We start from the raw sequence: 144,179 nt of genomic DNA on the forward strand, positions 1-144,179 counted from the left end.
TTTTTTTTTTTTTACAGTTAAAATATTTTTCCTACACCTACTAGGGGTCTTCACACCCCATTTTAAAAACCCCTGACTCACAGTACAACAAACATAAGGAGCCTTGATCTAGGACACAGTAGTGAGAATTCAAGTATGACCCTTCAGAGGATTCAAACCTACAAGCAGAATTGTACTCTGTTTATTTCTTAGTGCCTGAAAGCTCTACTTAACCTGGTCTTGTGAAGTATGCAGTTAAAAGAAATGGGTGTGACGGTCTGTAGGTGGAACAATAGGCTGATATTTGGTCAGGTGCCACTTGACTTGATGAAGGGCTTTCAAACGTTATTGGTGTCTGAGTGGGAGGAAGTTAGCTAGTCAACTCTCAAAACTACATGCATCTAAGAAATACCAACACACCCACTGCAGATTGAATTTTCTCCCAGAGGTTAATTATACAGAAGCATCACACAGGAAGCAGAACATGTCGCAGCAAGATCAGTGATCGTGATAAGACCGTTTTGAGTGCTTCTTTACATTTATGTGTCATTCTGTTAATCACACTGATAATGAAGGCAGACTCTCATTTATCATTATTGAAAATAATGGCACTGCATGTCTACTTCCTTTTCACACTTGGGTGTGGGAGAAAAGATAAGAGAGAAGTAATGTTTAATAAATGATGACACTGTTGCATGGAATTTTCTTTACTCTGAAACAACTCGGTGAATGTTGGAGATGGCAGTGTCATTGGCAAGCCACAGTGATAACAGATGAATCTTTCCTGCAGATCCTGACGAGTTTGAGCGAATCTATGAGCCCTTAGATGTGAAGAGCAAGAAAATCCACATAGTGGACAGCGGTCTGACCTTTAACCTGCCCTATCCTCTCATTCTGCGGCCACAGAGAGGAGTTGACCTCATCATTTCCTTCGACTTCTCAGCCAGGCCCAGTGACTCCAGCCCGCCATTCAAAGTAAGTGTCTGACACGAAGCTTATGCATGACATCTACATATTAAGAATATCATTATAAATGTCTTTACTATCATCCACATGCATACTTGTTTGTCTGTTAGGAGCTACTGTTAGCTGAAAAATGGGCCCGTATGAATAAGCTGCCATTCCCTAAGATCGATTCGAAAGTATTTGACCGAGAGGGTCTGAAAGAGTGCTATGTGTTCAAACCCAACAAGGGAGAAAAGAGCTGCCCCACTGTCATTCATTTTGTCCTGGCCAACATCAACTTTCGGAACTTTAAAGCCCCAGGTGAGAGCAGGTGATCAGTCGCGAAATAACCTGTGTTATTTCACCACTGTGAATTTATGTGTTTAACATCAAAGGGTTAGTTCAGCCAAAAATGGAAATGAAGCCATTAATTACTCACCTTGAAGTCATCCTAGGTGTATATGGCTTTCTTTTTTCAGACGACTTCAGTTGGAGTTATTTCAAACATTTCTTTGATCTTTCGAACCGTTTGATGCAACTTAGCGGGTGTTGCACTCCATCAGTCCATAATAAGTTTAATAGAAAGCTCATCCATTATAAAAAAAGTGTGTCATGCTGCTCCGGGGGGAGGGGACAAAGGCCTCCTGCTTTGAATCGATGCGTTTTTGTAAGAAAAGTTTCCATATTAGAACCGTAATAATCATTTTAATCTAGCTTGTGTTCACAGTTGTAAACGCAGCAGTTCCAAGGGAATGATGTATGAATTCAGCGCTGCGCATGCAAAGCAAAGTTGCGCACTTTAGCAAAGGAAAACCAGTCTCCTCTTGGCTTATATCGAAATCATTCTACATTATTCTTTACAAATCCTCATACTGTACTGCTAATTAGTGACAGTTGTTTTATTTTGATCTCTCCACTGTGCTTCCACGTGCGTCATTTCTGAGCGCCGCAAGCGCAACGCTGACCTCATACATCATTCGCCCGGAACTGCTTCGTTTACAACTTTGAGCGCAAGCTAGATTAAACTGATTATTGCGTTTTGAATATGGATATTTTTCTTACAAAAACACATCGATTCGATCCAGGAGGCATTTGTTCACCGTGTGAGACTTTTTTTTAATTGATGAGCTTTTTATTAAACTTCTCATGGACCGATGGAATGCAACACCCGCTGATTGACATCAAACATCTTGATTTGACAAACATTTTTTTTTAATAACTCCAACTTAATTCGTCTGAAAGGAGAAAGCCATATACACCTGGGATGACTTCAGGGTGAGTCATTTATGCCTTAATTTTCATTTTTGCCTGAACTAACCCTTTAAGGTTAAAATAGTGAGTGAGTCATTCCAGCCTATTCTTCAAAGTAGTGACTTATTCAATCATTGATTCATCCAGACTCTATGGCTCCTACTGTATGTTCAGTTCAGTCTGATTCATCAGTTGTGTTTACAGATTCACAAAAAAAAAAGAGTTTTAAGTGTATTTTTGATCAAATAAATGCAGCCTTGGTCAGCCATTCCCAAACTATCTTTTCCATTGTACTGTATACAGAGGGGTCCACATGATGCAGACTCATTTAAACCCGGAAATAAATAATGTTTTAGGAAGCTGGGATTTTTTCAAATGAAGAAATGTTATGATGTAAAGTGAATCAGATTCTGTACTATTTTTAGGTCACTTATCAAAAAGGTGTTATTGACAAGTGAACTTCTTTGGGAAAATGGTCAGATTTAATCATTCTCTTTTCTGTTTTCTTGAAGGAGTGCCTAGAGACACAGACAAGGAGATCGAGTTTGCAGACTTTGACATTTTCGACGATCCAGCCTCTCCCTTCTCCACCTTCAACTTCCAATACTCCAACCAGGCCTTCAGGAGGCTTCATGACCTCATGGAGTTCAACACGCTGAACAACATCGAGGTCAGTTCTCCTCCTTCAAACTCGAATTCATACAGTTTTTGCAATTCGTTTTTGGTCTTCATTCTACACAACTCTTTTGTTTCGCAGGTTATAAAAGAAGCAATTAAAGACAGCATTCTGCAGCGACGAGAGAACCCCTCACGCTGCTCGGTTTCCCTGTTACTCAATGAAATTGAAAACAAGAAGTTCCTGAAACGAGATACCAGCAGTGCAAAACGACACACCTAACAGATAGCTGCAAACAGCTATGCAAAAGCCTAGACTGCGTTGGTCCACTGGTGCTGATTTCTCATTTCATGAGAATCACTGAGCAGACTCATCAGACAAGACTGGACTGACCTTATTACAAGCTCATTTTTTATGCTGCATTCCAGACCACTTTAAATTTCCCCAGCTCCTACTGAAAGATAAAGGCGCTCGAGGTCAAACTTCCAATTCATACCAAACCAGGGTTATTAATGTTAAGGAGGGGAATGGAATAGATTTGAAAATGGTCAAATGTTTTGTGTATGGCGACACGAGAGTACTACACTCTCATTGGTCACTGAAAACATAATCAAATTCACCAGAATATTTAATAAACAGACACACAATGGGCAGAGGACGTAAAGAACTTTACAACATTCAGGACCTCTTCCCAGCTTAATTTCAAAACGATTCTTGAATTACCACTTGGGCAAATTCTTCATGTTAAATTGCTTGCAAATCTGTCTGTGTACTTCTCTACGGGTTGCAAGGAGCCAAGTACAGGCAGCTTTGTTTTCACTTAACATTTTAGCAGTAAATACTGTTCTGGGAGTAATTTATGGTCTCAGTGGCGGCCTGGGCCTTAGGACTCGCTGTTCTTCATGCGTTTCTGCCGATGTGATAAGAAAACAATGACTGCTCTCCATTCGGTTCTACTGTGACGCATCTATGACCAATAGCCTTGCCTTCGGGACAGGATTCATCTCATATTTCAGCGAAAGATTCATTGCTTAGGAACTGGATTCAGCTGCTTTTATTTATTTTCGCTTACAAATGACGTCTCCCGCCCGAGGGGTGAAAGGAAGAAGGTACTCCAGGACTCCACCTCCTCGTGAGGTGTCACATGATGGGACATGTTGTGAAAATATATTGGTGGCAGACCGGCACATACAGATCTAACTTCACACATAATCATTCCTCTGGTTTACATACTTTATGATGAAAGCGTATGCAAGATTATTTATTTGTATGCTTATTGTGTTTTATAATTTCACTTTAAGATTTGGACATCTCAAAATTAAACATTTGAAATGAATGTCAATGGGGGGGGGGGGAAGTGCTTAAGGCAGAGCAGGTAAGGTTTTTCGTAAAACTGAACTGAGGTCAGTAGGATAAAGATGGCAGGTAGATACCAGAAAGACTGGTTGTGGGGTAAAAATAGACCTAAGCTTTAGAGTGCACTTTAAGTCCAAAATAAATGTCTACTTTTATACATTCTTTCCTGTTTGTGTTGCGAACAGCACAAGTGTCAGATCCTTTAAAATTGGGCATGTTCTGTATGATTGTATGATTCATGTATACACAACGGTTATCTGTGTCATGTACATTTAAGTGATGTTACCAGCCTGTGTGGTGTAGTGTCGTGCATAAACGTAATAAAAGGATATTTATACCAATGAACGGTCTGAGGATTTTTTACTGGAATTATACACCAAGAGTTTACTTTAAGAAGCTGACTCAGGATCAGGATACAGACACATTTGTCAGTACTACTAACAAAGCGCACTTTATTGTGGACATTTTATTTTTTTTCCACAATTTTGTTTTCATAGGTTTTGCAAAAAGGTGCCTCATTTGAGGAAATGTGCGGGTGTTGGGAAAACCTGTAGTTGTTGGGAATTTCCTGCAAAGTAGCTTACAGTAAACCGAAAATAAGAAATTCCCTAACTGAAGAGTAGGAAGTAGAAAGAAGCAGTAGAAAAGTAGAGCTGTTAATGCTACTACGGAAATGGTTAAATAGTATGTGAAATCACATTTATTGTAACTTGGCATCTTGTGTCTTTGCAGGGCTGACATTTCTCATAGGCCAAAGAAATTATTCATGTTGAAATGTGTTTCTTATCTCCCTTATATTTCATGAATGGGCTATTATCAATCATAGTAACATAGATCTCATCAGAGATAAGTGTTATTACTGGACTTCCTTCATCACTTCCTCATGCTCTTCCTCTGTTTCAAGCACTGAATGGTCCAGCGTATCTTGTGAGTGGGGTGTAAACTAAATGAGGATTGTCATATAGGCTATAAAGTTTAGGGAGACCGGTTCTTCTTTTAGAAAATAATGTAATGGTTTGAAGTGTTTTGCTCATCTGTTAGAGGCTGAAATCCAAACTCTGTGCTATCATGGAATTTCACACATTTCACACATTATCTATGACACCTCATTCGAATAAAACAATGTGATATTGTGTTAATGCGTGTAAGCCCTGAGGTGTAGGAGATGTTTTGTTTCACATGTACCTGTATGGATTATTATCCCCACTAATACGTTGGTAGGACATGGCATTGCTTGCTAAATGTAACTTTGATGGCATGGCCTCTTTTCGCCTTTGAAAAGGTTTTGATTTAGCATACATAGCCTAGCACAGAGCAAAAGTGGGCGTTTATCACCATGTGGGTTTCTTCAAACTGCTGGGTGTTTTCTAAATCATGCAATCTTACCCAACCCCACTCCTAAACCTAACGTCACTATGACGTCAACCAAACAGGTATCGTGGTGTAAAAACACCCTGATCTGGTAACTCCCATTACTTTCCTGCAGAAACCTATACTTGATCTGCTGGGCTACTGGAGGAATGTGAGTATGAATAGAGGACAGTCAGGTTTTATAAGACTCAGTTGCTCAATGCTCATGCATGAATAATTAAGCTCATGCAAAGTATAATTGGCAGTAACTCATCTTCAGGATGAGAATAAAAAGAGATACCTCCTTTAATTTCACAGGTCAAACAAGTCAAATTAAAAAAGGTTACATTTGGAATAGATTCGTTTTTCGTCCTACCCAATTCATAAAGTGAAAAACTAAACTGAAATTACTTTCATTTATATACATTTGCCTACACATTAAGAGCAGTATATATATTCAGAAAGGTATTTCAGTGTTGCCATTCATTTATGTTTCTTAAGCAACTTAAATAAATTTGGTACAACCTAACATGTTAAAAAAATATATAATATAATATAATTAAATAGTTTTCGCACTTTTGCTACTGTTCGGAAGCAATGACAAATTTATTGCAATAACTAACAAAAATTTAAATTAATCGTAAAATTAAGTCTTAAAACGGATTGATTGGGCCACCCTGTTTTTATAGTCTATGACGCCACCTAGAGTTAGACTTGAGATGACAATTGTAAGTTTTCATTTATGCCACTGACACCAGGGGGCTTTATATGCGGAAGTCAACAATCACCGAGCTGCTTCCTGAAAGTGCTGGGACTTTTTTTGCATGAACTGACATCTTCTGATTGATTCATCGAACCAGCCATGTCGAAGAACACAGTGTCCGATCGATTCAGAAAAGTTGATGTAGACGAGTACGACGAAAACAAGTTTGTCGACGAGGAGGAAGGCGGAGAAAATCAGCTGGGACCGGATGAGGCTGAGGTGGATTCTCTCATCAGATCATATCCTTTCAGTCCAGACCCATGACTTTTATTGCTATTTTTCATACTTCCTGCGTTCTTGCAATATATCATTTGATTTGTCGTTTTATGAAAGCACTTGATATTCTGGTTAGCTGTTATTATAATAGGTTATATTTCTGTCCTCTCGTCCAGACGTGGGTGTGGTAACGTTAGTCAGTAGCTTCATTCATTTAGGACGTGCACATTTCATATGCTCATCATAAGTTTGCACTGCGGATCCAACTCTTTTAAAACTGCAGAATTACAGCTGTAATGTTTAAAGGGCAACACGTTAAGCTGTATTTTTTGGATGTGGCTATTAATTAGAATGAGCTCGCTTGCTGTAGAAACGCTTCAGGATGCCACCGACTTCCGGTTGCAAGACTGCAATGTGTGAGGGCGCTTTATAATTCCTCACACCTTCTAATATGTACTTTCCGACCACTTTTCATAGTTTATGTAAAATGGTATTTAAAGAGTGAATTTCATTCGTGGCTAGACGTGTTTTCAGGCGTCCTGTGCTGCTTTCCTTAGCGCGTGATACAGGGAACCTGATGGGAGCGCTGCAGGCAGTGCTGAAGAATCCACCCATCAACACCAAGAACCAGAATGTGAAGGTGAGTTAGCTTATCAGGGGATAGATATCATGTTATTGTTATTGCTTCAATCTGCAGACATGAAATGCAACCCGTGGCAACGGTGTTAAAGGGATACTCCACGCCAAAGTGAACATTTTGTCATTAATCACTTAACCCCATGTCGTTCCAAACCCGTAAAAGCTTCGTTCATCTTCAAAACACAATTCATGATATTTTGGATGAAAACCGGAAGGCTTATGACTGTCCCATAGACTCCCAAGTAAGTTACACTGTCAAAGTCCAGAAAAGTATGAAAGACGTCATCAGAATAGTCCATCTGCCATCAGTGGTTCAACCCTAATGTTATGAAGTGACGAGAATACTTTTTGTGCATGAAGAAAACAAAATTAACGACTTTATTTAACAATTCCTCTTATTACATTACCTCTTATAACAAAAGCTTATTTAGACGCCCATTTAGGATTGGAGGTTAATAAAAATCCCAAATGAATGGATTTATCATTCATATCTTTTAAAGTATAGTTCATTTTATATGTGTGTGTGTGTGTGTGTGTGTGTGTGTGTGTGTGTGTGTGTGTGTGTGTGCAGGACCGGGCTGAAGGCCTCGTGTTGAAAGTGCTCAGCTCTTTCAAGACTAGTGATATAGAAAAGGCTGTCCAGTCTCTGGATAAGACTGGAGTTGATCTCCTGATGAAATACATCTACAAAGGCTTTGAAAAACCCTCAGACAACAGTAGTGCCATCCTACTGCAGTGGCATGAGAAGGTACCTTTTTTACAATAAATAAAATACATTTAAAGGAATAGTTCCCTTAAATATGAGAATTCAGGCAATATAGCACTCTTAAAAATAAAGGTTCCAAAAGGGTTTTTTTCACAGCTATTGCCATAAAGAACCATTTTATATGCCTTTCAGTGAAAACTACTTAAAAGAACCATGTTTTCTTAGTCTAATCAACATTTAAAAAAATCTAAAGAACCTTTTTCAACTATAAAGAACCATCTGTAAAGGTTCCGTGATGTTAAAGGTTCTTTGTGATAGATTATTTTTAAATGGGTAGTTCACCTAAAAAATGAAAAGATTAACTCATTGTTTACTGGCCCTGGTGTTGTCTTAATGCCATATGCCTTTCTTTCCTTTCCAGACTACAAAAGTTGAAATTCAAAGAAATACTTGCACTCGTCCATACAATGGCAGTGAAAGTGTCTAGTATAATTTTTTAAGACACAAAAGTATCACTGAATGGGGTCAAATATACTCCAAGTGTTCTGGGGTATATGACAAGGCTTGGTTAAAACCTTGGTTAAAAAGACACTTGAAATTGAACGTTATTTAACAAAAACCTGGTCGTTGGTTTTTGAGCACAAATACACATTCATGATAGGCTAATATTATAGTAGTTCACACCAACTCCCTCAGGAAGAGCACACAAGTTGCAAGAAATCAAGATTAGTAAAACCATAAAATCATTAAATACAATGTCTATAACTCCCAAAAAAGTGTCTGTGTACACAATGAGTTAAATATATCTTATAGAACTGGAACTAACCGGTTTCAGATGATGTGAATGTGAAAACTTCTTGTTGCAATTAACTCAGCAGATATATTCAGTGGTTCATTGATCATTTGTTTTGAATTTTAAGTGTCGGTCTCTGTCTGTACAGGCTCTCTCAGCAGGTGGTGTGGGCTCCATCGTCCGAGTGCTCACGGCCAGGAAGACTGTGTAATCTTCAGCACCGTGGCAGGGTTGGCGGAGGGACTGACTGGCTGGCACAACCCCTCATGGCCTGGTTTCTGCCCACACTGCCAAACTCTGGAGGATATCCAGTCATTCACCTTTTTTTTTAAAACGATCAAACATCACAGTCCCATTTGGATTTCTTGCGGTGAAGTTAAGCACCTTGGATCTACGGTCACAGAACGGTGACGAGAAAATGTCATTGTTGACCTCAGTAGTTATTAAGCACAGACATTTTAGCTATTTTGAAAGAAAACGTCTCTTTGCTCGTCTACTTCACATACTTCACATTCTCATACCTGTCCTGATGCAAAGTCTCAAGCGAACAGAACAAACAGTACATGTAATCACACGACTAAATCTTTAGTCTTGTTTTTACAGTGGCATGTGATCGTTCTCTGGAGCTTTTTTGTTTGTTTTTTTTTCTTAAAGGGATAGTCCACCCAAAATGATGTCATCATTTACTCACCCACATTTTGTTCCAGACCTGTTTGACTGTGGAACATAAGAAGATATCTTGAAGAACTTTGGGGTCCAAACAACATCTTGGTTTTCTTTTGTGTCAAACAGATTTGAATGAAGGTGAATAAATGATGACCGTATTTAAATTGTTTGTATGAACTATCGCTTTAAGAAGGTGATCAAGCTTTCTTTCACAGGATTTTTACTTTCCTCTCTTTTTTTCATCTTCTTCTTTTCAGTTGCTCTGTGGAACATGCAGCATCAGTATTTGCTTTATCCTACTTGCATGCATTGCGTTTTATATAAGTTCAGAGCTGGATGATGAATCTAACCTTATATGAACACCTGTGTGTTCAAGAGGGAGATTTCCAGCTCAATTTCTTGTGATCGGCGTGCTTATTTTCCTCCACTGTCCCTTCAGTAATTCATGCAGTTTCTAGAAACTCTTTTTGTTTCATATCACACCGGGATCACGTTTTAAGAAACAAAAAAGGGAATACATTAAGTTGCCAAAAACATTTTTATTGTCATGAATGTTGATTAAAATTAGTGTGTTTTTGTACTCTTTACAGAAACGATGAGTTAATTATTTTCTAACGCTGAGTATTATTAGATTGTCCAACAAAAGCTTATGTATATTTTGATCATATCATTTTTGAGCTGTATTAGATGTTACCAATTGTAGAACCTGATTAACATCAACATGTACTTTGAACTCAGACTTTATGTCAGGTGCTGATGATCTAGCTAACCTCTGAGACACACAAGTGTTTGTGTATGCTCACAACTCCCACCAAACACGCAGCTAGCACTCCAGCTGCAGTGGAGGATTTAGCTTCCACTGTGGTCCACTTGTTTATCACATACTTGAAGCCATACATAAACAACCCAAGGAACTTTCCAAGTGAATGTTGAGTTTGCATCACACCAGTGATTGATATGATTAAGAGCAAAAATGATGAAATAGTTTACCAACTGCCTTATGAAATGTACATTTTATATTGTATCATCCTTTTGAAAAATAAATGAAATAAATGCAAACTTTGTCGCATCTTTTCCATCTTTGTAGAAACCCAAAGGCCTGTTTGAGGTCTAAGTGATGTTTGTCTGCGGTTTGACAGTTATTATTTTTCATTAAAACTAAAACAATTTAAAAAAAGAAAAAACATTTTCGTTATGTGAAATTTAAAATAGTAGGAAATAAAAACGTTATTTTTAGCTATTTGCCTTAGCAACATTTCTCATTTTGTTTTAGTTTGATGATGTGCTAAAATGATAAAAACTAAATTAACTTAAAAAAAAAAAAAAAAAAAAAAACTTTCCAAAAAAATCAATTTCTCCAGTGGAAAAGTCCATCCCTTGTTTGATAAAAAAAATAAAAATTATCACTTGTAAACAATGCTTGACCCGTGCAGATTTCTCTCCTGATTCCACTTTTTCACCGGAGAAAGCAATTTTAATTAGAGATGACTTTGAATTTAACACATCTCAATGATGGATTTGTTTCTTACAAACATGCAGCTTTTCACTTCATACTTGTGGATTACTGCAATGTTTTTATCAGCTGTTTGAACTCTCATTCTGACGGCACCCATTCACTGCAGAGGATGCATTGGTGAGCAAGTGAGGTAATGCCAAGGAACTAAGTCATTCACATGTTGGATGGCCTGAGGTTGAGTACATTTTTAGCTAAAATGTGCACTATGGCGTTATTACGCTCAGGGCTTTTCATATCAGTCACATGGGTGCGCTGTTTCCTTTGCTATTATGTGCACTGTAGTAGATGTAAAATTCTCATTTCATCTCATCTAAATGTGCAAATGTGGATCAAAAGAAGTTGCACCATATGACAAGTTCAAATACCAGTGATAATGTATGAGAAGTGGATATCGTTTTAGTATTGATAAAAAAAGGTTGTTTAGATATGATAGGTTTGTGATTTCACAGGAATGAAGCACTCTGTTCATATTCCAGGTCATTGATCCAGAGCAATAAAGACCTAACAGAAATCAACAGCACAGTGTACACTGTTTATTTTGATTTCTTAGAAACCAGTACATCCAAAGTATTATAGAGCGACGAGGTCATAAATGTATAATACTGAGAAGTATGAATTTAATTGTGGGGAAGTCGTGGCGTAGTGGTTAGAGAGTTTGACTCCCAACCCTAGGGTTGTGGGTTTGAATCTCGGGTTGGCAAAACCATGACTGAGGTGTCCTTGAGCAAGGCACTGAACCCCCAACTGCTCCCCGGGTGCTGCAGCATAAATGACTGCCCACTGCTCCAGGTGTGTGTTCACAGTGTGTAGGTGTGTGCACTTTGGATGGGTTAAATGCAGAGCATGAATTCTGAGTATGGGTCACCATACTTGGCTGAGTGTCATGTCACTTCAATTAAAAAGTCTGATCTGCCCTAAAAAAACATTTAATATATGTATATACATAAGTATATTTAATCGCAGTTATTTATTGATTTCAGGTATGACTAATGATAGGTACAGACAAGAATCACCTGGAAATTTCACTTCTTCATAATGAAATGACAAGTTTTTGCACAAAAAGCTGATTTAAATGTCAGCATACCTCAGTGACAATGGTCTGACAAGTACATGGAATTGAAACAAAAACTAAAAAATGACACAAAATTACTATAAATTTAACTTAAATGTACAAATATAAACAATAAAGATTATTAAGAACTACAATAGTAGAATCTTTCAAATAAAATCTGTTTATGTTTAATATAAAAGTGAGCACTTGCTTCACTAAAAATAAATAAATAACATGGAAATTGCTGGTGTGTTTTCATAAATATTTGATTATCATAAACCTCTGTATAGATGTATAACTCAGTTTAATAAGATCAATGAAACAACAGAATAAAACTTAGATAAGACTCATTCCTGAGTCTAGAGAAGTCTTAATTATATAAGTGTGGCTTATAAGTGTATAGTGTGTGTGACAGTCTACATCTCCACACAAATCAAACAAACGGCTTCCATAACCAAAGCACTTCTTACTGGCTCCATGCTTAAAAAATAAAGGAAACCGTACAGGTGAATTAGCGTTGTTGCAAAGTAAACCTAAATAGAGATTATGGCACCCTCTTAAAATATAAAAACAAAGAACAGTAAAATATGAGAACAGTTTTGTGTACTATATACACACCTGTTTGTGTGGGGAAATAGCAAGCAGGTCATTATAAAGACTATTGTTGTTGTTGTTGATGTTATTATTTTAATTAGAATTATTAAGTGATATTAGTAAAGAAGTTTAGAAAGATAGACACCAATTTAACTACAAGTAATAGACAAATATAAACTATAATGAAACATTTGGAAATAATATTACAATATATTTTATAAAATAAAAAGTAAAGAAATGTTTGTTTCCTTGACAAATGTTTTTAATCTTCCTCTCTTATCACACTTTGATACTCTTATACAAACCTAACAATAACTTAAACTGCAAATAAAAGCATTCATTAGATTAATGTATACCTGCTGGCTGTATCATCAGCAATGTTAGCTTCCAGAGGCCTGACTGATGAAAATGACTTTATGTCTGTATGTTACTGTATGTTATGTTGTCAAACTGTGTGTGTGCCTTATGTAAGCCATTCTCAACTGAACAAGTTTGCATAGAGGGATCCTTTGAGAGAGGGCAGGAGGAGGCATGTCTGTCTACGTATTCATGTTTCTTTTTCTAAGTGGCTGGAAACCATGGAGACACAGGCGTGGAGGTAGTTACATAATATAGATTTTCAAAAGAGGAAATAGAACAAATTGCTAAATCATAACTCATTTTTTTCAATGTCTGCAATATCTTTGAATCTTTGTATCTAGGCCTATTTATTTACAAACACTATAGAACTCCAAAGCATTCACTCCAGCTCCAAAGTATAACACCTAAAATATTTATATAGACACAGTGTCAGCTCAGGTCAGTTCTGCATTAATGAATTGCACTGGGTTCTGGTTGTTGAGGGCAAGAACTGTGCAATCTTGATTAAACTTAATAATGGCGGGTGTCATACAGCCAATCACACTCACTGTATGTTCACAAAAGCAACGCGCTTATTTTATATAGGCTAACTCCAGGTACAACATAATACCTCTTTTAGAAACGGTTATTGAACTTGTACAGTGTCATCTTATAAGCACGTGAGGCCGCGCACCATTTGTCCCTCCCATCATGCTGTCGTCATCAGTGACGCAGCACAGTTAAGCGCGCGGACTTCGGTGTCGTCTGTACAGTTGTTTAACGGCGGTTCTTTGGATTCATAAATACTGATTTTCTAAGCAGAAATTATGTTCTTCGTCCTAAACAGACAAAGGAAATCGGTAAGACATTTAACTTAAGTTGTGTTTGAAAAGGAAAGTGGGTTTAAAGTTAGCCGAGCTTGTGAAGTGTTCCTGTTTGTGTTGTTTGAGGAGAAGCCATGCTTTATTGTCTGTTCGCTGTTTTATCTAAGTTAAACGTTTGTCTTACAGCTTGAGGTTAACGTTAGAGCAATATAATATTCAGTTTTATATCCAGACGACATATGGTTGTTTTGGCGAATGGCTTAAGAATCAGCTTCTAACGTTAACTGCATCTCTGAAACGGATCGCTTCCACAGATTAATAACACTTTAACCGCCCAGACCGTTTAAAACCATTAAATCTTCAATTATTGTTGAAGATGTAATTTGGTTCAAGATTAAGGATGAAAATGAAAGAAGGCAGATGTTACTGACTTAAAAAATTGTGGAACTGAAGGATTTTTTTTATTTTATGTTTTATATTTGCAGAACGACAGCCAGTCACCATTTAACTTAGCCTGTTAATTATTTGGAAAGTGAATATGTAACGTTGCGTAGGCCGTCGTTCTGCCTAAAATCTCATCTTCTTTCAGTTCCACATTGGCTTTATGGAAATTTTGGGTGAACAAATGACGCAGTGTTCGTTTCGTTTGAGCTAACGTTAACCATTTAACAATACCGCTGGCTCTTTGCACGTACTCCTAATTAATTAATCACATAAATATGTAATACCTCAGTAATTACACGATATATTTTTCACATGACCCGCTGGCCTACGACAGACCCAGTAACGCGATGTTTATAATGCAGACGTTTATATCTGTTATCAGTTTGGTTATGTTAGGTCACGCGTGTGTGTTTGTTTGTGTGTGTGTGTGTGTTTCAACGGGACTGGTTTGATCTAGACAGAACAGTTCCTCCTCGCGCTCCGGGTAACGTTAGCGTGTGCTGGCCATAGGGTGCTGGCTCGCGCCTTCAACAAACAATAAACCCGGAAACATAAAAACCACTGAGTGCATTAGGACTAGGGGTGTCCATGGTTAACCGGTTAACCGATTAACCGTTAAAAATTGCGTAACCGAGTGAAACATTTTGCTCGGTTAAGTGACGTCAATGGCGTGCATTGAATTTAGTTGTAAAACATTTTTGCACCACCAGAGACCGCCAGAGCGCTCCCAGACATTTGTAATGTCCACAAGAAGAAGTCATTTTTCTAATATGAAGCGGGCAAAAAAAAGTACAGCGTTGGAGCACTTTAAAATTGACAGTGACGGGGCAAAATGCAAGTATCGCAATACAGTGCTTAGATATACTTCAAGTACAACCTCGTTGTTGTAATCTCAACAGCCAACACCCGGGCATCATTAGGCCGGTCAGGAGCGAAAGCATCTCAGCTGCGTGGCGTGTCTGTTTTTAATTCGGCTCCCATGTTAACAGGTTAGAGCTTGCCGACTGCCTGCGTGAGACGCGCGGCTCAGGCGCGGCTCGACGCGTGCATGCTAGAAATAGAACCGACGCCTTGTTGGAAGCGTTTCCAGGCAAAATATAATAGGAAAATATGTTTGTCATTTTGTACAGAAATACATATTAATTCATGACATTTTAAATATTTGAAAGTCTATAGGTTGACATAAATTCAGATATAAATGTAATTAAAAAATTTTTTTTATCGATTTTCAAATATTGTACCTGTCAAACATAGTCATAAGCCCTATTCGGACGGGAGTAGTTTTACAGGGGGTCGTTAGAGAAATCTGCGTTTCACAGACGTACTTATTGACTTTAATCCCGTCCGAATCTGCCACGTCTGTGTTTTTCTCACACAACCTCTGTGATAATTCCAGAGCAAATTACCTACCGTTTTTCAGCAAACTCAGTGATCCTCTAAGAAAGCTAATCCCGTCTGAATGCGAATGTCTGTGATTGCCCGTGATATTTTATTTCACAACGCGGTTCCTTGTGTGTTTTGGCCAACGTGAATAACCGTAGATGCTCTTACCGCGCGGATGTTTGATAGATTTGCTTAGCGGCAAATAAATAATAATAATAAAAAATACAAATAATAAAATCAAAAGCAAGATCGCGTAAACAGTTAATACCGGCTATTGTAATATCAGCATCAGGTAAGATTACTCACGTTCATTTATGTACTCAGTTACATAAGAAAAAAAAAAAAAAAAGGAAAACAAGTTAAACTAAAAAGAACCACACATTAACAAGGTTTGCTATACTAGCCATTTAGTATTTATTGTGTAGTAATACTAATGGCAATCATTTTTAATGAATGCAATGCACGCATACAGAGCGCGTGATCTCTGTGACGCCCAGATGCACAAATCAGACCCTCCCACCTCTGTAATAAACACGGAGATGTTAGTCCCGTCCGAATTGGTACATGAAAATCACAGACGTCAGGTGGTAAGAATCGAAACTCAAACGTAGTTTAGAAAACTAGTCCCGTCCGAATAGTGCTATAGCCTTAGTGAGGCGGCCGCGGAGCCTGCTTGTTACCATCGCCTAAACACGGAAAGTTACATAACTATTACTAGAGCATGTTCCTTTATAAGATAGCCAAAGGTCGGTGTATATTTGCTTTATACATTTTAGGCTTATTCTCAAATTCAGATTGTGTTAGTGGGCGAGATTATTAGGCAGTTTTAATAGGACAATTTGACCAGAGAGATTAAATTTTGTCGGACATTTCTTTTTTTTTTTTCGGCCAATGTCCGGAAATTACCGGACAACGGAAACCCTGGCGCACACTATGGTTAACCGAGTATTAACCGCTAAGGGCCTCGGTTAACGGTTAATGAAAAACTTGAAAACGTGCAGCCCTAATTAGGACTGTATTTTCTTTTTACATTAAATGTAACGTTACTAGCTAAGATTTAGAACATCAATTTGTGTTTTCTAAATAATGTTGCAATTATTTTTCCTTACAGTTAAACAGTTGTTAAAAGCAATAATATGAACTGGACCAAACATAATATAGATATGAACCAAAAAAACACAAGTTGGTGGTTACAATTTTGGTACAAAAAACCCAATCAGGCTTCCCACAGCCTTGAAAAATATTTGTTGGGATTTTCCACGCCTGGAAAAGACAAGGGAATTTCTGTAATCAATACAACACTTTCTGGTCAAATACAGTTGTAAAATATTTGTAGAATATATAGAAATCTAAACTTACTGGTAAACCTAAACAAATTAAAATGTGTGTGAATGCTAACTATGGCAAAATTGAACATAATAGTTTTTTTTGTGCTGGTGGTGTTGATGTTTTTGAAGAAGTTGCATTTATTTGATCAAAAATACAGTAAAAACAGTAATACTGTGAAACTATTACAATTTAAAGCATGTTTTCTATTTTTTGAATATGTTTTAAAATGGAATGTATACCTGTGAATTTTCAGCAGTCATTAATGGAATCTACAGTGTCACATGATCCATCAGAAATCATTGTAATATTTTGATTTGAAGCTCAAGAAACATTTCTTATTAGCTGTAGTTGAATTTATATGTTTGAATTAAGTATGTTTATCTTTCTCTTTCTCTTCTACAGGTCATCATGTGTAATCAAGCTTGTAGTACTTGTGTTCTTTAACCGGCTGAGTGACATTAGACACAATCTGTGACGGGAAGTTTGAGTTGCTGTAGCCACTGCTTCTAATCCAGAAACATCTGCGTGTCGTACCCTCTGTTGAAAGTTTCTTAGAGCAAGATTGTTCTTCTGTTATACCTGTTTGGTAAGTGTGTCTCCTCACCAAACCTGCATGGAATCTGTGACCACAGAATCTTGCAGAAATCTGTGGGGATTTCTGCAGAATTTCAGAGAGTTTTTCACATCCCCCACTCCTCACATGTTCATATTAAGCATTTAGCTAATTTTGCTTTAATACGTGTAGCATTTTCAGCTCAGTTTAACACATTTTATATACTATTTAAATCCATTTCACAGAGATCCCAACACAGTCATTGCATAACATATGGTATAAACACTACAGATTCCATGTGGGTCTAATCAGCATGTGCCTGGTTTGTGAATTAGGGCTGCACGATATTGGAAAAAGCTCACATTGCGGTATTTCGTTTTCTGCTATATATATTGCGATATTAAAATAAAATCACCCGATGACTCGAATAGCTCTATTTGAAAAAAAGAATCTAACAGTATCAGGTACAGAAATTGAATAATAAAATGTGAAATAACACTGGATAGTCTTCACTGTATTAACTAAACCTGTGTTAAAGCTACAAAAGTGATTTTTTTTTCTCTGTTTTGTTGTTTGATTAGCATTCATGAGACAGAGCATACCAGGAACAGTAAACTGCTGTGAACCAATATACTGTTACACATCCTTTTTTTTCTCAGTTGTTTACCTTCATCTAAGCCATAAGCAACTGTGTTTAAATGTGAAAATTTTCCACATAAGTGTCATGTCAGGCACAAATAGAAAAGTGAACGGAATTCGTTGTTCATGTGCATCTGCATCGCTCTGTGTGTGAGCACAGAAAACTGTGCTTGTGCATAACTGAGCTCTATTTTGTGACTTCTTGTGCTCGAATGGTTTAAAATCACTTGAATGTTTAAACTGACAGGACCAAAAAGACATACAATTACAAATGATGAACCTTCATTGTATGATGGTTAAATTTGGTACTTAATCCACGAATTGCCTGCGTTTCAATCCCTGGTACCTGGTCGATCTGGATTCAAGATCACAATACTAAACTTCTCACATCCTGTGATGTGAATATTGCGGATGCACACGTCTCGATATGGATGGTGAAATTATATATCGTGCAGTTCTATTGTGAATAAAAAGCAGTCTTTTACTGATATTGGATTTTGCTATGTTTGCCTCCTTGACTTTGATAGATCCATCAAAATGACTCCCAACGGATATTTAATATTTGAAGACGAGAGCTTCCTTGATTCTACTGTGGTCAAGATGAATGCTTTGCGTAAAAGTGGCCAGTTTTGTGATGTCAGACTACAGGTAAGACCCCCACACCCCACACACACGCCTTTGTTTCAGGAAAAATAAACATGGCCATATTTTTACAAATGTGCTGTACACTAATGGTCAAAAGTAGTCATTGTTTTTTTTTGTTTTTTTTCTTATGCTCACTTAGTTTGTATTTCTTGGATCAAAATACAGTGAAAACAGTAATATTTTGAAATTAATTGTTTTATTACCATTTTCTTTTTTAATATATTTTAAAATGTTATTTATTTCTGTGCAATTACTCCAGTTCTAAGAAACATGTTCTATTATCATCAGTGTGGAAAACAGTTGTGCTGCTTAAAGAATTAGATCACTTCAAATTTAAATTTCCTGATAATTTAATCACCTTCATGTCTTCCAAAATGTTTGTCTTTCTTTCCTCAGTCGAAAAAAATGAATGTTTTTGATGGGCTTTTATATTTTTCTGGAAAACGTACCACAGAAAAATTAATAGAAAGTTTAAAAGAACAGCATTTATTTGAATTAGAATTATTTGTAACATAAATATGTTTACTGGCTCTTTTGATCAATTGAATGCATCCTTGCTGAATAAAGTATTACATTCTTATACTTTTGAATATGCTTAAATACTTTATAATGGTTTTTCTGCAGGTCTGTGGACATGAGCTGATGGCCCATAAGGCTGTGCTGGCCTGCTGTAGTCCTTATCTATTTGAGATTTTCAACACTGACTCTGAGCCACCTGGTGGGGTTTCACTGGTAAAATTCGATGACCTCAACCCTGATGCTGTGGAGATCTTGCTTAACTATGCCTACACAGCCCAGTACGTATATTTATCTTTATTCCTAACTTCTTTTTTACATATAGACCCTTTGCAAAGACATGACGATGCCATGACGGATGGCAGAATCACTGGAAGCACAAGCTAAATAGTAGTAGACACGCGGGTAGTTTCAGTCCATTTAAAATAAATAACACTAAACTTGTTCTTTGTAACGTTAGCTGGCTGGGTTACAGGTACGCAATGCCACCCTCACGGCGGGGGAGGTACCTCATAATGGCAAAAGTAAGACACCAATCTAGGGTTTATTTTGTATTAACATCTATTCTTTACTTAAGTAAAGATTTATATAACACGTAGCCTATGTTTTTAGAGGACATGGTCATCGTGACTACCCAATTACCATTGTTCACTGGGTGTGCCAATGCAACTTTCTAATTCAGTGGATCTATAACTCTTTATACCAAGTAACGTTACCACCTCAGAAAATATTTGGCTATCCAAGTACAACCATAATGACCAATATTAAAATACTGTTGCGTAGTAAGCCTAAGTATTCAGCTACTGCTCTGCACAGTTAAAAAAACGAGGCAGTTTTATTCCATTTTATTACATCAACGAACACGAACTTGTACTTGTTTGGCTTGCCGTCTGTCCTACAGCATAGCTCTTCTGCCGTCCGTCATGGCGTTCAGAATTTGCGCGAGTAGAGTGTGACGTCACGTGCAAAGGGTCTATATTCTCAACAATTCACATTGATTATTTCAAGGACACACAGGTTTCATATATTCTCATAATCTCCTGTTAACAGACTGAAGGCAGATAAAGATCTGGTTAGAGATGTGTATTCGGCAGCAAAGAGGCTCAAATTGGAGAGGGTCAAACAAGTATGTACATGCATTTACATGGAGGTTCTCTCATGTATACACTACTGTACAGTGACCTGATCTCCTGAATCCTGTTTGCAGATCTGTGGAGACTACCTACTATCAAAAATGGACTCCCAGAGTGCCATTTCATACCGCAACTTTGCTAGTTGCATGGCTGATGGGCGGCTTCTGGGAAAGATTGATGCTTTTATACAGGACCATCTTCAGGAGATCTCAGAACAGGATGACTTCCTTAAACTTCCTCGACTGAAAGTATGTAAATATATATATATATATATATATATATATATATATATATATATATATATATATATTCTATAAAAATACATAAAATATAAACGTTTGTGTGAGTTAAATACATTTTATATATGTTATTTCCATTTAATTTGTAATGATACCATATGTAATTGTGTCTGTATAGCTGGAGGTTATGCTAGAGGACAACCTGAACTTGCCAGGTAATGGCAAACTGTACTCAAAAGTGATAAGCTGGGTGCAGCACAGCCTGTGGAAGAATGGAGATCCTCTGGAGAAACTGATGGAAGAGGTCAGTATTATGGCTTTTTCTGAACCCATTCCTTTCACTTTGCTCATGTCTCCTACACTGTTCAGTGGTTGACCCAGAGTTCCCCCCTTCCCCTGCCCCCAGAGTTTTTCCCCTTAACCTTGTAAATTTTGCAGTACGTGTTCCTCAAAATACTGAAAAAAAACTGGTATTCCAGGTGAGCCAAAGGTTAGGTCCGTTTTCCCCACTTTTCTTTCTATCCTTGTACTGTATTTAACTGAATTGTCTTTGTAACTCAACATTTTTTCTCACCAGCAGGGCATTTTGGGCTTTTGTTCATTTGATTCTAATAACTGCTCCTCCCTATTGATCTCCCCATCTCTCCTGTAGGTTTATTAATTCACATCAACAGCAGATTTGTCCAGCCCTGAAGAAGAATGCAAAATCCCAACCATCAATGATACTTAGTCAACATACCAAAAGCCGTGTGCTCCCATCTGTGCACACTCTTCCTGAGAGCCTTGCAACTTTTTTCCAATCCCACTGTGCTGCGATCATTTGTTTAGATAACTCTTTGACCCAAAGCGAAGTTACTTCCAATAGGAATGATCTCTTCCAGCAGTTTCCACAATCATAGTGACCGTAGAAATGTGAAAGGTCATGGCTTCCTCAAGGTCCAGGCAGCACACAGATTGTCTAGGACCTCCCTCATAGCAGCTGACTCCACTGCTTCAAGGAACAAGGCAGAACATTGCTTTGTTCTTGTTATGGAAACACCCACATGGGTCTTGTTGGTGTTTTGTTGTTGCAGGTGCAAACGCTGTACTACTCAGCAGATCACAAATTGCATGATGGGAGCCTGCTTGAGGGGCAGGCAGAGGTCTGCAGCTCTGAGGATGACCACATCCATTTTGTGCAGGTACACGACTGGTTTTCAGTCCTCCCTTTACAGTACACTGCATTCTCCTCTGTAGAATAGCATGGCTCCCATTTTAATAAGTTTCAAGTGGCTAGCTCTAAAAGGGAGTTCTGTGAACCACCACTTGTCTTAGCTGTCTGTGCACTGTGAAAGCCCCTTTAAACGGTGGCATTGGCACGGGAGGTAATGGGTGTAGCCTTTGGAAGACTGTATGCATGCAGTAGAGGTAGGCGATTGAAGTTTGGGCAGGTTTAGAGCTGCCTGGTTTGGTTTTGCAGAAGAAGCCTCCTCGAGAGAGAGACGAGATGGGCTCAGGTGCCTCTGTCAGCCTCTCTCCCTCCAACAGCCAGTTCAACAAGCACGAATGGAAGTATATTGCCTCAGAGAAGACCACCAGTAAGTCTATAGACCAGCTTTTATGTCTTTCTGAAACTCTTTTTTTTTCTTTTAAAGGGGTATGTTGTTTTATCTGAATATATTTTAATATGTAATTTATAATTACAATCAGTAATAATAATTCTTATTGGTGTTTACATTTATTATTATTATTTTATAATGTTTTCTTGAGGTTCACTTATAATGTTAGTGTGATTTTTTTTTACCTTTTTTTATAGCATAATTTAGGAGTAATAGGCTATTTTCTATCAAGTTTTTGAGTCTCTGCAGAATGGTCTGTTTTTATAGGTGGGGCGCATTCAAGACTTGCAAGTAATGCCCATTGCTATGATTGGATAAAGATTTGTTTATTAAAATAACAGATGGACTGCTGTGAAGTACTCTGAAAATAACATGGGTCATTTGGATTAAAAACCTATAAATACTCAGTTTATATCAAACATTCTGGAACAGACAATGCAGTAGTGGTAAAAATCAGTCTACACACTTTGTAGAAGAGCACGCATTGCGAGCACAGTACGGTTTCCATGCTTGCTTGACTCACGCCTGGTGCTGAAGTAAGCGTGTCTGAAACGTCTTGCGTTCTCAGTAGTTCTGAGACTAAATAATTTAACTTCTTGTCAAGAGAAAAAAGTGGGAGAAGCAGCAGTTGTGAGTGGGGTGGCTAACTCGAGCCCAGCACCTTCTTAATTGCATTAAATATTTTTAACGCTTTAAACTGAAAAAGTTAATTGCCTGCGTTAACGTGCTAATTTTGACACCACTATTTTATATATATATATATATATATATATATATATATATATATATATATATATATATATATATATGTCCATTACCACTGTGGTGGTTAACATGTCACGGCCCTACTTGGTTTCAATAAAATCTGTTTTTAAACTGAGGAGAAAGATTTGAGTCTCGAAACTTACAGGATGTTTTTATAGTTCATTGACCTGTTATATGACAAAAGATCAATGGAAATTAGATTTCTCAGTTCATCACCCCTTTAAAACAATTGCGCTGATTTATTTTTCTTTGGAAACTGGTATTTTTTTCTGGGTTCTTTGATTAATAAAATGGCATTTATTTAAAATATGTATATTTTTTAATGGATTAGACGTCTTCCATATCAGCTTCACAGCATATTAGAATGATTTATGACAGATCATGTGACACTTAAGACTGGAACAATGGCTGCTGAAAGTTCTGTTTTGCCATTACAGAAATAAATTACTGTTTAAAATATTCAGATAAAAAGCAGTTCAACTGAATATACTGTATTTTTGATCAAACAAATGCAGCATTGGTTAGCTGAAGATGCTTTTTTCTTTTTCCAAAAACATCATTAAAAAAAAATTACATTTTCCAAAATTTTTGACAATAGTGTATTCGTTTTAAAACTCAATTAGTCTTTTTATTTATTCTATATGTATGTACATATTTTTCATTTCTTTTTTTTTCTTTTTTTGAGTCGCATAAAGCAATTATTAAGCATGTATTAGTGTATTTATTAAATTAATTGGATGTCAGGGTGCTAAGCCTTTTTGCCTGCTCATTTCTAGACAACACATACCTGTGTCTGGCTGTTCTGAGAGGTGTGCTGTGTGTGATCTCCCTGCACGGTCACACCAGTCCTCATACTTCCCCATCTGCAACGCCATGTGCGCTAAAGAGCCGGAGCTTTGATGGCCAACCAGAAGATCTGCAGGAGAAGCTGTTGAAGCCTATGCATTACGCTCGCTCAGGCCTGGGAACTGCTGAAATTGATGGCAAGCTCATTGCTGCAGGTATGCATGCATGTGTGTAAAAGTGGTCCTAAAAAATAAACTAAAGAGCTAAGTTGAGTTATAAGGCTAAAAATACAATAACTTATGATTAGCTTCCAATTAAAGTATATTTCTCCGGTTCTTTCAGTCTATTTTAAGTATTTATATATTTTACATATTTAAATCTATTTTGCAGGGTTTTTTTTACCCATTACCAGAGCAGAACATGCATACATGCCATGTCGTCCTTGTAATATTGTTCATGCAAATTTTGCAAAACAAACATTCAGAGTGTTTATGTTGGTGGAGTTCGAGAAAAACAAATATAAAACGAAAGCACCGCATATGTATCATCACATAAGATGGGAAAGAGAATTGTCATGAATGGAAATCATAAATGAGGTTAGGTGTGCAGATCTGATGTGCATATTGTTATCTGTCCAGGTGGCTATAACAGAGAAGAGTGCTTGAGGACTGTGGAGTGTTATGACCCAAAGAAGGACTGCTGGACTTTCATTGCCCCCATGCGCACTCCACGAGCTCGCTTCCAGATGGCTGTCCTAATGGTAAAGAGAATACACAGTTTCCAATCCCGAAACAGCTGTGGTGCATCTGCCGTTAGACCTTAACGAATGTTTTTCTCTCAGGGTGAACTGTACGTGATGGGTGGCTCCAACGGTCACTCAGATGAGCTGAGCTGTGGAGAGATGTATAACCCTAAGGTTGATGAGTGGATTCAAGTCCCTGAGCTCCGCACTAACCGTTGCAATGCAGGTAGGCCTTACTTCCTGCTAAACAGTTTACTGAATATTTGTGATGGTTTTGAGTGAGCTTTTTCCATTCGGTCCTGAAGGCTGAAAATAAAAAGGGCATTAAAGGGGTGAATAATCTCTCCTCCTGTTTCGTCTCAGGTGTGTGTTCTTTGCAAAACAAGCTTTTTGTGGTGGGTGGATCTGATCCTTGTGGCCAAAAGGGCTTGAAGAATTGTGAATCCTTTGACCCAGTGACAAAACTGTGGACCAGCTGCGCACCCCTCAACATCAGTATGTCTATTCAATTTAATGTTCTGAAATGACTTAGAGTTTTGCAAAACCCTAAATGTGTGATTCACCTTGTATATTGTCTCTCTTCTGTGTTTAGGGAGGCACCAGGCAGCAGTGTGCGAGCTAAATGGATTTGTGTACGTGATAGGTGGTGCTGAGTCCTGGAACTGCTTAAACTCAGTAGAGCGCTACAACCCAGCAAACAACACATGGACCCTGGTGGCCCACATGAACCTGGCCCGTCGTGGAGCTGGTGTAGCTGTGTATGAAGGTAAAATGAGACTCATGTTTAAATTAATAGTTCGCCCCCCCCCCCCCCCCCCCCCAAAAATGCTGAAAATGTACTCAACCTTAGGCCATCCAAGATGAAGATGAGTTTAGAGAGAACTTTAATGTTACATTACTTGCTCACCAATGAAACCTCTGCATTGAATGGGTACAGTCAGATTGAAAGTCCAAACTGCTGATGAAAACATCACAATAATCCACAAGTAATACACACGACTTATCAGATTCTAGTTTTAGCTCATCAATGTCTCGTCTTAGAAAAAATGTTAGTTAATGAATATTTTTTGTCTTCGTTGATGAAATGAACACGAGAGCAGTCCACCTGCCTTTGTTCTCTCGCATTAAATTTCTCCGACATATTTGTTTCGAACATTTTGGAGCATTTTCGCTTGTAAACAGTGTTTGATCTGTGCACATTTCTCTCCCGATTGAGGCGAGACAACAGCTTCTTTGGAAGAAGCAAGATTATGGATAGGAGACTCATAAATTATCCAAAAAATGGTTAAAAACATTTTTAAAAAAACACACAGCTTGTGTCACTGGAGTCTTGTGGGTCATGTAATAACAAAATTTCTTCCAAATCTGTTCCAATGAAGAAAATCATCTACATCTTGGACGGCCTGAGGATAAGTCAATTTTCAGCTAATTATATTCCGCCTGTGTATTCTGGCAGGGTTATAAAGTCTCACTGTTAGGAAAATTACTGAAGCTTGTCAGATTCAGGGCTTGGCTTCATTTAAGTAATTTCCGATTGCTTCCAGGGAAGCTGTTTGTGGTCGGAGGATTTGACGGCTCTCACGCTCTGCGTTGTGTGGAGATCTATGACCCAGCCAAGAACGAGTGGAGGATGTTGGGAAGCATGACATCAGCACGGAGCAACGCAGGGCTGGCTGTGCTGAACGGTGTGCTCTGTGCAGTCGGGGGCTTTGATGGCAATGAGTTTCTCAACACCATGGAGGTGTATGACCCAGAGATCAATGAGTGGAACCCGTTTATAGAGGCATTAAGCAAGATCTGAAGGGTGTCGGGATCTCTCCTGTACTCAAACTGACACACATTGTAATGTGACTGTGTTTTAATGATGTGCTGAGGAGAGAGACTCTGATAGATGCTTATATTGGGTTGCCCAAAGCAACATAAAGCTTTTGCATATTGCATAATAACTACCGGTATGTAAATATTTTTTTCTTTCTTTCTTTCTCCTTTTTTATCTTTTGTTTTGCTATCAAAGCCATTACCTGGAGTGATATTTTAAGATGGTATGGCTAATGTCATAAAAACAGATTTATTGGATTGTTATAATGTGACCTGTGTCGAAGGTGCATGACACAGTGCTTAGTTCATCATGAATTATTTGACATTGATTTAGTGTCTTGCTTATTGAAGATGAGATCTATTTATGTATAGCTGGAAAGTCTTTGACCACAGAATACTGGGCTCATCTTAAATGGAGCCAAAATGCTTCAGTGGGATTGTATCTTATCTTTTTATAGAATTTTATAAAACTTATGTAAGTGTCTAACATGTACACCTGACAAGTGTACATTCCAGTTATGAATGAATTTGTTCCGCAGGCTTGTTTTTACCCAGATTCTTATCTTGTATGCTAAAAAGGCCAATGATGATAATGCCACTTTTAACACCAATTAATGTTTCATCTTATTAATTTTTGTATTTAAAACTGTTAGACCTGATTTCTTAATGATTAATGATTATTTTTGTTTTGTTTTTTGGTACAAAAAAGGTAGAAAGATTCATAAATATTTTCAACTTTGAGTGAATTGAGTGTCAACTTTCTTCCTAACATGTCACTGGCTAGATTTAGCTTTTCTTTTAATTGTTCTGTAGAGTAAATTATTAGTTTGATATTTTGTCTTTCCATTGAGGTTCTTGAACACATTTACTTTTACCTTTTAAATCCATTAAGTCCAAAGATTCGTATACTTGAGCAAATTACCATTTATTTCAGAACGGATACCTGTGCAGTTTAAAAATATATATTATTATCTGTAGAATTTCTATACTTATGCTTGTTGACCTGATCGTCACTCTTTTGTGTTAAACACAACCTACTAAATATAAATATACTTCATTTTAAAGAAAGATAACATGAAAAAATACATAACAATCTACTGACAAAAATACTGTTATAAACTAGGCTAGTGGATAATTAAGCAGCAAACTTATTCTAGAAATATCATGAATGCACAATTTAATAATATAAATACTAAAAAATTGGTGAAATAACGTTATTTAGTGGGGAACAAACGAGATTGAATAAGTGAAGTACTAAATCTGGTAAGGATGTAACACATTGCTCTCTGTATTGTAAAATACATTAATGAAAACAAGTAAATCTATTTATATATAAATATAAACTATAAAATTAATATATATTTATTTCCTGACTTAAAAATGTATTTTACATTACAAAGAGTAAAATTTTACCAGATTTTAGACTTATTCAATTTTATTTGTAAATAAAATATTTAACTATTTTATACAATTATTGTCCACCCATGATTTTTCTAGAATCTAGAGCATATTTTGCTGCTGAATTATCCACTAACCTAGTTTATAACAGTATTTTTGTCATAGATTATCATTATATATTTTTTTTTTTACATTAGTTTTTTTTTAATCTAAAATGAAGTTGTTTATATGTAGGAGATTGTGATTAACACAAAAGAGTGATGATCAAGTCAACAGAGAAGTATAGAAATTCTACATTGATTTAAAAAATAAAAACTGTGCTGGTATCGGATTGGATCTGTATCAGCAGATACTCATAATTTTAGTTATTGGATGGGATCTGAAAAAATGGTATCGTTCCATCCCTAGTTTCAGTTCAGATGAAACCTCTTTGCTCAAGCTGCATTTGCATCCCATGGGTGAAAAAAAAGTCCTTCTGTGACTCATTAGTAACTATGCAGACTGTCAAGAGAATGAATGTCAATATTCCAAAACTACAAGCAGAAACTGAAATCAGCTGTAAAAAGACTAATGAAGCAGAACATTGATCGCTGATTGAAGTGTTTTGGAAGCAGCTGCCACCGATCTGGACGAGTTTCCAAAGTCTAACATCATACATAATGTGCATCCCAGGACTCATTTAACTGCAGACAGCTCCATCAGGCCAAAGAAGATGCCTACAGGAATTGGGACAGATTCTTGTATAAACAGCCCAAAAATGCACTGATAAATGATCAGAGTGGCTAAGAGGAACTACTCCGAACTACTACTTGATCTTCTGAGACATACAGTAGACACACGGTGCATTAACATACAGACATCTGTTCCAACATCTCACTGAGAGAAAATGCGGGAAAACACCTCTCACATGTGCACTGGTTCCCCCTCATCCCCTTCCCTCCCCTCAGCCACCCTTCCCTTCACCCAGCTCACTCAGAATGGTCAATAGCAGAATATAATGTTCTACATAAATGCAAGTGTTATTTACAGTTTGAATTGTCTTAGGGCGACGGGTACAATGGTCTCAATTTTACAAGTAGACTAAAAGGTGATAAAGATCCTAAGAGAGATGTCTTGCTCACTGTGGGTGTGCCCTTTCCCAGTGTCTTTCATGCAAAATGCCTTTTGTCTCACAAGGTGATAACTCTACATGATCAATGCAAATTCCAATTGTTCCGGGCGGTCTCCATCTCGGGGGATGTTTGTTTTGGTCTGAGGTATTTATGAAATGTTGCAAGAGGATCAGGGCGATTCTGGAGCCAGAAAGCCCGTAATATGGTCTATGTCTCGTCACTCCATATTATGTATTAGGTATGCATCTTTTACTCTTAGATTCATCTTTCAGAATTTGATTCCTTCTACTTATTTGATATCTCTGAATTGGCTATGTAATTGGCATAATACTTACCTGACTGATAATAAATTGTTACATTTGATTTATTCTGCCTTGCTCTGAAATTATTTTCTCTAGTAGTTTAAGTGAAGGCGTGTGTTAGCGCAAATCTCCGTCCAGGGTTAGTACACACTAAATCAGGTGAGATTCTAGATTCCTGACTAACTGCTTGAGTTTAGTTGAATTGTTGTGCAGTTGCTGTGGGGTGCTAGACAAAACACTACTGGAGTATTAGCATGGTTTGGTCATATTTCTTAGTACTAGCCATAACCTCTGATTATTGCCTCACTATATTCAAGTTGTTATATAATTTGATTAATTATAGGGGGCTAGGTAAACACGATTGGAATATCATATTTCACAGTGCTAGCCATAACCTCTGATTATTGTTTGAGCTTTAACTAAGTTGTTACATAGGTGACTGTACAGTCAACATGGGACTGCATTATATCCCACAGCATCCGGACAGACCAGGGACTTATATGAGGATCTTGTTTGTGGACTTCAGCTCGGCCTTCAACACTATCATCCCAAACCTTCCCCTGTCCAAATTACTGGAGCTCTCTGAACCTTTGAACCATTGTCAAGAAGTCCCAGCTGAGGAAGATCAACCTACCACGAGAGCTGCTGAAACAGTTCTTCTCTGCAGTCGCTGAGTCCGTCCTCTGCACTTCTAGAACTGTCTGCTTCATAGATCTGATATACTGTTATTTCCTGTTTACGTTTCCTGTTTTTGTTCTATTTATTTTCCGTGTCTTGTCACTGTCGTATTATTTGTGCTGTGGAAGTTTCTGTCACCAAATCAAATTCCTTGTGTGTATAAACATACCTGGCAATAAAGATCTTTCTGATTGAGATTCTGATATCATACAATAGGCCTACATATATTCATATTCCAAAGAACTTCTATTCCAGTTATTTGTATTTAGAAAAAAATATTTACTACTTTGGAAATATATTCTTTGCTTAATGATTAAACTTCTTTTAGATATGCCCTTTTAAATAGAACACACAAAGTGATAAAACACTGTATAACTGTTAGTCATTAGCTTTTCAGTTTTCTTTTTTTATGACACGTGACTCACACAATACATACTTTAAATGTGAAAGCACACATGTCACATTAGGACAAAATTCATCACACCATGCTAGATTTAATTTGTGTCTGTATATCATAAGTCACATCTACACAGTGGCACAGATGCAAAGATAAACTCTCAGAATGCTGTAAAAGGAACTTTGTCTACGTGTGGTGCATGATCTGCTTGAGAATTGGCTTCAGGCTGTCACGTGATCCTCAGTGAATACAGCGTTCCTCTGATTAAGGAAGTCACAATACATTGTATCAACAACACACCAACAACTTTCCCAAATGATGGCATGGTGCCCAGGCACACAGATTTGGCTAAAGAGTTCCTATAACCCCCTAAACAAAGCAAAGAAGTGTTGGAGAGGATTCACAAATAGAGCACCAATCACCACACAGCACATTTTGTACTTTCGTCTCACTGGCTGAGGAGACTTAATTCAGAACAGACTGACACTTCTTTTGAACAACAAGAAGGTTTTGTGGCTTGATCATGAAGAACTTGCTTGCATGTCCTTAACAACATCTACATGTTAGAAATTAAACAGTCAGTCCAGGAACATGATGCATTTCTTGAAGACAGATGGCTGCAGAGGATCAAATAGTTTCGAGAATCTTGTTTACAACAGAGAATAGTTCATCTGTAGTGTTGCGTAGATGGACTGTGAAGAAGCATTTCCTGAAGTTTCCTTTTCTAGACGCTGAGAGAAAAATTAGATCGGCAGGATGACTTTAGAGGTCATAAATGCTATATTATTATGTTTTATAAATTCTACTCTCTATCTGTTTGTGTTCATGCACACATAATTGTATTGTGGTTTGGGCATGATTTTTATATCAAACTAATCATCCTTTCACCCCCATCCCTAGATCTAACCATCACAGAAAACCTCATAGACCATGTTTACATTGTCATTATACATTTGTGTCCTCAAAAACCATGTAGGATACCTGAGGATACACACACACACACACACACATACACAATAAATAATCTTTCCATTGATGTATTGTTTGATAGTATATGACAATATTTGGCCGAGATACAACTATTTGAAAATCTGGAATCTGAGGGTGAAAACAAATCAAAATATTGAGAAAATTGCCTTTAAAGATGTCTTTACCTAATATCCTAATGATTTTTGCCAAAAAAGGAAAATAGATAATTTTGACCCATACAATTTATCTTTGTTATTGCTACAAATATACCCATGCAACTTCTGACTGGTTTCATGTTTACTAATAAACAGCCAATACGTTAGTAATATGCATGCTATAAACAACCAGTTAATATTGAAAACTGGTCCTTGAAATAAAGTGTTACCCAATATTGTATTGATTAATCATAATCCAGGACCTGAAATGATCATTCTGCATATTAAATGAGACATGGCCAAAAGTATGCAGACGCCCAAACACAATACTGCTCATTTCATAACCATGAATAGTAATCTGTGCCTTTTCTGCTGTAGCTTCTACTCTTTTACCAAATATTTTCCTCTGGATGCTGGAACGTTACAGAACCATTGTTGTGCTGGAGCAGAAAATGAAATGGCCCTCTGCAACTGCTGTTATACCAAGCTGGAGCACACGATTTACTCAAACATAAATGAATGCCATCATGAGTTTGTCAGTGTGTGGAGGCGTTACTCACAGACAGTGAATGCAGCTCCTGTTCTGTCACTGTGTCAAAGCATGAATGTCTAATTGTTCAGCGCAGTGCGTGTGGAAAGAGCCTGACAATGTTCTCAGCCAGCTCTCTGAACACTCACTTACACTTTTTTTTTTTTATTTCCCTTATCTTTACATTCAGATTATATATGCTATCCTCACTAATCTTTGAGAAATGCATTACTTTACATGATGCTTTTAAAGTTTATATGCATTTTCATGCTGTATTTTATAATGTTGCAATGCCTTAATTTACTTATTTTGGTCTTCGTTTTATTTTTAGACAAAATAGTATTAGATTTTATTATTGGTCAGAACATTAAATAACTATTGGCTAATCGTATCAACCAGAATTTTAAAAAATATTAGTCTTACTTACTGTACAAACTATTAGCAATTTTTTTTTCGTTAATCACTTATTTTGTTTGTGGCATGTCTTTTACACCATGACAGACATTATTCCTCCAAAACTGTTTTTATTGTATCACTGACCATGACCTTAACTAATTTGAAGCACTAGCGCCCTCTGCTGGAATTGTGCTGTAGTTACTCTACTTCAAATTTTTGTCATAACACACAGTGTGACACCAGCATTTGCATACATTTTTTATTTATTTTCCAAACAAAGAACGCTGTATACAGCTTTTTTTTTTCCAAACAACAACATGAACTCAAATGTATGCCAAGGAAGTCAAACTAAAATTACTTCATGCTCTAAAAAAAAAAATGAAGCGTCTATGAAACTATTAAAAACTGGGTCCAAATGTACAACTTACAACATTTTTATGAACCGGTACTGTAATAACTGTAACAATGTTGTCAATATACATTTTTCCAAGTAGTTATTCTATAAAGTGATGTATGTACGATCTCCGAAACATCTGACGACCAACATAGTAAAGACTAGTGACATGATAAGCCATCATATTGTACTGGTCCAGAGTGGCAAGAGGCAGTCGTGTTAGTGAAAAAATGCTGCTGCTACAGGAGTGGTGTGTCTGAAAATGCACTTACAGCTCTTACAGAGTCTCTCATGAAGCACTCGGTGAGATTTCCTCATGCTGTTACGGATGCAATATCCATTTTTGTAGACTAAGATTTTGGCTTGCTGAAGGCAACATCGGAGTCGTCTTGACTCAAAAAGGACTGAACATGTAACAATGAAATGATTGTGTCAACTGAAGCGGGGGGGACAAATCCACACTGGTTTGACTTCCATGGTCCTCCCGCCCCACTCCCAATGATCAACCCTGGTCTCGTTCCCATACAAAAAGACAATAAAAAAAATCCAAATCAAAGCAGTCACAGTTATTGAGGAGCCGGGGCTCCAGAGACCAGTTTACTCCAAACGAGGAGGAACAGCGAGAGAAAGACAAAGAAACAGGGAGGGAGAGAGGGGAGAGGATGAACCATCAGACTGTCCTGGGTCAGCTCAGACCCTCGCGTCTCACTGCATTTATTTGTGCTCCTTCGTTGGAGCAAAGTATAACTCCATGGGCTTGTTGACTTTCCAGTACTTCTCGCTCACCAGCTCCAGAGAGAACGAGCCATTCAGGACCTGTGAGGGAGAAACAGCCACGGTCATACTGAAGAAATACATGCGTGACACCAACGTTTAAAGGAATAGGAGTCTTAGGTCATGTGATGGCACATCTGTATGCACTCTTAAACAAAAGGCAGGTGGGGTGCAACACAGCAATGCCATATAAAAACTTTTTTTTTTTCCCCCCAAAGAAGCTTTCACTCAAATATTGTGTGAAGGGCATCGTTATTATCTATACAAACAACCATTTGTGAAATGGGAACAATACCATGGATGTTAAAGATTCTTCAAATCTTAGTTTTTCCTTCTTTAGATAGATGATCTATATATTTTTTGCTTTAAAGCAATGCAAAATCGATAAGCTTGGTGAAGCTTGGGTGAAAATGGCGTGACATCTAAGTAGCAGTACTCACAAGATGTTAAATGTTAATCATATCACAATCTTTGTCCAAATGTTCAGAATATGATTGTTTGATAATATTGTGCAGCCCTAGATGTGCAGCGGCGCCAAACTTACTGTGAACTGGTTGTTTGCGGTAGGGATGTAGATGGTGTACTGTTTTTCGCTGGCTGCCTCTACGTTGATGGGGCTTCCCTCTGCGTTTTTGCGCATTTCCTCCAAAGCCAATCTGACAGCCAAGTATTTGGAGAGGTGGTCCACTGTGGCGTTCCCCGAAGTCTTAATGTACCTGGTAACAAATTCCACATTTAAATTAAGACTAAATAACAAAATGAACCAAAGAACCTTGTTTAAAACACAGAGCTAAAATGACGCTAAATGATTTAAGCAAACCTAATTGAAAGAAGCGGCTCACCTTGTCTGCGCGGCGTCTTCTTTCTCCATCAGCGTCGGGTGAGGGCGGAACACCAGCTCGATCTCGCTGCCCCCGTCCAATGCCATGTCTCCTCCTCCGTTCTCTGTGGCATTGTCCATGTCCAGCCCAGAGTCGTCTGAGGTTTTGATTCGTTTGATGCTGGGTCCGGCCTCTTGGTTACTGTGCACTGATGCATTGCTGCAGTGTGAACTGTCCCCATTGTCCTCTGCCCCGCTGCCATTTTCAATCTGGTGCTTCTTCCCCCGCTGAAGTCTACAGAGCCCCCATATGTTCCACAGGTGGTAACAAAAGCAGATGATGAAGAAAAGAAACAGCTAAATTAACATCCAGTCCACCCAAAAGACAGAAATGTCAAAAGTAAGAGTAAAAACCTAGTACTCAAAGTCGTCAATTGTACATAACCAGCACAAGACAGCCACAGATAAGAGATATAACAACACTAAACATGTCAACTAAATCCACAAATGTTTCAGACATCTGACCTGTTCATGGCCTGGATTTTTAGGCCCTCTTCAATACTGTGGCTGAGCGCCTGCTGGTTGTTGTGCTTGCTGATGCGGGCCAACACTCTCTCCTGATGGGCTTCATACTCATCTCTGCTGGGGTATATCTTACTGATCAGGGCGTCAAAGTTGGGGTCTGGACGGAGGGAGCGCTTAGACACCAGCTTCTTCCTGCACGTTGGACACTCCTTATTCCTGTGAAGGTACAGTCAAAAAAAGGCATGAACCAGAAATTGTGAGCATCTGTTCGTCTGTATTGTGACATACATGTGAGTGAAAAGGCTGCTCGAAATAGAAAAACAATGTAAAGATCAAAGGACACTTAAAAAAACAATGATGTGAACAAATTAATCACATATGTAATATTCCATAATCCCATTTTGATTAGGTCTTCATTTCATTACTTTGATACAATCATATTACACCTGGGGAAAATAATCCAGTGATACTATCGTGTACTCTTTCACATCCCAAAGAAAATGTACAATATCACATATATAACACAAACCCACCCCGATCTGAGCGCAGTGATGATGCAGTCGGCACAGAAGCGGTGCAGGCACTCCTTGGTGGTCATGGTGTTCTTCAGCATGTCCAGGCAGATGGGACACATGAGCTCACTGTGCAAGCTGCGCGGGGACACGGCGATCTCTAAACCATCCGTGATGGCCTCCTACGGGAGCACAACAACACAGAAACTGCTTTGAGGGGTCTGACACTAAACTACATATCCAAGAACCATCTCATGACAGGGTTTCACTAAGATACAGACAGAATAGCACTCGAAGAATTAGAAGGTACCAACTGTGGACAATAACTAGTGAGTGAGTTTTCTCACCTGTGGGGTTCTCTGTAATTCATAGAGACTAAGCTCCCAAGTCTTACTGAGCGGTTGAACCCCATTCGTCTGGACCGTCGTTTGTGTCATCATTACACACCGTGTGTCCTTCACCTCTGTGAAAAACTGCCAAAGTGAACAGAATTGACATGAAGTGCATCAACATCTACTTTATTAGAGTTTTGGTGATACACTGACTCAAAAGAAAACAATTATCGTGTGTTAAAAGTCAAAATTCATACATCATTAAATATGTTCTATTGTGAATTCACACAAAACTAATTTCAAATAGCATTGTTCAGGACAAGGACAACATGAACTGACAACAACTGACATCTGACGTCTGTCGACGTTGGTTTAAATGGGAAGATGCAACTTTATTAAGTCCATTTAGCCTCCATCTGTGTTTACTCTAATCATCAGCTCTGCAGTTTTTTTTTTTATTGTTGCATTTTAGGTCATCTTACTGCAATAAACGACGAATCTAACACTGCAGAGCTAGCAGGCTACAATTAGCTCCTGAAGACACTTCTAACTCTTTGTGTCAATGAATACACAACGCATCTGCCTACACGAACAAAGCGTCTAATGCACGACAGTGCCTGCTCTCTAACAACAGGCAGTCATTAAAGACCCCAAAACAAAATAAACGGGAGAGAAAAAATAATGCGGAAAGGTTTTATCTCCTGCGCTGTCATGAAAACGTAGAGCTAACGGCTAACTGTCTCGGCTAATCCAGATGTTGTATTTACAGGCTGCTTTAAATCAGTTATGAATACATTGTCGGCGAGCTTGTACCATATAATACCCTTTGCGCTAATGTAAGCGTCAACTTCGACAACAACAAAGCATCTTATGCTGCAAAAACGCAGCTGTTTACATACTTACATCTCAATGTTGTGAACAGTCTCCTGCCAGCGCGTTCTACCGAGCTCAATATGGCGGACTCAGTGGGCCTCAATGAACTCTGGGAAATGTAGTATTATCTGTTCAGTTGTTTACGGTTAAAACTTGTTAACACTTCAGTGTGCAAAATGACATTTAGGGCACAGTTTCATTTTCTTTTAGTTCACTTGCATAAACTACACGTCATGTTCAACTTTATTACTAGTTAATATTTAAATATTATAGTGTAAAAAAAAAAAAAAAAAAAAAAAAAAAAATAGAAGGACTAGCCACCTGTCCAAAGTGTTTCCTGAAGATGAATGGACCACAGATGGTCTTATTAGAGTGGCTTGGACGGACCCCATAGCATTGTGTTAATGTTTAACCTGATCATCCTACTAGCGTTTAAGGTAGAACAAAATGGAGATCCATTTCTGCCACATAAAACAAACAAACAAAGTTGTTTTGGTTAAAAACAAACATTTTCACCTAAAAAGTAAAACATATGAGATGCTAAGTCAATATATGAGATATGTCATGGGCTAATTTAAGCAGTTAAAAAGACGTAATTATGACAAAAAAATCATTTCAAATCTAAATACCTGTCAGACTTATGACATAAAAAAGTAAATAAAGTTATGAGATAAAAAGTCTAAATAATGAGGTAGCATACTAATAATAATTATAATTATATATGTTAATAATAATTATTATATAATTATGAAATAAAAGTCGAAATGTTATGTCATTATCAGGATATATATATATATATATATATATATATATATATATATATATACACAATTTTTTTTTTTAATGTGGCAGAAATGGGTTTCCAAACACAAAACACCATGGAGATGGCAATTTTTTTTGGACTTATAGTACATTTACTGCAAAGTTTGCCTCTAGGGGGAGTAGAGTAATAACATAAGCATCACAGCCCTTGTAACTTGTAAACTTTTTATTTATTTGTTTGTTTATTCATTTATTTATTTATTTATTTTTTTATATAGAATTCATCCTGAATAGCAAAACACAAAATGCATCTGTAAAACTTTGCGTCGACTCTTCTATGTGCTCATCTTTTTTAATTATTATGGGTAATTCCAACCAGAGGACGTACCCCACCTTTATTTTCTTCGTTTTGTACTTTGTAGACGATCCCTAGAATACATCGGCTGATTGAAACAAATAAGTTCTGTTCTACATTCTAATACTTTTTAAATGAACCTTTGTCTGCCATATCTTGCCACACGGTTAAAAGGCCTATAGCCTACTGCCTTTTTCATATAAACATTTTCAAAATAACTTTTTGTTGTTGTGATAATATAGCTACAAACGGTTTTTGAGGTGTTTATTAAATACATTAAGAAACCAAGCAGTTTAAAGTCAAAACAGTGCTGTATAAAATGGCCATAGCTGCTGTTGACAGATGTTGACAGAGCTGAGAGGATAAAGCGGGCGGCGCTGCAGTTTGAGGAAGTCTGAGATGCTCGAGTCACAGTTTACTCGCGCTCGTCATTACCGTTATCTGACAGTCAAAATAGCCGCTGCGCTTCAAAACCGAATCGGACAAACGGGAAAAAGCCTCCGCTCGAGACCGCCGCGACAAACCACTCTGCACTATGGGAGCATCCTCATCCAGTCTGTTGGACGAGAGTAAAATAAGCTACATACGAGGTAAACTGGCTTTCATTTGGTACTATAAAATCTGTGGACCTACGATTGCATCTTATGTCTAATGCTGAGACCAATAAGTTGAGTAACGTTAGCTTGAATGACTTTCTGTCATAAGATAGGCTACTCTTCTTTTTTCCATTTCCCCAAATTTCTTGCATTATTTTTTTTATGTCAAATTCAGCGTCTAACCACTAAATTGTTATGTCATAATATCAGTTATAGCAGGCAACTGAATTCCAAGAATAACCTTACCTAATAATAACTTTACGAAACACATCAAACATGGGTTTGAGAACTACTGTAGTGCAGGAAATGTCATCCGTTTAGGTTATACAGTTGAGGCAGAGTGCACCTCCCAAACCACACGCCCACCCCACCTTTAACCCACTTATGAGCTGATCGTCATGCAGTAGCTGTTTAATATTTCCATTTCCACATTACTAGTCACTACTCTGCATTTAAATAAATCAATGTGGCAGGTGTGACCTAATGGTTAGAGAGTCAGACTTTTTACTCAAAAGTCAGGGGTTCGAGTCTCTGTATTGGCAGGCATTGTTTGGGGGGTTAGGGGGGTGCCCACTGCTCCGGCGGTGTGTATGTTGACTACTCACTGCTGTGTGTGTGCTCTTGAATAAGTTAAATGCAGAGCTCATATTCAGAGCATGGGACACCATACTTGGATCCACATCATGTCACACACATCACGTCAAATAATGAACCATGCTCATTTTGTGAACCTTGTTGTAATGATACAGGTTGTAATTAAAACAATAGTTTCCAAAAAAGGAAATTTCCTGAAAGTTTATGTGGGCCATCCACGATGTAGATGAGATTGTTTCTTTAACAGAAAGAATTGGAGAAATTTAGCATTACATCACTTGTTTACCAGCTCCTCTGCAGTGAATGGGTGCCGTCAGAATAACAGCTGATATAACCATTTCTACAAATGTTCAACATCTTGTGAGGAGAAAAGCTGCATTGCTTGTAATGAACAAATTCAACGTTAATGTCATTAATGTTTTTAACATCAAACTGGTTACAATACAACTCCTCTAACCATTATATTGCATTCTCAAGTGAAAAAGTCGCCTTGTCTGAAAAACAGTTGTCTTGGATCATGCACGAAATAAACACAGATCAAGCATGTACAAGTGAAAACAGTACTAAACATATATGTTGGTGGATTGACTTTTTCACTGGAAGAAATATGGGCTTGTATTTTGGCCAGAAGCAACGGTTTCCTGTTAAAAGGCCTAGATGATTGATTTATTTCTTCATGGACTGGGGTCGTGTGCATTACTTGTGGATTATTGTGATGTTTTTCTCAACTGTTTCAACTCTCATTCTGACGGCACCCATTCACTGCAGAATTATGTGTACTATTGGTGAGCAAGTGATGTAATGTTAAATTTCTTCATATCTTTTCTGATGAAGAAAATAAACTAATCCACATCTTGGTTAGCCTGAAGGTGTTTAAATTTGAGCAAATTTTCATTTTTGGCTAAACTATTCCATATCTAAGAAATATCATATAAACAACATTTGTATTGTTTCTAAATATCAGCATATTCTTTTTATTTTGCCCTAGGTGCAAATTTAGTAACTTAGGGCCTCCTTTATGTATAAGTGTCACTAACTACTATATGACATACAATGCACTTATTGTGTACATGTCTATAAATATTTTTACATTGTACTTAAAAATACCTGCATGTAATTACAGCTCTGTAATCACATCTATAATTACACTGCTGACCCTACCTTAACTCAATATTAAACCTAACCATACCATAGATCCTGTCCCTAACCTGACCTGTATCCCACCCGAAAAGGATTTCGCAATATACTGTAGCATGAACACAATAAACACTTTGTACCTGACAATTATGTGTGACCCTGAACCACAAAACCTTAAATCGCTGGGCTATATTTTTAGCAATAGCCAAAAAAAAAAATGGGTCAATGTATGGGTCAAATGTATGGGTCAAAATGATAGATTTTTCTTTTATGCCAAGAATCATCAGTATATTAAGTAAAGATCATGTTCAATGAAGATATTTTGTACATTTCCTACCGTAAATATATAAAAACGTGATTTTTGATGAGTAATATGCTTTGCTAAGAATTCATTTGGACAATATTAAAGGCGATTTTCGATTTTTTCTGCACACTCAGATTCCAGATTTTCAAATAATTGTATCTTGGCCATATATTGTCCAATCCTCATAAACCATACATCAATTATTTAGCTTTCAGATGATGTATGAATCTCAGTTTTGAAAAACTGACACTTAAGACTGGTTTTGTGGTCCAGGGTCACATGTAAGTATCGTAGGTAAAGACAGTTAATATAAAGTGGGTCCTTCTAATGTGTCTGACATGGAGACTGTAATGTAAGTATTACCACAATTTCCATTTCATATTTATATTCAAGTACAGTACAGACCAAAAGTTTGGAAACATTACTATTTTTAAAGTTTCTTCTGCTCATCAAGCCTGCATTTATTTGATCAAAAATACAGAAAAAACAGTAATATTGTGAAATACAACTTAAAATAATAGTTTTCTATTTGAATATACTTAAAAAAAAAAAAAAATTATTCCTGTGATGCAAAGCTGAATTTTCAGCATCATTACTCCAGCCTTCAGTGTCACATGTAACATCCAGTCTATCACATGATCATTTAGAAATCATTCTAATATTCTGATTTATTATGAGTGTTGGAAACAGTTCTGCTGTCTAATATATTTGATGAATAAAAGGTTACAAAGAACTGCATTTATTCAAAATAATAAAAAAATTATAATAATATTCTAATAATATATTTTCTTTGCTATCACTTTTTATCAATTTAACACATCCTTGCTGAATAAAAGTATTGATTTTATTTTAAAAAAAGAAAGAAAAAAAATTACTGACCCCAAATTACTGACCTGTAGTGTATATTATTACAAAATATTTATATTTTAAAAACATAGCTTTTTTTTTTCTTTTTTTTTTTTATTCATCAAAGTATCCTAAAAAAGTATCACATGTTCTGAAAAAATATTAAGAAGCAGAACTGTTTCCAACTTTGATAATGAATCGTCATATTAGAATGATTTCTAAAGGATCGTGTGATAATGATCCTAAAAATTCAGCTCTGCATCACAGAAATAAATGATAATTTAAAGTATAATAAATGTAAAAACAATTATTCTAAATTGTAATAATATATCACAATATTATATTTTTTTTCTGTATTTTTGTTCAAATAAATGCAGGCTTGATGAGCAGAAGAAACTTCTTTCAAAAACATTTAAAATAGTAATGTTTCCAAACTTTTGGTCTGTACTGTATGCATTCCACTGCTTTTTTGCCACACTTTTACAATCACTGATATACTACCTTTGTGAATGCACTGAAGTGTGTATGTGATTTCACTGGAATGTCACACATTCTGAGCGCATATACTGCAGAGAATGGCTTTCCTTCCCCTGATGGGGAGCACAGCTGTTCCTGCATAATGTGGATTGTTTTGCTCTTTTTTCATCTGGCCAGCAATGAATAGAAAGTATTGGACCAGAGTGGAAACTCATTCCAACATTCACTTCTCTTTATTGTTCAGTCTTTTCAGCTGAATATTTACTCCCAAGTTTTTTTTTTTTTTTGCTGACTTAAAGCATTATGAATGCTGGATAAAAAGGTTGGCTTGCTAAATTCTGTTAAAGTAGTTTGCATTGGAGCTTTGGTTTATAAGTTTAAAAGTGCATTTCAATTGAACAAACTGCACATAGTTGTTCTAGGAATTATAATGTCCCCAGTTGCAGTGATATTAAGGATGCCTAATACAGGTGGACAGATACAAATATTCTATTATGATCAAAGGAGAATGATAGACTAATTATAAAAGCTGACATTGTGACATCACATTCATGTGGTTCAGCTAGTAAATTATTAGCAGAATAAGACTCTGGGTTATAAACTGAAACAGAAAGGGCTTCAGTCTTGGAGTGAATACCTCCCTTGTGCGCCAAAAACTCAAGTTATTTGCCACGTCCTCTTGGCTTTTTTTTGGGGGGGGGGGGGGGGGGTGGTTGCATGAATTTATTCAGTGCTGTCCAATGTATACACATGCAAGTTAAATGAGGAGTCCAGGATCACTCCAGGGTTTGTGCGGTGTTAGAATGCTGTATGTTTGATAATATTAATTTTTTGTCTCATAACAGTTCATGACATGGCATTAACCAGTCATCATTTCGACGAACACTTGAAGACATCAAGGGGTGTGGGCTGACGTAACAGAAACAGAATTTGTCCTTAATTATGATGCTCTATTCACCACTCCCTCCTCCACTCAACTCCTAAATGATGTCATGGATTTTAGCACAAATTGAAAGTTTATTTATGCCAACACATAAAACAATAAAAAGCAAAAATCTGGAGATATAAACAGAATTTTGAGAAAAAAATGGTCAGAATTTACAGATGTAAACATTGTAAAAATTTACTTGTAAGATATCTTTATAAGTTTTTTAATACATATATTTATGTATAGTTATTTTTGCAGGTGCGTAATCATCAAATCAGTGCATCATTTTATTTGACCAGCTAACTTTACATTTAGAATGGCATCCTACTAACCTTTAAAATTCCATTCCATAATAAAGTTAATTTATTAGTCACATATATCAGGGATTTAGCACAGTACCACTTTGTTAAAACTTGAACGTTTGTGAACTGTGACTTGTGTTCACCAGATTAATAGATGACGTATTGCTGATGAAATGCAGTTGGAATCCAGTTCGTGTTGCTGTTTAGTCATCACATGAACTGATATTCAGATTATTTTCATAGACTTTTTTTTTTTGAAGCTGACTAGGTCATAAAAAGATTATCAGTCCACATTCATTGACGGCACTACTACAAGCATGATGGACTCAGCTCAGTTTTAAGTCGCCGTCTGTGCCCACTGAGGTATATGACACCTTGCTGAGGTGTCTTATTCAACTTGAGCAAATTCTTGTGAAAGGAATCAGATGACTCAATCATTCTCTGTTCCTTGTCCCCTTGCTGTTATATTGACAGCAGGTATTAGAAGATAATTGTGCAAATCGGCAATCTGGATCCACTTTCCTGATGAAGCTGTTTGGGTGCTTGGAAGAAACATGCCGTCCTGCCTTCAAACTGAGCTTCACATCATATGTTTCTTCATTTAAAGCTCTCAGTGGGGCTCTAGGGTGAATGGTCATGGTTGTTCACGGTGTCCTTTACTCACCATTCGGGAGGAAGATGTGTAGGGCAGAGGCAGACGTGTTTATTTTTCACCTTTCCTTTTCATATGCTGAAGGTTAACATTTTCCCCGGCATTTGTCCTTTGATTACAAATGTGTCCAAACACCTTGAAGATATGCAGCTTACCTTATCCTTGTCTCTATTAGGACCCATTCCTATCACACAATGCAGAACGCTCCTCATAAATGAGCTACAGAACCTGCCAAGATTTGTTTAATTAAAAAAAGAACAATAATTATATAAATAATAATAAAGATTAAGATTCCACCAGTAAACACCAGATTTGCTTCACTTTTTTTTTGTGCGAGAAAAGTCAATGGTGCGTTCTTGTCAAAATTGAAATGTGGTTTCTGATGGCTTTCAAGTGGGTTGCTAGGATGGTTTTGAGTAATTCCTAGGCTATTTCTAGGTAATTTCCAGGATGTGTTTTAAAGGTATTCTGTGTGTTTGCTGTGGTGTTGTTTGGTGGATGTTATAGGTTACTTGAAGTGTTTTTTTAATGCATTGCTTTGCTCTTTCTAGGGGGTTTTGGATGATTGAGAAGTGGCTTTTAGGGTGCTCCGGGTGTTTGCCAGGGCATTTCTAGATGATTGCTAGGGTGTTCTGTTGTTGTGCTGTTACTATGGGGTTCAGGTTATTGCTAGGGTGTTCTGTTGTTGTGCTGTTACTATGGGGTTTCAGGTTATTGCTAGGGTGTTCTGTTGTTGTGCTGTTACTATGGGGTTTCAGGTTATTGCTAGGGTGTTCTGTTGTTGTGCTGTTACTATGGGGTTTCAGGTGATTGCTAGGGTGTTCTGTTGTTGTGCTGTTACTATGGGGTTCAGGTTATTGCTAGGGTGTTCTGTTGTTGTGCTGTTACTATGGGGTTTCAGGTGATTGCTAGGGTGTTCTGTTGTTGTGCTGTTACTATGGGGTTTCAGGTTATTGCTAGGGTGTTCTGTTGTTGTGCTGTTACTATGGGGTTTCAGGTTATTGCTAGGGTGTGCTGTTGTTGTGCTGTTACTATGGGGTTTCAGGTGATTGCTAGGGTGTGCTGTTGTTGTGCTGTTACTATGGGGTTTCAGGTGATTGCTAGGGTGTTCTGTTGTTGTGCTGTAACTATGGGGTTTCAGGTGATTGCTAGGGTGTTCTGTTGTTGTGCTGTTACTATGGGGTTTCAGGTGATTGCTAGGGTGTTCTGTTGTTGTGCTGTTACTATGGGGTTTCAGGTGATTGCTAGGGTGTGCTGTTGTTGTGCTGTTACTATGGGGTTTCAGGTGATTGCTAGGGTGTGCTGTTGTTGTGCTGTTACTATGGGGTTTCAGGTGATTGCTAGGGTGTTCTGTTGTTGTGCTGTTACTATGGGGTTTCAGGTTATTGCTAGGGTGTGCTGTTGTTGTGCTGTTACTATGGGGTTTCAGGTGATTGCTAGGGTGTTCTGTTGTTGTGCTGTTACTATGGGGTTTCAGGTTATTGCTAGGGTGTGCTGTTGTTGTGCTGTTACTATGGGGTTTCAGGTGATTGCTAGGGTGTGCTGTTGTTGTGCTGTTACTATGGGGTTTCAGGTTATTGCTAGGGTGTGCTGTTGTTGTGCTGTTACTATGGGGTTTCAGGTGATTGCTAGGGTGTGCTGTTGTTGTGCTGTTACTATGGGGTTTCAGGTTATTGCTAGGGTGTTCTGTTGTTGTGCTGTAACTATGGGGTTTCAGGTGATTGCTAGGGTGTGCTGTTGTTGTGCTGTTACTATGGGGTTTCAGGTGATTGCTAGGGTGTGCTGTTGTTGTGCTGTTACTATGGGGTTTCAGGTGATTGCTAGGGTGTTCTGTTGTTGTGCTGTAACTATGGGGTTTCAGGTGATTGCTAGGGTGTTCTGTTGTTGTGCTGTTACTATGGGGTTTCTGGTGATTGCTAGGGTGTGCTGTTGTTGTGCAGTTTCTATGGGGTTCAGGTTATTGCTAGGGTGTTCTGTTGTTGTGCTGTAACTATGGGGTTTCAGGTGATTGCTAAGGGGGTTCTGTTGTTGTGCTGTTACTATGGGGTTTCAGGTTATTGCTAGGGTGTTCTGTTGTTGTGCTGTTACTATGGGGTTTCAGGTGATTGCTAGGGTGTGCTGTTGTTGTGTTGTTACTATGGGGTTTCAGGTTATTGCTAGGGTGTTCTGTTGTTGTGCTGTTACTATGGGGTTTCAGGTGATTGCTAGGGTGTTCTGTTGTTGTGCTGTAACTATGGGGTTTCAGGTGATTGCTAGGGTGTGCTGTTGTTGTGCTGTTACTATGGGGTTTCAGGTGATTGCTAGGGTGTTCTGGTGTTGTGCTGTTACTATGGGGTTTCAGGTGATTGCTAGGGTGTTCTGTTGTTGTGCTGTTACTATGGGGTTTCAGGTGATTGCTAGGGTGTTCTGTTGTTGTGCTGTTACTATGGGGTTTCAGGTGATTGCTAGGGTGTTCTGTTGTTGTGCTGTAACTATGGGGTTTCAGGTGATTGCTAGGGTGTTCTGTTGTTGTGCTGTTACTATGGGGTTTCAGGTTATTGCTAGGGTGTTCTGTTGTTGTGCTGTTACTATGGGGTTTTAGGTTATTGCTAGGGTGTTCTGTTGTTGTGCTGTTACTGTGGGGTTTCAGGTTATTGCTAGGGTGTTCTGTTGTTGTGCTGTTACTATGGGCTTTCAGGTGATTGCTAGGGTGTTCTGTTGTTGTGCTGTTACTATGGGGTTTCAGGTGATTGCTGGGATGTTCTATATGTTTTTTTACTGTGTTCTCAGCTAAGGCTTTACACAGTGATTTCTAGGGTGTGTGAGTTCTTTTTTAAAGGAGTTTACTTGGGTGTTGATATGTGGATGGTAAGGTGTTCTATGCGGATGCTAGGGTGTTTAAGGTAGTCTGTATAATGTTTGATTGTGTGGTGTTAAAAGTGATTGCTCTGGTTGTTCTAGGTGTTTGCTAGGGTGTTACTAGGGCATTGCTAGGGTGAGGTAGGCATTTGTTAGGGTGTTCTGGGTGTTTGCTAGGATGATTCTTGGCTGGTCGGTAAACTGTTCTAGGTTCCATATGTTTTTTAGACTGTGGTTTAGTGGTTATTTATTGGTCCTTCTTATTGATAGTTACTGATAAGTCAAAAGAGCCCACCCAAGTCTTTATGAAATTTTGGCTCAGATCCTTCCTTCAGTGTATATCTCAAAGAGTGTTATCATCCACCAGGTGAAAATCATAAATTGTGCATACAGTGCGGAACAAGAGGTTTAAGAAGTTTTGAGAAACATGTTTTTGGGTGTGTTTATGCTGTTGGGAAGAGTATCAGTCAGTGAATCATTTTAAAGTTGGGAGGAACAAGAGCTTCATTCTGGGACCTCATCCCAAACCTCCAGAGGAGAACAGCTCAACACTGAAAGACAGTTTAAAGGGAAAGTTCACCCAAAAATGAAAATTCTAGCATGAATTACTCACCGTCATGTCGTTGCAAACCCGTAAGACCTTTGTTCATCTTCGGAACACAAATTAAGATCATTTTTTTCTAAGATATTTCTTTCTGACCACACATTTGTGTGTGCGCGTATACTGTCTGTTTTCTTTTTTAATTTTATGGAGCTACGAGAATATTTTTTGTACACAAAAACAAATATAAAGCATGCATGTACATCCCTCTGCTTATAAACAAGGTGCAGCACATCGGGTTTCTAAGTCAGAACGCAGCATGCGTTGAACATGCATTGAATCCTGACACAGAAGATAGATTGAATAAAGTTGTTATTTTTGTCGTTGTTAGATCTGTTACTAAATCTGGTTTTGTATCGCAGATTTTCGCTGTGGCCTCAGACTTATATATATATTACTTGAGTTATCAGCTTGTCACATTACAGTTTGGATTCACAACTTTTAATGGTTGAAACATCCTCCCTCACAAACCCACACTGACAGAATAATATAGCTCCTACAAGAACGTCTCACATTTGCCGAACCACATGCTATTTTTTAGTTTGGACTGGAGGGATAACAGAGAGAGAGAAAGAGAGCATTCCTATCTGAAATGTTAGTTATGGAGCTGCCTGTCTCCCTCGTTGGGCGTTTCAGGCTACAGAGCTCTTCAGCAAGCCAAGAGGTGATGGGAAAAGCAGGCTCTTCTCTGCTAGCTGTCCAAACCACTGGACTTATAAGTCAACATCAAAAAGAATTAGACAAGTGGTGTTGCCTGTAAAACATTGTAAAGTGCTGTAAAACAAGACAATAAAGCATAATTAGCTGGCTGTCTACAAGTAGCTTGCATTTTTAAAACTAAAAGTTCCAAAGGGGGTTTTGAAAGCAGTGCCAAAGAACCGTTTTGGGTTCCTTAAAGAACTTTTCAGTGATCAGTTCTTAAAATAACAAATGTTTTTTCATTATAATGTAAAGAAAATTATTATAAACTAAAGAACCTTTCCAAGAAAAAAGTTTTCTGTAATGTTAAAGATTTTTCATGGAACCATTAATGCCAGTAAAGATCATTTCTTTTGAAGAGTAATGCGCTAGAAATATATCCTACATCTTTTACATAGGATTATATTTTCAGCTTTCAGAGATACTGGTACTGAAAAATGTTGTAGTTACATGGCACAGAGAAAGCAGCAGTTCAATGCAAACACTCAGTTTACTTATAAATTCTGCATCTTACTGTCATTTTTATAAATGTCATGTTTTGGCAGCATCTCAGGGTGTAGGACATTTTGAAATATGCTGATAGAGAAAACCCTTTTTCCAGTCCCATTGTGAGGACTATTTATACAGGGAATGCAAAGCACTATTCTTTCCATTTTCAGTTTCAGAGGGTAGATTAAATCTTTGGCCTCAGCTGAGGTGTAAAGTTTATACTGAACCTTTCATTTGGTTTCACAGCTGCCTCGGATGTTAGCAGCACAGTTATCAGGAAATGACCTCACTTCACATATAACACATAAAATATAGATGCTTGATTCTTTTTCTCACTAAGCTTTGGGTTGCATGATTGAGTGTTTGATATGTTTTTTTTTAGAAACATTGTTTTTGTTGACCTTTTGTTGATTGATTTCACATCTATCTTTCGCTCAGCTCTTTCCTGCATCAAGGGAACATGCATACAGTATGTAGGGCTAAGGATAAGGGACATATAAAACAACAAAACTAAAGTCCCAGACACCATCCTCTGTCAGGATACCAATGATCAGGGGAGAAACTGGAGTCGGGGGCTATTTAAAAACTAGTTTGTGTGTGGGGAGATGAAGGAAGTTTAAGACCAAAGTTAAAGTACAGATGTGCAATAGTCTGTAAAACAGTTTGTATTTATGAATTGCACAGGGAGACACAGATCTGCTGAACTCATAATTGGACATAATACATTTAATATGTTGTTCACCAGTTATATGTTGTTTGTCTATGTTCACATTGATATAGTTTGGTGTCTGTAAATTGATGAAAAGTGAAATTAAAGGGATAGTTCACCCAAAAAAGAAAATTCTGTCATTAATTACACCCTCATGTCGTTCCAAACCTGCAAGTCCTTTGTTCATCTTCATCTTCAAAACATAAATTAAGATCTTTTTATGAAATCCAAGAGCTTTTTGACCCTGCGTAGGCAGCAACAGAACTGAAATGTTTTATGGCCCCAGAAAGGTTAAAAGGACATTGTTAAAATAGTCCATATGACATCAGTGGTTCAACCAAAATGTTATGAAGCTGAAGGAAGGTCTTACAGGTTATGACAGAGTTTACATTTTTGGGCGAACTATCCCTTTAAGACATTTGGAATGTTCAAAAGATTTCCATTTCAATTAATTGAACTTTCTATTCATATAAATAAGTAAACAAGTAAATAAAAATGGGGGAAAAAAATCCTGAAAAGAATAAATGTTTATTAAGCATCAAATCAACACATTAGAAACGATTTCGGAAGGATCATGTGATACTGAAGACTGAAGTAATGAAGATTCAGCTTTGCCATAAATAACATTTTAAAATGTATTACAATTTTAATAATATTAAAGCAAAGTTTTTATTTTATTTTTGGTCAAATATAAATGAAACCTTGGTGAGCAAGAGACTTTTAAAAACATAAAAAAGCATACTGACCCCTAACGTTACTTTCCATTTTGAGTTTCAGATGGTAATTTAAATCATTGTCACTTCATGTTAAATGGGTCATGTGATGCGATTTCATGTTTTCCTTTGTCTTTGGAGTGATAAAAGCTGTTTGTGCATACAGAAGATCTGTAAAGTCACAAAGATTTAAAGTCTCAAACGCAAAGAGATATTCTTTATAAAAGTGAATGCACAGCCACGCCTTCATAAAACAGCTCGTATGAACACGCCCCCACATGTCCATATCACGATGTGGGAGGATTTGTATGACACCGCCCAAATGTTCACACAAAGAAAGGAGGCATAACTTATATCCTTGCTGTAGTATTGTTGCCATTGGCAGCATGTCGTGGAGACTGTGTGTTTCATTGCGAAAGCCAAACTACATTGTTTGATCTTCCAAAAGAGGACACAACTAGAAATTAGTGGTAAAACTTTATTTACAACATCGTTCCAGAACAGTTCAACCCAAATATTCGAGTGTATGCACCGTATTTTACAGGGGCCTGTTTCCTGAACCTGGTAAAGGGCGTAACTTTTCTGTCACATGCTTGTGGTATTCAGCCAATCACAATGCACTGGATAGCTGGCCAATCAGGGCAGGCCACGCTTTTCAGAAAGGTGAGCTTTGTAAGAATCAACGTGTTTCAGAACCGCGGGGCATAGAGAAGCAACATTAATGTACAGTATGTGGAAAATAATGTGTTTTTGAAATGTTTACACATTGCATTACTCCAAATACACAAAATAATGTTTTTTTAGCAACGTCATATGACCCCTTTAAACCTTCCGCTTTATTTCACAGCTGCCTCGAAAGTTAGCAGCCCTTGGGTTCACAGGAAGTGACCACTTCACAAATAACACATACTATTTAATAATATTACACAATATTACTGTTTTATCATATTTTTGATCAAATTAATGTAGCCTTGGTGAGCATAAGTGACTTTTTGTTAAAATATTGTCATTACATACAGTATATATAGTATATAACCATATATATACTACTGTTCAAAAGTAGTATATGTAGTGTGTGTATATAACTATAATAAATGATTCAGCTTTTTCTCTCTGGTTTCTTGATTTATCTTCATCAATATATCCTAGAATTACATCGGACCTGTAATAGGCACCAATTATATTTAACTATCCCAATTACCAAGAAAGGCCCACTGCCATACAGAGATACCACTATCACTGGTAGCTGTTTGAAATCTCAGTCCAGATGAAAGGATGCTGAGGTCAAACATAAAGACTGTGTATTCATTTTTCCATAAAAAGCTTCCTGGGATGTGTATTAGATATGTCCTCATTGTAATACCCTTTTGAGCTCTTGTACTGTTCCTCTTCATGGTTTAAGCCTGTAGCCAGTGGTCATTCTTAAAACCTTCAAAATTCAGTGGATTTGGACAGTGTGGTACAATATCAAAATGCTAAGCGCATTACTATAAGTACTGACTGACAGTGCTAGTTTGTGAACATGGTAAGAGTTGTGCTCTTATCACAAGTGTGAGTTAGTGTGGTGTTTGTGTCCTCACAGGAAACCACTTTTCATGTCTATGCCCTCCTCAGAGCAGCTGTCTCTTCTCTAACTCACTTAATACAATTCAGCTCAAGTCAATCCAATTTTATTCGCACAGCATCTTTAAAAACAACTTTATCCCTGAAAGTCCCTGAAATCTAATACTCTAATAACAATGAAAACTCCTTTAAACGAGGGGGTGGGGGTTACAAGGAGGAAAGAAATCTGCCTCAAATAAGCAAACTGTCAGAATTTCTGTTTTAAAATAACTGGTTTTAATTTTCATTTTTTTCAAGAAGTTACAATATGTTTTCTAAAGATGGCAATTTCTCAGCATTTGAAATGTGACACACTGCGATCCAGCAAGAAGTAAGCAACAGTAATAGTGTTAGTAGAGTAGATTATTTTGCAGTAATAAATGTAAGCTTGTTTGTGTTTTGATGTAGCTTGCCTATTGCTTATTTTGAGATGTAAACAATATATTGTGTTAATTCAGTTTTTTAAAGATGATGGGAAAAGTATTCTTTTTTTTTTTTGCTTGTCCTTACTAGTCGTTTTTGTATTTCTACTTTATATGCTAGTGGGTGATAAGAATCGATTATTGTGTTTGTATAATTTCATATTCTCATAAACTTTGCTCCCTTTTAACACAGGAATTGTCACTCCAAGAAAGACAGTGTGTATCTTCTTTTAATTTAATTTAATTTAATTTAATTTAATTTAATTTAATTTAATTTAATTTAATTTAATTTAATTTTATGAGATGAGAGATTTATGTGAGGAACAGGGAGACTTTAATCTGTCAGTCAGTTATGAATAAATCGTTCAGTCCAATTTTTGAACCGGATCAAATGGTTCAAATGAACAGGGAAGATTATCCGTGACTAATGATTTCTGTTACTTTCTCACTCAACTCCACAATGATGAAAAGATGCCAACAAGTTTTAGCAGATGAGATCAGCGATGGTTACATGTTTACATTGGCAAAATATCATTCAGGTAAATGTTCAACATTAAAAATGAATTTTCCTCAGGCTCTCACTGAATCTAGACTCCACCACATCCCTTTTTGTAATCTCAAATCAATTGTATGATATGAGTCATTATGGTGACCATAGCTGGACCACAGGTCAGTTGTATTCTGTCTTTTTCTAAATTGTCTTAGACAGTGTTTTGCATTGCAGTGGTAATGGTTAATATAGCATGTCTAATGTGCCCTGTAAATTACATATTATGTAGCCGCTGCCAGTGGATTCATCCAGACATTCAAAATTTCGGACTATTTAATCCTTGGCAGAAAAATTTTTTTCCAAGGAAAGTCAAAGAATATTTCCCTCTAAAAACTTGGAAATTGGGATCCAAGCCCAAGAGCTGTTGCAAATAAAGTTTTGAATTTAGGCTGCTCAGTGGAATAATGCTGATCTATGCCAGGTCATTTTGGCAGTTCAGTCAAGTGGTAAAGATGGCTCAGTCTTTAGGAATGAGTCACAGACTTTCTCCTCCCTCGATAAAATGCATGATCTCACTGAATTAATTTGACACCCTTCAAGACTGTAGATATTGTTATATGTATTATTGTACAGTAAAAACTTTTATTGTACTTTGCTCATGTCATCCATTCCTAGTCATGCATGCTTCGACAAGCTGTAGCTGAATTTGGCACAATATATACTACACTTAATATTCATAAAAATATGGCTTAATCTTGATCTCGATGGGTCTAGTCTTGATCTGGTTCCTGAATTGTTAAGTCTTGTCTTGATCTGGGTCTTGAAGGGTCTAGTCTTGGTCTGGATCTCGATGGGTCTAGTCTTGGTCTGGATCTGGTTCCTGAATTGTTAAGTCTTGTCTGGATCTGGGTCTTGAAGGGTCTAGTCTTGATCTGGATCTCGATGGGTCTAGTCTTTGTCTGGATCTGGTTCCTCAATTGTCAAGTGTTGTCTGGATTTGGGTTTTGAAGGGTCTAGTCTTGATCTGGATCTTGATTGGTCTAGTCTTGGTCTGGATGTGGTTCCTGAATTGTCAAGTCTGGTCTTGATCTTGATCTCGATGGGTCTAGTCTTAATCTGGATCTGGTTCCTGAATTGTCAAGTCTTGTCCGGATCTGGGCTTGAAGGGTCTAGTCTTGGTCTGAATCTTGGTCTCGAGGGGAATCATTGTTCTTGGTTTTGGAAAGTCTGGTCTTGACAACACCTCTGTACTAAATTTAAATATTTGTAACTAAACATTTTTCATGAGGAAATTACAGTTTATTATATTTAAAAAACATATGGTAACACTTTATTTTGAGGCATCCTTGTTATACATGGTCTATGTACTTATAATTATAATAACAAATAATTATGCATAATTACATGTAAGAAACCCTAAGCCAAACCCTAACCATATAGTAAGTACATGTAGCTGATTAATATTACTCAGCACTTAAATGTATAATTACACTATAACAAGGACACCTTAAAAGAAAGTGTAAAAATTTTCCTTAAGTGTAATATCAAATAACACACTACAGCTCAAATATAGTTCTTAATTTGTGCTATAGTATGTTAGTCAATCCATACAAATAAGTGTTTAGGTACATCACGAGTGCGCATTCAATGCAGATAAGCATATTTCTTTTTCACAAGGATAATCTGATCTTTCATGCGTGTGCAGGCCGGACAGAGGCTGAGCTGAAGAACTTTAGTCCTCATTACAGACGGCAAAGCTGTGTCGCCTTCTTTTGCCACCTGAAGGATGAGGTGGAGCAGCACAGAGCAGGACAGGCCCAGCTCCTCAAACAGAAGGTGAAAGCATAAATATCTGACTCTGATTTTTGTGCACTCTCACTTACATGATTTACTCTCACTGACACTAGTACTGTATGTTTCACTTCTAGGAGCCTCTGCAGGCCTCGGAGGTCCTGTACACGGACAACGTGCTTTACTTTGATGACAACAGAAAGTGGAGAGAGAGATTTGTTGTGGTCCGTGCCGACTACAGCTTGGAGCTACATGATAACCAGGAGGTTTTAAGTTATCTTCGATCATTTACACATAAAAGGCACTTTTTCTGACAGAGCATTCTCATGATGCTGTAATATTTCATGCATCTAGTCATATACAAAGGGAACCCCTGCCCGCCACAAACTCCTGCCAACAGGGGGCACTGTGTTGACCTCAGAGGAGAAATACACTGCCGTCGTAGACAAGGCCTTTCCTGATCCTAATGGTGAGTGTTTGTCTGGTTCTCCATCCTGATCTCTCTCTCTCTTCTCGTTGGAATGAGTGTTTGTGTGTCGTTCAGGTTCTAAGGAAGAGCCCACCGTTCCTGTGGTGGCAGTTCCCGCTCCATTTCCTGTGTACCTGAGTCTACCTTACAGACGAGACTCGTACTTCTGTTTCCAGCAGGAGGAGAAGCGTGCCTGCTTCGTCTCGATCCTGAACGACTGCATTCGGCATCAGAACCAAGGTACCAGATCAGCACTGCCTCGGTCTCAGAGTGCACTTTTTGACTTGGCATTTGTAGACTATGATCAAATTTGTGAATTATACCCCAAGGGGAAAGATTCCTACAGAATTTCTGTTTGCTCAATTTGAAAGTACTTCTTGAATCTGTTCTGACTAATTCTTCGTACAGCCACCCAAAAGCAACACGCTATATTACAGTAGTGAGGCTGATCAGAGGATACCTCAAGCTGCATCTGGCAACCTCTGCTCTTGCATCAGTTTACTACTGTTTTTCTGTGGTGGTCATGGTGATACGCTAATAATATCCAGAATCGCAATGCTCTCTTCCTGTGTACTCGCTGCTTAGCGGTTACACTGCCTCTGCAGAGCACTATGTGTGCAATAATCTTCTACTTCGTCACACAACTGCAAAAGACTCCACTTTCACATCTTCATGGTTCATGAAGTTGGTGAGAGGAGAGATAACCACTACATAAAGCAAAATCAAACTGATGTAAAGACCATTTTTACATTAAACATAACTGTACTCTGCTTTCATCTGCTATTGTAAATCAGATTATAAAAGATTTAGAAATAAGTCTAACAACTGAAGGTAGGCCTATCATTCCTGTTTGGCATGAGATACACACCAAAGTTTACTTGGTAACACTTTATTGTAAGGACCAATTATTCTGCTTATTAGCATTCATATTACTAGAATATTGGCTGCTTATTAGTACTTATGAATCACCTATTAATGACATAGTGAATATGTGTTCTCTATTCTAAAGTGTTACCGTTTACTTCGGGTTAAGGGTCAAATCATAAACCCTTATTGGGAGAAATAATCAATAATAAATTGACATCAGTAATATCAATACAGTAAATCTTGGTCAAATTAATTAGCATAAGTATAGGCCAGATAGACTTTAGTATAGACTTTTCTGTATACTTGTCTTTATTTGTTAAAGTAGAATGAAAGTTTAATCTCTTATTAATTGTAGTTTAAATTAATTATACTAATAGTTGAATTAGTGTCTTTAATGTCTTTAAAGAATTAAGGTCTTTTTTTGAAAGGGTATTCTTTTGAAGTTAGTTTATTTTATCTACAAACAAGATAAAAGTAGCTATTTAGGATGACACTATCTTAAAATATGTCAATAATATATATATATATATATATATATATATATATATATATATATAAATCTAAAACTGTTTATTTATTAAGAAATAAGTTTAACTTAATTATTAACTTAATTATAGTTATGATTATGGAATGGATAGATGTCCACTAAATCAGCTTAACATCGAAAAAATTAAGAAAGAGCAGCCTTCAAATATTTAGTTTTAATTGTATTATTTCATAATTATTTAGTTTTTTAATAGGTAAGATACTATCACACTACTGAAAATGTATTGCATTAGTTGCAATATTTATTTAGTTAATCCTCAACACTGAATGCTAGATTGTTTATTTCCTCCTTATTTAGCAGTACAAGTCATTTAGGGTGATGGGTTTTCCCAGTTTTCACTCATTTACATATTACGCAAAAGCCTTTCATCTTATTTGGCATTTCCAAATCATTTCTGTTTTGGTCTTTTTCTTTCTTCTGGAACCAGAAAAGAGAAGTTGCTCGCGTGATTCTATATTACACAATCGATTCATCTGACAGAGCTATTCTCTTCTCTCTGTTATGTCTCTGCAGATTATCTGAAGAGCATGGAATGTGAGGTGCAGGCTTTCCTAAAGGCCATTCACTTTTACAGGCAGGAGAAGGGTCACTATGAATCATGGGATATGCTGGTGGGCACTGACTGTCAGGTGGGCCTCCTGGTCTCCATATTACTCACAAGCATGTTTTGAATGCGTTTCCAGAAAGGCAGAGTCTTGTTTTGAATGAATCAGATGAGTCATGATGAAGTGTAACTGAGTAATGCCGTGTGATTAACGCAGGCATCAGACAGTGGTCAGCAGGCCGCTGGAGTCGGGACAGAGCTGCCGGTCAGGGATTCAGGAGTGTCATGCTGATAACATCCTCAGTGGACAGTTTTGTAACCAACATTTAAATATGTTAGATAAATTATAAATAGGCAGAATTATTTAAATGATCATTTAATATTTGAAAATTGACATTTAATAACTTGTTTAATAAGGTGATACTACAGAAGGACATGATCATCAGAAAAATAAATAAAACAAATGTTATTGTTATAGGAAAAATGTCCCCTAAGAAACTTAGTACTCGCACACAAACCTTTACTTTGCTCATTACCTTTCTCATTGTTGTTGATTTGAAGCAAAAATAAAGGAACTAATAAGTCACATAAAGTTTTTAATGAAGCAATTGAAGCACTTACACGACTTATAAAATTTTAAATAGGGTAATTATAACCTAATACTTTTTTCCGAAGTAAAAAAAAAGTGACGCGACATACAGCCAAGTATGGCGACCCATAATCAGAATTCATGCTCTGCATTTAACCCAATCACAGTGCACACACACACACACAGCAGTGAACACACACACACACACACACACACACACACACACAGCAGTGTGCAGTCATTTATGCTGCAGCACCCAGGGAGCAGTTGGGGGTTCAATGCCTTGCTCAAGGACACCTCAGTCGTGGTATTGCCAGCCCGAGACTCGAACCCACAAGCCTAGAGTTAGGAGTCAAACTCTAACCACTAGGCCACAACTTCCCTAACCTTCTTAACACTGCCTTTAAATTAGCACGCACTTTTGTGTTCCCCTATAGAAACTTTGCATTGACTCGCAGAACTCTTGCATAACTGCCCTAGTGAGCACCACAAAATATTGATGTGTTGTTCCTTACAAAAATTCAGTCCAAAGCTCCTGTTGTTATAAATCTTGAGATCACATACAGGATGTCCTGTAGCTAGCTACTTAAGGAAACACATCTGCCTCTATTCAACTTTTGTTAGGTCTAATTTTGAATACTAATTCGGCGGACAAGGTGTTGTTGTTTAAGGAAACTAAAAACAGGCACAAAAAAACTATTTTACAATTAGTCACTATCACAAAACAAACCCTGACAAGGTGATGTAATGTTCATCTTCTTAACAAATCAATAAATAACTTATTGTTACATAAATTATGATATTTTATCACGCCACTGTTCATCTTGATCATTATTAGTAAGAAGAAATGTTTCTTTAGCACAAAAAAAATTAAAATAAAATAAAAAATTCAGCGTAAGAGACTTCGTTCAGACACATTGCAAAATCTTACTGACCTCAAACTTTTGAATGGTATTGTATAATACAAAAATAGTATATATACAGTATATTATTATATCATAGAAAAACAGTTTGGTCAGTTTAAAAGCAGTCAATTTACAAATATGGCATAATAATGGACTCAACTGCCACATCTGTGTGTGGTGGTTCTGTCTGTTGAAGACTGCTTTATTGCTATGACATCACAACAACTCTTTTGCTGTTCCTCCATGAGTCGGTGCCGTGTGGGTGTTTTGTGTCTCGACTCAGTCTGGTATCATCTTGAGTAGTGACTCCCTCTGCCTCTCTGCAGGTGCTGGCTAACCTAGTGATGGAGGAGCTGCTGCCATCACTGCAGACCGAGCTGTTGCCCAAGCTGAAGGGAAAGAAGCCGGAGAGGAAGAGGGTGTGGTTTGTGGTCAGTGAGATCAGCCTCAGCTCCTCCTGTTTATTCTTAGAACTTTGACACGTTGTGTGTTAAATGTCACACTCAGGCAACATAACCATTCTGGGGCATTCTGTATAATAGTTTATAACATGAAAAATAATTCTCTTTCATGGCCTGTGCCAGTTGGAAGAGGCCACTGCTCTATAAAGGGACTATTAGGCAACAAGTAGACAAAGGCAGCTCTATGTTCATGATGAAGTGGGTTTATGATGGGCATATTTAAGGTGTGAAAGTTTTTTCTATTTTTTTCCTTGCGTGGTTAGACTGTGGAAGCGACGTATGAGCTTGTTCATGAGCAACTGCGAGAAGGTTTGGAGAGTCTGAAGAACGAGTGCAGAGAAGCCACCAAACAGCAGGAGGCACTCATTCGCTCAGACATGGACCAGATCATCAACTCGCAAACATTCCTGGAAACTAAACTGCAAGGTACGAGCAGACAGTCATAGAGCAGATTTATTTATTTAAAGAATCTTACCAACACCAAACTGACCGAAAATACGTCATGTTGAGGAAAAAAACATACATAAGTCGCACTGGACCATAAGTCACATTTATTTAGAACCAAGAACCAAGAGAAAACATGACCGTCTACAGCCGCGAGAGGGCGCTCTATGCAATCGTTATAAAGGTGTTTAAACAACAATACACTTCCACTTGTATGTATTTGACAATCGGAATATCAGATATTTCATTCCATAGCTAACACATTTGTGAATATGGGCCTAATCCTGACTTGAAGCACAACCTTAGACGGTGGTATGATTCGCTCTTTTGTTGTTCTGTTTTGTTTCAGGATCAAAAATACAACAAATGAAAGCGTTTATCTGTATTTCCCGCTGATGAGAACTATGCATATACATTCATAAATCAGTCAATTTTGTATTTTATTATGAGATGTTTTATTCTAATGTGATCAGTGACTCAAGCATTGATGGACCAAAGAGCACGTATTTCGACATTTGCAGTAAAAACTTGAAATATAAATTCTAAGACAATGCATTTATTACAAATAATATTGAAACGTTTGTTCAGACATTGGAAAAATATCAGTCCACATGCGTTTTATATTTAATATGAGGGAAACAGACATGCATGCATGCGTGACACAAAAAATATTTAACTTTTAGGTAGCAAAATATTTTTTAGTAATTCTGTCAATTACACTAAGGTTATTACATTGTCTGCTATATATTTGCTTCTTATATATTAAATACGGGCAATTGATTGATAAAACATTGATCAAAATTAAGATAAAATGTATTAAAAAACGAATATATTTTAAAAAGAGTTTCCATAAATAACTTCTGTAGGACCTGGCAATAAAATTAGAAAAAAGTGTGTCTAATGTGTTTGGCTTAACTGATTTGATTTCGGGTGCGGGTCGGGTGTCGGTTCTATTTTAAGCGGGTACAGGCGGGTGCGGATTTACAAAATCGGACCCGTGCAGCTCTCTGCTGCTCAGTGTCAGTCTACAGGAGCAGTGAGCAGCATACAGCGCCCTCTAGCGGCTGGAGATGGTCATGTTTTCTCTTGGTTCATGTCAAATTAATTTCGCACCTGACTTAAGTCACAGGACCAGCCAAACTAGGAAAAAAGTGCGACCTATAGTCTGGAAAATACGGTATAACCCCCCGGAATAATATCATTGCTTTATTATTTATCAGTTTTATTGAATAATATTCTCCTTTATATGCTACTTATTCTTTTTGATGTTATGAATAATATGTTTAAAACAAATCTAGAGAGTGGTAACTACACTACAATTTTGTGAAATGAGTAAAATCTTTGCTAAATTACTCAACTAATGAACTCGGACTTCTTTGACATGATAAAATCTTGTTTAATGGCCACCAGTGGCAGTGGAAGCGTATGGCCAAATTAAAAATAATTTAAATTTGATTACTCTATTGAAATATTCTTATGCATGTAAATGTAGTAAGTGAGACATACCAAATATATTTTCTGTGCTGTACTGCACCATTTTGACTCACTTTCTGTCCGTGTTAAGCTCTTGTATCAGAGCCAGCCGTGAAATACTGTTCAGAGAGCGTGGCTCCATACCTGACCTCGATCCTGGAGGAGCTGATGGGTCCGATCAGCGCAGGCTTCCAGGCCATGAGGCTGCTGTTGGAGGACGAGCTGACCCGAATCTGCAAGGATTTCCCTCAGGGGGGAGTCACGGATGAACTTCAGAGCGTAAGAGAGTGCAGGACATTTACAAATAATACAACACTCTGCCACATGGGCTTCAGATAAATATTTATCATGTAGCCAAGGCTACATTGCACAGCCCTTGAAGCAAATCAGGTAATTTTTTTCCCTTTGAGAGCAAAGTGAAGTGTTGAACAGAAGAGCTGACGTGATTAAATCATGTGGGAACTAGGATCATCTGAACTCAGACTGCCTTGAGTTCTCACGAGTCATGTCTGTCCGTTTGCAGGCTTTGCAGCAGCTGGGACGTGACCGGATGGAGGACTGTTACCAGCACGTGAACGTCCTGAAGGAACAGCTCCAGGAACTCCACAACCGCTTCAAGTTCTCCAACTCGACACGAGTAGTTCACGGCACCCAGAGTCAAATGCAGCAGGTGGGCGTCATCTGCAGCTTTTAGAGTGACTGGGCGTTGGTCGGCTTTTAGATGCTTTATGTAATGAAATAGTTCATCTGGCCTTCTGACTCAAGTGTAATTGCATTTTTCAGAACTTAGTAGTGGATATAAATTACTCCTGGAATCGTAAATGTCATATAGACTGCTCCACCAAAAATGAAGTCAATGGAGAGCATTGCCTCATCTGGTCATGAACTTTGGTTCCCTCTACAGGTCAAGGGAATATAAATGAACTGAGGCATGTCTGATGTTTCTTCCACTCTTTTTAGTTGATGGAGAATGCCGTGCACACATTTGAGCTCCTGCTTCAGTCTGCCTCAAAGGATAAACCTGACAAACCGGCCTCAGTCACGGAGAAAGCCAAGCTCCGTGTTCTCAAGGTTGGCTTTGCCCACATTTACAAAGCGTAGACATTAAGCAGTACACCATCTCAACATTAGAATCATTCGAATAAATGTGACAATCATTATGGAAACTTTTGCTTTTTTAGCAATTTGACTATGACAGCAGCACAATAAGGAAGAAGATTTTCCAGGAGGCCCTGGTTGACATCACTCTGCCAGCCATCAAGAGAAACCTGGCGCCTGCCTGCAGAACTGTAAGCACTATTCAGTCTTCTTTTGGAAACGTCAATTAGTAAACTTTGACTGCACTGTAAACACTATTATTAAACTCTTTCAGGCTACTTTAATATGGTATTCTGTCTGCGTTTGGGTTTCTGTCCTTGCTGACAGTAGTACGATGTGTTTGTGCCTGTTAATGCATTGTTTGTAATGCACAAATGTAGTGGAGAAAACTTGTGTGAAACTTTTTGCTCGTTTTGCAGGAGCTTCAGAGTTTCGAACAGTTCGTCTTTGCCGATTACACAAACTTTGTTCAAGTGGAGAATGTCTATGAGAACATACTGCTCAACCTTCTGAATAATGAAGTGAACAAAGGTACAATAAACCTCTTTAGCTGTGTGTTTTTGAGTGTTCGAGACACATAACTTATTCGTCTATGTTTTCGCTGCGCAGTGGTGAAGGAGGCAGCCAGTCTGAAGAAGAACAACCTGTTCGCTGACAGTACTGACCTGCAGTGTGTTAGTCAAAGCAGCCTGGCTGACAGCCGCACGCCGCCCCTCTCTGCCCCCTCCAGCCCACCACGAAGACCGGCCTCTGTGACGCTCTCTCTACAAGCAGAGCAGAAGACCACCTCTCGATTAGGGGGATCCGTCAGTGAAGACACCCATCAGACACACGATGCTTCAGTCATTCCCACAGTGACGATTACAGTGTCTTCTCCGGAATCCGTGGAACCTGCATCACCATTACATGCTTCTGAAACAACTCAACCAGATGTCCCACCAACATCACCCATTCCAGAGGTCTCAGAGACTGACGTTTCCTCAACCAAACCAGAAACCATCTCCTCTGCAGAAGACTCATCTGCTTCACAAACAGAGACACCTTCTTCGACAGCGAAGGATGAAGTTACAGAGGGATCGTCGGTTAGTACAGACCGAGCAGTCAATCTCAACTCAACAGCTGAAGAAACTCTCGTTCCTCTCGAAACTCTACATTTGGAAGCAGATGAAGAAAGTGAAGGCGCAAGTCCTCCTAAGGCTGAAGTCGAAGAGGAATGTGTCCATGTTGTCCAACCTGACGTTAACCTGACAGTCAACGCTGAAGTTCTCCCAGACGTATGTGTTGAAGACACTGCTATGGATAACAAGGCCTGTGAGGGAGCGCCTTCTAGTGATGAGGATAGGAATGAAACGCAAGATGGTCCTGCCCTGGATGCTTCTCCTCCTCTTGACTCAGTTCCCGAGGGTCCGGTAGGGGTCGCTGTTGCTTTAACATCAGAGCCGGGGAACCAGAGCAGCGCTGAGAGCACGGATTCACTGGAGGAGACGGCGGACAGTGTGCAGGCTATCAGAGATCTGATCATGGAGGTCATAGAGGTGGAGGACACAGTGAGACCTTGTGCTGAAAACAAGCCTTAAATCGTGGCTTTCTTAAATTTTGTGATGTTTCCATGTAATATTTCATATTTTTAGTTGCAGCATTTTATACACATTTACTGTTTTTAATAATAATCAAATTGTTGACATTGTTTTGAATTTTTACAAATATTTCGACTGGCATGAAAAACCAAATGCCAATGTAATGTCTTTTTGTAAAAAAAAAAAAAAAATCTATACACACACACACACACACACACACACATATATATATATATTGAGATGGCTGTTTGTACTTGCAGTTTTTGTTCTTCTTCAGTACTTAAATTTAATGGTGAAACAATATTTTTTTTTTAAATGTGAGAAATTAGATGACAAAAAATAGAAGCTCTACATTTCTAGATGGTTACACACATTTTGCTGGACTGACTAATTTATTAATGTATTGTACTGGTCTGTACAGACAACTTATTCTTCATGGTGAATAAAAGGAGATTGTGCTGATCACTAAACAATTATTTTGTACCATGCTGTAGAGACATAGTACATTTGTACATATGATTATAACAGTGAGTCTGTTAAATAAATGTACACAAAAAAGAGACAGTTCATCAGTGCATCATTTTAATTCTTAAAGCTCAGTTCACATTAATCTATCAAAGCCATTTCATCCAATGTATAAAAAATAAAAAGGTAATTGCAACTTTTTATCTCACAAGTCAGACTTTTTTCTGACTCGCAATTGTGAGTTATAAAGTCAGGATTGTAAGATATAAACTCGCAATTCTGAGAAAATATCAGCGCCCCTGTCGAAAAAAAAAAAAAAAAAAAAAAAAAAAAAAATATTGCAAATTTATATCATGCAATTCTGACTTTATAACTCACAATTGTGAGTTTACATCATGCTATTATGTGAAAGTCTTGTAAGATAAAAAGTTGCAATAACCTTTTTTATTCAGTGGTGGAAACGGGCTTCCATAATGATCTGTCAAACTCACAGGATCATTATAAAATATCATATTTTTATTTGGATTTTATAAAATTGTTCCAGAGGCAGCATTTAGCACCTTACTTAAAGTGATAGAAGAACCATTTTCACAGCAATGAACCCTGGACATTATTAGGTAGTTAATTCATAAATATATCTAAGAGGAACAATGTTTACTTACACATAGGCTATCTAACACACACAGCATACTTCATACTTTTGATATTCATGACAATTTAGTGCAAGATATTTTAAAGCGAGTGATCTAGCTACATTATCAAGAAGCTGTTAATGCAGTTTATGCTTTTATGCAGTCAACTCCGTTCAATGAGAACAGGATAAATTATTATTTAGTGAATATAACTGAGAACATAGTCATTCATGTTCAGTGAATATACTTTATATTATTAAAGAGCACTCCCAAAAACCTAAAAAAGGTTGGCAAAATAAATAAAGACTATTCTGAGAACTAAATCTAACTCTAGTCATTAGTAACTCAGTTTTCTTGGTGGAAGCATGAAGCAAATTAAATTGTACGCTTCTGAATATACATCTGAATATAAAATAGGGTAGCACTTTATTTTACAGTCCTGTTTCTCATGTACATACTATGTACTTATTATATTAATTACAATAACTATGTAATAACTATGTGCTACCCCTGAACCTACCCCTAAACCTAACCCTACCCCATGTAGTTACCTTGTATTACCAGAACTTTCTTAGATAAATACACTGTAAGTACACTATACGTACATGTTAGTACACGTACTTTAAAATAAAATGCAACCTAAAATAGCATTTTGCATTCATATTTGAATGTACATGAACTATTGATCTTTTCCTTAATGAATAATTAAAAGTTATTATAAAGCATCACCAAGCATTTTACTGGGGTCTCGCTATTAATCCTGCTTTTAAATCCAAGGGTGGGCTAACATTTTCTGGAAGAGATTGGCTGGTTTATAGCAATTGAGTTTTGTAGGAGAAGAAGTTGTCTTGTAGTGATTGGTAAGATGCTTTTATGCAGAAGCTCTATCTGTTGGAGCTGTAGCTGTGGAAGAAAGCTCAACAGGACGAAAGTCGTAGGCAGTGGCAGGACGTCCGTCGGCTCCATTAATGAGGAAACAGATGAGAATCAAGTGAGTATAAACTCTGTTACTGTTAACAGGTTTCCTCTAAGAGGCACTAGATGGCCTTCTTCCATACATATTATCAGGAGAGATGGGAGAAACATCATTCAGCTTTTGTATTGTCATGTGCTGCCAACTAGACATTAATTCATCAAGGCCTGCTTTCACAGACAGGGCTTAGTTTAAACTAGGACTAAACCATAGTTCAATTAGGACAAAATGAATGAACTAACAATATACAGTACTTGAACAAGAACAAGATGGAATCAACAAACAAAACAGAGACGGACTCAACAATAAAAACAGCCAGGGGCATAAAAAACAACAATAAAGTATAAAACAAAAATGAAAAAAGCTTCCCTAAAAACATTTACATGCTGTCCAAAATACCGCAGTAGTGACACATATTGTCCCATGCAATGCCAAGATTTGAACCAGTGTACGCTTTTAACATACTGCATGCTATTGGCCACTGGCGGGAAATATTCAGACTGTGACGTACAAAATACTCATGTAAATCTGACGAGTCAGTGTTTTTATAAAAACATACTAAGACTGAACAAAATCAACAGTGATGTTTCATTTTTCTCAATGTGTAGAAGTGAGTTAAAACAGCAGAGGTGTGCACCTCGACACGCATTTTACCCTCCTTCAGAGGCAAAAAAGTTCTGCAGTTTTTAGAAACAAACTGACTGTTGGCTCTGTCTGCCTCTCTCTAAACTAACAGGTTCAAGCTTACATCCTTTAGATTATGAGCTGTTTGCCTTGCCCCTATGTGCCCACATTACATTGTGTTGTTTTTAGCCTCGTATGACCTCCAGTAATCAAACACAGCTCCTCTTAGCTCACACACTCTTAACACACTCTGCTGTCTAAAATATGTTGTTTTCCTCTTGGCTTGTCAGATCTGTCAGACTGAATCTGAGCAGCGGGTAAAAGGGATTCCTCTTGGGGGCCACCTGTAGGTGCTCTAAGCCTGTTTTTGACTAAATTCCTTGAAAGCAAGTTCTTTAGAAAGAAATACATGCTTCCAGAGTTCATGGTAATCACCTACAGAGGGAAAGCTTTTATTGTGCCGAGAATTTATAGCGGTGCGTTATCGGAGTTCATTTTGCGCTTCAACTTGGTATCAACACGTCATTATACCAGGATGATATTAACGCCCAAAAATGAATTAGCAGTCTGATAGGAAAATTCTTATTTATGTGAATATTGTCTTCGATTTATGGCCTGTGATTTCGTAGCGAGCACATTCCTATCCAATTATGAGGCAGCCTGTCACCTCTTCCTGCAAGGGGCTCCAAAACAGGGCAATAAAAACTGAGTGGGGATGGGATTGACAGCTCATAGGGAGCCAGGTCAGCCCTGAAGTTCTAGGAGACGAAACGGCCAAAGGTGCTCATAAAAAAAAGACCCTGTTAACCAGACATTGTTTCATAGCTCAGAAGAGTGTGTTTGTACAGGAAACGGGTCTCGGCTCTTTTATAAAAGGACGTTCCTCCTCCTTTTTTCTCCAAGTTGTTCTCCATCCTGTGCTTTGATCTCCCGTTCCTGTCACTTCTCCGGTTACATGCCCCACCTTGGCTGTGTCAAATCAACAGCACCCCCTTTTCCCCTTTCTTCATCCCTTTTTTCTATTTTCCTCCTGCGTTCTCGTCCAAGCTCCCCAAGGCTTTAGGAACACACAGTGCCACACGGCTTGAATAAAGGTGGATTTGTCAGTCTGATGTGTGCACACAGAGAACTGGTTTTCCTCGGGGACATCAGAAGTCTGTCTGCAGACCGTGTGTCCTGATGGATTTGGACATTTTGGACAATCAGCAATAAAAAAAAAAAAACTATGCATACATTATACACATTATGTTCAATATTCAAAGTGGTCTCACTTTTGTCTTAAAGATTTGGAGTCAGTAAGATTTTTATGTTCTGAAAAAGATTTTATATAGTATTCAATTTTAAAATATGTGTTTTTCATTTATTTTAAGATGTAATTTATACCGATGATAGCAAAGCTGAATTTTCAGCATCATTACTCACATGATCCTTCAGAAATGATTCATAACATGCTGATTCAATGCTCAAGAGACATTTCTTATTATTATCAATGTTGAAAACAGATGTGCTGCTAAATATATTTTTGGAAACCATTATATATATATATATATATATATATATATATATATATATATATATATATATATATATATATACATACACACACACACACACACACACACACATAGGATTCTTTGAAGAAAGTTTAAAATAAGCAATTATTTAAAATGGAAATCTTTTTAACATAATAAATGTTTTTATAGACACTTTTTAACAACTTATTGTGTCCTTGCTGGAAAGAAATAATAATAAATGTTTTATTTTCTTAATCTAAATCATACTCAAATACAATAACACAGAAATTCTGCCATTCAAAGAATGCAAATTACTTTAAGCAATCTTGGTTTTATTTATATATACATTTAAGAATGAAACTTAAACTTTCTGATAATGCTGTGCTATTTTATTACTTCTATACCAAGCAACCCACATGGGAATCCTGATAGACCACTTGAATTCATCAAATACCTGTCTCTCAGGTTGGCACGTGAAGTAAACCACTCCTAAAGGCCTGCGTTCACACATATCGCTTCACAAGTGTCTTAAGTAGAGGCTGAAAATCTATTTGATTATTATTGTAACCTCTGTCACTCAAAGCTGCCCACTCAAATTAATCCATTCATCCCAGGACCCTAATATTGCCCCCCAAGCCTCAGTGTATATTTGAAATGTATCGCTTTACAAAGAGCTGCGGGAGAGCTCGCCCCTGGATCCCTGCTTCTCTCTTCACCCACATGACAGCCCTGCGACACTCAGCGCCCCAGCCGTCAGTCTGCAAAGTGCCCAGATCCCCACCCAGCCAAAACAAACAGGCCGACGAGGAGCGCGTTCTCCATACAAAGCACACGTCCAGTGAAATAGATGGCATCAAGTATGCACTACCAGGGCAAGTTTAGACTACAAGAGTATGTATGTACTATCAGAGCTGCATATCGAACACAAGCGGAGGATCCGTTTCCTCACAGATCAGCTCTTTGGCAGGCTGAGAGAGTCAAAGTGAGCACTGGACTGGATGGAGAGGTGAAATGTTATTTCATCTGTATTCGTGTGTCTGTCTGTGTGTGTGTTTGTAGAGGAATGTGGACAATATATCTGGCTGCATGGGACTTAAAAGGAATGTTTATTATTGGGCCAAAAGAATGTCGCTGCAGAGAGCAAGAAAACGTCCGAGTATAGAGCCTGGTGCTTTGTAGGCCAGCTGGGATCATACTTTCCAAATGATTAAAAGAAAAGTACAAAAGCTGCTAAAATTGTTTAATGTAGAAGATTTGCTGTTTTAAGAACACCTAAAAACCAGTCTTATTATATAAAATATCATGAACATATCAGCAGTTTCATATGCTATTGCTATTATCAATGTTTCAAAAAAAAAAAAACTATCATGGACAGCGACACTGAACCGAGCTCTCTTCTGCGAAGTTCTCCTCGAAGTCCCTCCTGCACCTGAACGAACAAATACAAATCGCAGTTTGAACAAACAAAAAGATGTGAAAGAGCTCAATTCGGTACTCACGGTGTTCTGGTGTTCAGGGCTCACAAAAATATGTCAAAATATCCACCTTGGAAATTATGTTCGAATAAACTGTCAGTTATTTCTTAAGTGAAAGTAAACAGTTGAGGAAAAAAATGGGATGTGCATTATATTGGATGCATTCATCATCTCTTAAAGTGACTGCGCCTAATTTAACTACTGGCTGCTGTAATGTTAATCCAAGAAAATGAAAGAAAATCACTTACTGCTCTTGACTGAATTACTTTGTAGTTTTAACAGTCAAACCAAAAATTATTCAGACACCAGGTATAATTGTTTATATATATAGCAAAACTGTAATAATATGAGAAATGTTGAAGGTGTCTGAATAAATGTAGGTTTGATTGTATATTTCATTTTTACATTGAAGACTATCCAGCGCTATTTTACATTTAATTATTTGGTTTCTGTACCTTGACACCTACGAACTTAAACATTGTGTAAATAGCGCAAATAAATAAAAACAAACTAACATATAAATTCAACAATTTCAAACAGGGCCCACTGGTACAACCTTCACCGGGACCTTGCTGTCCCCAGCTACGGCAATTCGAATGAGCCATTTTAATCTAGATTAATCTAGATTAATTTCAAGATCACAGTGAGATTAATCTAGATTAAAAAAATGTATCTATGCCCACCACTAATATCAGCATTCACAGCCTAAAACATCTACTGTACGAATGCAAACAGCCTGACAAGCTTGAGAAAGACAATCCAAATCGGTTTGACTTTCTTTTTTTCTGTGCAACGTAAAATAAGATATTTTGAGAAATGTAAAGAAAAATTCTTCAAAATATCTTCTGTGTTACGCAGAAGAAAACAAAAAAGTCACATAGGTTTGGAAAGACAAAGTTGAGGATGAGTGACGCATGATGACAGAATTACATTTTCAGGTCAAGTACTCCTTTAAGACTTCTTTATGTAAATGAGGCTTAACTTCATCATTAGGCATTAATATGTAAACCATATGTTAATGAGCATCAATGCTGTGACATCATTAATGTGATATCAGTAATCATTACAAGGGAGTGTGATGCGTTTCCATGTTATGAAACTTACAATAAATTTGGTCTTTTTTTCAGTTTTTGGTGAAAAACTGCCTTCATTCATTATTAGCACTGTCAATTCAGTATTTTAACTGACTGAGATTAATTATAGATGGTTCAATCATTTTCTTAGAAAAATCTTTTTTATATATGTAAATTCTTTTAGTTAATTTTAATAACATGTAAATAAATTTGATTGAAATTGAAATTGCCAGCACTATTAATTAACAAAATACAGTCAAAACTAAAATCTTTTCACACATGTATATAACGCAAGGAACGCTGACGAGGGTAACAGCTGCTCACTCACCAGGTGTTGAAGTCTCCATTCTGAGAGTGGAACTGGATGTAGAAGTCTGGACTGAGGCCTTGCTCAGGGGGCATCATACCGTCTGCACACACACATACACACACACACACACACACACACACGCACACACACACACACACACACACACAGAGAGAGTACATAGATCAAACAAACGTATGAGACAGTGACCCGGCAGAGCCACTTCCACCCAGCTGCTCTCCTCATCTATCTTCCTGACAACCTCTCACTACGACAAGCCTTTGATGACACCAACTCCAGCATCACAATCCCCATGCAAAAGCCTGGAAATCTAAATGTAAGGCTTTAACTTTCTGTGTCTGTCAAGTTGTGGCAGAGCATGTCAATCAAGTGGTGTTAGCAGACAAGTGGTCTCAGCCATGTTCTTCCGCAGGGTATTTGGGGTGTACGTACAGTATGTGTGGTTTCTAACCAGCGCTGTAGAAGATATCGGACTGATCCAAGGCGTCCGGGTCGTCTACATACAGGTAGGGATCGGCGTCCTCCATCTGTCTGCTTTCCACCATCTCCAGCCACTGTGAGTTATGCCAGCGAAACTTCTCACTTTGGATCTTCTTTCTCCACTCTTCATCATACTCCTTTGCAGAACACACACAAACATGTATATTTATTCACCGGAGATGTGTTACTACCCTCTAACCAAAATTATTACACGCAGAGATTTCCAGTGAATATCTGAGGGAGAGGGTCAGGCCTGGCAATCGACCATTTACCGCTGCACAGACTTCTAACACCATCTGAAGAAGATTGATTTCATTCCACAACGAGGGCTTCTGTCTTAGCAGGGTTTTCCTTATAGGCTGTGGCTGCTGATGGTGCCACAGAGAAACAGAGCTCTGGCTGAATCCAGTGAGGTCAGTGATTAAAGGTGTAGAGCCCACAGACACAACGCCTCGCCCACAGAGCCATGCTTTCTGCCCGGTGCATGTCAAGTGTGCCACTTTGTTTACATCAGCCTCCATCTTAAAGGTGAATGTGAAAAGGTGAAGTGACATTCAGCCAAGTATGGTGACCCATACTCAGAATCCGTGCTCTGCATTTATTCCATTCAAAGTGCACACACACAGAGCAGTGAACACACACACACACTGTGTACACACACCCGGAGCAGTGGGCAGCCATTTATGCTGCGGCGCCCGGGGAGCAGTTGGGGGTTCGATGCCTTGCTCAAGGACACCTATGACTTGGTATTGCCAGCCCAAGATTCGAACCCACAACCCTAGGGTTAGGAGTAAAACTCTCTAACCACTAGGCCACGACTTCCCCATTAGAACATGAACCTGTTCTAATGAAACTGAATGAAGTGTGACTACATAATCAGACCTTGGTTATTTAGGTGTATAACAAATATGAATCAATCAATTCACATATACACTACTGTTCAAAAGTTTAGGGTCGGTATGATTGCAGTTGGAAAAGAGTCATTCTTTAAACCCTTTTGCAAGGAGCTTAAAGATAACATGAAATCAAAAGCAGCATCACTATATAGAAGCAAAATGTGTAGCAAATGTTAGCCTTATAAGTTCGTGTGGGCGTTTCTCATGAATGCCATAAGTTTAGCCAGCTCTGATAATATCCAGTATTTGGTAAAGAGAGCATAATCTTGCCATGACTAACCTTACAAGAATCTGTTTTTACTACATTTTTAAACAATATAAATGTACTTGTGAAGATCATTCCATGAAAAAAGAAGATTTTTTTCTTTTTTTACATTGCGTGATGTTTTGGGTATATTACTTAAACTTAAACTTGAAAAAAGAAAATGTCACACAGCTTTGGAGTTACAAGGTGGGTAAATGATGACAAAGTTTTTATGGGGTGTACTATCCCTTTAAGAAAATGAGCTTTGTTAAATGCTTAAACTATACCAAACAATGAAAAATAATGAATGAATGTGTTACTCTCTCACAGAGCAGAAGAACATCTTTTGCACAAATCTCACTCCGTAAATGGCGATTAAAAAGTGAAACCATCTCTGCTAAGACAAAGCACTTCACTTTTTTTATTAGTGTGGCATTAGCTCTTTAGGCTGAGGCAACGGAGGGGTCTGCTGGAGCTCAGAGCTCAAGGCCAGCTCTCTGTCCCAGGGTCTAAAGGGCCACAGAGGCGTCCTGCCGCTGCCTGCTCCGCTGAATGAAAATATGGATTAATCAGCCGAGGCCCCCTGTTGCAGAACCTGAGTAAATAAGCCCTGTTTCTCTTTTCTCTGCTCTGTCCATTCATCATGTGGACAGCAGTGCAGAGCTGCGCGGGAGCCCGGGGCTAGGAGCCCGCTGCAAAACCCAGAGGGCCAGTGAGAGTACACATTCACACAAACCTGCACCCACGATTTTAAAAGGAATACTTCAGCCAAAAGAGAACATGCTATCATCATTTAATACCTTTGGATGAACTGCCTTCACTACTCCATCACTAGAACATTCCTAGCAGTGGACTACCAAAATAAAAAGTACAAATGAATCCCCAAAACTGCTGAATTAATCAATTAATTAAGCTTGAGATGGCGCAATGCAATATATAAACTTTTTACAATTTATACTTATTTAGAAAACTTACTTTAAAATGACCCTATGTGGAAAAAAAGTATTTTTCATAGAATGGCTGATGAAAATGTAAATCCGCATACTTGATATCAATGTCAAACATGTCAGTCTGCTGAGCCAGAGCAATACATCTGCACTTTCTCTGTCACCACGGATACAAACCAGATCCCACACGCACGCTTTCATGTGGCCGGGGCTTAACGAGCAGGCTAATAAAGTGAATGAAACACTTCCCCAAACAAACCTGCCTCTTAAGGGTTCACCACCAATTACTGCTATCTAATGTCAGTGAGAGAGCATTAACTGCAGAGATCTTATCGGCACTGTAAACACACATGGTCAGCGTTGAGCAAGAACACACACACACATAAACACACACACACACACACACACACACACACTGAAGTCTCTGATTTGGATTCGAGTGCACATATGTAGTGGGGTATTTTGTGGATACTTACGGCAATAATGTCCAGAGTGTTGTCACAAACATGCCGGATCTCCGCATTTTTGTCATGCATAAGGTCTATGAGGTAGGCTGGGGCCTCTTTGAGATACAGTTAAGGAGTTCACAATTCAGTAAAATAATTGTAATTGTGTCACCTCAATTACTATTATTACAAGTTTCAATAAGTGAAAAATATTTGCATCTACATCTAAGGGAATAGTCTTGATATTTCATCATGCCATGTGAAAACCTGCATTGTCTGCGTTTGAGTCCCACTGGTCTGATATTGGTCTTGTATTGGTTTTTTTCTGTAAAATGTCTTGTCAAGCAACCTTAAAAAAAGCTTTGTGACGGAACATCAAAAATAGCATTTAATATCTGAATCAATCAAGAACATTCATGAAATAAATCATTTAGCTTCATCCGAAGGATTCAATCAATAATACTTCCTCACAGACATATTATTATACGAAGGCACAATTGTGTCCTTATCATGAGAATATCTGCACGTCAGCATTAAGCTGTAATGCGATACGGCAAACCAACAGACATACACACTCCATTGCAGCTGCGCAGGCATTTCCTATCCAATGGTGCCTGTTCATGTGAGCTGACGTTCAAAACCTCCTCCGGTGGATCATGTTTATGTATGAAGGCTCTCGTGAGAAGCCGCCATTTGGAGAAAGTATCAACTTTTCCTCTGAAATGATACAGAAAGCTCCTATGGAGAACTGTGCGGTTGTAGCTGCCCCCTCCTAACTTTAATAAAAGCCTTTATTTCAATTTCGATCTGGCTCAGAACGCTCTCGTTCCCCTGGGATCGAAATTCCTCCAGAAGAATGATAGCAAAGAGGCTAGCTGCTCCATGGGACCAGAAACTGAATACCGCTACAGCAAGGAGCTGTACAAGCTTTGCACAAGCTACAAATAACATCACAGAGAACATGTCAGCACCTCTTCAGATGAGAAAGAGCCATTGAAGGAGTATATGAACACAAGTGCTGAAACGTTGTGTATAAATAAAACAATACCCAAGCATCTGTCAATGCGGCGTTGCCACATAATGCTTATCGCGAGGAAAACAAACGTCAGATTTGTTATTGCATTGTTGTGATCAAAGTTATAAAATATTATATGTCAAGCAGTGCAAAAACATTTCAGATGTTGAAGTTCATGTAATTGTGTCTGGAGCGGGAAAAAAGTGGCCAATTTTTCTCTTTGAGAGGAGCTGTATATGTTGGGACGGACGGTTGCTATTGGCACTCCACCTCTTTGGCCCCTTAAACGTTTATTCTTTTCATGGCAAGGAAGAGCCCCGCCATCAAGCATTTATTGAAATCAGGGCTCACATTGAGCAGAACCAGCAAATCTGATGCATGCCATGAACCTGGTGCTTTCCTGTTCCTGAAAACACTGTCACTTCCCAGCACCTAATGCATAAAGCGAGAACCAGCCCTCCGTGTCCCACGCAGCCATGGGCTGTTTATTTATTCTGATTTATTCTAATTTAATATTAGTTTAGTCTAAATAAACTCTTCAAAACTCATTTCATCAGATCACATTAGGGAAAACAAAGCATGCCAAATTGAAATCTGGTACTTGAGTGGCTACAGACACGCAAAGCAGGAGGGCAGCTGTTGCAATGCGGCCAAACAAAAGTAGAAACAAAACAGCACTGATCTTTTCTTCTGGAAATTATTTTTATGGCTAGCAATAATGAAAAAGTTTTTACGTTGAGAGGGTTTGGAGATCCGGCTGATTCTTGCACTCATGCTCTGGCTCAATGTTAATGAATGTGTTTAAATGTTGGCAGCGCGCTTACCAATTAGCAGCTCAATAAGAGCAGTAATGATGCCAGACTTAGCCAGCATGACGGCACAGGAGTCGTCCATTGACACCGTACACATCATGATCACCACCTCCAGCATCAGGTCATCCTCTGCTGAGCCTGAAACAGAGATCAAATCTGAAAATCATAAAGAAAAATTCCATACTTCTCCAATAAGGAATGCCAATGGATGGCTTACAACCAAAAATGTGTTTGTTGATTGGTTTCATTTAATTAATGAGGCTGATGACAAAAGTTGGGCCGTTTTTTCACACAACATTGGATTACAAGAGAAGAAATTACCAAACTCTTGTAAAGTTTGTGATCTATCAGATATATAAAAGAATAATAAGTTATAATTATTATAATTACTGGCCAGTGGCCACACTATGTATTTTTGATTAATGATTAAAAGTCTTAAGTCAATTCAACAATGCTCAATGATGCTTTGACGTTTTAAAAGTTTATAATGTGTAACTTGTGACTCTTAATTGAATGGCAGAATATTGATTTACAATGAAGAGCTGTTTCAGAGGTCCATGCAAAACATAAAATAACCATGTTCAGGCAGAGACTGATCAGAAGTTTGAGCAGATTTCATGTATTATTTATTACAGAAAAGCAACAGTTGTTGCTGCTGTGTGAAAGTATGCTTTATGACATGTAAACAGAGATGTATTGACAGTGTTGCTCAGTGTTGCATGTTATTCCAGAAGAAATGGATTCAGGCTCTTACCCTCACAGATAATCTGAGCGTTAGTTTTATTAGCAGCCAGGTTGATGCAGAAGGAAATGAGTTCTGTGTTGATTCTCTCTTCACCATTATCAAAGAGCATTGGCATGAGCTGCTCACACACAGAAACAAACTCTGAGGTTTTCCAAACTTTCTTTACTGCTGAAAACAGGGCACCAAAACTGTGCATTGACAGAGTTTTTACTTTTTACAGAGGCAACAGCAAATGCATTTAAATCACAACTGCAGGAAACAGTGTACTAGATGCTTGATGATGGCACAACTTAGACCATTTTAGACCGGTTTATTCATTTCAGTTCACTTATACTGCATGCCATGCTTCAGGTTCACCTCTAAACTTTTATGTTTCCAAATGTAAAGTAGCAAAGAATCAGGGCATCAATATTTTATTAAATAAGATTATCTACTGTAAGTATAATTCTTATGATGAATATTAAATCTGGGCTGACACTTGTCTGACAGACAAGTATCTTAAAAAAAAGCTTAATCTAATGTGAACCCTGGAATAGTTTGTCAGATCAGGGCACATTTGCGGTTTCCAAATGTCCTCAGAGAGTGATATCACAATGGCCCTACTGAAGCACATTTCAAAACTGAGGAGCCTTGCATGTGGAGTATCGTGCAACAATCAGAGGGAAAACAAAAGAAGAGAAACAAATTATGATAGAGGCAGTTCCTGACAGGGAGAAGTATTAGTGCTGTCAGTGTTGGCGAAAGGATTGCTATTTGTAATTTTGTTCAAAAGCCAGAGAGAATTGAGAAAATATCCCACAGTCCGCTTCAATCAGGTCAATGCTGCAGCTGAGAACAGCCCAGTAAGAGAGACTTGGCAGGCCTATCTTTAGGAGATTGGATTCAGCATGTGTGGATAAAAAGAGGGATAAGGACATGAACAGATGAAGAGAGAGGTGCTCCATAGGCTGCAATGGGTACAGGCCGTGGTGTGGGCCAGTTGGATGTTGAACAGGAAGGAACAAACAGACCAACGCAGACCTGTGAAGAGGCAGCAGTGAGCAATCAGGCCTTTCCCATATTGAGTATCACACAACCTGGTCCCAGGCCTCCAAATCACACAGTCTAGACTCACTGGCACCTGCTTGCTCCTATTTACCAGCAATGGGAGGCCCTCCCTCGTACCTCTGAGTCATCCCCTCCCACCCACCTCCGTCTCTGAGCTCTCCATGGTTTCATAGCTCCATAAGCCCTGCAAGCATTTCCTCACACACACACACACACCTAACAGCTTTGAGTAATTATAGCAAGACCTCTTTGTGGCAGAGGAATGGGTCCAATGCAGGGCCTCTTCTCGCCAGTTCAGAACCCAGAGCAGCGAGGCCGTTTGATCTAAATCCTAAACCCTCCCTTACAGAAGAGGGTCCAGTCTAACTGCCAGCACAGACCCGAGGGACCCCAGATCCACAGACACAAATGGATGGAAACACGGATGAAGCTATCGATGAAGAGTCAGGAGAGTCTTCAAAATGAGAAAGAAAAAAAGAAAGGACAAACAAACTAAAGAACGAATGAAGGAACGAACAAATAAATAAACAAAAGCAAGAACCCTGGAACCCAAGAACAAAAGAACGAACATAACAAAGGAAAGAAAATAAAGAAAGAAACACAAGAATGAAAGAACTAAAGAAAAAGAATGAAAAAAGGAACAAAAGCATGAACAACTGAAAGACACAACAAATTAATGAAATAAAGAGCAAATGTATTAAAGAAAGAAATGAATAAACAAACAAAAAAGAATGTATAAACAAATGAATCTACAAATAAACAAATGAGAGGATTAAAAGAAAAAGTGTAAGAAATAAAAACATGAGCAAGTGAAAGAAAGAAAGAAAGAAAGAAAAGCATAGCACACCTCCCCAAGGAGTCCCACAGCTATTCTGACATCATGCCCTGACCGTCTCCAGGTGGACTGGCAGAAAAATTAGGTTGAGGAATTAAACCTTTTTTTCAGTTTTTTTTTTTTTTTTTTTTTTTTTTTACAAGCATCTGGTAGACATTTTCACCCAATTAGAGAAGACAAGCATTTTAAAGATGACAACGATCGGGCAGAAGTTGTTTCAAAGAAATTGTACCCAGGCAATTGCTGGTGACCCCACAGACGCCCCCTCCAATTAAATTAGCTCTGTTATCTCATTAATGCCATCTGAGAGAAAGACAGTGCTGCAATTAGCCCACTTTACAGCATAAGCTGAGGTGCACACATGATACAGTGCATACATGACACACCACATAAGCAAAAACAGGTTCGAAATAGCATAATACAACATACCTTTTAGTACTTGTGCAGTACAATATAGATAGATAGATAGATAGATAGATAGATAGATAGATAGATAGATAGATAGATAGATAGATAGATAGATAGATAGATAGATAGATAGATAGATAGATAGATAGATAGATAGATGCTCAGAACACAGGATATACTGATTTACTTACAATTGTTAAAATTGTTAATAAACCACAGAAAGAGCTTTTATAATCTACATTAATAACTAATAATTCACTTGATGATAAAAAACAACAACAATGAATTTGAATGAATCACAAATGAATTTGAGCTGAAACACAAGGAAACATTTTCTATGTGTATTTATATGATGTGTGACGGTACGTGTATTCGTACCGGACCGTTTCGGTACAGGGCTTTCAGTACGGGGCACGTGTGTACCGAATGACTGAATGCAATATTTTGTGCGCGGAACATAGCTAGATTTTCGTGTTTCCAAACGAACATATTAAGTGGCGGAAGTCTCCGCGTTCAGCGCAAATCCCGCCCTGCAGCTGATTCTAAAGCCGGTGACACACTAGGTGTTTCTCAATGTCAAGGAAGGATCCTCGGAAGCCAGTATTTCGAGGATGCTACGTCATTGACAATCTGTCGAAGGACTGTTCCAATGTCGAGGATCCTCGGAATTTCAACCAAGGACTGAGTCCTTCATTCAAAAAATATGCCATACACAGGAAAGGATGCATATGTGTATCCTTCGCACTCTTCGCGCTCTCAAATCACCCACAATCCTATGCGCGCAGCTTTGCTATCTTGTTCAAAAATAAAAAAAATGTTGAACGTTAGCGGAGTCGGAGTGTTAACGGTTTTTATTTATGTTACCAAACATTTGTTATAACTGTAGTAAATTAAGTAAAGTTTAACGTTTAAATGCTAGTACAGATTACTACCATATTGATATTGTAAATTATACAAATACAAATGGTGCGATACCATTCACAGCACTATTCAAACTGACCTTTTCACTGACGTAATGACGCAATTACGTGCACTTGCTAGCCTGTTCCATTTATGTGTTCTCCAAAAGCTAAAGAGTAGTCTCGCCTAGCCTCTGAAGGAAGTGACTTGGAAGGATTAGTCCTGCCAAGGAAGTATCCTTGACATTGAGAAACGCCTACTGGCTGCGTGGCGTGAGCGTGCGTTTCTGCTGCGTGTCAGTTGCGTGACGGCTGCTTCGCGTTTTCTGTGTCTTTACACACCATAATCGTGCCTGACACGGTGCGCTGCTGCTACTGTAGGTGACATAGAGGGAGACCACCAACAGACCTGGATCTTGTCTTCAAGACAACAATATCTATACTTCATGTTGAGCATAAATATAAAGCCTACTGATAAAGGACACCGTCAACAGTATTGACGGCAAAATAGACTATGTTTGACAGGTGCAATAAGCCAGTGTGTCACCGGTCTAAGGTTTTCAAAAGGCATCACGCGAGTGTGAACATCACTACAACTAGGAAAAAAACTATTAATTCAAACGCAGCTCCCGTCGCCATTTAAACAGACCTTTGCTCTTAATTCCCATCGGGCCAACGAAATAACGAAATCTGAGCAGGTCTAAAAACTGAAACTGTTGTTGCTGCAACTTTACACTTTGGAAAAGTTATATTTTTAAATATGAGCAGGCCTACAAGCTGGGATTGGTAATGCTGCACTGTAATCATAGTTATATTTTTCATTATATTTTATTATATGATATTGGTTTGAGACTGAGTGTATTTTATTTAGTGGAGAACTTTGCAGCAGTATTTTATTTCTTATTCTTTTTTAATTTTATATATATTTTATTAAAAAGTATTCAAAAAAATTTAAACAAATTGTTTAAAAAGTTTATAGTAATGAACTACCTGCAGTTTGATGTTTCCGTTTCTTTCCCTTACTGTACCGAAAATGAACCGAACCGTGACTTTAAAACCGAGGTAACGTACCGAATGATTTGATTTGAACAAAAACAGTGCATCCTTGTGTCACGGCTGACAAAAGTGTATAAGCTGTCTGGCGTTTAGCTGATATTTTCCAAAATGGCGCTACACTGATGCGGAGAGATACAGAGGAGACAAATTGTTTAATAAAGTCATTATTTTTATTTTCTTAATGGGCAAAAATTATTCTCATAGCTTTTTAACATTACGGTTGAACCACTGATGGCAGATGGACTATTCTGATGACGTCTTTCATACTTTTCTGGACTTTGACAGTGTAATTTACTTGGCAGTTAATGGGGTCATATGATGCTTTTTAAAGATCATTATTGGTGTATTTGGTGTAACAGAATATGTTGATAATACTGTATATTATTGTCGCTCCTCTACAACCCCGCTTCTCTCAAATGAGTCATTTTCTACAGTTCTTCTTCCGACAAGCACAGTCTGCTCTGATTGGTCAGCTGAACCAGTGCATTGTGATTGGCTGAACACAGCAAGCATTCATTGGAAATGTAACGTCCCTTTCCATAATCGCAATCTCAATCTTTCAAAATAAATGTAAAAACAGTTTAATAATGTCCTTAGTTTTACCATCAGTTCAAGCCCGAAAGGAGAACAGAGTCTGTGACAGACACAGTGATGAACCTCGTATGTGTTTGCAGCTGACTCCACTGTGTGAACTTGTCTCTCTCTCTCTCTCTCTCTCTCTCTCTCTCTCTCAAAAAACACACACACACACACACACACACACACACGACAAACAAAATTTTGCATTTGAACAGTCAATACTCAATAACAAATACCTAAACTAATGACATTGATTTAGTCAAGTCAGGTTCACGAAACGGTCGTCCAAAAAATGCGTTTTTAAGTAATCTTAAAGATTCCTAAACGGATCTACTTTCAGAAGGCCAAATAAAGTGCTTTTGCTTTCTCCAAGAAACGCACAGCATCTTCCTGACATGACTGCTTGAACACTAACTGCAGTTACGGAAACCATGGTTTCTTTCTTTGAATGAACATTTGGGCGGCATTACGCAAATATTTCCACATAGTGACGTAGACATGTGAGGGGCGTGTTTGAATGAGCCATTTTAGGGGGGCGTGAAAGAGTCTTAACTTTAATAAAAAATATCTCTTTGGTTTCAAGACTTTGCAACTTCAGGGATCTTTTCTATTCACAATCTGCTTGTAACACTCCAAAGAGAAAGGGAAACTTGCAATGCATCATATGACCCCTTTAATGGGACAGTCAAAAGCCTCCTGATTTTCATCCAAAATATCTTAAATTGTGTTCCAAAGACGAACTAAGCTTTTATCCACATCAACTCTGGGGACCCACCGGTGGGTCCAATATTGCATATGCCTAATTCTCAAAAAAATCAAAATAAAAGCTGAAGTGGATTTATGGGTTTGGAACAACATGGGGTAAGTGATTAATGACACAATTTTCATTTTGGGGTGGAGTAACTCTTTAAATATTTAAGTTTGGCTGCATTACTTAGATGTAAGTAGATTCTACTAATTTGTAGACATCTGAACCTGTGAATAAATTTGAAGTTAAATGAATTCATATTATTAAGTTTATGTCCTCCTGACCACGCCTCCCCCACACTGGTGCTGTGAGTCAACAAACAATTTTGTCATTGTTATTGTGTGTGAAATCAGGGACGATGATGTGAATGAGAAGCTGGAAATGTTGTTTTAGATAGTTATATGGACGTTATTTTCTGCCATTTAGCTTTTATTGTGTCTATCTTTACCTCAAAAGACTGTTTGTGATCGCTTGAAATTGTTGTTTGTCTAAACAACTACACATTTCTTATCTGTCATCTGGCTAAAGTTAGCTTTCTCACTCGCGCTTGAACCTCTGACCAGCGAGTTTGAATGAGATTTCTTTCGCCTTTTCATTTTTATTATTAATTTTTTCATTCAAGGAGCTGTTGTTTGTGAGGAGTGCAAATGTAGTATTACTCATACAGCACCCAAGTAACTTACAATAATTTAAAGACTACGTTTAATTTAGACATGGTTATTGTTTAAAAATGTATGTTTGAGTTAATTAATGGTTTAAATACCAAGACGTATAAATATACTTCTGTAGTATCTAGGTCCAGAGTCCTCTGGCAGACTGTCTTTTGGAAGAAAGAAGAAAGAGGAGAGATGCTTTGGTAGTGTAAGTATGACCCTCATTACTGTGAAAAACTGCACAGCATTTTAAACATTATCCCCCGTTCAGGGATGCCAGGCTTTCACAAGAAAACCCAACTGAATCGCTAATCAAAACTAGCGTAATCGTGTTGAGGCGGGTAAAATACAAGTTTGTTTGGCAGGGTCCCCCTGCTAAGATTCACCTTCCAGTGGATAAATATCATGTTAATGGTGTTGAAGTCAGATGGCCTAATAAAGACTGTAACTTTTTAGGTTTTTGACTTTCACATCTGGGGTCAGTCCATCTATCTCTGTTTTCCATGTTTGTGTAGTAAGTCTATGTAAAGTATGTTTACATGCCTTTTAAAGAAGGTGGGTGCTGGAGTTTCATATGACATGTGTTCGGCCAATCAACGTTGACTTACGTCACTTGCAGTTCCTATTGTGCTAGTTAGAATCTTCTCAGAAGTAGGAGCTAATTTATTCCCCTAAAAAGCACTCCTATGAATAAAACTGTGTCCAGTCCTGCAGTTTGAACACACCAAAAAGCATGTATGCCAAAAGCTACAGGCACATGAAAATGTTCGCCCGGTGCGAAAGGCTCATTACATTACTTCATTACTGAAAAACGTCATCTGATTACAGTAACATGTCACTATGATAAGAGAAGGGAATGATGTGTGTGTCCTGGCAGGAAATCCTTCCTATTCCTGTTAACAATTAATTTTGGTTTGCTTTCTTTTAAAGCAAAAGTTCACCCCAGTAAAAAAAATAAAAATAAAAATCGGTCATCATTTACTCACACCCTCATTTTCTTCCAAACCTATTGGACTTTCTTTCTCCTGTGGAACATAAAATAATATTTTTTGAAGAATATATTGTTATTTACATATATTGAATTCCAATGAAATTTGTAAATCTTCTTTTACTGCGTTTATGTTTCAAAGAAGTTTGACAGAATTGTCTTTTTTTTTTGTATGAACTATCCATTTAATATTATTTAATTTAATTTGTTTGGTCATTTGTTATGTTTCTTTATATCATAACCTCTATATTTCAAAAATAACCAACAGAATAATCAATAATCAAAAGCCCCAATCTCAATCAAAAGTGAAAAGAGTGAAGAAGATGCTGACCTGAGGAATGCAGTCTGTATACATGAACGTGGATTTAGATCTGTCATCCACACTGATGTGATAGAGGATACGCATCGCTACGTGCTTGTGTGTGTCATCACCTACAGAAAAGATGAGAAGAAACCTTCAGAGAGATTCACAACACATGTAAACTTTTCAAGCGCTATTGAAACTGATCAGTCGCGGTCAGTTAGGTAATGTATTTATACTGGCTCGTGCTGAAAGCGAGTCATTCATCATGGAGATTATAGAGAAGAGCATGTGGGGTATGCATTTACAATCCAAACTCTGTAGATACACATGCCTCACACACACTCACACTTCTCCCTACAAACACTCTCATTAATAACACTTCTTTCCTAATGCTGATACTCCCCTGTGAGACAGGAAACACTCAGATAGAGCAATGCCATAATCAGTCATTATAAGTCTAACTGAGGCAGTCGGGACCCAAGACACCCTAAAGAACACATTATCACATCGGCGATTAGAAGCAGATGTGACCGCTGGGGATATCAGGATAAACAAGGAAGAGAGAGTGAGGGAAAGCTGAGTAGGTAGAGAAGAAGTTTGCTAAGTTTATTTAATTGGGGACACAGGAGGAGGCATAGCGACATTAATAAGCAAGGGCCATCCTGGGCGGGCCCTCGGTGGCCGGAACATGTGCTTCTCGTTATCGGCCACAGACTGCGTTGACCCACGTCGCTGCCTTACCTCAGAGTAAGCGGAGACTGCACTTTACGACGGCAGCCGGGCAGCCTCTTAAACTCAGCCCTAACTGTTGAAGCGTAAATGGCTAACACATTGAAAAAAACGCACATTTAAGCCCTTAGATGTAATCACCAGAAGGATTTACAAGGCAAGTGTCATTCGAGCTGGTCAGAAAACGGAGATGCATGTCATGTGATGCATTAAATTACTAGAAATATTGTGGTGGGTGCCTGACAGAAATGTAGGAATATTGCTGTTGGATTGTTGTGAACGACTGAAAATGAAAACAGACTCAGAGGAATTATTCTCCTATGACATGACTAGCTGGACCATAAGAACTGGGTAAATGTGTTCGGCTTCACTTGATTCAGGGTATCTGATAGAAATGGCCATCATTTAAGCCAAACCTCCATCATCTGCACTTGCACCAGCTTCTTCTGCCAAAGCAGGTTTTCAGTTTCAGTGTAACTGTATATTTTTCAGCTTGTAAAGAGGATTATTCTTATGTAGATCATATGCTGGTTTTCAAACATTTCAACATTACGGATTTTCCAACGCAAATCCTTGGATGCAACCTTATATAGTCTCTTTCTAGATTGAAGATAAAGAGTTTATAATACACATATAAAGATAACTTTCATTTGAAACCTTACATATATAATTTTTCCATTAACCTCACTCTGCAACTGCGAGTTTTCGCTCATTATGTGCTGGGCCAAAAAGGTTTATTTCAAATGGAAAAGAGGAAAATGATATTATCCAGTTCATTTCGAATCTACTGCTTTAAGAAAGTTACTTGGATTAGATGTGCAAAGAGTTGGTCTACAAGCTTTTCTAAATTAGGGGTTTTCAAACAGGTCCAGGGGTGCCTATTAAGAAGGTGGTGGAGAGTGCACATAAAATTAAAGAGGAAAAAGAAAAAGATTTTCCATAATGTATTTTTTTTTTTTTTTTTTTTTATGTGACATGACGTTCAGCCAAGTATGGTGACCCATACTCAGAATTTGTGCCCTGCATTTAAACCATCCAATGTGCACACACACAGAGCAGTGAACACACACACACACACACACACAGTGAACACACACCCGGAGCATTCTCCAATTCCTGCCAGCCCGAGACTCGAACTCACAACCCTTCAATTGGGAGTCCAACTCTCTAACCATTAGGCCACGACTTCCCCAATGTATATAATGTATATATGAAATGCATTTAACATTATATATATATTATGGTTTCCACTAAAATATTCAGCAGCACAGCTGTTAAAATGTTTCTTGAGCTCAAATCAGCATGTTAGAATAATTACTGAAGAATCATGTGACACTGAAATCTAAATGGCTGCTGTTTTGCCCTCGCAGGAATATCACAGAAATCCCTTATTATAAATTTTAATAATATTTAACAATATTACTGTTTTACTGCACTTTTGAATATAATGCAGTAGGGATGTGACGAGACGATATCCTCGCAAAACAATTTGCAGTGTTTATATATTAGCTAAGCAATTAATCCTTTTGAAGATTGCGATCTTGATTCAAACACTCACACAATCTTATTCTTGAATGACAACGATTCAGTTATGTCTATTACGACTGTTTCATATCGCGAGCGTCAGTGGAGCGTGAGAAGCACGTTTTGCTGCTGCCCATGTTAATGAATCATTCATGCTGCTGCTGATCCAGAAAAAGCAACACATTCACACATCATTGTTTCTGTGTTACAGACATTTAAATAACAGAAGTACTGGAATAAATGTTTACAGTTTGGGTATAAATACTTATTCTCTAAAAACAAAAAGTATTTGTCATTGAATCATTCATTCAGGAGATTCAAACTGTGAAACATGGCTTTATGAATTGAGTATATGAATATATACAGTATATATATATATATATATATATATATTTTTTTTTTTTTTTTTTACTTGTTGTTTATTGCTGCATACAATTAAAATAGAAGTACAAAGTACAAACAGATTTCAAAATGCACTTTTGTGTTTTGTGTTTTTCAGTTGAATAAAATACTATTTTCCCCTATATATTTCATCATTGAGGATTTCTTTTAAAAAACAGTCTAAAAGTCTTGTCTCATCTCATTCTCATGAACCCAGTCTTGTGTCTCGTCTCGTCTCGTGGGGTAAGTGTCTCGTCACACCCCAATAATGCAGTCTTGGTCAGAATAAAACATGAACTACACGGAGAAAAAAAAAAAAAAAAAACCTTACACCTGAATGGTAAGATATGTACAGATATAATGATCACTATTTCTGCATAATTTCAAACTGAGGGTTTTAGGCAGTCTCCCTTGTAAAACTACTGTTGTGAAGAATCCTTGGCATCAAAAAGTTTGAAAACAGTAAATAAACCCTGCTGTAAACCACAGTGCAATTCAATTACAGTGGAGAGATGGCCCAGTCTCATTAATATGAATGTTAAAAAAGAGTTACCCAGCAAATCAGTGAGTTTAGGTAGTAAATATGCACCGAGAACAAGACAAGCCAGCTTCTCTACTTCTCTACAGTGTCCATTTCAGCCTGTTACAAACATGGCACAAGTGAAATACACATTACACAACTTAAATTAGATGTTGAAATAAACAGCTACACAAAATGACTTCATCTTTTAACGGCTTAGTCTGAAGAAACAAACAGAATCATCTTCTATTCTCAGCTGCTCCGACAATAGCCAGAGTTTTTTTTTTTTTTTTTTGTCCAACATGTGTTTTTATGTACAACACGATGAAAGATTTTCAAAGCCAAAAGTCTATTTCTTTTATCTACAACAAGGATTTGGTAAAGGGATACAGGGGAAAAAACAACTTCAATAGTCAATCTTGATAAATGCACATTCAGAGCCAGAGTAGATTGATTCCAGGTGCACTGAGTGTGGAGCAGTGTAGGACAACCAGCAATGACAGAGACTTCCCCCGTCATTCTCCAGGACACCTTAAAGGTGCAGCTTTATGCTTAAATAAAATGCATCATATTTATATTATATCTGCATATACTGGTTAAAAGTAAACATTTAAAAGTTAACAAAAGTTAACATAAATTAACATTTATATATAGATTTTTTTAAGTCTCTTCTGCTCACCAAGGCTGCATTTTTTTGATAAAAAATACAGTAAAACATTAATATTGTGAAATATTATTACAATTTAGTATTTGTATGTCGACACTGAAGACTGAACACTGAAGATTCAATGATGCTGACAATTCACAAGAATATGTTACATTTTAAAATAGATTCAAATGGAATACAGTTATAAAGTTATTTTAGATTGTTATAATATTCCACAATATTACCAGTATTGTTTTTAATGTATTTATTTTATCAAATAAATGCAGCTCTGGTGAGCATAAGCGACTTCCTGTAAAAACATTCAAAAAAATGTAATTATTCCAAACTTTTGGCCAGCAGTGTTTAATGATTTTATAACTCATGAAATTGTATTTCAAAGCTTCTGATGATGTGTTTGACACACCACGTCATTCTTGTTCTCCAAGAGGATGCTGAGCTTTTTGAGGAAGGAGACCACCAGCACCAGCAGCTCTTCGTTGTCCCTCTCTAGACACTTGACCAGCAGGTGCACAATGTTCTTGTTCCTCATCTTGAGCTCTGTGTGGGTGTCCTCAGACAGATTCAACAGCAGGTAGAGCGCAACTAGAGCCATGGGGAGGAAGAGGAATACATAAACAAGGCCTCGTGGATGATTCCTACTAAACTGTGCCACATAAAACATTTCACTTCCTGTACCTCGCAGCAGCTGCTCCTGTTTGTCCAGAAGGCTTTGGTATTTTTTAAGGGTTTTCTCATGCTCCTTCTGCAATCTTTGGTTTCTGGGGTCCTTGTCACGTGCATATGTTAAGGAATATTTGAGTTTGTTTATCACATTTTTTGTGCTATTAATTTTTGGATTGAAAAGAGAGTGACAAAAAAGTATATAAGCCTTGCTCTTTTTCTTTAACTCATCCCGCCACAGGTCATATTTCTTCAGCTCATGCTCGATGTTCATGCACAGCGTGCCAATCCTATAGTGTGTAATGAGTCCATGGAATTGTGAGAAACTGCAGGAAGAACACGAGTGGTGGAGGGTCTGTCCTCCTCCGACCTCTCCATGCACATTCTGCCAGACACTGATGTATGCGATGCAATCGGAGAACTAGACAATGGCTGGTATGCAGAGACACCGAGACGGACATGCCAGATGAATTTCATACTCTTGTCCTGATTAGTACATAAACAGAACTGAAAGATCGGGCCAAACAACTCATCATACATTTCAAATACATCCTTCAAATGTCAAAGTCATTCTAGCTTGTGAAAAAAAAATCCACATTAGCCGTCTAAAAATGAGAGCCAAGGAAAACCATCAAATGAGAGCACACGCTTTAATAGTTCAAATAAATGCTGACAGCTAGCTCATTGAAAGCAGTAACCTGATCTGCATTAACTAAAGACGTTTTGAGAGCAGATCCCAGTTTTCTTAAAGGGATCATCGGATGCCCATTTTCCACAAGCTGATATGATTCTTTAGGGTCTTAATGACAAGTCTGTAACTTTGTTTGGTTAAGATTTCTCAAACACCTTTTTACCCCGTTTAAAACATTTTTTTTCATAGCAAGCCGTTTTGTAAAATTTTCCTTTAAATGTTAATGAGCTCTGCTGACTCCGCCCCTTTCTTCAGAGCTGCTCTCAGAGAGACTGGTTACTTTAGCCACATTCATGGTGAAACTTGCTAATTAGCACATAATTAGGCAAGATGATTCATAAAGATTCATTAAAAAAAAAAAAAAAAAAAAAAAAGAGAAGCCACTTCAAAAAGAAAAAAGAAAAGAGAAAGTTCACCATGCCAACAGCACATTAAAGATCAGCAAACTAAAATCCTCCTCGAACACTTTCTACCTGATTCCATTTCAGGCCTGTTAAAAGAACATTCCACTTTTTTTGAAAATAGGCTCATTTTCCAACTCCCCTAGAGTTAATCAGTTAAGTTTTACCATTTTTGAATCCATTCAGCCGATCCCCGGGTCTGGCAGTAGCACTTTTAGCTTAGCTAGCATAGATAATTGAATCTGATTAGACCGTTAGCATCTGGCTCAAAAATAGTCTCAGCCTCGGAAGTCATGCCCACGGATCATTGGCTAACCGTCTGATGCATATGAGACACAAAAGTGGGAACACCTCAGGAGTGTCGAAGTCGTCATCGGATTGGTTGAATTCTACAGGATTTCAACAAAAAACGTGTCACAGGTCGGAGTGGACCACAGATGTTGCAAGTCACGCCCCTTCCTAGTTTCCACCTCGAGGAGGTCCCAAAGCCACCCCAATGACCAGGCAAACCAAGCGTAAGTAATATTAAAACAACTTTATTTAAATTAAAATAATTCAGGGAGGGGGAGGTAAATCTTAAAATTATCGTCTCTGTTCAGCAAGAGGAGAAAGGGGCCGGAGAGGACTATGCGGCGAGGGTTAGTATGTCCACAGAGGGAAGAGGGGGACGAAGCCCCTTCGTCCCTTTCGAAAACCCTTAGTCTTCCTCTTTGGGCTTTTGTTGACTCGTGGCGCCCTTCTTTTCTCCTGAAGGCAGAGTGAAACACACAATGAATAATCGATCCGGTGAGAGTGGCTACCTGTTACTTGGGTCCATACGACTGGCTGATAAATGACTTGTTCCTCCGATCTCTTCGTAAGGGTGCTCGGGCGGCACCTCCCCTTCTGCACACTCAGAGGTGAGCGCCAACCCGCGACACAGAACTCCAATGGCACTGCAAGAGAGAGGTCACTCAAACTGCGGGGGACAACACAGGTAGGTATTTCACAGGCAACTGGGGCTCTATTCTCCCTTTAGTGATTCGTAGCAATGGACAAAGGTAAGTATTCCACAGGCAACTGGGGCTCTATCCTCCCTTTAGTGATTCGTAGCAATGGACAAAGGTAAGGATTTCACAACGGGGATTTTTCACCTAGAATACTTCTCCTGGGCGGTGGGCTTACGGTGAAATACTGCGATACAGTAAGTAGATGAACTGTCGGACCTGGAGTAGTAAATCGTCGTAGCGCAGGCCTCCACAGGGATTTCCTGTGCGTCGGGGAAAGTTAAACACTGTCGCACCGGGCCAAACGCTTCCCTCTCCTCTCTTCTATTTGCAGTTTAAGGGATCTGGACCGGGGCGAACCTTTGAAGAGGCTCCACAACAGGTAAAGTAAATCCACACAGCTAATTTGCAACAGCAAAACTTCCTCCTTGCATATAGGTATAATTTTGGCTTTTACTCACACCAGTCTTGCTTACGTGTATTCTTCACCACCGCTTCCACAGAGCCAGGGTATTCCGAAAGGCTCTAGACAGGACGTTACATTTGGGTCTCCATGCAGGGGTCGCAAAATGGCATATAGATGAAAATGGCGCTTCACCAGCCTCAACGGTCACTGGTCTCCCCCACGACTCATCCAGTCCAGGGTGGCTACTGACAACATAACCACAGCATACCACTGCAAGATTTCAAGTGTACACACTCACAGCAAAGACAAGGACTCACCCACTGCACTCCACACACTCTACGTGAAATAGGGTCAGAACCACGGTTTACTAGGACTTATCCTGGGGTTTCGTTGGGCGTTGTTGATAGATGAAGGGCCGGAGGAATAACGTTGCCGACACGACTGCTTGCGGCTTCCTGTACTTGTACTTCCCGGCTCACCCAAAACTCTGCTCCGTAATGGGGCCGCTGGCCTATTTACCAGATGCTCACAACATACGCTGGATAATGCACTCTCCCCAATGATGTACAATGCACTGTCCAATAGTACTCACAAATGAACGATAACACTCTTCCTTTGTCTCCTTCTAGGTGTCCAATCCTCTTCACCCCATCGGTTTTCCGTTTGCTGGAGATCGCCCTTGACGTTACTTCCGGTGAGTACTTCCTATGACTGTGACTCCAACACATCAGTAGTTTATATATAGATGGTCTCATCAAACATCGATAAATGTTGTATACTCAGCCCAGTTACTAGTGTCCTTGTCTCCTTCTTCACCCCGTGAAGATCCTCTGCCTTCACCAATGCTGACTCTGCCCAAACCTCTACGCTGACTCTGCCCAAACCTCTACACTGCCTGCCGGATCGGCCTGAATCAATTCAACTTGAACTCCTGTTTGAATTTCCGAGACTCTTTTTATACCCTTCCTGTTCTCTCCGTTGTCCAATCCACGATCGCCGCGTTTATTGTCCTCACCTGTGCCTCGTACAGCCCAATTTGCCTCCCGGAGTTTCCCGGAAGTTCCATTGTTTGTAGTATACGGGCCGGGCGGAAACCATCTTCGCCACTTTTGGTTCCGCCCCCAAAAAATCACAGTGTGACACATGTGTGTCTCGTTCTTTAATGTTCTGCCTGAAAACAAAGATACTGTGGCGCCAAACCCCCTCACGAAAGAAGAAATGTGTAGTGTTTACAACTGATGATGAGCTCTTATCAGGATCAACTGAACCTGAAAATAGTCCCCAGCTAGTTTGTGTAGTTGCAGAAATAACAGAGTTCCTGGGGACTATTTCCAGGCGCAGCAAATATCACTACACCTGCTGCACCCATGGTAGGGCAGTAAAGTTCCTTGATTATTACACCGGAATGAAAATAACATCTTTGAGCATGATGCTAATGGTCTAATTAGATTCAATGATCTATGCTAAGCTAAGCAAAAAGTGCTACTGCCAGACATGGAGATCGGCTGAATGGATTAGAAAATGGTAAAATTCATCTGTTTAGCTCTAAGGGAGTTGGAAAATGAGCCTATTTTTTTTAAAAAAAGGAGTTTTCCTTAAAGGCACCACAAAAAAAATGAATATGGCTGTTGACAAAATGACCAATTAAACTGTACCAAAATTGTGTACCTTGAGAAGCAGAAGAAGATGTAGATGATAGTAGTTGCTAGCTCCACACTGTGCTTCCAGTCCTCTCTCAGTACCCGGGCCAGAGCTCCAAGTGCAATCTCTGAAAAACAATATCTGAAACTCATCACAAACTCACAAACAACCGGATAATCCGCCAGCATCTATGACAATACCAAGCATACACTGCAAAAGCAGACTGAACCATGGAAGTCACAGCTGTTGTGTGGCAGTTCATGACTTTTCATATGTTCATGACATAGGTTTGTTGCAGAATAACACTGTTGACATTAAACTGAGAACATAAATGAGCTATTTTAGTACCATTATGTAGGAGCTCCTCCAGGTTCTTAGGGATATGAGCCAAATGGAGGATCAGAGTGGAGCCTCTAATCTTCTCAGGGATGCTCTCATACAACAGCTCAATGTAATCATCAATTTTATTAATGTTGGCCTCCACATCAATCTGGAAACATGGTATCATGGTAATGCATCAACTTTTTATAAAACTAATGTCAATTAAAGCTCCCAATCAATTAAAACATTTATGTTTGCCAAATTTCAAGTCAACTCTATTTTTATATCCCTTGTCAAAAAACAGCTGTACAGAAAATCCTAATGCTAATAATGTCTTTATATCTTCCTGCCTTATAGCTGCATTTAGCAGATTACAGCTGGTCGATAATATATAGTTTACATTTTTCAATGAATCAAGCAGTTGCGATATGCTATATAATATATATGATTATATGTAACATTGTATGCAAGTATACTGTATATATGTGGATAAAGCTGGACGTATTTACAGTAAATAATCACATTTATATAAACAGGTGGGAGATAATATATTCATATTTTGCAATGAAATAAAAAAATGAGCAGTTGGTAAAGCTGGTGTACTACATGTAAACCAATTGGCTGATAACATAGTTTACATTTTCCATTTATATAACAATCAAACAGTTGAGATTTGCTATAGTTTATCAGAGTTAACACATTCCAGAAAGTAAGTAGTAGGACTGTAATGTCAACATACAGACCTCCATTGTTATTAACATTTCTATCAAGGAAGTAGTTATACTCGTGAGTGAAATTTCATATGTTGAGCTTCAATAATGATTAAATTACACCAAACAAAGACTGCAAACGACTTTTAATGTACCATCTGGGTTTGGTTTATGCATAATTTGGAAAGAAAAAGACACTTGAACTGTGGATCAGTTTCTATCTGGTTTGAATTAGTTGGTAAAAATCAGACACAACAGAATTAATCTGTTATCATGTCAAATTAGAAATAGGCGTTAAACATAAAAAATTATCATAATTCAACATGTTTCATTAATCACATATGTTACATTCACTTTCCCAGCTCTAAGTACACATAAAATGTGTATCTTAAATTATGCTTCCATCCCTTCAAATGGCAGAAGTTCTCTGGGTTTCGATGGTTTCTTTTCCTTCTTCTCCACTAAACATGAAATAACATTAAATGTGATTTGATACATACTAATTAATAGATAAACATTACTAAATCAAAAAGATTTGTGAGTTTTTCATATAAAATTCTACTTTGGGCGGAGATATCAGTGCTGGCTTTCAGACTACTCAGCCGGATGCTAAACAAAAAAACAGACACAAATGTAAAAAATAAAAAAAATAACAATGGAGAATATATGTGTAAACATGCTGTATACAGGTTTACAGCTTATCTCTACATTTTCTGGCACTCTTTCTTGTCCTCATGCCTGACATTGCCTGTCTCTCTTAAAATAGATGCTTCCACTTCATAGTACACCACTAGAGCCTTTTCTGTTGGATGCACATCTATATCACCAGTCCTACATTTCTTAATAGACACAGGAGAGATCAAGATTGGATGTGACTGTGAGTTGCATCCAACACTGACAGTGTCTCAAACCTTACAGTGAGCTGCCAAACCTAAACAGCATTTTTGGGCAACGCAAGAGCGTTCATCACAGGTGCAGAACACCAGGAAACCCGCCCAATCATGGGACCCGATTGTCCGCAGTTCACATCTGATGGGTTGAGCTCGAGGGACCGACGCCTGAGCTGAGCGCGCGTGCGTGCTCGCCATCTGGAGGACGGGAGTAGACCGAGTCCTGTAAGTCCATGGTTTTCGACCGCAGTGTCTCTTTTAAAAATGTCTTGTCATAAATAATAATATAATTGTATAGTGTTTCCAGATTAATTGTTGGAATAAAAAGGCTGTCTCTAAAGAAGTGAATAACATGTTTTTATCTTAGGCTACAACTCATCTTAAAATCTTACAACTTATTTACAACAGACAAGCATTTCGTCATAGGGAACTCACATTTATTTGTTTGTTTATTTATGCATTTTTGATTAGGAAAATAAGAGGTAAATAAACAACTTTGTCTAACTTTTTTTTTACAGTTAGTTAACAAACCTTGCAAAAAGTTGAAGCTCTTCTCTAAACACCAAAACAGGATGACAGATTAGTTTTGTCTGGCAACCAATCCAATACACATAGGTGAATGTTAAAAGGGAATCATTGAGTTTCCCTGCTACAGTTACACAAACAGTGTTGCTGTATTACTATTGGACAATGTTTCAAAATCCAAGTGACCAGATGTTTAGAATATATTTATGAGCAATATTAAATTATGCTGTACCATAAACATCAGCCATTCAGATTTCCATGCTGATCTTCATTTCAACAGTGAAAAACAACTGAATGTGTATCCGTAATGTTTGGGAAACTATATGTCATCAGCACTGGGTGGCCATATAAAGTGGTGTTACTAAACTCTATGGCACAGTACAGTGGATGTACTCCCTGCATGAGTTCCCACAGATTCAGTATAGAGGCCTTTACCAGTTATACATACTAAAATGATCTAAGCTGGCTCACACATGTGAGTCATAGTATTACCCGAAACCAGTTTCCCATAATTAAATGTTTTCATTTCTCATAATGAATCATCCAGTTGGATCCATGTACAGGTCAGCCATTGAAGGCTGGCCAACATTTTTGGGGGGATATTTTCAGGTTACATTCTGTTTTATTATTGTTTTTTAGATGAATTACACAGACAGGACTACATTTGTTTTATAAAGTTAGTGGTAAACAAAATACTAATGTCTTCATGAAACAAACAAATATTGAAAAAGACAATGCTGGCCCTTGAAAGCACGTCAGCTGCTTTTTATTTTATTTTATTTTATTTTTTATTTTATTTCAGGTCAAAGACTTCACTCATGGGATACCTTTAAAGTGTATATATAGGTTTAAAGTTTCACTGATGAGGTACCTTTTTCTTCTTCAGATGTTTATTACAGAACATGTATTTCTTGTCTTTCCATAAGACACTGAAACAGTGTTTACCTTGAAAGCTGGCCAGTGTTTTAGGGATATTTCCAGGTGTAACGTTGCACTCACATAATACCTTTTCTCATTTTTACAGATGCATCAGAGTCAGGGCTCAACTTTGAATGATTTCTCTGGCTTCTCATGTTTTGAGGATTCACTCTATATCATGCCAATATCACATCGAGTGCCCTCTCTACTTACGGTCATTTACTAAGGCACATTTTTGTCCCACCACGAAACACGATGCTTGTTTCCCCGGCCCACCCTGCAAACCACCCTCTGACACATTAGAGCAGTCTAACACGCACCGCAGCAGTAACAGCAAAGTAAAACAGCAATCCAACTAATTTGAAACATATCAGCGTGATTTACGGGCAAAGCTGTGAAATATGACTTTAATAATGGTTACAAATGGCTTCAATGCTGTCTGTCTGAGAAACACAGAAGAGCTCAAGGGCTTATGAAAAAGGCGGCCCATTCGGTATATTACTGGCAGCGCATTTGTAATCAGTGAAATGTGAAAATGACTGTGGTGTGACTGTTCTGGTTATTGCAGACTGAACTGCTGATGAAGTTGCTGTCCTGTGGTTGTGTTGTAACTGAGCTGAAGGTACTTTCATGTGTCAGACTGTGGGATGTGTGTGGTGCCATTGGTTTTGACTGGATTGGTGCAGCCCTACATTTACGAGCCAGCTTGTTTGTGTCAGTACTTCATAACAGTGTGATTTTACTGTTGACAATTTGTGTCAGTAAGGTATTTAGCTATATTTAGAGATTTTACTGTCTTGACAGATTGAAAAAACATCGGGATACGGATCCCAAATGGAAAACATTTTTTTATTCATAAAAGAGCCGCTTAATTATATCGGCTGAACTTGTTAAAATTGTGCCTAGAACATTGAGGGAATGTTTTCCAAACTGTGTGACCTTCAGGGTCATTACACTCACTTCAGAAGTCATTACACTTCAGAAGCTACTTGACATTCGTTCAGTCCTCTGGCTTCCCTCTCGTGTTTTATGCACATGCCTTGAATGACCTGTAGGTGAGCAGCACGCCATGCACGTCTGACACCAATAATATGCATAAGGTAACAGAACTAAATGGGTTCAAACACAGGAGCCCTCATACTACATCACCACACAAACTGTTCTTACACTGTACACTAAAAATGATTTATTGAAATTGTAAATAAAACAAAAGGGCTTTTCATACTGCGCTTAACCCTGGGTTATTGTTGCTCTAAACTAGGGTAAGTACCACTTTTTTTTTACCCTGGGTTATGAAATTCTGTTCCAGGACAGAGTTAGCACTGCTTATGCAGTAACCAAACAGTTGATGGTGGCTATTGACTTCCATTGTATATTATACTCTTTGGTTGGCCACATTCTTTAAAATATCTTCTTTTGTGCTCAACAGTTGAAAGAAATCCATAGGTTTGGTACAACTTGAGGGTGAGTACACGATAACAGAAATGTAATTTTTAGGTGAACTATTCCTTTTAAAACACCCAGGGTTATTGTTAACCCTGGGTAAATTATAAGCAGTGAGAAACGTTAACCCAGGATTAAAAAGTGGATAACCCAGGATTCAGTTTACAGAGGGTTTAATTTCAAGTGTGAAAAGTCTTTTGAAGTATGTTTTACCTGAAAATACCCTTTCAGTTTTTTTTATTTCAGTATGCTTTATTCAGCATGTCTTCTTTTCTTTTTTTTTATTGTTCATGAAATTTACTAGCAATTTCTGATTTCCACATTTGTTTTTCAGTGTATTGTCATTTAAGAAAGTCTCTTTGATTTGTCTATTATAATAACTGTTGAAATGTACGTCTACGTAGGACATATTTCACTGTAACCTCCTGAGGCGGCTCCTTCTGAAAACAATTAACTGAAGGGCTGCTTAGCATGGAGGCTCCCCTTGAGTCTTATAAGCGCCGTGGCCAAGTCCATCATTAATCAGAAGAAAAAACATGGCCACTGATCATACTTCTGTGTGCAGATTTATGTCGCCGCTGATGTGGAATGAAGATGGGAGGAGTTTCACAACGTGCGTCTGCTCCAGAAAGAGTTAAGGAATGTTGTTCATTGTCACATGACGTGGGAGAAGACAGGCAATATTCCACACCCCCTCCCTGTCGGGTGCACATCTTGCCCGCAGATGTGGTGATGCCACAAACACTTCAAAGTGCCTCCCCTCAGACCAACTGATATTCTGACGCCAACGGTAAATGTCCTGCACTCGCAAAGTGGAAAATATGAAACTTGTTAAATGGCTCTGGAGGAACTCAATGGAAGAAGCACTTCCATTGTGTCTTTGTAAAAGTTGAACAAAGGACTGTTCTCATTCTCGCTGAAAGTGAATAAGGCCTCAGTTACAGACAAAAATAACATTGGCTATCTGTATTTACAAGGATAAAAAGAGTCTTGGGCATGTAAGCTGTTATGTTATATTTTGGATTTGGGATACTACTTTTAAGAGTCAAATGCTTTTGTACCAATAATATACTGTTCAATACCATGTCTTTGAAAAAGTCTCTTATGCTCACCAAGACTGCATAGAGTAATATTGTAAAATTACAATTTATTCTTTTGATGGCAATTCTGAATTTTCAGCAGCCATTACTCCAGTCTTCACTGTAACATGATCCCTCAAAATCATTCTAATATGCAGATTTTTTTTTTTTTTTTTTATTGTTATGAATGGTGAAAACAGTTGTGCTGCTTAATATTTTAGCAGAAATTGTGGATACATTTGTTTTTTTATTAATAGTTCAAATAAAATAAAAGTTCAAAAGAACAGCATTTAATTGAAATAGAAATCTTTTAAAACATTATTAATGTCTTGATTGTCACTTTCGCTTAAATCATTGATGAATAAATCTTACTGAACTTAATAGTTTTTGAACATTAGTGTATAGTGTATCACATAGGTATATCAAATAAATGGTAAAAAGACATGAAGCAATGTAAAAAATGCATGTTGATTAAATATTTTTAATAATCATTTTAATGAAATTATTTTTTAGAGTAATTATGTAAAATTACATTTTAATTTTAAATTAAACATTTTAAAATGAATTATTTTATTTGTTTTATTTGTCACCTCTGCTTCAAACAGTAAGCATGCAAGTACAATATTACCTCTTGAAAGGTCCTCATGGTAGAGACAGCAATATTTTGACCTCAGCCAGACAACAACAATTCAGAGGCCACAATAAGAGCAAGAGAAACCGCACCACAAACCAGCAGGAAGTTCAGCATATTCAGTTCATCTGAGTACCGAATGATGCATCAGTCACTGTCATAGTCTAGACAGCCAGTCATCCTCAATGTATTCCAGATCTGAACTGCTTTACAAATTAGGTTTCTAAATAATGAACTAAACTGTGACTATCTACCAGTTCAACAGAAAACTGAAAACATGACAGTTAAACTAACACATGTTCTTTTAATTTAACGTGTAGAGAAACTCGCACCTGATCTTGTTGGGAGATCCAGCCATGATAGATGTATACGTTAATAGGGAATGTGTTTAGAGTGAACGTTATGACACCCCTGAAGTGGCCTGCTGGTATTGTACTAGTTCACAGTTGACAGGCTCAAGGAGTTCAGCTCCATATGGAACATATATCACTCCATCTTCCTGCTGCTGCTGCACTTATTAAACTCACTTTAACACATGGCAAGTGGGATTCACACTGCAAGTCTCACACACACTCTCACACTCTTATTCTTTGTGGTGAGCTCCATATATTTCACTGGCCCTGGCTTGCGCAGGAGGATTTGATTAGTGTTAGATGCTGAAATCTGACATCTTTTCAAGCTTAGCCATAAAGATATTTTTCAGTTCTCACTAGACTTAACTGGCTGTATGCTTGGTTGAAGGGACACAATGCATGCAAACTCTAAACAGCCAGAACTGTTTTCTTATTGTTTTATGATGTTGTATTATTAAAGGTTACATGTTTCAAATTGAGAATTTAAAAATAAATAAATGTATACAATATTACGATTATAAGCAAAATATAGTGTGGTATTAGTAACAGATACACATATTTGAACTCTCAAAAGTTTGTGGTTGGTAAGATTTTACTAATAAAATTTATTTTAGTATTTGCTTAGCGAGGATGCGTTAAATTGATCAAGAGCGGCATTTAAAATGTTTGTGAAGTATTTCTGTTTCAAATAAATGCTGTTTTTAAAAAACTAATATTCATCAAAAAAAATCCTGAAAAATATCACAGTTTAATATTGAGCAGAACTGAGGTCTTCAACATAAGGAAGGATCATGTGACACTGAAGAATGGAGAAATGACTTGCTGAAAAATAATTAAAAAGGAATAAGTAACATTTTATTAATAATTTACATATAATATATATAAAAAAAATAGAAAACAGTCATTTTAAAATGTACAAATAATTCACAATATTACTGTATAAAATGCAGCCTTGGTGAACATAAGAGACTTCCTTCAATAACATAAAAATAAAAATAAAAAGTACCTCCCCCAAACTTTTGAATGTCAAATATGACGGTATTTACAGTAATCATGGTGCATAGGAAACACCAAATCAAATGGCAAAAATATAGTATACAAAGCATTAGATGGTTACACATTTATTCCAATAATTAATTACTGTAAAAATACCAATACATTTATTTGAACTGTATACACAAGATTGAAAGGCATTTTTCTCTCTTGCTAAGATATATTTTATGCAAATCAGTGCACAAAACATGGTCTGCAATGTAATGATTTGCACTAACAAAACCAAAGACTTTTAATTGATCTTTGGTTACAAAGAGAAACTAACTCACAAATGGCCCTTCCTGCTTAATCAACAAAAGTATGTTTTAGTTTGATTGGTTGGTACTCATTCACACACACACACACACACACACACACACACACACACACACACACACACACACACACACACACACACAAACACACACACAAACACACACACATACACACACACACACACACATACACACATTGTTTGAAAGGAATTTTGTGAATCTACCAGTCATAAAACAGAAGAATGGAACATGTTAATCCAAACAAGATGTTTATTGCAGGAATTGACAGATACACGTGGATAGCAGGTGGGTGATTGGTCCCCTTACGAAAAGGAAAATATATTTACCAATATATTTCTTAAAATATATTGTGATATATTGTAATATATTATTTTCCCTTTTTATTTTCTAATATTTTATATATTTTAATACATTTAATAATATATTGATGATACATATATTATATAATATATTGCAAAATATACAAATGATTGCCGCTTTCAATTTATTGCAATATATTGGAAAAAATAAATATATATAAGAATATATGCCTAATATATTACATGTTATTTTCCAATATACTGCAATATATTTCATAAGGGTCAACAGAGCAACAGTCTTATCTTAGCAGGTTTGGAGGAACTGGTGTTGGTGTTGGTGAGCCAGTTCCGGATCCGGAGGTCGGATTCAGATGAAGGCGAGTCCGTGCAGATTATTGGTCAGGAAGGAGACAACAGTGCACTGAGGTGAGCGGTTTATATATTCTGTGCTGAATAGATGTGAAAGTTGCAGGTGATCAGAACTCTGACTGTGAACGAGTGAGTGGGCAGAGTGTACTGTAGGGGTCTGGTGCTGTGGATGTTGTTACAGTACCCAAAAGGGCTACAGGGACATTTAATGAACAAGTATTGAGTTATTCATGAACCGGTTTGTGTCATAATTTAGTCACAGTCATCATATCAGTATATCAACAGAACACGAAGAGTACAAATTAATGTCAGTCCAGGACACCTGTGGCCAGTGCAGAAATGGAGTGCTGTTTTATTTGGACCTATTTTACAGCTCTCTGAAGCACGGTTTTTAAAAACATGGCATATTATGAAATCTCGGTTTGGGTTAAATGACTCATTTATTAATAGCTGTGGCCACATTTCAACAGTTTAAACCACATCCTCTTCTGTGAATGAGCTGATGGAAATGTGCAAAACAGGATACAGGACTTTCTACATATCTTATAAACAACAACAGACATTTTGAACAGTCTCATGCCAAATACCTAAAAGCAACACCTCTGCTGTAATGTATTTTAGGCTATAGAAAATGTAACATTAGTGAGTAAATTGCTTTTAGGTTGACCACATGAGGCCGATGTTAGATCAGGGTTCACGGGGGACAATAGACTGTACCAGCTGCTTATTTTCTCACTATCATAAATGATACTCAAAGGAGCACATAAACTATTTTAAGCCCAGAGTGAATTGGAGAAATTGGAAATGTTCAGCCACACATAGTGGCTTGCTGTGTTTGCCAGCGCTCTCTCGCTGATGGCAATATTGTTGTAATCTCAACCAGATGTTCATTAATGGCTTTTTAAGAGATCTCAGGGAGCGAGGTGGAGAAGCGGCCCAGATCCACGCTCTGATCTCGGGCTCTTTTGCGCCATGCCAAGGGCCCTGAGCTCCACAATAATACACATCATCTGACAGCCCGGCTCCCTAGCAACCGGCCTGTTTACATGACAACACTCACCACAGGGAGGCTATTTGCAGGCTTTCCTTGCAAAAACATATCTTTCCCTACAATTATGAAAAATGATATATGAAAAAGCAGTTAAGTATAGAGTTTACTTTAAAATGCCAAAAAACACTGCGATTTTCTTCACTTCATGTGTCTTTTTATACCTCATAAATGAGGCTTAATGAATTTGATTTATCACTTATTTCACTCAAAAATCATTTTAAACATATTTTTTACGGTTAAAGCCTTTAACCTTAGATACCTAATTAAATTAAATACATTTATCAGCTAGACTTCATTAGTGTTGGGGATTGTTTGGCAGTGACTCTTTCTGCAGGTTATATCTTTACACCAGTAGGTGACGTGTTTTACTGAGTTATTGACTTGTTTATTCAGACGATCCGTTCAAAACACTGATTCATTTTGGCTGTGTCCAAAATCACCCCATATTCACTTAATTAGGCCACTTTTTGAGGGGACAGCTGGTGTCTGAACCCATAGTGGACATTATGGTGTGCACTCATTGAATCCCACACTGCACTACAAAAATCAGTGTGAAACCATTGTATATTCTATGGCTAGAGTATACCCATAATGCACTGTGAGAGCTGTGCCAACTAAATTCCTACATCTTGGCAGAAGGTGGAGCCTGCAGCTGAATCATCCAGCCCTCCATTTTCCAAACTGCTGGTCCAATGTGGGCACAGCGTAAAAACATACAGGTATACATTTATTTTTAATTGATTATTATATAGTTGGATTTTTATACAAGCTAGTTTCAATGAGTTCAAAATAAATATTTTCATTACTACTGGAGCTACTTCTGATTATTAAACAATAAACTCAGACTGCAAAAGTGTCAAGCCCTGCCTACTCAGTGTCCGAATTTGCTTACTCATTTTTATTAACTCTTCAGCTGTACTATTTTAGTGTACTAATGTAGGGAATAGTGAATGAGGTTATATGAGGAAATTTCGAACACAGCATCTGTCTTTGTGAGTCATTGAATCTTTCATTTAACCAATCAGTTGCAAAATGTTCATTCTTTAAGGAGCTAAACAAGCGAGTCAATTGCTGAATTTGAAACTGTGTGCTAACATACTCCTCATACTAATTCTGTTATAAAGTAAGTAGTAGTAAGAGTAGCATGCAGTTTCCAATTTAGCAAAAAAGTCATTCACTCAACTGATTAGTTAAAAACACTGATTCACACTGACTAAACACTCAATGTACCTTCAGAAAACACTTCACAGTATTGATGGAAGAAACACATTTTGAATCATACTTTGAACCATAAAAAAGTATGTTATATATAGTATACATGAATGTAATATAGACGTACATTTGTCACTTTCCCGTGACCTACCAGTGTCAGTTGAGCCATTTCACTGCCAATTCACAAATCCTCTTCCATGGACTCATGGGACAGTAGAGTGTCCATCAGATGCGCACTTCAGAATCTAGTCAGAAAGAGTAGTCTATCCAGGACTTTTTGCCTATTGCTTTATGAATACTGTGAATTCATTCATACTACTGTGCTCACATACTGTTTTTCAGCTGCTATATATTAGGGAATTATGGATGCTGCAGCCTATGACTTAACAAAGCACTGTTTGCTGAAATCATGTGAATTGGCTAGTTTGATACATGCTATGAGCATAAACTAAAGATTTGTATATGTTTTTAATGTTTTAAAAGCAGCCATCAGTATATGCAAAGGCTTTCTTCTTTTACTGTGGTTTGAACTTTTTTAATTTGTGAAACAAAAATAAATGTTTTTGGTAATATTGCCTCTAAAATGATACTGAGTATAATGCCTTTACTGAATTGCTATTTTGATTGGGTGGGTTCTGTTCTGGATAAGGCTGACTATAATCACTTAACATACCTTCAGCAAACAGTAAGCAGCGCCTTCTACACTCCATACCTATCTGTTACTTTTTTTTCTTCAGGTTTCTTTAGAATTTCAGAGCTTTGCACAGGTTTATATGTTTTGCATTGCCAGAGTTCACTTTATTTGCTCCTCATGTGCAGAGCCAGCTCTAGTCTGGTGTTGTTGAGTCACTCTCAATGGTTTTGATCAACAGAACACCATGTACTTCCTTTGTTCCCTAATACAAACCATGCAAACAACTGTGCATTGTTATGTGAGGGATGAGGTTTACATGCATTCCTTGTTAAATCTGGTCTTTTAAAAATGACTCCCATCTAAATTTAGAACTTTCTTAGATCTGCTCAGAATAAAATCCACCACTTTCAATTTTTCAACAAACAACACATCCAACCTCAGGCAAATTGCACATAATTGAACAACCAAATTGGACTATTAGCGTTGCATGATTTGGATTGGTTGTGATTGGAAGAGCTATATAAGAAACACGACAAGTGGTTGCAATCATTTCCAAAGTGATAAAGTTGCAGATCTCCAGAATGCAGGTATTTCTCTTCCATAATATTTTAAATATATTTGATGCTGCTTTGTTCAGCCCTACCAGGCCTGACAGGAGGCATTTATGTCAGAGTTGTATTTGATGCCAAACTTGAAATTATTTCCATCGTCTCTGCTGCCAGGGGCTGCTTCAGGCCTCCTTTTATTCTCCTGGTTTGTAGTGGGCATTGCAACAATTACGCGACTGTAATGCTAATGGTTGGTTTATAATGGACGTTGTGCTGTTCCCTCCAGATTTGGGATCCCAATAGACTGAGATTACCTAGGCAAACCTCAGCACAGATGGGCAGTAGAGAAGTCCAATCGGTAACAGATGTGAGCCCCCTGAAATACTGGCTTGGATACCAGATATATAGGCCCTCAAGCCCATCACAATATTAACTACAAAAGTGACGCATGTTATCATTGATCGAATAACACTTAATTATTAGAACTGCATAAAGAATCTTGTAAAAACAGTATTTTGAAAGCAAATGAATGGCAAGAGTGCATTTTAATATTCAGTGCATATCAGGTGTGCCTATGTGACAAACTGGGTTGTGTATTTGTGAGGCCCAGTCGTGTCTAATAAACATATGGTAAAGCATAATAAACCAGGGAGTATGCCTATAACGTATTTCTTAAAGCCCCTGAGGTGAGTCCCTACACTCAGTTACCTCTGTAAACACCCCACAGCACACCTTCTCTCTCGTTCTCTCTATATGTGGCTGAGAGACTCACTCAGTTGTAATAAGCCCATATCTGGGCAAGAGTTTATATACTGACCCAAAGGAAAACAAAAGGACATTTTGAGCTTAACTAAATAAATAACCCTGTCCTCCACTTAGACTAATGGATTTGGCCAGTATTTACTTTTTCTGATACTTACACTTGGGGTGGCATGTTAATGCCGTTAAAAATGTGAGACAAGCACAGTGATGTTGTTGTGGAAGTTATCCTGCTTTTTCAGACAAATTCACAGTCAAAAATGGCTGTTGTCTATTTTCAATGAAGTAGTGATGTACAGTATGAAGCAGTGGAGCACAACTCAGAATGAAATCACTTTCAAACTTAGCATCCTAAAATTTTACATAAATACAATGTAAATTTTGTGCAAGTTTGCTCTCCAAGTCCAAGTCACTTGGATGATTATTGATATTTTATTATTGCTGTTAATAATGTTCATCGTCTGGTTGCCTACGTCTTGTATTAATTTTTGTGAAAAATCCTGGCATATGCACATAAACGCTCTCAGTTATTAACGTAACCTCAGTTCTCTCTAGATGAGGGAACGAGTGTTGCTTAAGCTAGCTTACGCTACGGGAAAATCCATTTTTCTTGAGAATACTGATGCCAAAAAATTATCCTTAATTAAGCATTAATTTAAAGCCCATTGTGTCCCATGCAGACCTAGCGAGACAGCTCCCGTGCCTATTGGTCGCTCTGCAGCAACTGCTGTAACCTATCGAAGGACTGCCGTGACGTAGGCACCAATGAGGGCGCGGGCGCCCGTGCACATCACATCCCGCCAAAATGGGCATGGCTTATGTCAATATAAACTGAGTCTAGATAGGTTACTCTTTGGTTTTTCATTGATGAAGTGAAAAACAGAACGTAGCACAAGCACGGCAGGGTTACGCAACACTCATTCCCCCATCTAGAGAGAACCGAAGTTACGTTAGTAACCGAGAGTGTTCTCTTAAGAGAGTCCTCTCATGTTGCGTAAGCTAGGTTATGCTACAGGAACCCAATGTAAAACGCTGTAAGTGCATAGTAACATCCACACATATATTCCACAGGGCATGTGCACGAGGTATACAAAATAGTGGGTAAATCCAGACCAGCAACGTGGGTCCAAGAATATAATATGACCATCTAAGGACAAATGTGCTTATCACAGTATGACAGTCAGATCTGTTAGGCTTAGCTCCGTGCTATCAGCACGCTCATAAAACACTGTTTGCATGATACTGAGTATGACAAATCAGTGGATATACACCTAGACTGACAACAGCTTAGCTTGCAAGGCAGGAACTTCCAGGTTATACAACCTAATGAATGTAGACGGGGAGGCCCAGCCTGCCACCATACAAATTTCCTGGAGTGAAACACCACTAGACCATGCCCATGAGGAGGCCATGCCTGGAATGAGATCTGATACCCAGAAGGCAGCAAAGGCCCTTATATTCATAAGCCAGAGCAATAGCATCAACTATCCATCTGGAAAGGGTCTGTTTCGACGTGACTAGCCCCTTAGTACTACCAACAAAAGAAAAAAAGAGCTGCTCTGACTGTATGAAAACAGCAGACTGTTCAACATATATCCTACTTGCTCTCAGATCTTGGATGAGTTGACAGTGAAATGACTTGTGCCCTGAACGGAGTGGAAGGCACTCTGGGGACATAACCATGTCTCGGTTTGAGAATGACTTTACAGTCATTAGGTCCAAACTCGATACATGCAGCACTCACAGAAAGCACATACAGGTCGCCCCCTCACTTGACTGAGGCAAGAGCCACAAGGAAAGCGGTCTTAAATGAAAGACACCGCAGATCCACGGACTGCAGCGGTTCGAAAGGGGCATCCTTCATACCGTCCAGGACCGTGGAATCAGAGAAACACTACAGCATTGCGGGTCTATGTCCCAACCTGAGCACCATCCGGAAAACACTGACCACTTTGAGGCATAAAGCCTTTAAGTAGAATAGTGTTTAACACTCCCTTTGGGAGGTCCGCAGGTACCTGTTGATGGACCAGATGCGCAGGGCCCATATGTTGGGATGTGGGTGCCAAATCGCGCCCCTGGCCTGAGAGAGGAGATCCCTCCTCACCGGAATCGGCCATGGGGTCGTACTCTCTAGCTGCATCAGCTCTGGGAACCAAACTTGGTTCTTCCAGAATGGTGCCATGAGGAGCACAGAGCATTCGCTCCTCCTGATTCACTTGATCACCTCTGGTAACAGTGCGACCGGGGAAATGCATAAAGGGGGCGGCTGGGGCATACATGGGCCAATGCTTCCCTCTCTTTGGTGAAAAACACTGGGCAGTGCGCGTTCTCTGGTGGTGCAAAGAGATAGACTTTCACTCTGCCAAAGGTGTCCCATAGTAACTGGACTACCTGGGAGTGTAGGGACCATTCCCCTGGCGGTACATTGTCTCGGGACAGCATGTCTGGGCCCACATTTTGACATCCCGGCACGTGCGCTGATCTCAGCGAGACCAGGTTGCGCTGCGACCACACAAGGAGGCGTTCCGTCAGTGTGTGGAGGCTCCTTGATCTGAGACCGCCCTGGTGGTTTATGTAAGAAATCACTGCCATGTTGTCCGTATGGATTAAGACATTGTGGCCCTTTAAGCAGGGGAGGAAATATCCCAAAGCATTCTTGACTGCTTTCATGTCCAGACAGTTTATGTGTAAGCACCCCTCCTGGGCAGCCCACAGGACGAATACCGGCCTGCCCTCGTAGAGGGCGCCCGAACCTTAGTTGGAGGTGCTGCCACACAGTTCTGAGTCACCCTGAGGCGAATAGCGGCAGATGTCCAAGCTCAACACGGAACCCGTGTTTTCAGCCAGTGCTGCAGAGGGCACATGTAAAGCAACCCTAGTTGGAGCACTGCCGAGGCCGAAGCCATAAGGCCCAGCATCCTCTGAAAATTCTTGAGAGGAAAAATACTGCCGGCCCTGAAATCCGCTGCTGAGCATTGAATTCACAGCGCACGCTCTGACGTGAGTCGAGCTGTCATTGATACAGAGTCCAACTCTGTCCCCAGAGCATTTTGAACGATCTCTGCATGAGGGCATTGTTCAAACGTCTGAGATCTGGGATGGGTCTGAGACCACCATCCTTCCTTGGGACGAGGAAATATCTGCCATAGAAACCTGCATCACTCTGAATCGGCAGAACAGTTTCTATAGCACCCCTTCACAGCAGTTTCGCAATCTCAGCATGAAGTAGATGAGCTATGTCCTGTTTAACCGTGGTTTCGACCCTGGCTCGAAATCGTGGGGGTCTGTGAGCGAACTGCAGTGAATAGCCTTGTTTTATAGTGTTTATTAGCCAATCTGACACACCCGGAATCATTTCCCATGCTTTTATGCTTTAAGCTAGAGGAATAATGTTATCTGGGTTTTGGCCGATGTGTGCGTGTTTCGCACAGCATACAGTGTTTGCTTTTGGGTGCGCACTCAAGGAGGCACGCGCATGCTCTGCATACAGACCACATCTCGTGTCTACAGGTGGGTTTTTTGCACACAGAACGCATCTCACATTTATTGATGGTGACTCTAAGTGAGTGGGTGTCACAGAGCAACCCGTGTTTGTAAGTAGGGGTAAGCACTATACAGCGGGCACATTTCCTACATCTAAAACACACACACAGCGTGAGCCAGTTTCATTGATATTGGCCATGAATGAGTGTGTGACACAGAGCGGGCCGTGCTTATGTGTAGGGGTGAGCACTGGGGCGTGGGCACATTTCCTACATTAGCCATCACGCCTGCTGGTTGCGGGTTCCTCAGGCAGAGACCAATCAAGGCAGAGGCCTTCAACAGAAAAGGCGGTGGACTTCCGCGTCGAAGCTTGACCGCACACCACTCGACTCTTGTGTGGAAGGGGCGGGGTCCGGGAAAGAGCCCGACCAACCTTCGCCATCAGAAGCTAGAAGAGAGCAGCTGCCCTCTTCTGCGTTGTCCCCATCGGACTTGAGATGCACTGTGGGGGGCTAGCCCACCATGATCGAAGGTGGGGACACAGAGAGCGATGCACATGGGGAGTTAGCCGGTACGCGAGCGCTCTCAGGAATGTCTTCTGCTGTTTCTCTGTGAACAGGCACTTTTTACGGCATGGCACAGAAGAGAGAAGCGGAGGGGTGGGGTCCACGTCAAAAGAGGCTAGACGAGCACGAAGGGTTGACATAGGCATGGCATCGCATTCTGGAAAGCGCGTGGTCCGCATGATTTCTTCCCAGGCAGGAAACGCACAGGATGTGGCAGTCCCCATCGCTGAAAGAGACTCTGCACGAGCCGCACTTAGAAAAACGAGGCATTTGCAAGAACGCCTCTGCTTTTTCAGAAGGAGTGTGTCGTGGGGCGAATACAGACACACACACATACACAAGCAAACGCGTGAAAGGATATAGGGGCCAGTTGGTGCAGCAGTAACGGTGGCTGAAGCGTTGAGGATAAGGCCGGCTTTTGTCTGCGAGGCAAATGGCTCGTCCCGTTGAAGAGGCTTTTCGATGGCGCAGGCTTCTCCGGAGAACAGTGATGTGATGTGAGCACTACGCTGAAGAGATGAAAAATCGAAGAGTAACCTATCTGGACTCAGCTTATATAGACATAAGCCACACCCATTTTGGTGGGACATGACGTGCACGGGCAACAGCACCCTTATTGATGCCTACGTCACGAGCAGTCCTTCGATAGGTTACAGCAATTGCTGCAGAGCGACCAATATGCACGCGAGGGTGTCTCGCATAGGTCTGCTTGGGCAGCAATGCACTTTAAATTAATGCAAAATTAAGGATAATTTTTTGGCATCAGTATTATCGAGGAAAAGGGATTTTCCCGTAGCGTAAGCTTATGCAACACGAGAGGACTCTTGTAAGAGAACTGACAGTCACCACTTATAAGCTACTACTAAATATTGTAAAAACATAATTTTCTGTAAAATTGCTTTTTTATATTGATTTGTATTTGTATTGACAGTACAAATTACGTTACTTATTGGGATAAATTTATCATTGCATCACCTGCTCAGCAATGATCCTCTGCAGAATGCCGAATTCAAATAGCTGATAAAACCATCACAATAATACACAAATAACCCACACAACAAATTTACATCTTGTGAAGTCAAGAGATGCATATTATAATAAACAAATCCATCAAGACATTTTTAAGTTCAAACCATTGCTTCCACCTAGACTAGTAGTCCTCAATCAATAATCTTGCTTTCTGCATTGAAAAAGTTATCTTGTCTGAATCAGGAGAGACATATGCACAGATCAAGCACCATTTACAAGCGAAAACAGTCCAAAACAGTTCTGTAATGATTCAAACAAATCTCCATATTCATCGGGAAGAAGGAGGCGGGAACCGGCGCACAATCAAAAACACTTTAATATTCAAAGTAAATACAAAACAGCGCGTCAGCCCCTCACGGCGACTGACGCGCACAAATAAAAGCCAAAACATAAAATAATATCCCAGGCCTGGTCCTCTCTCGTCCTTCACGGTCGTCACTCCAGTTTTATATCCTTCCATCTCCTACGTGGGACTCGATACTAGCGGTGGGGCTCAGGTGTAGCTCATCTCCAATCACTACACCTGGCCCCACTCCTCGTTCCCACGCCTCTCGGCCCCGCCCCACTCGCCACATACCCCCATCGCCCCTCGCAGGCCGGGGGGTACCCTCGAGACTGCGCTCTACTCCCCCCCCCCCCCCCCCCCTTCCCTCCGGGGGGGACCGCTCACGGGGACCTGCAGGAACCTGGGGGTAGGACAGACGAGGCGAGAGAAAAGGAGATGGAAGGAGGAGCGACAAGGACGAGAGAGGGGAGAGAGGAAAAAAAAAAAAAAAAAAAAAAAAAAAAAAATTCCGGTTCCCAGACGCACTGCTGCTCGGCCCTCCACCAGCTGGGTGATCTCCTCCGCGGTGCCTGGCGGTGGCACTGGACGGCCCTCGGCGGACGGCGCGACACTCCTCCTCCGCCCGATGGACGGCGACGGCTCCTCCGATTTTGGGCAGCGGCAGGAGTCCCCCGTTCCCTGCCCCTCCGGATTCCGTCACGGAGGCGGCAGGCTCCGGCCCCCTGGCGAACGGCGCCGACTCCTCCGCTCCCTCACGGACGGCAGCCGCCCCTCCTTGTCGTGGGCGGTCGGCAGCGAGCTCGCCCGTCCCCGGCAACTCGCTCCAGCCCACCGCCTCGAGCGTCCCTGGCGGCACATACCTCGCCTGCTCGAGGGCACCGCGGATTCACCACAGCGGCGAGGGATCTTCAGCAGCGCGTCCCTCCTTCTCCCGGGTTTCAGCACCACCATAATGATTCAAACAAATCTCCATATTCATCGGGAAGAAGGAGGCGGGAACCGGCGCACAATCAAAAACACTTTAATATTCAAAGTAAATACAAAACAGCGCGTCAGCCCCTTACGGCGACTGACGCGCACAAATAAAAGCCAAAACATAAAATAATATCCCAGGCCTGGTCCTCTCTCGTCCTTCACGGTCGTCACTCCAGTTTTATATCCTTCCATCTCCTACGTGGGACTCGATACTAGCGGTGGGGCTCAGGTGTAGCTCATCTCCAATCACTACACCTGGCCCCACTCCTCGTTCCCACGCCTCTCGGCCCCGCCCCACTCGCCACAAGTTCTAATAAATACAAAATGTTATTGTTTTTATTACAAATACAAATTTATTCAGACACCATCAACATTTCATACATTATCAAATTTTATTCACTATAGTGTAGTGCGCAGACTTTATAATCATTAGGAAATTGCTGTTACCTGTTTCTTGCACCGGCAATGATTGTGTGAAGGTGGAGAGTTCAGGACCCGGAAGGGAGAGAAGAGTGAGTTAGTTGGGCTGGTGTGGCTGTAAACAGTTGTTCTGCATTGTAATTAAACATGAAACATGGAACGTATCTTGTCTGTCATTCTTCAGACATTACTCCGGTGTCAGAAGTGGGAAGCATGAATTGGAACGCATCCTGCACAATCTGAGTGGTCTCATGGAGGAGATGTGAGACAAAGTGCAGATCAGAAGTGGGGAAAAGCACACATGCAGGTTTTGAGCTGATGAGGAAGTGCCATCCTTCCATAACTGAAAAGGAGGTGAATAGGGTTGAGTCTGGCCCAGTGAAGGTACGTTAAGCTGCCCAGGTATGATAGAACTGTGCCACCTGAGCCTTATTTTGGGCAAGTTAAGCTGGCAGCCTGGCGGCCTGGGTGGAGTAAAGAAGATTCAGTGGCTTAATTGGCACTAACACTGGAACAGCCAGCATTACAGGTGCTGCTTGATTTCTCTTACAGGGGCACGTGGACAGCGGTTCGTGGCACAGCAGACAGCAGAACAAAAATGTGAGCAAATGGCCGGTAGACAGAGAAAAAGAGGGGAGAGTCTGGGTGCTTTTTGAACTGGTGAAGATGCTCTGTTCGATGGGACCCATGTTACCATTGCATGGAGTGGGGGCATGTGGCCTGTGATTGTCCCACCACTGCACCCTTGCTCCGTAAGTCTGCAGTTCTGGGAAACTAGGAGTGAGCAGGTAGGTGGAGGGACGGTAGGCTCCAACTACAATCTAAATCCCTTCATGGGAAATGTTCACAAGTAGGTCAAACACAGGGTTTGTAGGTGTACTGTGTTCTAAACGGGCATTCCAGCAGAGCCCTCATCAATACTGGGTGCACTATTTCCATTGTCCATCCAGGAACCCTGCCTGGAACAGAAAGGTCTATGCCAACCGGGTGGTCAGCCACTATAATGCAGATGAGAATGGTAACTGGGGAGCAGGTGGCCCTTAAAAGAGGAAGGCGCCTACAGGTGACAGTTGGGACAAGTATTTTGAACCCTTGGGCTGAGAAAGGGGGCAAGCAGCTGGGCAGAACTGTCCAGCACCCACATTAAAAGCTAATCCCGGGATGACAGCACCATGCTGGCCCAGTTCACTGAAACATCAAAAGAGAATCTACAGAATCTACGTTCAGGAGGTGTGGAAATGGAGCAGTAAAGGACTTACCCACAGCCAGCATCAACAAATGCGGGACATGTTTAACTGAAACCAGGATATCTTGACTGTGGATGAACGGGGTTAGTATAGCCTGACAAGATGTGGCCTAATGGCTAGAGAGTCAGACTCTTAACCCAATAGGTTGCAGGTTCGAGGCTCATACCGGCAGGGATTGTCAGTGGTGGGAGTGAATGTACAGTGCTCTCTTCCACCTTCAATACCAAATGCAGGGCACTAATTCTGAGTATGGGTCATCATATTTGATGTATGAAAGTGATCACGTCACCAGCACAACTTCTCCCATACACTTTCAACCACACCAGTTAGCATTGGCCAAACAGACCGCACCAGAGCAAAAGATCCAGCAGATGGAAAGAGCTGGAGAAATTGTGCCATCTAACAGCCCATGGGCAGCCCCATCTGTGCTAGTTAAAAAGAAGGACTCCTCCTGGCGATTTTGCATGGACTACCGTAGCTTAAATGGACTGTATGAATTATATTTGGGTATAATATGTCTCAGTTTACTTTTCCATTTTTATCACTTTTTTTGATATCCTCACTTCTGCACCCACTAGTAAAAAAAAAAAAGCAAAAATTATATCTTGTGCTTGAATATTTTTTTGTTTGACTGTATGTCTGTGGATTTTGATGTGAGAGGAAAAACAATGCATGGACTCATTCACTGGAGAAACATTATTACATGGATTAGGGATTGTATGGATTAGGGACTGTTATTTTGGCCAGAAGTGATGGTATAAAGTTAATATACCTTAATGATCTTACAAACATGCAGCTTTTTGCTTCACAAAATATTAACAGATGTACTGGATTTATGTAGATTACTTGTGGATTATTGCAATGTTTTAATCAGATGTTTGAACTCTGTTTGTGTTTGTGCTGATGCCACATTCATTTCCACAGGTCTTGAAGCTATTTGTCTCAAGCTTTTGAGTTTTCCCCAACTTTTTATAATTTTTTTGTACTGTGTACTTTGAGGGTGTGTTTACATGTTCAACATCATCCAGAACTAAACCAACTGTTGTTGACAGTATCTGAGTTCAGACCCTGCCATAGGCCTGAGGAAGTTTTCCTCAACCCCAGATGTTTAGTTGGTGGTCAGACACATCAATTGGAGTTACAACAACTGCTAAGCAGTTTCCACAGGACAGCACGCCCTGTGTAAAGCAAATGGGAGGTGGCTCCCGACAAATTGGTGGAAAAGTTATATTATGTGGTCACAATAGAGACTGTGACTGTTCTGAGACAACAGAGACTGTGTCTGTTCCCCGAACTAGAAAATACAAAAAACGTCCAAACCAAGTTAAGATTAACAATTGAATTGAGGTTCAACAAATAAAACACAGATGCAATACGGATAAACAAATAATAAAGCTTGGCTTATTGAATATCAAGTCCCTTTCTACGAAAACACTTTTGGTAAATAATATGATCACTGATCATATTCTAGATGTGCTCTGTTTGACAGAAACCTGGCTAAAACCTGATGATTACATTATTTTAAATGAGTCCACCCCCAAGATTACTGTTATAAACATGAGCCGCGTCTAAAAGGCAAAGGGGGAGGTGTTGCTTCAATTTATAACAATGTTTTCAGGATTTCTCAGAGAGCAGGCTTCAAGTATAACTTGTTTGAAGTAATAGTGCTTCATATAACATTATCCAGATAAACAAATGTTAATGATAAATCCCCTGTTATGTTTGTACTGGCTACTGTATACAGGCCACCAGGGCACCATACAGACTTTATTAAAGAGTTTGGTGATTTTACATCCGAGTTAGTTCAGGCTGCAGATAAAGTTTTAATAGTTGGTGATTTTAATATCCATGTTGATAATGAAAAAGATGCATTGGGATCAGCATTTATAGACATTCTGAACTCTATTGGGGTTAGACAACACGTTTCAGGACCTACTCATTGTCGAAATCATACTCTAGATTTAATACTGTCACATGGAATTGATGTTGATAGTGTTGAAATTATGCAGCCAAGTGATGATATCTGAGATCATTATTTAGTTTTGTGCAAACTTCATATAGCCAAAATTGTAAATTCTAATTCTTGTTACAAGTATGGATGAACCATCACTTCTATCACAAAAGATAGCTTTTTAAGTTATCTGCTTGATGTATCCGAATTCCTTAGCATATCCAAAACCTCAGAACAACTTGATGATGTAACAGAAACTATGGACTCTCTTTTCTAGCATTTTAAATACAGTTGCTCCTTTACACTTAAGGAAAGTTAAGGAAACCAGTATGACCCTAAAGAGAGCAGCCCGAAAAATGGAGCGCAGCTGGAGGAAAACAAAACTAGTGGTATTTCGTATTACTTGGCTGGAAAGTAACCTATCCTACAGAAAAGCATTAAAAACTGCTAGATATAATTACTTTTCTTCTCTTTTAGAAGAAAACAAACATAACCCCAGGTATTTATTCAATACGGTGGCTAAATTAACGAAAAATAAAGCCTCAACAGCCTGACTTTATGAACTTCTTTACTTCTAAAATTGATACTATTCGAGATAAAATTGCAACCATTCAGCCGTCAGCTACAGTATCATATCGGACAGTGCACTATAGACCCCCTGAGGAACAGTTCCACTTATTCTCTACTATAGAAGGGGAAGAATTGTATAAACTTGATAAATCATCTAAACCAACAACATGTATGTTAGACCCTATACCATCTAAGCTCCTAAAAGAGATGCTTCCAGAAGTCATAGATCCTTTTCTGATTATTTATTCCTCATTGTCATTAGGATATGTCCCCAAAACCTTCAAACTGACTGTTATTAAGCCTCTCATCCAAAAACTGCAACTTGACTCCAAAGAACTAGTTTATTAAAGACCGATCTCGAATCTCCCTTTTCTGTCCAAGATACTATAAAAGGTGGTATCCTCACAATTATATTCCTTCTTAGAGAAAAATTGTATATGTGAGGATTTCGAGTCAGGACTTAGACAGTATCATAGTACTGAGACTGCTCTCCTTAGAGTTACAAATGACCTTCTCTTATCATCTGATCGTGGTTGTATCTCTCTATTAGTTTTATTGGATCTTAGTGCTGCGTTTGACACAGTTGACTACAACATTCTTTTGCATAGCCTCGAACACTTTGTTGGCATTAATGGAAGTGCATTAGCATGGTTTAAATCGTACTTATATGACCGCCATCAGTTCGTAGCAGTGAATGAAAATGTATCATATCGATCACAAGTGCAGTATGGAGTACCTCAAGGCTCAGTACTAGGGCCGCTACTCTTCACGCTTTATATGTTACCCTTGGGAGATATCATCAGGAAACATGGTGTTAGCTTTCACTGTTATGCTGATGATACTCAGCTCTATATTTCTTCGTGGCCCAGTGAAACACACCAATTTGAAAAACTAATGGAATGCATAGTCGATATAAAAAACTGGATGACGAGTAATTTCTTTGCTGCTAAATTCTGAAAAAACAGAGGTGTTAATTATAGGACCTACAAACTCTGCATGTAATAACCTTGAACACTGTCTAAGACTTCATGGTTGCTCTGTCAATTCTTTGTCATCTTAATAGCAACAATATTGGGTCATTTTGAAGATCTGAGTTACGACGAGTCAGTGTATTGATCTAGTAATTTCATCACCTCTCTCAAGCACCTGTCAAACCTGTCTTCAGTCGCACTGGTATACATACAATACATATATGGCTCTAATACACACTTTAGATTGGACAGGCTGAATACTTTGCATTCTGTTGAGATCGCTACTGTCTGAAATGCAATATGGAGGGATTCTGGCTGAACTGAGTGCTTTTGGTTGGGAAAAGGGTTTTTGTGACTTAAGGTCAGAGGGAATGAGATATTGATTAGGTCACTGGGGTTTTGACAGTCCCTGCAGCTGACCATAACTTTAGTTTGATTATGTATGAGTAAGTACATTTGGGGCTAGATCAAGATTCCAGGCTTTTGTACAGGAAATGGAAATGTATTGCTCCTAATGGTAATTGAAAACATGAGGGAATTCTCTGATTGTAAACACTCCCTGAAGAATGTTCGGCTTCCACTAACTGGTGTGCTCAATTCATTCTCGAATGACAGTGCTAAGGCCAAGCACATAAAACTTATGAAAACCTTGTGTTTAAATGCGTTTATACAACAGTTAGTTCTGGTCCTCAAATTTGACTGGCTGAGTGGTGTTCCAATAGCGCTGACATTGAGCGCTGGAGTGATGACTTATTTTTGTAGCCCAGCCCGGAAGCTACCATCACCCTTGACAAAAACACAATAGGATTTTCCCATTGGCTTTTAGGTTATAAAGAAGCTCTGTGACCAACAAAAGTTTACATTTGGTACAAGTCAAAAGCTTAACATACTTAACATACTTGAAGATCATATGGCTTCAGCATCACCATGACAAAGCTTCAGACAATTACTGAATTTTTTTAATTAAGTTTGACTAAGAATAGTTTGCAATAACATGATAATAAACACACAATGGACGAGTAGATGAGTTTAGCATGATAATGTTTAATGTCCCCAACAACCCATTTAGCCACTTGTTAGCAACCACCTGTCCAAAACAAGTAAAAACTTTCAAATGTCACAAGAGGATTTTAGTGATGTATTTTTATGTTGTAGAAAAAAATATGCTTGTTTTCAGGCATTTAACCAAACACCTGTCAATAAAACAATTGACGTCAGGACAGTGGAACATAATGCTCATTTATTTCCAGGTCTACAAACATCACTGTCAGCACTATGGTGTGATGCCTGAAGTGGAGCTGCAGTTTTGCACTGGCTTCCTTTGAAATTATTTTTGTTGGTGGAATATTGCAATATTGTGTGTTACTTAATATTAAGTTTTTCTTTATTGAACCATTATGTGTCAGACTTGTGTTCCTGTTTTGTTTCTTTTGTTTGCTTTGTTGCTTTTCCTCTTGTGTCATTATGTCCATGTATTATTCTCTTCCTGTTACTGTCCTGATTGTGTGTTCATGGATTCCAGGTGTGTCTTATTATTAGTTATTCTCCTCACCTGTCTTCCCCTGGTTATCTGCTCTATTTGAGTTCCAGCCCGTTCGATTTTCCCTTGTCCAGAATTGTACATCAACTCCTCGTCCTACGTGTGAGTTCTTGTCTGCTTGTTCTTTATGTGGATAAATAAAGACTGTTTCAAGTTAATCCTCTTTGTCACCACACTCCTTCGTCTCCGATTGGTTAAATCATACTTCAATAGGTAATCATAGTGTGGGTCTTAATATATTAAGATAAGAAGCTCTCCTGCTTTTGTTTCTTCTGTAAAACCTGTCAATTAGAGATTTGGATGTGCATGAGTGTAACGCATATGAGAGAAATATGCAAGTACATCCATGCATTTTTTATTTGGCCTTTAACCCTCCTTGAAGCCTTTGTTTATCTTATCTTTTCTCCTGACACAGCAGTGCAAGATCTTTTTATATGTCAAAGCTGAAGGCTAAAAAGGCCTCTGAACTTGGGCTGCTGTGTTCATGGATCTGGCTTGATATTCTCTAACCTCTTGCCTCAGAGAATATCAGACTGGTAATTTCCTGTCCACAAATCATAAATCAAGTTTCTTTCTTGCTTGCGTTCAGCTTTAGATTAATTTTATAACTATGAAGTGTTTGAATAAAAATAAAAAAATAAAAGTATCAAAGAATGTGTGTGAATGCATGATTTGTGATGCAGTTCACAGTGGAACTAGCTTAAATTTGTTATTATACTACAGCATGCTGTTGATGCAATTAAATTAAGTTATGCTTTTTTATTTTTTAGAACGTTACACAGATCTCGGTTATTGAGGAATTTCCTTGTACAGACATAATTTGAGGATGAAACAACATTATTTATATAAATTCTACATTATATATAGATGATAAATTATAGATAGATAATTGTAGATAAAAACAATCCTAATATTTGTGTTCTTTCTTCAGGTGAATGTTCTGTTACTGTTTTTTTTTTTTGTCACCTGCAACAATGTAATTTTTAAAATACTTTTCTAACAAGTTTTCTTAAGATCTGTTAGGAAACAAGGCTGCAACCCCACACTGAGCTTCCAGTCTTTGCTCTCCACTGTGAATGCACTGTGCACATCTAAAATATTTTGAAACCTAATTTCCTGTTTCCTGCTTGAATCCTTTATGCTGTCATGGCAACATTCACCTCGGGCATTTACATCTCATCATATCGGTGGAAAAGTTGGCTGTTTGAGAAAATACTCTCTGAAGTCCTGCTAGCGCTAGAGGAGGAGGAGGAATGACAAGCTGCCTTTGTGTCTAATAGTTTAGAAACTTCAGTGACTCTCTGCATCTAGCATATTCATTTCATTTATTTCTTATTTGTGTGTTTTAAGTTTGGTTCACCCAGTATAAATAAACCTAAAGTGTGAAATAGTGGAATACACATATTCTGTTCATAAACAAAGCTTATTTTTGATTAAATGCTCTCAAATGTTCTTTAGCTGTGATTCAAAGGTTCATTAAAATATGTTGAAATTACTGTAGGTGGCTCAGTATATCGATAGCACCAACCATAATGAACAAACAAAAATCTGTTTGTTGATGACAATGTATTTTCTCGTTTATGTACACTAATGTTTAGGATCAGTAAGATACTTTTTTGAAAGATTTTATTCAGCAAGGATTAATTAGATTGTGAGTCTTCACCACGCACTTCTACAAAGCTGATGCTGACACTAAATAAAATCTAAATAAAGTCTTTTTTTTTTTCTTCAGTTTTCACATTTTGAATCTCGTCAATCCCAAATAATGAAATAATACAGTGTTTCTTCACAAATTTCACATATTTGCTTCTTCTCAGTGTGCCGATACAAATTGATCTGACATTTGTCCTCAGGCATCGTTTTGGAAAGAAATATGACTTTATGGATTTGGCCTGAATAAGTCTTTTGTCTTGACATACTAGTAATGTGTTCAGTCTTAGAAACACAATTATCATATTTTCATTGATGGGCCCCCTCCATCTTTTGCAGCCCATGTGTTTTCTATCAGAGCCCCTTATTGTGCCAGCACAGTCTGGCACAGAAAAATTCCTCATATTGTGACTAATGGCTGTTTAGTTTTCAGGAAACTTTATTAGATATTATTAGGCAGCTCTGTGAAGTTGGACCTTGGGTGTCGTCAACGGGCTGTTATAATGTTCCAACGCATTCTCTTTCCCAAATACACACATCCACATCAACTGTCTCACATCTCTGCTTGTGTTACATGGTTTCCTCCTGAAACCATAACCATCTTAATGCCAATAGAGGAAAGCAGGCTCTGATTTCAGAACCAGACCTGCTGATAAAATCAATAAAATTTAATAGACAAATGAGGGAAAATTGGATTAGCATTGCAATCTGCACAGTCCACTTACAGCTGCGTTTGGGAAAAGCTGAAGCAGACCACTACTGTTATCACGGCGAATGATCGCAGTTCTCCATGAGGACCTCCAATAGGGGCCTGCCATTCACTCTTAAATATAAAGGTGCTCCACAATGCCACAGAAGAACCTGTTTGTCTAAATGGTTCCATAAAGAACGTTTAACATCTGAAGAACAATTCTGTTTCACAAAAGGTTCTCTGTGGCGAAAGAAGGTTCTTCAGATTATAAAAAGGTAAGAAAGTGATGGTTCTTTAAAGAACCTTTGACTGAATGGTTCTTTGTGGAACCAAAAATGGTTCTTCTATAGCACCGCTTGAAGAACCTTTTGAAGCAGTTTTATTTGTAATAGTGTTGGCCCATCATTCAATAGCTGGGTTAATGGCCTAACACTTCCCATTAATAAATGACTACTTCTCCAGGCCTCTCGTTCCTTCAGAGGTGATATTCATCACTGCTCTTAATTTTGTTGATCTTTTCATGCTCTCTCCCCACAGCGATGGCCATTAATTAGCCACTATGGCCTTCCTCTTTACAGCCTCAGCCCATCGGCTGGCAGGGTCAAAGGGTTAATATAAGAATGAGCCTAATTTCCAAACAGCTTTAAGTCCTGTGAGGTTTGTGGAATGTGAAGAGGTGGTGCTTAAATACTGCTGTCCAGGCCAAGACGATCAATATATTATGAACTGAGACAACGAGAGGATGAAGGAATATGAAATTACCAATGTTGCATGTGTTTCAGTCAGGGATGCTGGCCCGATCGCTCTGTATTGCAGCAGTGAAGTCAGAGAGCAGGAAAACACGTAAGACATGATCTCTGTATGGGTTGTTTGTCCCAAGTTTTGGATTTGATCAAGCATTGTCTTTGTAAAATATATAATTGTATTTTTATTTTTTGGAGTGGTTCCTGGCCAGTAATAGGACACATTTCGACACTCTCCTCTATCATCAGTGTTCAGCATTTTTATTTATTTTATTTTTTATATTTATTATTTTTAATAATTATTTACATTAAACAATTAATTTAATTATTTGTCCTAAGAAATATAATAATAGATTACAAATGCTGCAGTTTGCACATGCAATTAAAATAAATTAGTCAGAAGATCATACACAAAATATATTTCAGTTAAAGAAAAAAAGATTTCAAGGCAGGTGCTTTTTTCCCCTCTTTAAATACACTTTTTAAAAGAGGATTGAGAATAATCATTTCAGATATCATTCTACATGCCTGTTTTAGCAGTTCATCTTCATAGAGCTGCGTTCCTCTGGATCTGTTTTTAATTTGTTGGGGTTCCTCTCCGGACAACTTGGAAAAGTGTGTAACATGAGAAGCAAAAAGACTGTGAGATAAATACAGAGCACTAACGCCGCTGGCCACGCATTAGTTATAGATTGTAGCTTTTGACACAGTATGTAAACGAAATGGGTTCAAATAATTGGATTACAATAAATCATTGATAGCTATTGGACATGTTTTATCGCTCAGTGTGAGGAAAGGTTAGACATCTCTTGTATATTAGGCCAAGAATTAAAGTCAGGAGTGGGACAGGCGCAGTATTTAAAATAGAAGTCACTTGTGAAATTGAATTGTGGTTCATAAAATGTTTTGCATTTAATTTTAAAGATAGGCCTATGTCTAAAAATTGTTTTTAAAGTTCGTATTTGTAAGGGAAAGCTATAAAACTTACTTACGATCCAAATGAAGTGATTTTATAGTCACTTGCGTGGTTTAGGCTCCTGAAGTTTATTCTTCAGTGAGGCACATTCCGTCTGTTCATCTATTCTGTTTATATGATAAACTTTCGCTGTTGGTTCTCGGGTCTTTGTTTCTTTCCTTGCTGTGCTCGTTAGACAGAGATATGTTATGAGTAACGTGATATGTTACTAGAAAATATCCCGATGCTGAAAACAAATGTTGTGTAAGGTGTGCACAGTCTATGTTTGTACTGTACACTGAGTTCCACTGAGATGGGTTCGTCACGAGCCCAAGAGTCTCATCCAGTCTGATTAGGCCTATAATAATTATCCTATAATGATCAGCCAGTTTGAACCCTAATGGACATGTGATATGATTGTTGTTAGAAATTATGAGCTGAGCTGAGCTAAAGATGCAGAACTGCTATAACGGTGTCTCAACTAATTGCCCTCCATGTTGTGGACAGTACATGGGGGGAAGAAAGAAAAATGAAAAAAAGATTTAAATAAAACGAATTCGATTTTTCAGTACAGTATACTTGAAAGGTTTGTGTTGATTTAGCCTACTTGATTCATGCATTATCATTGATCAAATAAACTTTAATGAAAAAATATGGCTAAATATCAGCCTAAATGTTTAAGAAGAGTCATTCCTACAACTTTATTCTAATTATTCATACATTCGAAACAGAGTTTGTATTGGATGTAATACTGGATTGCATGTTGCAAAAAAAATAAAAAAATAAATACAAATAAAAAATCTAAATTTTTTAGGCAATAATAATAATAATTTAGTTCCATTATTTACTTTACAATTTCTATTATTGTCAATAAACAAACCAAACTGTTCACTGCCCAAACTATATCACCCTGTATATTGCTATATATATATATATATATATATATATATATATATATATATATATATATATATATATATATATATATATATATATATATATATATATTATCTTTGTGTCTATACCTAATTATAATATATATATATATATATATATATATATATATATATATATATATATATATATATATATATATATATATATATATATATATATATATATATATATATATATATATAGCTATACAGTTCATTATATTAACTGTGGTTGTTTTCGAAAATGCGTTTTTCATTTTATTCAGCTGTAAATCTGTATTTTTTTTCTAATTATTGTGCTACAAGCTTAAAGAAATAATGCTGTTGACGACAAACTTGACCAAACCTTTCCGTTTTCCGTTTCTAGAATGCGGATGAAAGATCGTAATGATCATCTCAGTTTATAGTCAATTGTTGCTGTCAGTGCGATCATTCCCACATTTCTTACACCTTCTCATATAATAAAGGCAGGCAACTGTCCTCAGAATAAACTCCGCAACATTTTAATACAATTAGTTCATAAAAGTCATTATTTTCCAATGCAAACAATTAGGCCTAATGTTTATATCGTTTAGGCCAGGTAGCCTATTATTCTTTTTAGGTAGGCTACTTTATCCAGATCATTTTACAATTTTACTTTCTTTTATTGCCTACTTTTCGGGGACAAATATAGAGGTTGCTAGAAGTATACTTTTTATTACTGTAAATTTTTATATATATATATATATATATATATATATATATATATATATATATATATATATATATATATATATATATATATATAGGGCCTATATATTTTTTATATTTAGATTACTCTTAAGCCTTGCTCATGAAGAAAAAAATATGTTAACGGAGGCTGATTAAAAATATTCTCCTATATGGGCCTAGTTTTGCATTCCTCAAAGAAGCAAGAACTATCATTCTTCACAAAGATTCAAGGTTTCGATATGTGGCAGATTTATGGGCAGAGTAAAATAATAAAAGCAAAGCTGCGCGCTGGCACGGGGCAGCGAGCTGGGCTTCGAGGGAGAAATGGGATCTTGGGGGAAAACTAATGATGAAGAAAGATCTCCTCAATCCAAGCTCCTTAATTAAATGCACGGAAAGAACGAGAGAGGCACTGCACATCTGGATTCAATCTGCACCCCTTTGATGGCATCAAGTGTTCTTTTCCCAGACCTAGGAGGCTGACGGAGTCTGCTTGGAGCCTGAACCCATGTCATTGCGACACATGCAGAGCTCGATCCCCTCCTGTCGAGAGACTCTTTAAAAGCGCACGCAACGCTTCGATCATCTGTAAACCGATTCAGAAAGAACAACATTTTAGTGTCACATCATGAACTGACACCAATACAGACGCATATACACCCATATTATCCAAGAGCTTTGCCAGTGTTTAACTTTGATCATTTTGAGAGCTCGTGTTAACATCGGTTAAGCTTAACAAGACCGTTGTCCCTTTATTCAAACTTGTCTTTAAGACCACATAATTTGGTGACAATTTTATTTAGCATGGGAAAAAAATAGCTTTTTTTTAAAGAAAGAAAAATAAAGCAAACATTTTTTCAATGTAGTAATAGTTTCTGACAAAAGAAAAAAATACTTGACTGACAAATTCATGAGGATCTTCTCTTTTTTCTGGCTTTCTAATGGATTTCTAAATGTTAGTTACTGCGTTGAGTGTGATATAAAAAATGTATTCACTGCTTATTTTTTAATAATAGTAATAGTAATAATAGTATTAGTAGTAGTAATAATAATAATGATGATAATAATAATAATAATAATAATAATAATAATAATAATAATAATAATAATAATAATGGGAAACTGTGGGAAAAGTTAATTAGACATGCATTTTAAACTATATACTTTGAAGTTTAAACTATGTATTATAAGCCCTTTATTATATATAGGCTATAGGTTAGCCTACGTAGGCCTATATATTTTTAAAGCCCAAATATCAGTGAGTTTTAATTAGGAAATTGTTACAATTCTGTTATAAGAGTTGTATTCAAGTCTGTTTCTGTATGAATCGCGTTTTATTGAAGCCTATTTCTGAATAACTTAATAGACCAGGACAAAAAAAAAAAAACATAAATAAATCACATCACGTCACTCTGACCCATTAATTATTGAGTATTTCAGTGGGATGTTATGGGTGGAGATAAGAGATGACTTCGTTAAACTTTAGAAACATTTGTTTTGCCACGTAATTCGCTTCTTGAGTGTGTATCATCCCTCCCCAGGGCTTCAGAAGCGCGTGTTCTGCTCTCAGGCTCCCCCCTCAGCGCCAGTGTGTGTCGTTTGAAGAACCGGAGAAAAGCTCGTCCGACCTCCTACTATTGGGCGTAAGTCGATCATCTGTGCCATCAAAGCTTTCTCGCCAGTTTACTCATTCCCTCACTCTCTGAACGAGAGGAGAGAGTCTCTGTTACAGAAACTAAAAGGGAGTCATCAGGTAAAAGGCGAAGACTTTGGAGTTCTTGAATTGGAGATGTGTTTCGGTGAAGCCTTTTTTTCCATAAAGACTCATGATTGTCCAGTAAAAGAGCGGTAGCTAATTCCGCCTGTTTTGGAACACATGACACTGTACTACGGATGAAGAAATCAAAATCGATCTATCTGTCGAGCATAGACTGGTTTTTCATGGTCAAGACTTAACCCATGTTGGTTATGGTTAGAGAATATCTTGGGTTTCGTCAGTTTGCGTCATGACTTCCAGCTATGCTCATGTAATGGACAGACAAGCCACGCTACCTAACCGACTGGAGAGTCCGATCAGCGCAAATCAGGATCATCTGCAGGCAAAGAAGAACTTTTCCGTGAGCCACCTGTTGGATCTGGAGGAGGCGCGGGAGATGGTGGGAGCTCAAGCGGAGGAGAGCGCAGGGGAGGCGGGCAGGAGTATGATGGAGTCCCCGGGACTGACCAGCGGCAGCGACACGACACAGCAGGAGAGTAAGTTCATGAGCAAAACATGATCCCCATGTCGCATAGATTATTTTAATAGCGAAAACATTCGTAGCATTTAACTCTAATTTAATAAGAAATTATTATAGCGAAGATTTCAACTTCAAAAGACGGATAGCCGGGAAATGAAAATGACTTCTGCTTAGTGTCTCCAAGTTAGGGTAAATGCAATTAAATTGTTCATTCTAGTAATCTTTAATTGGTAGGCCTACACACTCTAGAAAGAACACAACATATGAACTAATAGATGTGATTAGTACCTTACTTAAACTGTCATGTTAGCAGATGAGTGACAGACATCAGTAATGTGTTCTGAAGGCCGTGTATTAGGCGCTATACGAGGGCACGATCGCGTTCTCATTCATTTAGACTAGCTACTCCATATGCCTTTAGTTAGCAATTAATATAGGAAGGCTACTTACTTAATTGTGGTGTGTAAAACTGTTGTAAAATCCCGAACTGTCTCTACAATGAAAATATAGTTTTCATTGATATTAAGGTGTGTAAGTATAAATCAAAATACAATTTTAAAAAGTGATAATTTTGCAAACCCCAAAAAAGTCTGCAGGCTGTCATGCATGTAACCTACAATATTTAATTTTATTAGTAGGTCCATTTCTAATTATCTTCTATATTTTCCTAAGCCAACAAAACAAGTGATCTATAGAATCTTACAAATTCATAATAGAAAAAAAAAAAAAAAAAATATATATATATATATATATAGCCTATTTTTAAAATCTAGGGCTATTTAAAGACTTAAAGATGTAGGCTAGTCCAAAGTTGCAGTGAATTAAGTATTTTATGAATGAGGTTAATAGACCATTTCAAATAGTAAATTAAACATAATAAAAATTTGGCCATACTGAATGTACCATTTATTAGAGTTAACTCTGTATTTTGTTAGGCATCATCCAAAATTTGCAATTTGAAACATTACGAAAATTATAAGCAAGAGCCTCTTGATAAAGCAACCATTAGCTGCATTCTTACTTTTTTTTTTTTTTGCACATATATTTTAAATCTGTTACTTTGAACTAAACGTAAATAAATAAATAAAGAGAATAGGTTGGCGCGTATTCCGTAGGCTACTTCGGGGAAAACAATAGCATAGCAACACGATTTAAGCCTCGTGTAAGGGCATTAAGGCCTATGTAAAAAATTTTATTAATATTTTGTGAACAATTTACTCAACATTTCAGATGTGATTTAAGCATTCTTTTAAGAAAAATGACTTCTGAATAACCATAACTGAAGTGACGATTAATCTCGTGTAGGCCTAAGCGCAGAGTTAATGAAAGACGATTTTCGTTCTCACTATAAGCACAGCTGTGACATGTAGAGCTGTTCTTGCTCCAGACCCGGCACTGATAACCTCTTCTTTCAACTTTGCTTTGAGTTTATGGCCTTTGAGGAATTGGGGCGAATCAATTCTTCACTGGGGTATTTTCTCCTCATGGGAAGATTTATGGAGCGGTTTAAGAACTGACTGATGAATCAAAAGAGGCCTGAGTCTGCAACGATCTGCTTTTTGTCCGGACCAAAACAGGCCCAAACAGGCCCAAACACTGGAATTTTACTACTAGAAGAGGCCAGAATAATTATAAAATAAAGAAAGAGCATAATATATAAATATATATATATATATATGGAAGTATATATATGGATAAATAATTTAAGTGGGAAACTGATTAATTAGTTTTACTTCATAATACAATTTGGCTGATGGGGAGCTAATTCTATACAAAACCTGATGACCGCATGTTATTTATAGTTTTATGTTCTGTATTCTATTTCTGTAGGTGTAATATAATTTAAGATTATCATAAAACAAGACTGGATGACATAAAATATTACAAAATGCATCAATTACTTTATTTGATGATATTTTCCTATAACTTAAATTGTAAAAAAAGGCCAAGATTTTTTTTCTCTCTCTCTCTCTCTCTCTTTCTTCAGTTATAACTAGCAGAGAAACATAGTCAAAATCACATTTCTGAAAAGATCTAAAGAAATCATGAGGAAAAGTTATTAAATATTAATGAAAAAACGTGCATCAAATAATTTATTGTGAATGAAAAATATAATTTATTAAGGGTCCGGAGTCATATTGACCTCAAAAATGTTATTACTGTATGCCGGGTGTTTGTTGAAGATGTGTAGAATACAAGAACATTTTCAGATTTTTAAATAAACAGAGATCAGGTGTCCTGCTTACACACTCTTTAAACTTTGATTGAGATATGGTTTTAGTTTCATCACTTTTAACTAAAGTAGAATCAAACTGGAAAAATCTGTATTTACTCTCTGTAGCTCCTTTCCATTGAGCTGACTGTTATTAAACGGTTATACATTTCCAGTTCTAAATATTAAAAAAAGAATCTTTGTTTATAATTCCATAACAAAAACGGTTTCACTATGACTTAACTGTAACCCTATAAATGTAATGTTTTTTTTTTTTCAGGGTAAGGCTATTGAATGGGTACAGACCTACTATAATGAAGATATTCATGTCATCCTTATATATGTGTGTGTGTGCTTGTGTTTGTCCCCCATAGATGAGCAACTCAACTCAGAGGAAAAGAAAAAGCGTAAACAGAGGCGGAATAGGACCACGTTCAACAGCAGTCAACTGCAGGCTTTAGAGAGAGTGTTTGAGAGGACGCACTACCCCGATGCTTTTGTCAGGGAGGACTTAGCACGCCGGGTCAACCTCACCGAAGCTCGAGTGCAGGTTAGCAGGTTATTTGTCATTTTATGGTCCAATCATGCTCAGTGTTGTCACATCATGTGGATGCAGCAGTGGCACATCCTTGTACTTTACCTTCACACAGTGCTCCATTCTGATGGTAGGGCTGTCTTTACACTCTGTGTATGTCAAACAGAGCACCTTTTATGATTTTCTAGGTGTGGTTTCAAAATCGGCGGGCTAAGTTTCGGCGAAATGAACGTGCAATGCTGGCCAGTAAAAACGCCTCATTGCTCAAGTCTTTCTCAGGAGAAGTAACAGCCGTAGAGCAGCCCATTGTCCCACGACCCGCTCCCAGACCCAATGACTACCTGTCCTGGGGCAGCTCACCGTCGTACAGGTTAGATGTCACCACACATTTTATACCTCTGCATTACCATTAACACTGCTGCTGTTTCTCCTAGAGCGGACATTAAATGGGCAGAAGTTAAAGAATATTCTGGGTTATTTACAAATTTATGACAATTGGACAGCATCTGCGACATGAATCTTGTCATCCCTCATTTAACCAAAACTGTAAATGAAAGAAATTTACTAGTGAATTAATGCTTCAAATATTCAACTATAGCACCATTTCAAAAGTATAACCATGAGCTTGAAATATTAAAAACGTGTTAGTCTGAATTACAAATGTGACTTCTGACTTCATAGGAATTAAAAATCTATACAATAATTGGTAACAGTTTACGAGAAAGTTCCATTTATTAACATTAGTTAACAAGAATGAGCAATGAAAAATTATTTTAATGCATTAATTAATGCTAGTTAATTTATTATTCAAAAACAAAAGCGGCATCTGTTAATATTATTTAATTGACATGCACTATAATGAACGGTTGAACTAACGATAACAAAAAATAATAAATGTATTAATAAATGAATAGTTACTTAGTTAGTGCATTAACAAATATTAACAAATGGGACCTTATTGTAAAGTGCTACACAAATATTTATAATGCAAGTAGCTTTGGATAAAAGCGTATATATAAATCTAGGCAAATATCTACAGAACACTATTTACATGGATCAAAATTGCGCAAAATCCACCGGCAGAAATGACATCAGTGATTCATAACCATACATTTGAGAAGCTAAAGCATTTTAGGGAAAATTTCATGAAAGTGTTTTAATCAAAATACCACCATACATTTCTGTATTTTCTTGACTGAGGGAGTCAAAATGATTAAAAGATATTAAATTATTTTCTTGAAATCAAAATATTGTGCCACAAATGCTGTCCATACGAATGAAGTTTTGACCATTTTTGCTCAAATAAATAAGATGAACAGAGACAGAGCATGCTTTTCCGAAATGTTAATATTATTGAATAATTTATTAATAATAAAAAGTGTGAAATCTCATCCTGACAACTTAACCCTTTCCTTGCAGTGCCATGGCAACTTATTCTCCATCATGCGCGGCCAACAACACAGCCCAAGGCATGAATATGGCCAACAGTATCGCCAACCTGAGACTGAAGGCCAAAGAATATAGCCTGAACCAGGTGCCCACCGTCAACTGAAGCGGACAGCAGGGCTTTCAGAGACTCTGAGCCACATGTCAGAGAACAATCCCAATGTCCTGACAAAACCGGCCCCAAACTATTGACATTAATGTTGTTTTCTGTCCTCTTCTACGTGTTTTACTCTTATCCATCAAACAAATGAAGTAAAAGAGAATATCTTCAAGGTACAGAGCTTTCCTAAACCAATGATTTACATAAGGATGTCATGTTCTTGGTATGTGGGAAAATGACATGTGGGAAAATTCAGTTGCGGAAAGCACAAAATGGACTCTTTCTCTGTTCACACTCACTGTGGCAGCATGAGTGTGGTCATCCCGTTTGAAGACTATAGATTGCTTTCTCGAGACTGTTGCTGACCACAGGGATTTGATGACCTCTGTGGAATCCATGTACTTCAATCTTGTGGACATCTGGGAAGTTTTTAGGATTTCCCCTTGATTTCTCCTTGGAACTCATAAATATGCACCGAGGCCACAAAGTGGGATTTGGATATTTTGATTATTTGGAGCCGGGTGAAATTTGGCTTCCTTGTTACCGTAGTCTAAAATCACCCTTCACTGTTTTCAGTTTAAAACATGCCGGGGTTATTTGTTCATTTTGGCATACACAGAACTCTAGCCATGTATGCAAGTAATGAATTTGGAGCCTAGTTGATTTTACCCATTTATATTGTTGAAATATATCTAAACATGTAATACTCCTTTGCAATAAAGATGTCCAAGCAGTGTAACAGCCTTATGTTTCGGGGAGTGTCCTCGAATGTCTTTATGGCCTAAAAGAGAACACTTCTGCGATTTACGCTGTCAATGTTTTTACCACAAATGTGCTCACTATTGAGCTTAGACTGCTCTCAATCTCTGATTTCACAGTTCCACATATCAGATATTAAAACCTATTACATTATGCACTCGTATAGCCTTGGAGGAAGTGTTTTAGAATAAAACCAAATGTAAAGCATACTCCCACTACTGGCCCATTTAACTTACAGTATTACGCAATAGAAGGCAGGTGAAATCATTCAGAAACCCAAGAGCAGTGAGAGTTAGAGATGCGAGTGCAGATGTTACGTGTGCTTTTCCAAAGCTAAACCTCTCAAAGTGTGTTTGTAGGCTCCCATAGTGTGAACTCTCTGTGTGAACATTTACCTTTAAACTGTAAAATAACTCTTCGTCAGGACTCCCGGGGGCTTCGTGAGAAACAGCAGAAAGCTTCGCAAAAATTCCTGCGGCTCTTTTCCTCTCCACCCTGTTTTCCACTCCACTTCGCTCTTTTCTAAGTTATACAAGGCAAAGCAAGGAAATGACAAAATTTCGCTAATCAAACTGGCCATTTACAATGAGTTTCAAACGCTTACAGCGCTGTTGTTCTTCCCCTGCCAGCTATCGTTCCATTAAAGTGCTTGTGTGTTTGCTTTGGATTTGAAAACGTTTTAAAGGTTGACGTGAAAAATCAGCTGAAAAACAGCCTGTGCGTTTTACTACCTGATGATGGAGTCTTTGGTGTCGCGTGGTGAACTTTGATTCCTTTAAGCAGTCTTCAGGGCCGGCACTGTTAATTTTTTGTTGAACAGGAATGTTTACTTTCAAAACAGTGTGTTTATGGCACAGGAAGCGATCGTTCGAGTTTAAGTGGCCGAGGGCTGTTTTTGAATGGCTGACACTGGCTTGTTTATGTAACTGATGGCTCCCTTGGCCTGCTGATTACATGTGACCTTGAGTGACCTCAGGGACCGTCAATTGGAGGAAGGGGGTGAGCCGGTGAGTTGTTTTTCTTGTCAACTGTCTTTCAGCTCCGTGAACGAAATCTGTTGGCTGTCATCACTGTTATGTTATTCTTTATATATGCCCCAGCGATTTGTTTACATCATGTTTTGTGGGATAAAAGCAGATTCTCAGAATTAATGAAATTAAATTAAATGAAATGAAATTAATGAAATTGTTAGACGTTATTGCACTAGGATACTTGCTTTTCATGTGCTTTTCATGTGCTTTTCATGTTCATTGTATTGTTTTTTAATTGTCAAAAATATTGCCATTTACAATATATCAGTACCGTGATATTTTGTAAATGGCAATTGGGGTTAGAGAATTGTGGCCTAGTGGTTAGAGAGTTTGAATCCTAACCCTAGGGTTGTGGGTTTGAATCTCGGGGTGGCAATACCATGACTGAGGTGTCCTTGAGCAAGGCATTGAACCCCCAACTGCTCCCCGGGCACCACAGCATAAATGGCTGCCCACTGCTCCGGGTGTGTGTGTGTGTGTGTTCACTGCTGATTGTGTGCACTTTGGTTGGGTTAAATGCAGGGCACGAATTCTGAGTATGGGTCACCATACTTGGCTGAATGTCACATCACTTTTTGTTTCATTGGTCATCAGCTAATTATTTATTGGTCAATATTATTGTTCATGCTCATTTCTTTACATTTAGACTAACTTTGTGGTCATCTAAAGGTTAATCGAGTTAATCTACACTACTGTTTAAAAGTTTGGGGTCAGTAAGATTAAATTTTTTAAGAAATTAGAATAGCTAACAGTTTAATAGCTTCAGTCAGATGAGCTTGAACATACAGTGTCATTCCAACTGTAAAAAAATGGTTGAAAAAGTAGCTTTACATTAAATAAATTGTCACTTCTTTGTAATGTTCTGTTCCTTTCCAAATACACCTCTTTGCATCCAATAAGTCTAGATTAGGTCCGTGTACTTTCCTAAATGGTTGACCTCTCTCAAGTTAACCTCTCTCAAGTTAACATTGATGGACAAGAAGCGTGTTTATCAACGATCCCAGTTTGAGCTTTTTCTAAAATGATCTAAAATCTGTATTAAAATTCCAGTCATCATTCCAATTGTGATGCCTTTCATGTGGCTTCTCCCCACAAGCTGGGCTCGTTCCATCCAATTTACAACGGACTCTTTATGATCCAAGCAGTTCATGAGTCAAACCATTTCCAAATACAGCCGTACTCTAAGGACCTGCAATATACGGGATGTTCACTTTGGACAGAAAGCCATTTCCTTTTATTTCAACAGTTTTAACTTGACACAGCTCTCTTTGAACCATTTATATCAAGGTCAATGGGCCTTGAAGGTTTCTTAACAAACTGAGTCTCTGGTTGGACGATTTTTTAATGACACATGCAGAAAACTGGACGGAATTGCTACTGTCCTCATGCCAACATCAACCTTACACCTAAGAATGAATCTAAAAGTGAAGAAGTTTTCTCCTGTAATGTTCTTAGGTGGGCTCCTATGCTCATATACGTTTGCTCACACTTTTGATCCTATAAATAACAAAAAAGCTCTGCTCGTGTCCCTAGGAGAGTTGTTAGAGGAAGCCACTAGAAAAGAAAGAAAAAACAACTTTCATGTTGTCTCCTCTGTCCCCCTGCATGAGCGTCCATCTTACCTTTCACAGCCTGGGCTCGCTGACCCCAAGTGCTTCCAGATGTCTGGAACTCTGACCTGAGCCCCAGCGGCCCAGATCATACATCCACCCCACCCCCACATCCCTCTGCACCCTGCAGCCCACTGACAGAGCCTCCCCATGGACGGACAGCTCACCCCCATCAACCTCCACATCTGGAGCCCATTAGGAAGGAGACAGTCAGAGAAAGAGAGAGAGAGAGAGAGAGAGCGCTAAAGAGAAAGGGGTGGGGGTTCAGTTAAACTAGAGTTTGGCTGGAGTTGCGGTTTGATCTCTCCTCGTGCCGTTACCTTTGAAAATCCACTTTTCTTATGTATAGCTCTGTATAGTAATAATCACAATGCTCTTGTGTTGTTAATCTCAGAGGGAAATGAATACAATTACCATGCAAGAAATAAAGAGTTATTATAATTATGGCCACATGGGTTATAGTCTCATGTTTAGACTTGTAAAGATAACATATAATTTTTTATGGAAAAAGGAAAATAAAAGCTCTTGCCATATAACAATTCATTGTAATCATGGCCTGTCAAACACAACCCCCATAGAAGCACCACAGAGCCTAAATAGACTTCTTAATGACTTTTTTTTTTTTTTTTTTATTGTTTTCTAGTAAAAATCTCTAAAAATCATGTGATTTGATTTGAGAAGCAACACTGCATAACATGGAAAAAGTCTGCCAGTTCAGGAAGACAGAATACACTTAGTCTTAATATCTTATGTAGTTTTGTTCTCAATTAAATTGGTATTTCAAAGATATTTCAATAATGAAATATTAAAATTAATTTCAGTTGTTTGTCTAACGGATATTTTGACTAGCGATTTTAAAAGGAAAGAAAAATTACATAAGACACACCCATTAAGATTTTTTTTGTAGTTCATGAAAGAATTATAAATATTCCTAATGCAATATAGTTCAAGTCTTTTGATCCTGAGCTTTTAAGTCATAATTTTCACCCCCACTAAAGTTTTAGTTGACATCAATGTCCAGATTTGAAAATGGTGTGTAAATATCATTGACAGTGACTTCAGTCAAACTTGTTTGGAATATACTTGAGCCAAAAATAAAATGTAAACAATAGAATGTAAATGATAAAATCTGCTTTTCAAATGAATTATATGTCAGAATATAGAAAATAATTGCTTGTTTCTTGAAGACGGCATTCCAGATTGTGTGAGTTATGATTCTTTGAACGTTGTTATGAATTCTTCAGGGATGACGAATGCTGGAGATGATGAATGCAGGCTTGAAAATGACCCTGGTGATCCTCAAGCATTGAATAATATTCTCTGAGAGCCCCGAAAGAAGCCACTCCTGACCTCATGAGATACACTGACCCAGCAACAGTCATGATCAATATGTTGGAGTTTAGAGAATATTAAATTGAATTTCAATTCTTTTTCTAATGGTCTGTCCTCAAACAACCTCTAGTTTCCATGATGGAAGTCTTCCAAATTGTCTTCAGGAGAAGTTAGTTGAAAAGGACATCTCCAGTTGATGATAATGCCTACTGGGAAAGTTCAAACCCAGAAATCATCAACACAAACAATCCCAGCAGTCTCTGTTCTCTCTCAGAGCAGCACAAACCTGTCTGACTCTCATTTCCTCACCTTTGTCATGCTTCATTACTTTAAATACACAGGCGTTCAGGGCGAGAGAGTGAGCCAGATTTGAGGTGAAACTATAAATGTTCCATAATGGAGGAAATATGTCTGAAATGATTCAACAGCTGTTAGGAGCATGCGTTAACTAAACCATTTCAGTCTCTATCCATTTTGGATCTTGTGTATCTGAAGTAGTTGGATTAATGAATCATTTTGAAAATAAAAAGGCTGGTTCTTTAAAAAAAATTAAAAAAATAAAAAATAACATCCAGAGGTGTCAGACATGAGATTCAGTTTCAATGGATAATGTGATGGCACTCTATAATTCAGTGGGTCAAAGAGTTTATTATAGATCTATGTATTATAGACCATTTGTATATCATTATAATTTACATATTATTATAATAATTATTTTAGATCATTTATTTATCATTAAAATGTACATATTATTATTATAATTATTATTTTTTTATTTATTTATCATTATTATTTGCAGTACATATTATTAATAATAATAATATAGTTGTTGTGTGGGTTTACCATTTTAGACTGTAACAATAGATTATATATTATAGATTTTTTATAAAGCATTATTAGTTATTATTCTATATATTAGTATATTATTATATGACTACTATATCATTATTATTTTAGATTATATATTATAGTTATTTTATTATAATGTATGTATATATGTATTATTATTATAGATCATTTCTAAATTATTATCATTTACACATTATTATTATTATTCTTATAGATTATGTATTATCACTTATTTATATAAAATTATAGGTTATATATATTATTATTATTATCAATATTTTATTTAGAATTGTAACTTACATATTATTAATTATTATTGAAATTCTGTATAATTATTATTATTATTCACATTTTACAATTAAATTTTTTATTACATAGTAGCTTAATAAAACTTTTATCTTTTATTTTCTTTTATCTTGAGTGGGTCACCTCATGTTTGGCCTCCATATTGAGATCACATGACACTTCAAAACTGGTCACTTTATCTCTGTAACTGACTTTATCACTCACTGCAATCATGAGAATACTGTGTTTCTACAAAAACATGAGCTTTTGTGTGATGCTGGTAAGTCTAAATGATGGTATATGGGCCAGTACAACATAAACAAAAAATACTGAGTGTACCAAATGAACTTCACCTTTCCTTTTCTTCTATGTTGCTTTAATGGCAACTCCCTCCTTCCTAAAGTGAAGGAAACAACACTACACTAAAACTCCAGGAGAAGGAAAACAGGTTGGGGCGGAAGACGGCATGAGAGAGTTTTTCTAACAAAGTAGCCACACCATAAATCTGCAGCACGGGCTTATGGAAGGAAGTAGTGATATTATACATCTGTCCCAGAGGCTTTGCACCTTCCTCCTCAGGCTGATTAAGTGGACTCATTCATAAAGGCCAAAAACAAGCCTACTATTGTGCTACCTTATCATAACTCATCCGTATATTCAATACAATCAGCCCCCTGCTGCAGGTAAAAAAAATCCACTGATTTACACACTTAATTACAGACCTCACTGGACCAAAGATTTGATGACAAACTAGCATGTTATCACTTTGTTGAGTTTGATGAGAAAAATGCATTGATAGCAAATGATCACATTATGGAAAGTGATTAACAAGCAGACCCTGGAAAATGACCCTGACTGAGATATGTTAAATCACAATTTTTATAAAGTCTGTAATAGAACTGAGGATTCATTTCAGATTCATTTCAATCGCCTAGAAGTTTGTTCGTTACATTACTTAGTTAGATCTTGTTTTGTACCAGATGAATACTACTTTAAAGAAATTTATACTTTTATTGAGCAAAGATGCATTAAATGGATTAAAAGTGTTGTTTGATCCAAATAAGTACATCTGATAAAACTTCAAGTGATTAATCTGGTCGAAATATGTATTTTAACATGTAATTTTTTTTATTTTCCTAAGATTTCTAATTCAACAATTTTTCTCTTGAACATTTTATTCATTGAAGAATCCTGACTAAAATGAATAATGGCTCAACAATAAGTTGTTTCTCAAGCATCAAGTTAACATTTAAGAATGATTTCTGAAGAATCGTGTGACACTGAAAACTGGAATAATTCATCACAGTAATAAATGACATTTTAAACATATTAAAACAGAAAACTGTCATAATATTTCACAATATTACTGATTTTACTGTATTTGTTCACACCAAGGATGATAGCTATAAAAATAACGATAAAGATGTAGTTCTAAAAATCGTTCTTAGTATTAAAGAATAGCAGAGTCCACACCACAGCTATAACGATAAAGAAAGACACAGAAAAAAATCTATCATTGGAATCACTTTCAAAACTATTTTTCTCCAGCTGATGAAAGAGAAAAAAATGACAGCCAATCAGAATCCATCCAATGAGTAACAAGCTCAATAATTAAAAGTGGCAGACGAGCATGCGCTTAGAGTAAACAGACGATATCGTTCGCTGGTGTGGACGCTAATATCGTTGTCTTTATAGTTATCTTTATAGTTATCGTTCTTCTTGTGAACGGGCTTTAGTGAGTCTAAGAAACTCCTTTTAAAATGTTCAAACAATTTTACCGACCCCAAACCTTTAAACAATATATCATTTGCCACCTTAGGTTAACAGTATTGTTATTTTAGTGTAAGAGCAGCAACTTGACAGAAGTTGAGCTATTTTAATTCATGAGTACCTTGACAAGCAATGATTTAAAAGTAACTTCCTGGATATTAAATCCATTTTAGGTTTCAGTCATACTAATGAGATATTTAATTATATCACGTCCCATGTATGTGAGTGTTCTTTCCAAACAGGGTCTGGTCAGGAGGCCGAGGAAAATCTGCCTTCAATTTCCTGTCTGGCAGCAAACTGACAGCACGTGGAAGTGAACCGTGATGTTTAGCTTTCCAATTACCAATTATGACTCATTGGCGAGAAGATCTCCATGATACTAAATGCTATTATCAAGCACTTTAGATCTGATAGCTGCGTTTGTAGATGCTGATAGCAGTCAGAGCTGATTTGCATCTTTGTTTGGTTTTGCAGCTGTTTCCCTTTATTTAGCAAGTCTGGTGTAGTGATTTTCTCATATTATTAATTTTTTTTCACTATGAAGTCTTCTAAGAGACTTTTGGAGGATCAAAAAAAAAAAAAAAAAAGCAACAGTTCCTAAACTAGTATTCATAGTATGCAAACTTCTTTGTCATATGTTGACTTACAGACGTTACATCATAATAACATTATCTTTGATGACTTACAGTTTTCATTCACTTTTATCATAATCAGACGGGAAGTAGTTAGAAAGCCTGTGTAAACAAAAAAATAATGTGTAGAAATTAATCTGGTTGATCTGGTAAGACAAAAACATGCTTGTGTCATCTGTTTTAAATCTGCTAGTAATTGCGTTGGATAGTATTTTAATGACGTTCACTCTCTTTCTCTTTCTCTCCTTGCGTTTTCTCACTCTCCATCTCTCTCTCGCTTTTCTTTCTCGCTCTCATTTGGTTTTGATTAGGGTTGATGAGGATCTCTGCCAGAGTGTTTCACAAACACACTGGTGGGCAACCACTGCAAGCCCTGCAACTAGATTCCAATGTGTGTTTTATTTACATGCTAGATTTACAAGATTCCCTAATTCATTTTCCAGTCCTTCATGATGAGGGGTAAAACGTTAGGTCCTCAAGCCCTTGTTGGTGATGTCAGTGTCAGATCGAGTACAAGTGTAAAGCTGCACATAAAAAAATATATACAAACTGTATAATGCAAAAAAGGTTGGATCACATTCAAAGGTTTTCCTTTTCCTGAAAATTTGTGTTATTTGTCAAATTCAAGATGTTGCTTGTTGTTGATGCTTTTAAATGGACACTCCATCCAAAAACATCTCTCATCATTTATTCACCCTCATGCCATCCCAGATGTATACGAATTTTCCTCCTTAAGATAAACAAAAAGGAATATTTTTAGAAAAATAATGCATCTCTGTGATGGATCTTCATATAATGCAAGTGTATAGCATTTCCAATGCTAACGCTTCAAAAACAACACAAAGTGAACACAATGGTAATCCATACAACCCCAGTTAATGAAACAATAATGTATTCTAAAGCAAAACGATAGTTGTGTGTAAGAAAAACGTTAATATTTGTGGTTTGTGTGGTTTTTGACATGTCAGATTTGGAGGTCCCATACACTTGCATTATATGAACTCACAGAGATAGATTATTTCTCTATAAATATTTATTTTTGTTCATTTGAAGAAAGAAAGGTGGGTGGAGTATCCCTTTAAGAAACACACACACAGACGTTTGTTGTTGTGAAAAGTGGGGACATCCCATAGGCATAATGGTTTTTATACTGTACAAATGGTATAATTCTATGGCCCTACACCAACCGTACACCTAACCCTAACCCTAACCCTCACAGGAAGCTTTCTGCATTTTTACTTCCTCAAAAAAGCTCATTCTGTATGATTTATAAGCGTTTTTAAAAATGGGGACATGGGTTACGTCCTCATAAGTCACCCTCTCCTTGTAATACCTGTGTCATACCCATGTCATTATACAGAGTTGTGTCCTGATATGTCACAAAAACAAGAGCACACACACACACACACACACTGAGCATTGCTCTCTTCACACGAACACTGCTCTATTGCAACTCCTACCTACCACAATTGTCGAGTTAAGTTGCTAAGAAAGTCATACTGACTCTTGACTCAGAGTGGAAAGAATTCCCTCCTTAAATCTGGAAACTCTGACTACAATGTCAAGGGGAATAGCTGAAAGACCACTTCAAGGGTGGAGAGTGAAGGCGTGGGTTTTTGTTTTCCATCATCATGCGAGTCCAAAGAATGACTAAAGAGAGGGATCAGTTATCCTTCGCCGCCACTGCACAGGAGAGGAGGTGTGAGGGAATTATTATTTATCCCACACTACAAATGCTAACAAACACTCTTCCATGCCTGAAGTCTTTAACAGACTGACTTGATATGTGCCACATGGTTTCTGACACATTAAAACACCACACACAAACGTGTACACAAACAAATGCACTGTGCTTCAGAGGAGTGGGTGCTTTGAACAGAACTGGGCTAAATACAATTTAGACAAAAATCATTTGCTTAAACCATACATCTGAAGCCCAAATTCCTACTTTGAAGTTCATATAAATACAATTAACTCCGCGTAGCAATTTACAGTTAAACTGAATTGAGAAAAATGATGTTAGTGGTAGAGAGTGATTCTGAATCGCTCTTTCATGCCGTGCTGTTTGAATCTGGCCCTTGTAACCATGCCGTGCGCTGTACATCAGTACTATCAGTTTTCAGCCAGTCCTCAGTAGGGATCGTTGAGGAATGCTGTGCATTTCCCCTCTCCGAGCCCAACCTGGCTTCAGCCTCGTGTCACATGATCAGCTCCTCATCAGCCTCACAAACTCCAGCCAATGACAAATTATCTGAAATGAGGCAAATATTAACACACCGGAGCGAGCTGCTGGGTGACTCTTAAGAATACATTGGTGTTCTGTGGGATGATCAGACAGTACACACACACACACTACTACTACCACTACTTAGTATACACTAAGCTCTATAACACCATATTTTTTGTATTTGGCTACTATTTATAATGCGGTGTAACCTCAAAATTGGGTAGCAAGTGACCCATGTTTTAAGCATGCAGTAATGCTAAATACACTTCGGTATGTACTGTATGACATGAAATTGCATGTCATTTTCAAACACTACCTACTCCACTTTCCACAAACTTGATGCTTAAATATAATAAACTTATTTGTATGTGTAGGCCAATTGTTTCAACGTTCAAATGTGGTTTAATTTTTTCCCCCTCCAAAATAGCACTTTTTACTATTAACAAACTGCTTAATATTATGCTGTAAGTTCAGCCAGTAGTTAAAAGACCTCTTTCCCCCCATCTTGGCCTTCATTTTTTCCTTCGTTCATGTAGTTTAGTCATTTTTTACAGTCACACAACTCGATTACATTTATCTTCTTTGTCTTCTCTCTCTTTTCTCAAATGATTAACTGAATCCAAGATAAACCTCTAAAACGGTCTGGTTTGAGCACAGGAAAAAACGTCAACACACCGAGTATGTTCACATCTACCACATTGTTGAGATCATCCATTTTTATATTAAGAGACAATCTGCTTGTTTATTATACACCTAGGCCAGAACAAAATGTAACTTTTTGAGAGACCGTGGCACTGTGAAGCTTTTGCTGCATTTTTGCTGGTGGGATGTTTGGCATACTCTTTTCAACATACTATGCTTTGAGACACTTACTCAAAATCTCACATACTATTTAGGATGGATAGTATGTACACTGGGACAGTGAGTCATTTACTCAACTGATTCATTCAGAAACTGATTCCCTCAGTAGTAAAACACCAGTGCTGTGAGTTGCTTCGCTGCTGTGCCTTTATTTGGAAATATTTTAGCAGAAAAAAATATATAAACTGTATAAAATGTCAGTTACTTATTACGTACGATGTTTATTGAACTGTTGTGTAAAAGCAGTTTCACGCCTTAAATAATGCTGTTGGTTTTAACATCAGTACTGAAAAAACCTAAGTGCCTAGAGAGGTGCCAACAAACCAATCCAGTGAGGTATCATAACATGGTACTGTAGTTTGAAGAGGCAATTCTTATTCTGTAAGTGTTCTGCAGAGATCTCTGTAAGCTTTACCAACTCCATAATAGAGATGATTTACGGCTATGTGGAGTGCATGTTTCTTGTCCACAGGCAGGTCATTTGAACAGCAGCTGTCTAAACACAACACACGTGGTGGGTGTGACGATCCAGTGGCAGCATGCTCTCTTAAACTCTTCTCCGTCTCTCACTCGCTTTATTCACCCGCCACAGCAACGGTGAATAAAACATGCCAATTTCAACAGGGACTGATAGTAAATCACCTCAACAGAGACATCAGATGACACAGATATGCGTGATCGAATCCAAGCCTCTCTTCTCAAAACTCAAAAAGTTTAGATAAATATGCAAACCTTAAAAATACTTACTTCATGACTAATAATACAATTGTGTAGTTATTCATGGATAAATTCCAGTTAATTTCCCAGTTTTTGTTTGTAGCATATTTTAGAAGTGAATGTTGAATTCTGGCTTCAATTTGTAACATATGGCACCAACATGGTCCAAAGAGATTCTCCAGAATCAGCCATTGGAAATATGAGCATGTTACTCATTGATAATCAGGCCTTGGGGCCTGAATCATGTTAAAGAAGGGGGATGAATACATGTCTTTCTTGGAAAGCAACACTAAGTTCATGTTTTTCCCAGGCCCTGGTGGTTAGAGGTCCAGTTTGCTGAGATATCTAGAGGAGAGAGCTGCCTCCCTGCATAACAACTGATGGTGGCATTGACAGCTTGTTTTCTATAGGCTCTGTCAATGCCAATCACATCTAATTTACATATAGCTACAGTCATATTCAAACATACTACAGAAGGGAGACTTTAAATTAAAAAAAAATGTAAATAGCCTATCAAATCCCATGATTGGTTCCTTGGAGTATTGTGAATCTCAGTTAAATTGCAGTTGTCTTTTAGCCCACACCAGTGCTGTTTTACACATTAGGATGCTGAAATGTGCACTTGCACAAAGATTTTTGGAGACTGACCCATGGTGTTCCTCCTGGATCGGTACTATATCCACACCGGTTGTCTTTGGATGGAACAACAAACTTTTATAGCCCTGGACAAAGTAGCTTGATGGATAATAAATAGACATATTTTGAAAGTGCCAGATGATGTAATATGATGAAAAATGAATATAGCCATATTTTAAATAGTAATAAAACATTGAAAGCTCTGAGTGGACCGATCAATACACCAGAGAACAATAAATGAAGATGATTAACTCATTCATTGCATGAATTCAAGTACAAGGCTAAATGCGAAGCCAAAGTCGAGTCCTTCTATATTTGCAAAGCTGAAACTATGAAACATTCGGTTTATTTGAGTGTTAAGCTATGAAACATTATGAATATTTAAACTTTGAAACATTTTATTTATTTGAACTCCAAACTATAAAGCATTCTATTTATATAGTGACTTTGTTTCTAAAAGAAAAATGTAACTTTGTTTCTAAAAAGACAAGTAATAAAGCGGAGGTTTTATGCACTAAATGCTTGATCAGAAGAAACTGACATTATTTTAAAATCAAACAGAACAGAGAAAAGAAACTCCAAAGTTCCCAGCTGTTTTAGTGTAATTATTATCATTAATTTAGGCCATTTGTTGCAACAGCCTCTCTTTTTTATTTCTGGACAACTTTGTTCATTTCAGTTTCATTCTAACTGTCAGATTGATCATGTTCTTTAACAGCTGGATTTTATTTTATTTTTTTCCAGCACCAACTGTTTCTATTTCCTGTTGTTGTTTTCAATTAGGTTATGAAGTCTTTAAATGTCCCTCACCATTAAAACCTGTCTGATCTGTTCCCCGTGATGGTTTTAATCATCTTTAATGAGTGTGTGCAGTAAATGTTTAGGACCTGCTACATGTTTGATTGCTGCCAATATGGATGTGATTGTGGCCTCTTGGATTCCCCCAAATAAAAACCATACCAGCATTATTATCTCTCTTGAGGTTTCACCTCCTGGATTTTTCTCTCACTTTAACCAGCAGGGCACTGCTTGCCATCTTACTACAAGGCTTTAAAGTGTTGTGTTCTAACAGGGGAGTGAAGAACAGACCCTTTCTTGTCAGCTGTGAGAATATGCCGAAGGTTAAATGCTTGATTTCCAACAGCACACGATCAAGAAAACACTATTATTCAAGAGGTCTGAGCCTATATTACAAAGGTTGAGATTACATACCTTACGATCCAGACATCTCACTATAAAAATGTCTTTTGTAGATTTTAGATGCACGCAAACTAATATTATTTTAGTATATATATAAACATATATATATATATATATATATATATATATAATATAATATATATATATATATATATATATATATATATATATATATATATATATATATATATGATAATTAGTAATACAGTTTATTTCAAATAATGCATGGTTTTAGTTAACTATAATAAAATATGGTCCAATTTTCCTGAATTAACCAATATTTGCAGTGCACCTGGACAGCGTTTAATCATGTTCTCCCATTTCCAAAATTTGAAAAAGTTGAAATCAGGATATGGCACCCTTCACAAACAAGCAGTTTTGGCTCCACTCGATGGCCATTAAGAGGAAGACCATCCATCCCTTTCACAGGCACAGAGGGCAGGAGAAAATAAATGCTGTATAAGGACAGAAAACCTACTTGACCACACATTACAACAACTGCAAGCTTAAGTGT

General features: G+C 38.1%; 6 protein-coding genes and 1 pseudogene across 8 annotated transcripts in view; 5 read left to right on the top strand and 2 right to left on the bottom strand.

Moving 5' to 3' along the window:
• LOC128027394 (cytosolic phospholipase A2) overlaps window positions 1–4,488 on the top strand; it is a 12,905-nt gene extending 8,417 nt beyond the window's left edge. For both annotated transcript variants that reach the window (XM_052614996.1, XM_052615005.1), the window contains exons 15-18: window positions 770–954; window positions 1,056–1,245; window positions 2,688–2,845; window positions 2,933–4,488. In XM_052614996.1, coding sequence (XP_052470956.1) covers window positions 770–954; window positions 1,056–1,245; window positions 2,688–2,845; window positions 2,933–3,073 — 674 coding nt within the window. In that variant the 3' untranslated portion in view covers window positions 3,074–4,488. The remainder of the gene's footprint in view (window positions 1–769; window positions 955–1,055; window positions 1,246–2,687; window positions 2,846–2,932) is intronic.
• A 1,763-nt stretch (window positions 4,489–6,251) lies between these two features.
• Window positions 6,252–10,339, top strand: LOC128027407 (actin-related protein 2/3 complex subunit 5-A). Of its 2 annotated transcripts, none has more exons than XM_052615017.1 (4): window positions 6,252–6,498; window positions 7,043–7,116; window positions 7,687–7,863; window positions 8,763–10,339. In XM_052615017.1, exons 1-4 carry the CDS (start codon window positions 6,360–6,362, stop codon window positions 8,823–8,825), a joined length of 453 nt encoding a protein of 150 aa, XP_052470977.1. In that variant the 5' UTR covers window positions 6,252–6,359; the 3' UTR covers window positions 8,826–10,339. The 2 variants fall into 2 exon arrangements, with proteins under 2 accessions (XP_052470977.1, XP_052470986.1); XM_052615026.1 differs by lacking the exon at window positions 6,252–6,498 and adding an exon at window positions 6,578–6,892 and having other exon boundaries at window positions 6,999–7,116.
• Window positions 10,340–13,485: 3,146 nt separating this feature from the next.
• Window positions 13,486–26,935, top strand: LOC128027419 (influenza virus NS1A-binding protein homolog B). The gene is made up of 15 exons (XM_052615038.1): window positions 13,486–13,640; window positions 17,163–17,346; window positions 18,480–18,600; window positions 19,222–19,394; window positions 20,164–20,239; window positions 20,321–20,494; window positions 20,664–20,789; window positions 21,559–21,666; window positions 21,945–22,062; window positions 23,625–23,849; window positions 24,273–24,394; window positions 24,476–24,602; window positions 24,740–24,871; window positions 24,969–25,142; window positions 25,921–26,935. Exons 3-15 carry the CDS (start codon window positions 18,490–18,492, stop codon window positions 26,175–26,177), a joined length of 1,923 nt encoding a protein of 640 aa, XP_052470998.1. The 5' UTR covers window positions 13,486–13,640; window positions 17,163–17,346; window positions 18,480–18,489; the 3' UTR covers window positions 26,178–26,935.
• Window positions 26,936–32,375: 5,440 nt separating this feature from the next.
• Window positions 32,376–36,488, bottom strand: LOC128027428 (E3 ubiquitin-protein ligase RING2). The gene is made up of 7 exons (XM_052615049.1): window positions 36,391–36,488; window positions 35,503–35,628; window positions 35,177–35,337; window positions 34,644–34,859; window positions 34,141–34,413; window positions 33,843–34,014; window positions 32,376–33,340 (listed from the first exon to the last, which is right to left on the bottom strand). Exons 2-7 carry the CDS (start codon window positions 35,593–35,595, stop codon window positions 33,239–33,241), a joined length of 1,017 nt encoding a protein of 338 aa, XP_052471009.1. The 5' UTR covers window positions 35,596–35,628; window positions 36,391–36,488; the 3' UTR covers window positions 32,376–33,238.
• A 1,380-nt stretch (window positions 36,489–37,868) lies between these two features.
• LOC128027436 (protein Niban 1) lies at window positions 37,869–63,201 on the top strand. The gene is made up of 14 exons (XM_052615063.1): window positions 37,869–38,067; window positions 53,582–53,712; window positions 53,805–53,933; window positions 54,022–54,136; window positions 54,212–54,376; window positions 56,064–56,179; window positions 57,915–58,019; window positions 58,313–58,475; window positions 60,058–60,245; window positions 60,490–60,636; window positions 60,927–61,037; window positions 61,148–61,255; window positions 61,484–61,595; window positions 61,674–63,201. The coding sequence occupies exons 1-14, from the start codon at window positions 38,013–38,015 to the stop codon at window positions 62,639–62,641; spliced, it is 2,613 nt and encodes an 870-aa protein (XP_052471023.1). The 5' UTR covers window positions 37,869–38,012; the 3' UTR covers window positions 62,642–63,201.
• A 1,408-nt stretch (window positions 63,202–64,609) lies between these two features.
• LOC127939778 (kinesin-associated protein 3-like) lies at window positions 64,610–106,782 on the bottom strand (annotated as a pseudogene).
• A 17,978-nt stretch (window positions 106,783–124,760) lies between these two features.
• LOC128027443 (paired mesoderm homeobox protein 1-like) lies at window positions 124,761–130,495 on the top strand. The gene is made up of 4 exons (XM_052615066.1): window positions 124,761–125,479; window positions 128,050–128,225; window positions 128,399–128,580; window positions 129,630–130,495. The coding sequence occupies exons 1-4, from the start codon at window positions 125,233–125,235 to the stop codon at window positions 129,760–129,762; spliced, it is 738 nt and encodes a 245-aa protein (XP_052471026.1). The 5' UTR covers window positions 124,761–125,232; the 3' UTR covers window positions 129,763–130,495.
• The last annotated feature ends 13,684 nt before the right edge of the window (window positions 130,496–144,179 follow it).

This window comes from Carassius gibelio, chromosome A2 (assembly GCF_023724105.1).
Source record: "Carassius gibelio isolate Cgi1373 ecotype wild population from Czech Republic chromosome A2, carGib1.2-hapl.c, whole genome shotgun sequence".
Taxonomy (NCBI): Eukaryota; Metazoa; Chordata; class Actinopteri; order Cypriniformes; family Cyprinidae; genus Carassius; species Carassius gibelio.

Bases quoted from the DNA above. Each gene is read 5' to 3' on its own strand.
- LOC128027407 (XM_052615017.1), top strand. From the start codon at position 6,360: ATGTCGAAGAACACAGTGTCCGATCGATTCAGAAAAGTTGATGTAGAC. The intron at 6,499-7,042 runs CATATCCTTTCA...TAGCGCGTGATA, and splicing joins GGTGGATTCTCTCATCAGAT to CAGGGAACCTGATGGGAGCG. The intron at 7,117-7,686 runs GTGAGTTAGCTT...GTGTGTGTGCAG, and splicing joins CCAAGAACCAGAATGTGAAG to GACCGGGCTGAAGGCCTCGT.
- LOC128027419 (XM_052615038.1), top strand. From the start codon at position 18,490: ATGACTCCCAACGGATATTTAATATTTGAAGACGAGAGCTTCCTTGAT. The intron at 18,601-19,221 runs GTAAGACCCCCA...GTTTTTCTGCAG, and splicing joins TTTGTGATGTCAGACTACAG to GTCTGTGGACATGAGCTGAT. The intron at 21,667-21,944 runs GTACACGACTGG...TTGGTTTTGCAG, and splicing joins ACCACATCCATTTTGTGCAG to AAGAAGCCTCCTCGAGAGAG.
- LOC128027428 (XM_052615049.1), bottom strand. From the start codon at position 35,595: ATGATGACACAAACGACGGTCCAGACGAATGGGGTTCAACCGCTCAGT. The intron at 34,414-34,643 runs GTCAGATGTCTG...GGGGCTCTGTAG, and splicing joins AAAATCCAGGCCATGAACAG to ACTTCAGCGGGGGAAGAAGC. The intron at 33,341-33,842 runs GTAAGTTTGGCG...TCTCCCTCACAG, and splicing joins CCGCAAACAACCAGTTCACA to GTCCTGAATGGCTCGTTCTC.
- LOC128027436 (XM_052615063.1), top strand. From the start codon at position 38,013: ATGGGAGCATCCTCATCCAGTCTGTTGGACGAGAGTAAAATAAGCTAC. The intron at 38,068-53,581 runs GTAAACTGGCTT...ATGCGTGTGCAG, and splicing joins TAAAATAAGCTACATACGAG to GCCGGACAGAGGCTGAGCTG. The intron at 54,377-56,063 runs GTACCAGATCAG...ATGTCTCTGCAG, and splicing joins CATTCGGCATCAGAACCAAG to ATTATCTGAAGAGCATGGAA.
- LOC128027443 (XM_052615066.1), top strand. From the start codon at position 125,233: ATGACTTCCAGCTATGCTCATGTAATGGACAGACAAGCCACGCTACCT. The intron at 125,480-128,049 runs GTAAGTTCATGA...TGTCCCCCATAG, and splicing joins CGACACGACACAGCAGGAGA to ATGAGCAACTCAACTCAGAG. The intron at 128,226-128,398 runs GTTAGCAGGTTA...ATGATTTTCTAG, and splicing joins TCACCGAAGCTCGAGTGCAG to GTGTGGTTTCAAAATCGGCG.